Genomic DNA, 120,356 nt, shown 5'->3' on the forward strand with positions numbered 1-120,356 from the left:
GTCGACATCTGGTGAGTGAGCAGACGGGGTTTAAACCGGAATTCGGACTCGGCGTAGGAGCACTGCTCGCTGCCGGTTGTTGGTTGCTCCGGTGGAGAGGTTCCAAGGTTTCGGGATCATTTATCCCTTCCTATCCCCGGCCCGAGGGTTCCCCACGTGGATGATCTCGCGGCCTCTTCCCGCTCTGACACCCCGGGTCTGGCTCCACCCTCTGCCTGCCCGCAGTTCGGCCCAGACACTCTTCAGAGCCTCTCTCGTCGATGACAAGCTTCCGGCTGCGCCCAGGGCCGGGGCCCCACGCCCACCTCCCGGTCCGCCGCCTTCCCGCAGAGCGCGCGCCTCCGGGGACACCTGTCCGCGGTCAGGGGTCTGTCGCCGCTCCTCGGCGCCGCCCGGCGCTCGCGGTGGAGCCCCAGCAGCCCTGGGCGGGAGGACGGCAGGGGGCCTCCCGGGCCTGTGCACCTGCCCTGCTTACCAGGAGGCTGCGGGCGGGCGAGCCGTGGGGGCGCTGCTGAGGGCGCAGCGCGGGGGGCGCGCTGGGCGGGGCGCCTTGAAGGGCGCGGCCGAGGGGCGCGGGCGCAGCCGGAAGCTGGGGCGGGGCGCCCGCGCGGGATGCGGTGAAGGGCAAGCGGCGCGGCGGCGGCGGCGGCGATGAGTGCCTCGGCGGCCACAGGGGTCTTCGTGCTGTCCCTCTCGGCCATCCCGGTCACCTACGTCTTCAACCACCTGGCGGCCCAGCACGAGTGAGTGGGTGCGCGCGGCGGGGGTCGGCGCGTCAGGAGCCCCAGCAACTTTTCAGAGGGGGCCGAGCCGCAAACTGCAGGGCAGCGGTTCGCCAGCCTCCAGGGCTCCCGGCGGGCGGCCGGAGGAGGGGAGGCGCCCGGAGTCGTGCGGGCCGGGGTCCTCGCTTAGGCTGGCATCCCTGACATTCGGCGCAATTCTGGGGGCAAGTGCTGGGCGTCCGTTCTGTGCCCGCCCCGTGCCAGGTATCCGGGGTTACAGAGGTCAATAAGGCAATGCCCCTAACCTTCAAGTGCCCAGGGGCAGGGGTGGGGCGGTACACACACCGACAACTTGGGAGCTTGGTCTTATCTCAGGCTGTGCCTTGTTCGTTTCGCATTTCTCAGGAACGTTTCCATGTATGCACACACGCATACTTGTCATTTCGTATTAATTTTAGAAACTGTTGTGAATGACTAGCAGAAATAGCCCAGAACGAACAGACAAAGACCTGGGTTCTAGGCCTGGCTTTGGCACTAACCGTGGGGCCCGGCCTCAGTTCTCCTGTCTGTCAAATGGCCTATATTTGCATCCTATTGTCGGGATCCAAAAAGCCGTAAGGGCGCAGTGTTGTGTAGGATGGGCAGCGAGGCAGAGAGGCAGGGCAGTTCCATGCTAAGGAAATGGGTGGGGCTGAAGGAGGCCGCATATGGATTTGGTTCAAAGCCCTGCCTCTCCTCTGTGAGGGATCCCTGGTCAAGCAATGGGCACCAGTCAGCAGCCAGCCTGCTCCAGCAGTGGGAAAGGTGCCAGACAGACCCCCGGGCCTGCTGATGTTTCTTGCTCTCTGCGGGGAAGAGGAAGTAAACCTGTTATGTGTCCCACAGCAGTTGGTGCTAAGGAGATTGCATCAGTCTGTATGCTGCAGACCCCCTCCAGACCTGCAGGCTGTAGAGAAGTGTCTGCCCACAGGGCGGTGACTTGCTCCTCTCTCGTTCCTGGGGCCACCACTTGCTGACAGCCTTATCCAGATGGCAGCCATCCATACTGAGTGCTCCCTAGGCATGGGCGGTGACAGCCCTCGGTCTGACCCAGTCTTGGGGCACAACTCCTGGAAGAAGCATCTCTGGGCAGTGAATGTCACATGTCTGTGAATATAGTGCATGGAGGACCCTGCCCTCCTAAAATGGCATTATGGGCAGTTCAGCAAATATTTATTGAGTACATATTCTATGCTTGGCACTGTTTCAGGTGCTGGGGAAATAGCTATGAACAGATCGCAAGAGATTGGGGAGGCATGTGTTGAGATAGACATCAGCACAGAAAGTGGGGCGACATGAGAGTGATGGGGGGGACTGGTGGTCAGGGAAGGCTTCTTGGAGGAGGTGACTTGAGCTGCAGCAGGTGGCCACAGGAAGATCTGGGGACAGAGCTTTCCAGGTAGGGGAACAGGGAGCAGTGCAGGGAGAGGGATGTGGCTGGGTGCTGGGATATTTGGGAGGGGGGGCAGTGCAGCTTGTTGAAGGATCACATGGCATGGAGAGGATCTGAGGATGACTGAGATTTTGGCCTCAGCCACTGGGAGGATGGTGATGGCATTTACTGAACACATGGTGAATTATGTATTGCTGTGTATTGTTGAGCACATTGCTAAGCCCTGCAGAGTTTGGAATAATTGGTTCCAACCATTCTTCCTGTCCTCCTGCAGGTTAAAATCCCAGTAGCTTTTGATTCCTCCCTCTTCTTTCTCCACTCCTTCCCTCCAGCCCTCCCATTGTCTCCTTCTCCCTAATTCCCCGGGCTGGGCTAGCATGTTTCCTCCTTCCTGTTCCCCTGGCACTGGCCCTCTCTGGCCCAGCCCATGGCAAAGCCTCCCACGGGAGGTCCCCTTCCTGCCCCAGTGCCCTGTGCATTTCTGCCTCAGCCCACCAGCGCAGCCCACTGTGCTGGTGCTTCAGCCACACGGGACTGTTCTGTGCCCCTAGGACACTCCTTAACTTTCCCACCTCCTCGCCATTGCTCACACTGCTCCCTCTGACGGGGATGCCTTCCTCCCTATAGCTGACTGTTGAAGCCACACCTGGGCTTTATGGCCCAGAGGAAAATGCCACCTCTTCCTCTTCCAGGTCCCTCTAAGCAGATGTGATCTCTCCCTCCTCTGAGCCCGGCTGGGTTGTGCTCTTCCCACAAGAGTTACTTTCCTGTGGTCAGAACTTACCTTCTCAGGCCATAGCTCCCCTTAGTATTGTCCTGCCCAGCACGGGGCCTCGTGCCTAGTGGGCTATCCTGTTAAGTTTGCATTAGTTGACTTAGTTGAAGCTTCCTTCCCACCAGACCTTTTACAAAAGCCTGAAAAACAGAAAAATCAGATTAAGTCGAGGAGTCAGAAAAGGGTGGGATCTCTCTCTCTGTCACACACAAATACACACACACACACACAAACACACACGCACACACAAACACTCTGCTCATACTCACCCATACATGACCGCGCTCAGTAGCTGTCTGTTCATGGAAGGGCATCAGTAACTCCCCGCCCCCCATCCCAAAACACACACACATTCCAAGACTAACAACATTTCCACCCTTGGGTTAGTGGCAGCCCTTACCCCTCCCCCCACACCCCGAGTCCCTGCTGGATCCATTTCTCCCTGTTCTGAGCAGGCCCTGCACTTGGCTGTCACTGGGAGACACAGGTGATCTGTTGCCCCAGTTTCTCTTCATTTTTTGCTCCTCCCCCAGAGGTGGAGAGCGTGAGAGGACACCGTGAACCAGTTCACACTGCTCTCTCATAGTCCAGAAGAGCACCAGCTATGTGACGGTGCTGGCTGTGAGCCTAGGTCCTTGGTAGGAGCAGGGATGGGAGTTGTCTCCTGGCCACTACCTGTCTCAGGCTGTGATTTAAATGTCTGTCAGCTTACATCACACACTATCCTCTTCCCTCTTCACCGGATGCTTCAGCCCAGCATCATGTTCTGACCCACATTAGCTTCCTCTTCCATCCTCTCCTCCTTTGTCTCATCCCTACAGGAGGAGCCTGGAGCATCCACTGATGTGTACCGCTAGAAACCTCCTATTTCAGTCTCTTACCTGGTCACTGACATGGTCATCCTCATTCTTGTCATAGAACTATGTCATCCATTCACCATCCGTCCATCCACCCATCCATCCACTGTCCGTCGTCCATCCGTCCATCCATCCATTCATCCATTCACCATCCATCATCCATCCCTCCACCCACCACCCATCGTCTGTCATCCATCCAGCTATCCATCCATCTACCATCCATCTGTCCATCCATCTACCATCCATCCACCCATCCATCCATCCCATTTCTCCTTCCTTTCTTCCTCTTCCTTTCCTTCCCTCCCTCATTCATCCATCAATTCCTGAACACCTTAAAAGAGGTCCCGAGGCAGACTTTCTGTGCATACTCATCCCGGTTTCTTGGAAAAGGTTGCACGTTCCCATACCCCACCCCTGAAGTATTCTGATTCTGTAGGTCTAGGGTGGCATTTGGAAATCTGGGCGCTGCTGATGCCCAGAGCCCACTCCTTTACTCTTTAAGTGGGTCCTGGGGCCAGGTGCTGGGGACACAGCTTTCCTGGACCTGGGGCCAGTCTCCTTGGGGTCCATCTACCTGCAAGGAGCTGGATCACTTCCTGACTGACCTCTCTGACATTAGGGGCAGATTTCTGACTGGTGCCTAGCACCCATTCCAGCTGTAGGTGTGTGGAGTGAACTTCAGCATAAGTTCGTCCCTCAGATATTAGTAGGTATTGGTGGGCTGTGAAGGATACTTTCCAGGAGTCCCAGGGCATGTGGCAAACGTTATCCAGAAATCCTCTGTGATGGTGTGGAGGGCTCTGGCTAAGGAGTGGTGCTTGCAGCCTCTCTCAAGGGCTACTGAGGAGTGTAGCAGGCCATGGGAGTGGGCCAGGTGGTGCTTTGTCTAGAACTGGATGCCTTGTTGGTGTGGAGGAGTGAGAGAGAGAACATCTCTTAGGACTGGAGGTAGCCTTCTGGGTGAGAAAGCTCAGAGCCTATTGAGATAGGTTCCCCCCATGTAGACAGGGATCTCTTTTTCATCCACAGTGCCTGGCACATAGGGGTGTGCAAGGCATTTTCCCTCAATATATTTTTTAATGAATTAAAAACCAGATGATGAAATGACATGATGTTCCTAAGGTCACACAGGGAGTGGCAGAGTAGGTACTGGACTCCAGGTCCCTTGACTGCTGACTCCACCAAGCCTCGTGCCCTAGTGCTGTCCTGCTGAGGAGGGCCTTTGGTCCCCAGTCTCCTTGGTGCCATGCCCTTTCCCAGGAGAAAGACCAGGGGCTGTGCCCAACCTAGCCTCACCCTGGCTTCCTGGGCATGGGGTTGCATGCTGGCTTGGCTTCCTGGGTGTTGGGGCGCTGGCATCATTCTGGCCTTAGGCCCGGCCTAGGCTCTTCCCTCCTTGGATTGGCCTCGTCCTCTGGCCCCTTTGATGATACACACAGCCTGTGGCTTGTCCACCGAGAAGGTGTATGTAGTTGTGACTCCTGTGTGTTCCCTGGAGCTCGGTCTGAGGATTTCCAGCTGGCCCTGAGAGAGGAGGCAGATTCAGTGGTTAGACCTGTCAGACACTGGGAACAGGGCTTGGAGGAGCAGGTGGACAGAGGCAGCGGGACAGCAGCAGAGGGCGCTCGGACACATGGTTCACCCAGGTGGGCAGGATGACAGGAGAGTGAGGACCTAGTATCTCTGGTCCCTGAAAGTCACAGGGGCAGCCCAGAGGGGCCCAAGTGCTGCGGATAAACTTCATGAACTCCACAGTGCTTGAGGGATAGGCAGAGGCAGAGCTGCGAGAGAATGCATTCAATAGCCAGGGAATTCCATACACCAGTGTGTTTATTTTGATAAGTGACCACCTCCCTGTTCTGGTCGTTGCAGTTCCTGGACAATTGTAGGGGTGGCTGCCCTCATCCTGTTCCTGGTAGCCCTGTTGGCTCGTGTCCTGGTCAAAAGGAAACCACCCCGGGACCCACTGTTCTATGGTACGTCTCCATGGGAGGGAAACACTTTGTGTCCACTTAAGAGCACAACACTGGGGTCTGAGGTCTCTTTCCCTCTGTGGTTGTGAATACTCTGAGCCCCCTGGTAAAGCGGCGGGAAGGGTGGGAGTATTTTTGTTCTCCTGTAAGCTAAAGTCTCTCCCAGGCTGCGGACCCCACCCTGTCGCAGCTGGGAGCCTGGTGGAGGCAAGGTCGCTGCCAGGGCCAGGCAGGACACCCCTCCGTTCCTCTCCCCTGTGCCCAGCCATGCTCTGACCTCTGGCCTCGGCTCTTTTACCAGCTCCTTCCTGGCTTCCTGCCTTCAGCCTGCTGTTTGCAGCGCCCTCCACCTGGCAGATGTGGCCCTGGCAGCCACGTGTAGGAATGTAGCCGTATGGAGCCTCAGTTTGCACATTTGTGTAATGAGGAAAATAATAGTATCAATACTTACCACGGAGGGTTGGTACCAACATTAGATACTAGTTGTAAAGTACTTAGACCACTGCCTGGCAAGTACGCTTGTATGTTAAAGGAATAAAAACACCACTGGTTGAGCACCTGTGGTGTGCCTCGTGTGACTCTGACCGCATTAGCAGTATCATTTTATTTAATCCTCACAACAAATGTCCTCCCTGCACAGATGAAGAATCTGGCTCAGAGGGTGCTAAGAAACGTGGTCAAGGTCACAGTTAGTGAGACAGCACTGACCCGCACAATTTCTCCCAACTTGCATGTAAAAAATGCTGAAGCTTAGAGAAATGATGTAACTTACCTAAGACCTGACAGCCGGTCAGGAGATGAGCTGGGCCTGTCTGAGTTCAAGGCCCCACTCCACCTGCCTTTGATCTGGCCGCTGCCCCCCTCTGCAGGCTGGTCTCCTGCTGCCGTCTTCCCCCGACTCCCTCCACACTCCGTGGAGCCCACGCTTAGCTGCGCTCATGTCTCTCGCAACTCCTCAGGGTGGAGGACCCTTGCTCCTACCCCCTCAGCCCTCTGTCCTCATGTCTGTCACTGCAGCCACAGGGCCAGACTGGAGGGCAGAGAATGTCCTTGCCATCTCTGACCCAGCGTCTGACACTCCTGTTGGCATCGGCGATTGTTGGTAGAATAGCCGAATGAGCATGTGCTGAAGGCTTCCTCTCCTGGGAGACACGCAGTGGCTGATCACCTGATGGCTCATCGCTGTCAGCGGGATCTGGACCAGAGGCCTGCACAGAGGCCCGGGGAGGCAGGGTCTACAGGGCCGGGCACGCGTGGGCCTTCTGCTCCTTCTGGGGAAGAGGTAAACGCAGACTCAGGGCAAGGGCAGCTTCCCTTCTCTGTGAGTTAACCTTCCCCTCTCTCCTCTCCATTTCTTTTTTCACAGCTGTTTTGATATTCATCATCAGATTTTTCTACCGTCCATGCCCATCACATAGTTTGACACCGATTTGTTACAACTTGAACGTGCAGCTTTATTGACAAACTGCCACACGCTAAATTTGATCACTCACTGTTTAAAAAGTGTTATTCCTAAGCTGTTTGTTGCTGGTAGTTTTCAGCCCGTTGAGGAGATTCTCACAACCTTAGTGAGATTCTCTAAGATGCTACGGCTTTCCTTCTTTAACATTCATCGGTTCCATCTCGTATCCATTTTTTAAAAAAATCGCTGGCCTTTCTTCTTAAAGCCACTGTCACTTACACGTCAGCCACTGTCTGTCTTTCGGATCTCCAGTGTGGGATGAAGCAAGTGCGTTGGACACACCGTGAGGCAGACTGCTTGGTAACCATTGAGATGAATGATCTCTTTTGAGTCCATGTTTTAAACCTGGGGGTCACCTCTGTGCTTCCTTGGCCACTGGTTAATGGTTTTGTTCCCGCTACCCAGGTGGGATGCAGATGTGGCCCTGGCAGCCACGTGTAGGAAGTGGAGGATGGATGGGGCAGGCTGGTAGAATCCTCTGGGACAGTCAGTGGGTGACTTTGTCACTCGCTACTCCCTGGGTCGGGGGGTGTCCTCTCCCAGCTCCACGACACGGGCAGAGATCCAGCTGCGTGCACAGGAGGTACGTTCTTCTAGTCCGTATTGACAACGTCCACAGTATCTTCTGGAAAACAGGAAAAGAAATCATTACTGGCGAACGCCAGGCTCTTAGGCAACGTCCCCTGAGCTACGGCTTTTTGAACTGCTGCTTTCTTTGCTCTAGTGTATGCAGTTTTTGGATTTACCAGCGTGGTGAACCTCATCATAGGACTGGAACAGGACGGGATCATTGACGGCTTCATGACATACTACTTGAGAGAGGTACGGGGTCGGTAGCGAGTACGAGCCTTGAACTAAAGGGTCTGCGACCCCAACAGCATTGCTCGAGATGGAAATCCCTTCGTTTAGTGTAAGCAGGGATGACACACGGTATTTCATTTGCTGCCATAGACACAGGACACTTAGTCACGTGGAAGGTGAAGCGGAAAGTTAGGATTGGATCGTGGGAGGCAGTTCTCCTCGGCGTTCGGTCTTACAGCTCCTTCCTCACACCCAACCCACCACCTTTCCCCTTTACTTGTATTTAATATAAATGAGGTTACTTTAAGTGAATCCAGTATCTGTGTATCTACTGTTATTAATACACTCTTCTCTAAGAAAGCCCAGGTCAGTCTTAAATGTATAAAGCCCCAAACACTGAGGCAGTTAAGAAAGCCATTTGATTGTGAGGATGAACATGCACTCCTCCCCCCATCACAGCATGATAGACCTACCTGGCACCTGACAGAGCTAGTCCTTTTTCCTTATTTTATGGTGTGATGAATCCAGCCCCAGAGAGGTTAAGTAACGTACTTAAGGTCACACAGGAAATAAGGAGCAGAGCTGGAAGTGTAGTCTTCATCTGTGTTTCAAACAATGGGGAGCTTTGTGTGCAAGCTAAGGGAGTTTGGATTTTGTCCCGCATGTGAGGGAAGATGTTAAGTCAGCGAACAGTGCAGTCAGCTCTGAGAAGGATGGGCTTGACGGGAAGGGTCGATGTCATAAGCTGGGACACCAGTCAGGAGGCTTTTGCAGGGCCAGCGAGGGCATGAAGATGGCCCAGACGGAGGCCAAGCATGGACAGTAGAGAAGGACGGACGGACTTCAGAGAACTTGGGTGGCTGGAATGAGTAGGTCTCGGGGATGAGTTGGGGGCAATGGGGAGAGTAAGGGCTGAGGTGCCGTCCTGATTCCTGCTTTTGGAAGAACGCTGGTGTTATTCAACCGGAGAGGGACAAAAGGGGAAATGCAGTTCCACAGATGTTCGGTGAGCAGACTGGGGGGGGGGGTCACAAGACCTGCTTTCTCCCTCCAGGAGCTCATGTGGCAGTGAGATAGCATGGTCCTAGGTGCAGAGACGGAGGCTCACGCCAGGCGCAGCGCGCACTGAGGAAGAACTGACTCTGGGAGCACTCGGGGGAGGCTCAGCGAGTTGGTGACCCTGCCCTCGGCTTTTTTAAAAATGGCAGTGGCCGTGGATGATAAACGTTTTCCAGATAGACTAGGGGGTGGAGGGCATGCCAAGGAGAAGAGACAGTGTGGGCAAAGGCTTAGAGAGAAGGGACTTCCCTGGCGGTCCAGTGGTTAGGACCGCGCTTCCACTGCAGGGGGTGTGGGTTCCAGCCCTGGTCGGGGAGCTAAGATCCCACAAGCTGCACGGCACAGCCAAAAAAGAAAAAAAAAAAGGAGGCTTAGAGAGGAGAAACAGCATATGTCTCCCCACTGCCAGCCTGGGGCACACGTGTGCAGGGATGATGCCGAGTTCATCTGGGGACGTGTGGAGTTTGAGGTGGGTAAGGAACATCCTGGCAGGTGTCCCAGCTGGCAGGGCTTTGCAGCTGTTGAGCTCGGGGAGGAGAACAAGGACCATCAGAGTACAGTTGGTACCTGAAGGTCTGAGAGGAAAGGAGAGGGGAGAGAGGAGAGGGCCGAGGGTGGAACTTTGGAGACCGTGGCCAGAAGATCAGGAGCCTCTGAAGTGGACTGTGAGGGGACAGGCGAAGAGGCAGAAGGAAAGCCTGGAGAGTGCAGGGCCACTGAGTCCAGAGCGGGGAGGTTTCAGGAAGGAGGCAGCCGCCTAGAGGGCCTGGAGGTTGAGCTGGTGAGGGTGGTGAGACAGGGTATGAGATGGGGGGCAGGGGTGTAACTGTGGGAGGGTCTGCAGGGCCAGGCTCAGGGACCCGGCTGCCAGATAAGAGGAGGTGGGTCTTGGTCTTGCAGCCACCAGCAGCTTTGGCAGGTTTTTGAGCAGAAGAGTGACATGTCAAGAGCCAGGGCAGCGGTGAGGTGAATCGGAAGGAGAGGAGAGAGGTAGGAAGACCATGTGGGAAAGGTCCAGTGAGGGGCACTGAGGGCTTGAACTAGGCCATGACGAGAGGGAGGGTTGCCTGGGGTGACATTATAGAGGTAAAATTGATAGGACTTGCTAACAGACTGCATAAGAGAACAAGGAATGAACAACGACCCTGTGGTTTTGACCTGGGTAAGTTGAATGGTGTCGCCATGAAAACAGAGAGGCCAGGTGGGGCTTGGTTGAAGGGGGAAGCCAATGAGTTAAAGGAGGTAAGGTGAGTTTGAAGGGCCCACGGACCAGACAGTTGAAGATACCCATCAAGCCACCAGGAGAGGTCAGCACTGGCCGTGAGAGCCAGGTGTGTACGCATCAATGATTAAAACCATGAACTTGGATAGTATTATCCAATCAAATCATGTCAGAGAGAAAAGATGGGGGCGAGGCATGGGTACTGAAGTATGACTCACGTTGTTTCCTCCACCTCTGTGATTTTCACTTGATGTGATTTTTGAGGCAAGATGACAGAGAGCAGTCTTTGCCCCAGGGGAGTGCAGAGCTTCAGAGAATCCCCTGCTTGGTTGGTTGACTGATGGGCTGGTTGATCTGCTCTGTTCCTTGTTGTAGAAAGGATTTAAGGCATCTTAGGAAAACATCTGAAACAAGGCAGGAGATCACAAATGTGGGAGAAAGAAGAAAGGAAAGTGAGTTGGAGCCAGAATGACACTAAAAACCTAGGCAAGTTTGACAGTGATTGTACAGTAGCCACCTGGAAACATAAGCACCTGGGAAAGGGAAATGTCGTTCATCATATAATCTGTGTTTATAAAATTAAAAATTTCTCGGAAGTATAGCTCTTCTTGGTAGTATAGTTTCTGCTAGGAATTAGCTCTGTGACCTTAGGCAGGTCAGGTAACCTCTTCCAACCTCTGTTTGCTCATCTGTAAAATGGAGTCAATCGTGTCTATCCCATAGTGTTGTTGGGAAGGCTGAACGAGGGGTTGGGTGTGAAGCTCTGAGTATAGTGCCTGCCGGTCTGTGCCTGCACTGGGGACAGAGGCGGGGGAAAGGCGTGCCTTCCTCACACTCATCCCAGCAAGCCTCTGGGTCAGTATGAATTTTGAAGGTCAGCCAGTGGCTCTGGTCAGCAGGATCTTCCCTGGCCACCCCTTCTGCCCAGAGCCAAACACCTTTAGTCACAGATTAGACTTGGCCTCAGTGAGTTCATCATGCGGCCAGGACTGCCTGTAACGCCATCAGTTTTGCATCACTGTGCACACCTGTGTTGACCTAGCATAGGCCAGGCATTCTCTTAATTCCACTCCGTGTGGCAGACCCTAGTTCTGGCGGCTCCAGGGTAAATGTATATTTTCATGTTTCTACCAATTGTGTCATTGTATGGGATTAAGAATAGTTTCATTTTAGCAGACGAAGATGTCCTGCTGCTTTATTTTACTTTCAATACAGGTCTGGTGTTCTGTGTTGAAGTGTCTGAGTCATATTTAAAGTGGACTTCTGTTTAATGCTTTCCTTAGGGTGAACCGTATCTGAACACGGCCTATGGGCACATGATCTGCTACTGGGATGGCTCTGCTCATTATCTGATGTATCTGGTGATGGTGGCAGCCATAGCCTGGGAGTAAGTCAGTTCGCCTGGTGGGTGTGCCTTTGTTACCTTAGCAATCGGTAGGCGGGTAGGTAAGGAAAATGGATGTAGAGAGGCACAGACACAGGCAGGTACACACGGACATGAATCTAGGGTCTGTGGAGACAAGTTAGACATGGCTTTATTTTTCCTTGTGTCACTGCCTTTCGAACATATGCCTCTGGATTTCTCCTCTGCCATGATGGACAGCTCGGGCAGACCCCCTAACTTTCTGATTATGTTCTCTTATAAGAGCAGTCTCATTTTCAGAAATTAAAGCCCAGCACATAGTAATTCAAAACTTCAAACTCCTATCAGTTCAGAGCTCTCTCTCCCTCCAGTTCAGGCTTACCCCTGAAGCTTAGCGGCCTAGCGGCCTGCTTTGAGGCTGGGGTGCGTGGTCTGTCCCTTGATTCCTTCTCAGCTTGCTCTGCGGCTGGCTCCTCTGGGAGCATGTGTGTATGTACATGGGGTTAAAGGAAGCGGGGCAGAGTCTAACACGACAATTGCTGTTTTCTGGGAATTGGTAGCCTCCGTTAGGACATGCTGGCTCTGTCTTGTGGGGCACATGTGTGGGTTCTTGGAGACCCCTACCACAGGAAGGAACCTCTGCATTACACTGATCCCTGAAATGAGCAATGCTCTCCCAGACTGAATTTGTGTCTCTCCTGCCCATGGTGGTACACCCACAGCTTCTTTCTGCTGGGGCCTCTGCAATCCAGGAGGCACGCCCTTTGGGGTGGGGATCCTTAAAAGATGGCTCAAGCCCAGCTACCTTCCCAGGCCTCCCCTTGGCTCCAGGTTAGAGAAAGCCGTGCATTTTGCCCCACACCAGGTTGAAACTCAGCTTGACCAGCTGTCCTGTGCCCCTCCCATGCCCTCAGTCATCCACTCAAGGACAGTTCCAACTAATTTCTGGACTTTTCTAAGCCCCCCCCCGCCCATCTCTTCATGAATGTTCCCAAGCTCCAGGGAACACATCAGGTATTTCTGAGAATGCTCAGGCTCTGCTTGCTGCCAGGAGTGGGCCAGTGTTTCTGTGGTTCGGTTAGCATCCAGTTGGGGAGGAAGATTCTGGTCTGTCCCCCTGCTGACAATCCCAGTCACTGTGAATGGGCCTCTTGGGATCTGATGCATGTGGCCTGGGGGGTAGGGCAGGGCAGGAAGCACACAGTATTCTCCACTTCTCTTTCCCGTCAGAGAATCTCTTTTTGAATTTCTCATGGCCCCTTATGGAGGTGACTGTCAGTTATCAGTTGCAAACACTTTTTGTCAACATCGCCTATTAAGATTAGGGGTATGTGTCTAGCAGCTCCTTCAGAACATGGGGTAGGTATCACTTATTATACTTATCTCTGGGGCTTTAGCTAAAATCCTGTGACACCAGGGAAAGTCCACTTAACATCCTACTAATAATGGTTTAAAATATGGATCCAATTTTCTGTGAACCTTCTTTTTACTTTCATGCTGTGAGTTTCATAAGTAATAGTGAAAGGCAGGACTCCTTTGATAGTGATGACCATGGTATGGTTTAATAGATCAGTGTAGCAAGCATAATTTCCTATTCAAAAGGACACAAAGAGGTTCTATAGCATATCACATATGGAAATGCAGTTTGATCACCAGGGTTCCTTGTATTTGATTTATTACTCTTGATTCAGTACATTTTGGCTCATGTACTTTACTAGTTAGAACAAAGATAATATTGTGGAGCATCTTATACTAATAGTATTCTAAGACAAATGTGTTAAGTCAGGATTTTTTTCATTACAGGGAAAGTTATAGAACCATTGGCCTATATTGGGTCGGATCTATTATTATGAGCATTGTTGTTTTTGTGCCAGGAAACATTGTAGGTAAGAAACTTTATCTTAAAGTTCACTTTCCTTTTCTGAAACAATAGGAATTGTTTTTAAATAGGGAAGCTATTTTGGTTGTAATAGAACCAAGAAATTCCAAGTATACCAAAAAAGCTGTTTTGCAGAATTACTCCTTTTCCCTTCCATCTCACCTTCTAAGAAATGCTTTTGAGCAGTTTTCAGAAGTATACACTGAACAATTAGACTATCTAATATCAGTGTTTCCTGACTTTTAGAAGGATCTAGTGGGGTAAGTATTGTGTTTGTGGCTACATTCAGTGTGAAAATATTTCCTACAACTCTTTGTATTATATATAACTCTTGACACACCATGGGAACTTGATAAATGTACTTGAAAATTAAGATTCTTGAAAGCTAATGTAGAAGAGTTATTTATGCATGCAAGAAATCAGGATATTATATTGTCTATTTTTAAAGTACTGTAGATAGGGCATGCCTGTTAATAAACACCTAATAATTTTAAATTGACCTGTTTTTGGTCTCATTAAAAATACTGTCTGGCCTATATCAAAATTTTAGATGACTTGAGACGGGGAGGTGTTCTACATGTTGTGTTTGGATATACTTTTGACTTTCTCTTTTTTTCTCTTTTTTAAATAGGGAAGTATGGAACACGCATTTGCCCTGCTTTTTTCTTAAGCATACCATATACTTGTCTTCCTGTCTGGGCTGGTTTCAGAATCTATAATCAGCCCTCAGAAAATTATAATTATCCCTCAAAGGTGATTTTATTAAGTTAAATGTAACCTGTTCTCAGACTCGCAGGGCTCACTCATATCCACTGGATACTGGACTGAACCATGCCTCCAGGGATGGAGCCTTTGGAGCATTCAATCAGTGTGATGGTGCTGATTCTGCAGCATTGGTTCACACCTTAGTTATGGTGGCCAGAACGGTCTGTTTCTGCGTGAATATATCTGCTTTGATTGGCCAGGCCATGCTTTTTGGAACTTCCTGTGCCAGAGGTTGCACTGGCTCTTCCCATCAGATTCCGCATTAGTGTGTGGAGCGTGAGGTTTGTCTGGGGCTGTTAACAGCCTGGAGTCTGAGCACCTGGTCACCTCTTTCAGAGATATCTATGCACTACTGCCCCAAAGGGAGGCTGGAGATACACTGCTGTTCCAGGTAGCACACACAGACATAGGGTCTGATTACCAAGAGATCCAGGCACATGGAGACTGGCTACAGGATGTCTTCTGAGACACCTCCCTTCCATTCACAGCCAAGGTGGTCAAGGTGAAACAATACTGGCCGGGCAGGTACTCTGTTAAGGTCTTCATTTCTAAGCTAGTGACATTTTTCTAAGTTTCTCTTCCTTTCATAGGTATTAGATCCTTAAGCAAGATCCTTTAAGCAAAATTGATATATGAAAATATGAGTTACTAGAGATAATCAGAACACGATTCTTCATTTTACAAAAAGACTTACAATAGAATTCATTAAAATACATTTTAATTTACAGACACTTCATTTGTAAACATTTAGACACATGCTATGTAAACTCAGCTTGGCACATTGACAACTGGTACTCCCTTACACCCTCTTGAGGAATGAGGTGGTTGTTAAAAAATAAGCGAACAGTAACCATAGCCTTGGTCCTCACTCGGCTCCATGTCAGTGTATCAACACCGTTCCGTTCATGTTGTAAGACACATAGACTGTTCATTTAAAAAAACTGTTAAAACACAGTGATGGCCGGGGAGAAATAGGCATTGTCATACAGTGCTGGGAGGAACATAAATTCAGAATCGCTCTGCAAAGCCACCTGGCAGTGTTATCAACCTTAACAAATCTAACTTTTTAATCTAGTAATTCTACTTCTAGGGCACTATCCTAAGAAAATCATCAGAGATGCTGTCAAAGATTTATGTACAAAGTTGCTCATCATCACATTAAGTGTAACAGTGAAAATGCCTAAATGTCCAATAATCAGAGATATGGCACTTCCATGTGATGTTGTTTCAGAAGAATTTTTAATAATGTGGTAAAGTACTGATAGGTAGACAGTGAGAGGCAAGAGAACAAATGCAAAATTGTTTATACATTAAGTCCTAATTTTGTGAAAAAATAAATGTAGATTATATATCATACATACATATGTAGTACAGTGTGTGTGTATATATATATATATAACTATATATGTGACTGGAAAATATAACAACTGTTAATAGAAGTATGATGGGTTAATGGTTTATTTTTAAAAAATGAGTATATTTTACATTTATAATCATAAAAATGCTTTTTCAAAAGAAATATGGCCTCATAGAGCCAGAAGGGCCCTTTGAGATCACCTGGCCCAGTCTCATTTCACAGATGAGGAACTGAGACTTGAGGGGAGAAATTATTTTCCTGTTGCATGGCTAGTGGTTTTGAATCCTCAGCGTTCTCTTATCACCCATCATCATTGTATCTGTGTTTCAGTAGATCTCAGATTATTCTTTGGCACCTTGGGCCTGCTCATTAGTTACCAACTCTACTTTAGGTCATTCAAGAAATCCAAGCGAAAGATCTGCTGAGAAGACCATGTGATTTAATGTTGGTTGTGTGTCTCCTTCTGGCAACTGGATTTTGCCTGTTTAGAGGCTTGGTAAGCATAAGAGATCATAATAACATAAAGTATATTTTTAATCAGATTTCCTAGTGCACTAACAAAACATACCTCCCATTAGAGCCTGGAGGCCTGGACCTGCTTCCTGACTCTCCTACCCTCACCCCAGACCTCTCCTCCCAGAGGGGTAGGTCCCTTCTGGGCTGCTCCATACCACCTCCTTCAGGTCCTTGGATCAAGCTCTGTACCTGAAAAATTAGCCATGAGTCTCATTCTCTTGGTTCCTTTGATGTTTCTGATTTGAGTATCTTTGGTAAGGGTGGTAACTTAAGACTAGTCAGACTGTGGCACAGAGCATCCATGTGTTCTCAGGAGTAGGGAGATGGGATTGAGGAAGGGGTATCAGAGTACAGTGTTAGACTCCTGGCCATTTACTAGCTGTGTGGCCTTGGAAAAACCACTTAACCTCTTTGATCCTCAGTTTCTTCCTCTGTAAAATAACAGTACCTACCTTACAGTACTGTTTGAAGATTAAATGAGAGGGCCTTATACCTAATAAGCGCTCAGTAAGTGATTGCTCTTACTATTTTTATTGATCGAGGATCCTTCACAATATCCCAGTTGCATGGTTTATTCTCAGTAGCAATAAATTTGAGCAGCCAGAATTATACGGGTAATTATATTCAGCTTTAATGACAATTACTGTTCTAAGGCTGCTGGCATTGCACAGCAGTTGGGGGGCAGAGTGGCAAGTGTAAACTGATGCAGCTGATTCATTGTTTTGGGGCGGCTAGCTGGGTCAGGGTGAGTAGCCTTAAGAGCTGTCTCCCTCTTTGGATCATCAGAAACTTCCTGGAGCAGAGTTGGCTAATAGGAGTGGCATGGGGAAGGGAAGTAAAGGAGAAAGCAGGGCCATAGGCTGTGCTCGGACCACAGAGCACTGAAACCATTCTTTGTTTAGTTTGCTGTAATTCCTAACGTCAAAAGAACAAAAACAGCAACAATAAAAATGAGCCCCAACTGTTTTCTTGCATAGCCATCTCCACTCCCCTGTGCACATGAGAAAAACATGTGCATGGGCGAGTGTGTACCCTTTGGTAGGTGGGGCTTTTAGGTTGGGGCCCATTTTTACCAACTCTGCCACTGACGTGTTCATGTTATTTAGGCGGGACAACATTTATGGCTAAGGACACAAGGAATGGTACCTGAGGGAGGTGACTCAGAGGGGACCCAGTAATGTGCCAGAGAGACACTTTGTCTGTTCTGTGGCCTGAAGTCTACTCTGCCGTGACTAAATCTGCTCTGCCCTCTTTCAAAGTGGATATAGGAGGTGGCTTCAGAGAGGACCTCACTTTCAAATCATTATCCTTTACTGCCCCCAAGGCCATTTACTCTGTGAGGCACTGGAGATAGGAGGATGCTATTTCTGAATCTTGCAAAGCACAGTTAAGATGAATTTGGTATAGAAATGTACTTTTCTTCCTGCCGGGAATAGTTGGTGAGTTATTCCCAGGAAAAGTGAAACTGATGATCTAAAGCAAGCTGTGCTTTGGTTAGCCAAACCTAGACATTTAAACTGAATACTCGGAAGATCCCAAGAACAGGGCATTAGTTTCCAGTTCCTTCTCCACTATTAACCTCTACTTAATCTCTTCAGAGTAAATCTGTAGAATATTTATTTTCTTTCCTTTTTTACTGATGAGCTTCTAAAATAGCTTTTGTTAAACAGAAAGCAGCTTGTGACTAAACCTGGCACGTTTAGCCTTATCAGCAAACATAAGAACCAGATGTGACTGTATCTTTATAATGCATTCATTTTTGTTCGTAGATTGCTTTGGATTGCCCAGCTGAGCTCTGCCGATTATATACGCAATTTCAAGAGCCCTACCTAAAGGATCCTGCTGCTTATGCTAAAATCCAGGTCAAGTAGTTATGAAGCCTAAGATTTTTCTAAAATTAATTTTCTTTTTTTTTTTTTAAGAATGGGAAAATGTGATACCATGTAGGAAATAGGAGTTAATGTTTTCTAAGGCGAAAATGTTAATTGATGAAAATGTTGTGCTTTTCGTAAGGCCAGATTAACTATTAGTTTACTGATGACGTTATTTCCCTGTTCAATGTAGATGCTGGCGTATCTGTTCTATTCCGTCCCTTACTTTGTGATGGCGCTCTATGGCTTGGTGGTTCCTGGATGCTCCTGGATGCCTGACATAACACTGATACATGCTGGAGGTCTAGCTCAGGTACTAAGAATATGCTGTTAAGAAAGTTTATTGGGGATGTGGCTGTCATTGTTGAGTGTCTAAAAAATATCTCTGCTCTGTGTTTTAGGGTTGGGAACAGTTATTAGATATGTTGTGCCCTTTGCTTTACAGTTCTTTGGAAGACATTTCTGCATTATTTAAATCTCATAATCTGGTAGGTGCGCCATTCAGTTATACAGATGAGGAAACTGAGGCCCAGCAAGGTTAAATGATTTGTTCAAGGTCACATACCCAGCAAGCGGCACTGCTGTTTCCCAGTCTCTGAACACCACAGCTACTGAAAGAGAATTGAGAGCTGTTATCATTAAGATGTCTATCTGAATTTAAGATTTCAGAAGTTCACTATATTATGCTACACAGGACCAGGGAAACCAGTTTTAAAAAAGTTCTGCTCCTGGGAAGCTGGGCCTGTCATCCCATTCCTCCCCTCTGCTACTTAGCCAAGCCTCTGGCCTACAGTAGATGTTCAGTGAATGCTTACTTCATTGAACTGGGAATGAAATTATCTATGGAATTATCATTCAAAGCACATTTTTATAAGATAACAACCTATCAAAACAAATTGATCTTATGAACAAGGAAGAAAATTATTTTGTTCTTTTCTTACTGTAAATTAGAAAACCCAAGTGAACTCATCTTTTAAAATCATTATCTTTGTCCCGCTCTTTTTAAGCAGGCATAAAAATGAGGTTCATCCAGGAACTCTAGGCATATACAGTTAATTATACTTACGGTATAATTATGATGGCAAAAAGACACACTAGAATTTACAGGGTTTAAAACCAGTAACAGCATTTATGGGTTAATACACGGGGCTCAATCTTTGCAGTCTGAGGTACTTCTTCTTAACTATAGAATTAGAATATAAATATCAAAAAAAGTTGATGCAGTATTCAGAAGTAGTGGTTCCTGTCCTTTCCTTGAAGGACATAAGGAAAGAGAATTAGTATGTACCCTCTGCAGACCTCTGAATACCTTATTTCTCAGGCCTTGGTGTGGGTCTTTATTTCCATCTTTCAATACCAACTATAAGGTGATGACTTTTCATTTCCCATCTTTAGCTCAAACTGTTCCCAGACTCTTATATTTAATTCCGAACTCCTTCTTTTCACTTGGGTGTCTTACTGACATCTCAGATTTAATGTCTAAAATAGGACTCCTGATCCGCCCCACAACTTCTCTTTCATCTCCCCATCTCTGAAAATAGCCCTTCCTGGCATCCAGCAGCTCAAGTCAAAAATGTGGAGTAGTTCTTTACGCTTCCCATTCCCTTACCGTCTACATGTAGCCCATCACTAGGTCGGGTTAGTTCTCTCGCCAGAGTAATTTGCAAATCCACCACTTTTTTACAGCTCCATTGCCACTACGATAGTCTGAGCTCTCATTACCTTACTTCATGCAAGGCAAGCCATGCTAAGTGTTTTACTTACCTATTTGTGTAAAGACAGACAGGCTGTGTGCTCTGCTGGAGTAGCAAATACCCAGTGGTTAAAAATAAAGTTTTATTTATTGCTTGTGCAAAGATCATGTGGGATATTTTCAGAAGTCAGGCCTGGCACCGACCCAACTGCAGAGGAGGCTGATACATGTGGTCTTCCTGTCTGCCTCAGAAGAAACTGTGTGAACACATAGCATCATCTCTGCAAGTTTTTCAAAAGCCTCACTTAAAGATAAGCAGGCCGAGACCCAGGGTAGTTACTTGCCTAAGGTCACAAAGTTACTAGAAGAGGGATATAAAATCCCACCTGACTCCAAAGCCCATATTCTTCTCTGTTGTGTTATCCCTCTCCTCATGCAAACAACTAACTATGCTCCAGAATCCTACAGCAGAGTAAGACTTTGTACGTGGCATGTAGGAGTTAGAGGACCTTCTGGGAGTGGGAGGCAATGACACCTGAGCTGTGGGCTTTACTGGCTGAATAGACTTCAAAAGACTGCGGAAGCGTTTAGATGTTGGAGTGTGCCCTGGTTAGAGGGTACAGAGGGCCTCCCACTCGCCCCACTCTTACCAGCCCCTTGATTAGATTGTTCAGGGTTCAACATCTACTCATTACCCGTGTGCTCTGCCTGCACAATCCAGCTTCCTCTGCATGCCATGTACCTTGGTCTGCCCCGCACCAGGCCCTGATGCAGGAACACCGAGTGTCATCAGCTAGGAGGCTGGCAAGAGTGAGGCCAAGTGTTGGACCTGGTCAAGTCTCAGGAGACAACTTGAGAACTAGGCAGAAGACCTAGGCCAGGGCCTAGCCATGTGCACAGGGTCAGCAGAGTCAGGAGGCTTAGGATGGTCAGAGCTTGGGGGCGAATGGGTACTTAAATCTGTAACAGTAAGATGAACCCTACCCTGTACCTGCTGGTGAGGCTAAGCTTGCAGACAGGCACCTGTGACTCCAGCCAGGAGGTTCTGGGAAAGGCAGTGTGGATAGCAGAGCGGCTGGCAGCAGCAGTGGCAGTTTCAGCCATACGCCAGGCCTTGAAGAAATCTCTGGTCTCATCCATCACTGCCCAATTTGCAAAGGTAGCCTGAGGCTGTCAACTAGATTCTATCAATGTCAGAAGGATGTTTCTCCCAACCCAACAGAAGAATGGTGTAATCTGAGAATTATGTGTCTGACATTCCCATAACTCTTAGCTGGGCTTTAATATCTACCTATTCAGAGTGTTCAGCCTAAGGAAAAGTTACAGATCATACTGCAACAAAACAGTGCATATGAAGCGAATACTTGCTCACGAAATGAATGCTCATCTTGAGAGGATATCGGACACATTCATCATAGAAGCTCTCCATTACCTTGATTAGCACCCCAAGCTTTCTAAAACTGCCATTCCTAATTTAGAAGCTTTATGTATTCATGATCCCACTAACTTTATCAATGCTTTTATTGTAAGATCTAGTGAACTCCCAAGAACCTGTGACTTAATAATAAGAAAAAAATCCTTGAAAAACTTCTTGACCAGTACAAGTCAATGGAAAACATGGTTAGTAGTTACTAGGTCCCTCATTTCAGACCATTTAGGAATCTGCCAAACCTGCTGCCTTCAGAAATCAAAAGATAAATCAAAAGGTAAACTAAAATGCAATAAAACCAGGACACATTTTACACCGAAGAGTTCCACTGGGGACTTTAACCCAAGGGTCTTTTCATATAAAATTAAAGTTTCAAGTCTAATTTGAAAAGTATTACAGGCTATTTAGATCTACTTGTTAGCATTTTTTAATCAATTGAAGAATTTTTCTCTGCTAAAATATCACTGAAAATTAAAAGAAAAGATATAGTTAATATGGTTAAGACCATGAGCTCTGGAGGCAGACTGGTTCGAATCTCATTCACTGATCACTTCAGTGACCTTGGTCACTCACCTCTTTGATCCCGTTTCCTCTTCTATAAAGTAAGAATAATAATAGTACCTTTCTCATAGAGCTGCTGTTAAGGATTTTATGAGGTAATATGTGTAAAGGGCGTAGAGCAGTGCCTGGCACATTATAAGCTGTGGGCCTCTTTGTTGCTTTTGTTAATGTTGTTGTTAGAAGCTTCCCAGTAAGAGTTCGGAGGAGAAATGCCTTATGTTGCTCAGAAGATACATTAATCTGTAGCTGTGTGTTGTGTATAATTACCTAAAAATCAGAGAAACTGGAAGAAAGCTCTGGGACAGATTCACAGTGGGTTTGGCAGGGAGCCTGCCATGCCATCCAATTAACAGCTCGCAGCCATGGAAGCAGGAGCAGTTCCACTTCAGTCAGGCAATGCCAGTGCCCCTTCCCACCTGCTGCCTCAGACTCTCCCACCCCCTGGCTATGCAGGTGCCACATACTTTCTCACAAAAGGGTCTGGAGGCTCATCTGTGGATAATTTGGTTGTCAAGAGTTGACTCTACTGGGGGACAAGTTTTATTAAGTTTTTTCCTTTATGGAAGCCTTTAAGAAAACCTGAAAGTAAAGGTTTAGGAAGAACATGGATAATTGGGATACTAAAGCAAATCTCATTTTAATCATTTGCTTCTGATGTGATTCATCACTAAACATCTTTTTTAGTATTAAAACTAGAGCTTGGGTTTAATGTCTTTTTACATGCTTGTTATCCTTTGGTGGAGACAGTCTTGAAATTGTCAAAAGATCAGCAAGGGAATCTAAAAACAAAGGGCCCCGGTTTTCAAGCAAGTAGAGTGCCAGATCATGAGCAAGCATTTCACTTGGGTTTTGTATCTGTCTGTGGAAGAGCTCCATGTGCTTGGCACTGTCCTAAGCACTTGACAAAGATCAACTCATTGAACCTGTGTAACAATCCTATGAGGTGGACTCCTGCTTTTCAGGTGAGGAGCCAGAGGTAGTTACATACCTAACACAAGGTCATATTGCTGGTTTTCGGTGAAGCTGGGATTTGACGCTGTCAATCTGGTTCCAGATTCAGTGTTCTTAACCACAAGACTATGGCGCTCAGAAAACCCTAAGAAACGGTAACACGGTTCTAGATTAGCTATTTATACCATATCAGCCAAATAACCTGGCTACTGTCCCAATGTTCACATTAGTTTTTGCCTATAATATTTATGTGGACACACAAAACTCTTTCAATTCTCCTTTCTGGAACCAAGATTGTGATTTTTAGTCAAATTCTTTCCAGGCTGTCTCTATAGGAAAACACAGCTATTAAAATTTAACCTTTTTCTTTGACTTTATTGCCTCATTTTCCATCCCAACCATCCATTCTTAAAAAAAAAAAAAAAAACCCAAAGTAAATCTCTTAACTAAATTTAAGGTGAAAAATGATTTAGAATGAAGTAGAAGAAAAATTATTAGGGGCTCGACCTCACATCACTGAATTTTGGAGAAATTTCTGGGACCCATAACTTGAACATGTAATCTTGGCCATGTGTCAGTTCAGCAGCACTGAGGTCACCAAGCCACCAGATCCTACTAGCACAGTGCTCATGCTGAGCTCTTCAGCCCTGTCATAAGGAGGTCTCACGTGCTGGTGGGAAAATCACCCAGGAGACACGGTGCAGCCCCTTAGCAGCTATGTGCTTGGGAAGGGAACCCTTCTCAAGTGAGACTGAGGGTTTTCTGAAACTTCAGCACCCTGGAAACTGGACACCATATGTCTTGGGAGGAAGCTATGGTTGGATTGCTCACTCAGCTAGAGGTGAGGCCACTATAAATACACCCATTAGAACCATGAGCAGTACTGGAACTGCAGAAAATTGGCCTCAGGCTCTTTCTCTCAATTACATACCTCTTTTGATTAGAAATGCAATCATCTTTGCCCCTTGTTAAACAATTTTGAAGCAAAAGGCCTACTAAAATAGGTATAAAAATAGAGAAATGCTTTGTAGAAGCTTTTTTGTATTTTGACAGTCACAAGACCATTACTGTTGAACGTTTATTGAGCTCTAACAATGTGATAGGTGCCACACAAAACATCAGACACAGTACCTGCCCGGTGGGCTTACAATCTAATCTAAGGACACGATCATTTTTTAATGTTGCCATGAGTTTGCTGTTTGTGAAAATGAGGTATTAACTGCACCGGTTAGTGCAGCAAAAAAGCCTACGAAATCAGACTCTTTAGCAGGTTCCCTATGCAAGTAGGCATGATTGCTCATATTATTCTCTCAAACTATGGTCCGCATTTCCCCAAATTTGGTGATTTTTGAGATGTGTATAAGTGTCTATAAAGATAGACACCAAATGCACATTTCTTAAAACCATGGTTCAAATCTGGCCTCTAGTCCAGGAGAAAAAATTTAGTTACAATATTCAGAAAAATACTGTTATTCAAAATAGGCCCTAGAAGAAAATAGTGACAGGGGCCAAGTTCCTGTTCAGTGTTCCTAGAATGTCCACAAGAGCAGCTCCTCAGGGCAGCCTCTCAAATGCCCTTTACTCTCAAGGTGTTTTGTCTTCATAGCCCAGAGATGAAATATTTAACGTTTGCTGGGTTCTGTTTGGGCATGTGCCCCGGGGAAGGTGTGTTTGAGGGCAGAGCCCTCTCAGTGCCTCACAGATCACAATGCAGACAGACGATTCCTGCGTTGGCATTGGCGTTGGTCCCTGGGTCCTTGGCAACACACCACACTAATTTAATTTCTATCTCCAGAAAGCAGCAAAACTACCAGAGGCCCCCAGAATGTATCAGTAACTTGCAAAAATGTAACCTGTTAAAATCTGTCACTGATACAATCTGTATACATACTGCTTATGAAAACTTGTCCTTTGCTCATCATAGTAAAGTCAAGTGCTAAGTAACACTTTTATCTGTGTTAACCACTTAGCAGAATAAACTGATTTATTAACCACTTAGCAGAATAAACTGATTTCATATGGAAGGAAATGTAAGATAACTCATATGTATTTAAAGCAAATTATTTAGTTTTCATTCTTGTTACTTCTGTGCCTTCTTTAGATTATAGTATCTTCTGTCTCTTCACTTTGATCCTGATGAACTAAGTCACCACTTACTACATTTAGATTCCCAATCCTTTGTGTATATCTTGAATTTCAGTAAGATATGAAATGCAGACTCCAGGACTGCATTCTGTAATGGTACAAGGATCCTGAGGAAATACTTTCACAGAAGCCTTTTCTAATAGATTCCCCTGTGCTTACGAAAAGTATCAAAAAAGACCAACTGGCACATTCTGAATGTATGTTCTCAACAAGTAATCTAAGTACAAATGGGAAGCTCTTGCCTTTCTGTTTTGTAAACTCAGATTATGCTGACAAGCCATACTTCTAAATAATTTGATTTGAAAAGGTTGCCTGCATGTATATTTGCCATTTTATAAAGAGCAACCAAATCCCTACGCCCACCCTTATCTTACAAAACAACCCTTAGTATTTTTTAAGTTGCATAAAAAAACAAATATGTGAATAAATAAACAAACAAATGCATAATGAAGGCTTTGAGCTCTTGCTCCAAGGAGTAGGTGAAAGAACTGATAAATGAAGCTGAGGCCCTCTCTCAGTGCTTCTCTTTAAATAGTTAGGCTAAAAATATTTTAAGCTGTCTAAACTCTGTACTTGCTTCATTTTAATTGGAACACATTTTGTGAGCCACAACTGAGTTCCTATATAGGATATCTCCAGAAGGTAAATCAGGAAAAAGCAGATTTTATTCAGATTTTTTGTCAAATTGAGCCACTACTGTCTGGTATGGGGGCACTAGATGCGTTAAAAAACAGCTAGCCTGATAAAGACGTGCTAAAGGTTTACTTTATTTGAAAAGTTAAGTCAAGAATAGCCCTAAATTCAATGAAATACTGAAGACGATGGATTGTTTGCAAGTCCTGGTTTTGAGGGCACAGGAGCATGGTCTGAATGAACCATTCAGAACTCTTCGTGCATCCAACTAAACACAAAATTCATGCTTACCACCCCCCCCCTTTTTTTAATGCCACAGGCTCAGTTTTCTCACATCGGTGCTTCTCTTCATGCTAGAACTGCTTATGTCTACAGAGTCCCTGAAGAAGCGAAAATCCTTTTTTTAGCATTAAACATAGCATATGGAGTTCTTCCTCAGCTCTTGGCCTATCGCTGTATCTACAAACCAGAGTTCTTCATAAAAACAAAGGCAGATGAAAAAGTTGAATAAAAGCATTATTTTATGTTCTTTCTCTCTAGATTACTGACTTTTGTTATTTTGGTACCAATATTTGGTCCCATTCCACTCTCTTCCCATACAGGAACATTTAAGAATACATAAATTCTTGCTCCGTACTGTATATGTGAGCTATCATAGGAATTATGTGGATAAATTTTCTTTTTTTGAAGGAAAATTGAAGTTATTCAGAAAGCTTGTTTAAAGAAATATATTTCAAGTTATTTGTGAATAAACTTGACCACCTATCTCAATATTCTGTTTGCACACTTTAAATATAAGTGAAAAATTACAATTTAGCTCCTATAATAGTGAGCATGAAAAGGAAACTGTTCAAAAGTGAAAATGGTCTATGCATATTAAAAATTTCAAAGTAGCAAATACAGATGGAGAAATATTTTTGCATATAAGATCTATATGTTTCATTATCAACCTCAATATAAAAGACAAATTATCAGAATATTTAAAAATGTTGTTTGAAAAATGTTTTCCCAAGGAAAGTATATTATTTACTGCTGTTTCAAAAATTGCTTTTACTGAAATTTTTCTGTGAGTCTAAGTAGCTAAGGAGGGATCTATAACTTTATCATTACCCTTATTTTATTGATGACTGGAAATGTTTCTATTGTATTTCTGTGTATATTTTTAATAAATTATTTTTGGTCTTTTATGAAGACAAATCTTACTAAATTTGAAACATTTTGTATATTTTTTTTCAGAAAAAGTTCTGTAGTCTTTACGCCTTTTGTTTTAAAAATCTGTCAGCTATATTTCCAGTTCAAAATGTCATCTACATTCTCATGTTTTAGTGTGAGCAATGAAGAGGACTTTTCATGAATTAATTAAATTTCATTACTTTTAAATTAAAATATTCAAAATTAAAAAGTACCTTTTAAGGAAAAAGAAGTGGACTGGCATTCCTACTATCTTTTAATGAACTTTTCATATTTGGAAATGTGAGTGAGTATAATAGAGGAAAATCAATATTTGCTAAAAGTCAGAGAAACAAAGCAAAAATCCAGCCGCCGCCTCAAAGCCCGGGAGTGGTAAGTGGCGCTTTCATGCCCTCAGCTGCCATCATCACCACCACCACCACCACTACCATCATCATCATCAATGGCCCTAAGCTTTTAGGGCCACTCATGTTTTTCCTTCATGTTATTTACAAGCTCTTCACCAAAATAAGAAAACCAAAAGAAAATGGGGTCCAAATCACTGCATGGATAATGTCAAGTGTGTGAATTTAGGGTCCACTGAACTGGTAAGTATCTTAGACGTGCAAGCAATCATGTAGCCAGTTCCTCTCCCTCCCCACAGTGTTTAAAAAAAACCCTAAAATCCATAGAGTGTTTAAAAAAAAAAAGAAAACCCTCACCTGCACTTGATTCTATTGTCAACTTGCTGTTAACAATTTTTGCTTTAATATATGAATTACATTAATACCTCACATTACATATATGAAGCCAAATTACACTAACTTAGTTGTTTACAACCTCAAACCTTACTCCCAGTACACATTCCAATAAATTTATTCTGTAAAAACAATACATTTTTTTGTTTTTGATTTTTTTTTTACAGTAAACTTTTCAACTACAAACCTCGAATACGCGAAAGATGTTCCAAGGACAAGCATAACAGGACTGATAAAACCCAAACTGACTAAATGTGTTCTCACAATATAAGCTGGCATAAAAATAAATAAAATTTTCTGTTATCACAATTGCAACAATAATGTACACATAATAATGGTTTGTGGATGAGTATTAACTATTCTAATTCTAGTACCAAAAGAAAACAACCGATCATTTTAAAAGTCTATATTTAAAAGTCAATGCTTTGTCTTACTTCCCATAGGGCTACTGCTGATTCCAGCTTTAAAATGTAAAGAATCCAGCTTGAGTGATTAGCTCAAATTGTATTGAGATTGGGAAAAAATAAATCATTGCCTTTATTTTGGAGTAACACAAAAGACTCACTAACTTCACATATAGAAACTGAGTTTGCGTACGTTAACAACATGAGTTTTGAGAAGTATAAGCTGTCAACTAGCTATTTCTAATACGGAATAGATATTTTACAATATGATTAAACTTTACACATGGCCTCAAAACTGAAGAACAATTTTAAGTTTATCTTCAATATGCCAACATTGTGTATCTAGGAATTGGTTCCTGGGTTCTGTCACAGAGAGGAAATCCCTTAAGCATTATGTTGAGTGGTCATTTTAAAAAATGCTAAGTTATATTTAACTGAGTGTTTGGTGATGGTGGAGTAAAGGCAGGAGACTGATGAACATAACTGCCTTGATAAAGGATCCTAGACTTGTATAAGCTTGTGCAAAAATCTGGATAATCCTTAGTGGTTAAGGGCAACTTCATGCAACCAAATAACATGAAATTAAATCAATAACCTTAAAAAAGGCTAAAATGTCTTTTTTCCCCCAAACACAACAGAGAGGAATGTGAATAATGTACATACAAACTGGGGTTCTGTCAATGACAACAAGGACTATGTGTTGGTTCATATCAAATCCAAGAATATTAGACAACCAAACGTATAACCTTCTTGTGGTTTTCTTAATATGCAGCATTCATTATGGTAGTTAGGTCTGAAAAAAAAAGAAAGAAAACAAGCCTTTAGATGATTTTGGATATTAAGAATAAAAGCTAGCCACACCTTTATAGTATATAACTGGGTTTTCTGAGATTCCAACCTGCACTGCAGCATTAACAATACTTAGCAAGAACAGCCCCTGAGGCTCTGCTTTATACCTATTAGTGCAAAAAGCTAAAGGAATGACTAGGGCATTTTTAGTGTTCCATTAAGAAAAAAAAAAAAGGGGGGGCTTCCCTGGTGGCGCAGTGGTTGAGAGTCCGCCTGCCAATGCAGGGGACACGGGTTCGTGCCCCGGTCCAGGAGGATCCCACATGCCGCGGAATGGCTGGGCCCGTGAGCCATGGCTGCTGAGCCTGCGCGTCCGGAGCCTGTGCTCCGCAATGGGAGAGGCCACAACAGTGAGGGGCCCGCGTACCGCAAAAAAAAAAAAAAAAAAAAGTATTTGAAGAGTATGCAGATTATTCTGTATAATATTTACAACTTACTTGTGACATATGGCTCAAAGGAATACAAAAGTTAATAAAATCAAGATGTACAAAAAGAACGGAAGCCTAGATTTCTGTTAAAATTTAGATTACATCCATGTGACAAAGATAAAATATTTCCATTTCCTAAAAGAATTATGTTTCAATTTTGGTCCCACTTTAAATTGTATCAGGTTACATTTCCCCACAGGGATGCTATTTTTGTTTTCTTCATCATTATCCCAAATACATTAAACCCCTTAGTAATGTTCTCATGAGATGAATGAAAAAGGGAACTCGGGCCCCCAATATTTTTTCTAAAAACAGCCTGCTTCAGCTCTTTACTTCACTGAGTGAATGAACTTGTTTGTAAGCATACATGTGCTCACTCATGGGTATGTTTTCACTTATGCAGCCAAAATCTATCCTGTACCGTACAGAATACAATATACAAATAATTCCAGAACCTTCAAATAGGAAAAGTTACTAAACCTACCATCCACTCAAGATGGCAGAAGTACATTTCTTAGCCTTCTTTGTTCCTACCAAAATGAGAAAGCTAATCTTAAATAAAAATTACATTTAAAATCTGTGAACTTGCAAGATTCAGAGCCTCGTGACTCCTAACAAAGAAAAACACTAGAAGTAAGATTATACTCACAGACTTTAGAGGATTTTCCTCCCTTGTGAAGGAGGAAGACACCCATTAAAACAATGAAAAATTGTTAATCGACCAAAGAAAATTCTTTGTAACAATGTCTTTTTATTAATATTAATGTGAAAGGCAATACATTCTATGTTTACACTGGTAGAAAATTCATAGTAACAACTACTCAATCCATGTTGAAGAGTATATTTGGAACAGATGGTCTGATGGCAGCCTCAGAATATTATTCGTGCTCCAAACAAAGTGCAAGTGGTAGCAAAATGTGACTATAACTTTAAGGACATGCTTTTTGGGGGGCGGGGTCTTTAAACAAGGTGCTATCAAATGAGTACTTATAAAACCAAATTATAAATCTAATTTTTTTAACTTCTCATACCATAATCACACTCTGTGCGCCTGTGTGTGAAAATATATCTTGTTAATTCATAATGGTGAATGTCCTGGACACACTGTTCTGAGTATTTGCTAGACTAGAAGTCTCCTCCACGTAAGCAGCCAGAATTTGTTCCTTAACGCGCTGGTTGCCATGCTCAGCGCCACACCACTTCTATACTGGATAATGGCTGGCTAATCCAATCAGATTCTCTCTTGAGGCATTTGAATATGAGGCACATTGAAAGGCTGCAGGGTGGCAGTGAAGCTGAAGGACACCCAGAACATAGTAAGCAGAAGTTATGAGGCAGGTGAAGTCATAGGATCTTTTTTTTTTTTTCCATAGGATCATTTTATGGAGCACCAGTTTTACTGCAAAAAATGATGACAGATAAACTATGGTTATTCAGACTTGGGCATTTGGCACTTTGTCAAAAATAAATGAAATAAGCCTATTATTTCAAGGAAAATGGCAGTATTTGTCACCAATGATAAAATCTGAGCTTTTAAGTGAAAATTAGAATTCTAGAAACTTAAATCCTCCACAACCAACAGCTTCCCAAAACGTAGATTCTTCTGACAAGACAGGCAGTGATATTTAAAATGTGACTAAAAAGATTTCATAATGAAATATTTGGAAAACTTGAATAACTCAGGGAACAAAGATTTTCCAAATGTGTGAAAGCTATTCAAAGTGCCAGACAGTCCAATGGATTTTAACCAAACAGAATACCAAGGGTTCAGTTCCACACTGCAACTAACCTCTGAGAAATTACCACTTACAGAATTGGTGTAATATCAGAGAATACACACAATGATATGAAAAGACTATTAAAATACGCATAACTCCACTTCTCAACTACATGTTTATGTAAGACCACATTTTCTTCCTATACTTCAACCAGAATAACATCACAACAGACTGAATCCAGAAGCAGATATGAGAATCCTGCCTGATGTCTTCTATTAAAGCAGACATTAAAGAGATTTTTAAAAATGTAAAACCGTGCCATTTTTCTCAAAAAATTTTGGGGAAAATGCACTTTTCACAAAAACGTGTTATTTATACTAAGTAATGGGTTTATTATTATTTTAAAGGAAATTAGTATCTTAAAATTTTGTTTTTATTTCTAATTAAGTAAATATCAATAGCTATATCAAAAACTCTTTGGGGCCCTCAATAACTTTTAAGAGTATTAAAGGGGTCCTGAGCCAGCTTGATGAACCACTGGCTTAGAATAAATGAGAGTGAACGGTGAGAAATGAGGCTGAAAAGATAAATTGGGGTTGGAGTGTGAAGGCCATTATATGCTGAAATAAGGAGTCTGGGCTTGATCTAGAGGGCAATGGCAAGACATAAGGAGGCAGCACTATATGGCAGGAAGAACAATAGTTCCAGAGTCAGAAGAATAAAGGTATGAATATTGGTTAGTGGTTACAGTGAACTCTCTGGCTATCCTCCCAACATTTATTCTATCCTCTGCTCCTCCCCACAATTATGTGATAGCCTTGTGATTTGGGGACTTGACTCCAGCTCCAGGGATGGGGAGAACCTGACTGGTCTGAGCCAGTTCTAATCCCCTTGTTATCAGTGGTTGGTTCAGGGATGGGCAGCTTTCTGACATGGATCTCAATGATGGCTGCCTCCTGGTATTCATACCCTTGGGTAATACCCTCCCTTTGAGTGTGGGCTGGACCTTGTGACTTGCTTCTAATAAACAGAATGAGGCAAAAGTGATGGGATAACAAAAGACTGACTTCTGTGTTGCTAGCGTTCTCTCTCTTGCTAATGAAGCCAGCTGCCATGTTGGAGTTGCCCTATGGAGAGACTCATGTGGCAAGCAACCAAGGGAGGCCTTTGGCCAACAGTCAATGAAGAACTGAAGCCCTCAGCCCAGTAAGCTGTGTGTAACCAAATCCTGCCAACAACTTTCTGAGTGAACTTGGAAGAGGACCACCCCTCCGCACCCCCCAGATGAGCCTCAAAATGATTTGAGCCCCTGCTAATACTTTTAACTGCAGCTTTGGAGAGATCAAGATAGAGGTATCAACAAGTTACATCTATTTGGATTCCTGACTCATAGAAAATGCTATTTTAGGCCACTGAGTTTTGGGATAATTTGTTACATGGCAAGAGACAATAGAACAGGTATATTATCTGCATGGCTTCCTGGCCACAAAGATTAGTCCCCTCCACTTTATAGCCACATGAATCAGGAAGGGGAGCTCTAAGTGTTCTGGAGCCTACCCTTTCTGCCTCATGCTTCCACTAGCAGGGGTGAGGATGAAGGCAGAGAGCCTCTGGAAATAAAGGGGGTCTCAGAAGTCTGTGGGTTCCTTGTAAGAACCTCTTCTTTCCTTTCTTTATCGATATTCATAACTTCAACACCACTATCTGCCTTGAGCCATCAATAATCCTTTTTCCTTACGCCCTTTATTCTTGCTTACTTCGGTTGCCACAAGATGGGCTCCAGAGCATCTATCACTTCCTGGACTCTCATCCTCAGTCACTTTTTACATGTTTGTTTATAACCTCATCTCTTAAATGCTCCCACCGCCCCCAACCCAGATTCCTTAATCTCTTCCACTGGGCCCCTTGGAAATCATAGCCATCAGCAAATTTCCTAAATTCATGATATATTTTACTCATCAACTTGTTCTAACTGAAACCTGGTTTCCCCTGAAGATAGTGCTGCTTCTTTTCCTGCAACCCCCAGATGGTAACTATTTCCTTTGCCACAGCTCTTATACTACAGGCCCCCGGGGTGGGGAAGGTGTCCTTGATCTTAATGACTATTTCTAAGCTCTTCTTCCTCTCCCCTGTGCTTCCATCCCCAGGAAAAATAATCCTTCTAGCTTTTAGTCTCAATATTGTGAACCACCACCCCTCCCTACTGCAGTCACCTCCAGACACCCCAGGTCACTCCCCTTTTCTCCTTGAAGACTTTAGCTCTGGCCCACTGTCATTCAATAGGATAATAACTGCTGGATGTCGACATGCAGAGAGATCGTCTTTCCAACACTCTGGCCTCTTAAGTTCCTAGACTTCCTCTTCTCCAAAGATCTCGTCTTCCACCTTACCTCAGTCACTCATTTCCATGGCTATTTCGTAGACAAGTGTTTCTCAACCACTGAGAGTATTTGCAAATACTGTTTTAAGTCACTGTTCTTTTGGGGGCAATTATGGGAACGTTTTAGGTTATTATAAGAACTTGGAGGTCCTGTGGCATTTAACGGGCAGGGGCCAAGGGTACTAAATATCCTGCGATGTGAACAGTGCTCACACAATGAAAAACTGTCCCACTCAAGATACCAAACTCACCTGCACTGTCATCAGCACCTACTGCCACCCTTCCGCAGTTTGATCTAAACATCTTCCTATTCTATAACCACCTATCTTTCCAGCTCGCTCCCTTTATCCAGTACTCCAACTCCAAGAATTCTTGGATATGCAAAATCTGTTGATCCTGTCTCCTTCCTCACATCCTTATTTCCCTCTGAACATATTTTGGATTCCATGGGTCCATCATTATAATTAATCCCTTCCTTGCATACATCCTCAACTCCCTTGTCTTGAACCTCCTTTATTCTCTGGGCAAGCACCAATTCTAGTTAAATGCAATTCTCTGCCACTCCATGATTGCACAATTGAATATGCCTGGAGAAAAACACACAGCCATCTGACTGTTCTCACTTTAAATTCATGACCACTAACCTCACGTGGGCCCTTACCGCTGTCTGGCAATTCAACTTCATTTCCCAAGTCCAATCACTCTTCTGTTCTTCTAAGTAACTATTTTATCCCTTTTCCTCTCTCTTTAAACTTTCAACACTTCTTCCTGTTCTCACTCTCAAATGTTGACCTTGCTTCCTAAGAAGATAAAAGCAATCAGAAGAGAACTTTTGCATGCTCTCACCCCAAGTACTCATTTACCTGCCCCTGTGCCCAAACGCTCTGCATTTCCTCCTGCTTCAGTGGATGGAGTAAGGTAACCCTTCCGGATGTGCACTAGATTTTATGCCTTCTTGCCTTCTGAAGAGCACTACTGTGGCAATTTTTTCTTACATTATTATTTTGTGATCATTCCATATTTGGATCATTCTCATCAGCATATGTGCTGTATATTCTCCCATCAAGAAAAAAAAGCCCCTCTGACCTTCTATCCTGGACCATGTCTATTAAATATTTGAAAAAAAAATTAGGCTACTTGCCCTATAAGATATCAGGACACATTATAAAGCTACTAAAATTTAAGAAAGTTTAGTACTGACCAAAGGAACAGAATAGAGAACCCAGAGAGAGACCCATGGCTATATGACAGATGACACTGCAGATCAGAGAGGAAAGGAGAGACTATTTAATAAATGGTGCTGGTTAAATGGTTATGCTATGGGGAGAATGCAGTAGGAGCCTATCTCATACTATACACAAAAATCAATTCCAGATGGATTAAACACTGAAATGTTAAGAACAAAACTTTACAATTTTAAAAGGAAATATAGGAGAATACCTTTCTGACTTTGAGATAGGAAAAGACTTCTTAAACAAGACAGAAAAACGATAACCATAACAAGGAAAGTTTGATACATTTGACTACAATAAAATTAAAGTCTGTTCACTAACAGCTTAGAGAAGATATCTGCAATGCATGTGACCACCCATGGCAGTGAGAATCCAGAATATGTAAAGGAGTCCTACAAGTCAGTAAGAAAAGAAGTCCAACAGGAAAATGGGCAAAAAACCAAAATCAAGCACTGCACAGAAGAGGAAACAGAGGTGGTCAATAAACATGTGAAAAGAGGCTCAACTTCATTATTGATCAAAGAATCACAAATTTAGACTATAATTTACATCCACTATATTGGCAAAAATTTTAAAGTCTGACAATGCCCAGTTAGTCACAGGGAACTCATACACTGATGGTGGGAGTATACATGGATCCAACAACTTAGGAAAATACTTTGGCATTACCTTGTAAAGTTAAAAACCTTAAACTCATGACTCAGCATGTCCAGTGTGAGTTTACATACCCTAAAGAAACTCTTTTATGTGCATTAGCTCAAAAATGAGCAAAATTATATTATTATTTAAGTATATACGTATATGTTAGGTATGGGCTAAAATTTTGAAAATGAAAGGAAATAATAAATACAACGCTAGTGGTTATCTCTGGTTAGGAAGAAGATAGGATGGGGAAGAACATGTATATAGATACAAGTTATTGTTATGTTCTAGTTTTGGCTGAGTGGTAGGGTCTCTGGTATTCATTAAATTACCATGCTTACTACTTTATTTTTATATTATATATATATATCCTTTTGTGTATAAAATTATATTATTAGAAACAGGTTAAAAATAAAAAGATCTCAGGCTCTTGCTTCAAATTCAGGCTCTGACTAGCTGTGCGACCCTGGCCCAATCCTTTCAGCTTCAGTTTCCCCAGCTACAAAGTGAAATAACACCTGCACCTACCTCCTGGGATTTGTATGAGGATCAAATGCATGTACAGCATTTAGCACAGTATGTGGCACATGGTAAAAATGTTAGCCACTACTACTCTGACTCTGCTGCTGTTGTTACTTCTAGTAGCAACTATCTTCTGAGGTGCTTTCAAGTTATTAAAGTAGAAATGGTTTTATTAAATTAGAAAAATGAATCTACAATGCAAGAGCTAGAGTGAGAAGTCATCAGTAACACCTAACAGCTGAAACCACATGAGTGCATAAGATGGAAACAGGGGAAGCTTTCAGACTGGAAGTGTACCAAGACAGCCTAGAGAAAAGTGCTCTAGAAGGAGACTGAGGAGACACTGGGAGAGGAAGCAGAAGAGACTGGTGACCTGGAGGCAAAGTCAGGAGGAGAAAGTGGCTAATGGTATTAAATGCTGCAGAGTAAAATAAAGACTAAAGGAGACACTGGATTTGGCAATGAGAGGATCACTAGGAAACTTTACAAGAGCAGTTTCCATGAACCGGTCAAAGAAGAAACAAGAGTGCCATGGGTTAAGGTAGTGGTCCCCAACCTATTTGGCACCAGGGACTGTGTTTCATGGAAGACAATTTTTCCACGGACTGGGGTGCAGGGGCAGGGGTGGGGTGCGGGGGGGAGATGGTTCCGGCGGTAACGCGAGCGATGGGGAGCAGCAGATGAAGCTTCCTTGCTCGCCCGCTGCTCACCTCCTGCTGGGTGGCCCAGTTCCTAACAGGCCTCTGACGGACAGGTAGCGGTCCACGGCCTGGGGGTTGGGGACCCCTGGGTTAAGGCATGAGTAGGTGAGAAGATGGACGCTGGGAGAAAAAAGAACTCTTTTAAGAAATTAGAGATAAAGAGAAAGGTGAAAAGAGTAGGATACATGGTGGAAGGGAGGTATCTTTAAGGTTAAGGGAGACCTGATACTGTTTATAGGCAGAGAGTAAGGAGCCAGCAGAAAAGAAAGTAAAGGTATAGGAGAGAAAGGGGACCACTGATGGGGTGTAGCCTTGGAGAAAGCAGGAGATGATATTCTGGACTCTGGTGATAGGAAGGTGCAGATTAGTGCTTCTCTTTAACTTGGGCGTTTAGTTAAAATGCAGACTATGATTTGATAGCTCTGGGGTTAAGCCTGGATTCTGCATTTCTAACAAGCCCCCAGGTGATGTTGATGCTACCTGTCTGCAGACCACACACTGAGTAGTACGGGTGTAAACTACCTCTTCCTCTGTCATGGGAAGTACAGCTAGAAATTTATTGGAGAGAGGTCAAGAGAAGGAAGACAGGCAGAGGATGGGGTAAACTGAGCTGGGTGAGAGAAACAAGGGAATAAACAGAATCATAACTTGGGAAAAATCATGGGTAACTGGAAGCAGGAGGAGACAGTTGAGAGGTAAACAGTAATGACAAGAGTAAGCAAGAACTCAGCTGAAACCAGAATTTAACTAAAGAGTAATAATAATTTATTTTATCAGTATTGTTTTAAAATGATTTGCTGCTGTCCAATTAGTCTTCATAAAGACTCATGGAAAATGACCAGGGGCAAAATCTGCCTTCACTAAAACTTTTACGAAGGTGGACTTGCCTGTGACTTTGAAGTTAACAGAGGTTAACAAAAGTTAACAAGATTCAAAGTGTACAAGTTTTCCCCTTGGTTCCTTTAAACATTAATATTCACATATAGCTTGAATATTTAAATGTTTAAAATCCTCATGGGTATATTAAATTACATACTGCTTCTAAGAAAGAAGGAGCAGTATAAAATACCCTATTTTGAACATGCCATTCATTTTATAATATAAGAAATACAACTGTCAAATTCTGAGGTGGCATTTCATAATTTCAATACTTCATGCCTGACTTCTAAAAAACTCTCAAGGTGAAGTTAGTTTAAAAAAGAATAAACCTGTCAGAGTTCCAAACTGATAGACAGGTGTAATTCCCACCCAGCTCTCTTTTGTTCTCAGACTCTAAGCATCTGATCACTTATTCAGGAGCTGTGAGTGAATGTATATGTCAAGCTGAGAATGTTTCTCCATTTACTAAGGCAACGTTTACTAATGCTGAGATAATGAAATCTGTTCTGAGGCAAAATGTCTTCTAAGTTAACAGGAAGATAAGAGAAATCACAGGTATATTCTTACCCCTTCACTGGTTTTTTGCAAGTCTGAAGTTGTGTTTCTTGTGTCATTGCCGGCATCTCCACCCTCAGAGCTGCTTTTATTTTCTTCTTCTTTGAAGTCCTTGTCATCTTCATCTCCTGGAGATTTCCGGGACTGTTTAGAGGATTTCTAAATATTTAGACAAGTTAAAAAGTATAGTCAAAAGTAGAAACCCAAATGCACAAATGTAAGTAAGAAATGTAGAAGCAGCTGACCTATATCCAGTCTTTGTGGCTTGATACAGGATATACCAATACAACATGGCAGTGTGCCACGACTGAGCTAGGTGACCTTGGACAAGTGATTTCACCTCACGGGGCCTCAGTTTAACCAGCTGGAAAGGAAGTAGAGGTGGACTAGATAACCTTCTAGTTCTTTCCAGTAGTGTGATATTAAAAGCAGAAAATAGAGATTCACATACCTGGAACACTGTCAATGAATAAATATAGGTGATGGACACCATTCTAGGAAGGCTACAGAGCTAGAAGGCACCCTAAAGGTCTCCTTGTCCTTCCCCATCATTTCACAGTAGAATGTGAGGTCCAGAGAAGCAAGGTAAACTATCTAGGATACTATATGGATATTCATGTTGGAACACTTATGGAAGCTGTTTGGTTAATGGTATACATGGGATGATCTTGACAAAACTTTTCTATCACCATATGATATGAATTAACTTTAATCTTTTAAATTATGGATAGTTATTTAAGAACTCAAGGCCACACTGGAAAACTAGCCCTTTTTTTCTTATCAACTTGCATTTGAAACCAAGATGAACTCTACAGTGAAGATGAAAATACAATTATAGTTCGCAGCCAGAGCTGCTTTGCAGAACAGCATTAAAATGATCAAAAGCTGGCCCCACTGTGTACCTTTAAGAAAATAACATGTAGCATTTCACTTACATTTCCTTTTTGAGAAATTTTATGAATCTTTAAGCACATGGTAAATAACAGCTAAGGCAAAACTCATTAAAGCAAGTCACTTTTGGTCTTACAGAAATGAATTAGCAAATCTGAGCTTCCTGAGACAATCAATATTTTAAAATGCAACTTTCAAAGAGAAAATATCTTCTAGCTATGTGACAGAATATGGAATTACACTGCTTCTATCTTACTTAAATGAAACTACCAACCAAGCCCAAAATGTCAGTTTAAAATGACTTCATTTTTACTTTTTACAAGGAGGGAAAGCAGGGGTTTAATAATCCAAACATGGAGTGCCTGGAGTTAAAGTTTAGATCAAGTATGATGATGTAAAAAGTGAAATACTTTTGTTCTCCTAGTAAATACAGTATAATTATTGAAATGCAATAGTTGCTTTATATAATAATTCTCAAGTAATAGTCCTTGACTTGCAGTTCTTACAGATAATAGGCAGAACTCCCTAAAATTTATAGTGCTTACAAAGGATACTTACGAGTAATCCTACGAGTTTTTTTTTTTTTTTCTACAAGTGAGTTTTTAAGCTTTATAATTTGATATACATAGACTAGAATTAGGGCATTACTATGTTTTGCTAATGAGTCACATTCGGTATTCTACTAAGAAATCTGGCTGCCAAGCTATATTTGGTAACCTTAGAAAGCGCTTACTGTGCTTATGCAGATCGTCGCAATTCCTGTAATTTTGGGGAAGGACCCTTCATCAGTTTCATCAATATGGTTTTGAATTGGTTGTGTGTCCAACTGTTGCTATCTTTGGTTTTTAACTAAGATTACTAACGGTTTACTATCATCATCAGTTTAGTTTGTTGTGAGGCTCTCTGATTAGCCCTACTTTATACAGTAAATAACTTGCATGCAAAATATTTTTTGCTTATAATTTTCTAGTATCTGTTATGGCTCAAATATGAATCACACATACACTTACTGCTAAAATGATATATATATAACCTCCCTCAAATGTGCTTATACTATGGCTCTTATGAACATTTTTTTCCACAGAAAAAACAGAATTAGGTGAGGGAGAGGGAAAGTGAGACTTCTCCCTCAACCTAACTTGGATGCAGTCAAAAAAGTTTGTGAACCAAGAGTTTAGTGGTAAAGGAAGATTATTCAAGAAACAGATGTAAAAAAAATCACCATATTCAACAAAAAGGAAACATCTGGGAAGCCAAAGAGAGCAGTGAGGTTATACGAGGTAAGTGGCTCTAAACGTGGTTCCCAGATCAGCAACATCAGCTCACTGGATATTTAATTCCCCACCCTGGACCCTGCCCTAGACCTACTAAAATAGAAAATGGTGGGGGGTGCTGACACTCAGCAATAAGTGTTTTAATAAGCCCTCCAGGTGATTCTGATGCATGCAAAAGTTTGAGAACTATTGTGCTAGGTTACTCGGTTGATATTGAAAATTAAAAATCATGGTTCTTAAGTGATCATGAAAGTTGTGATCTTGAAGGAAAGCAAAGGAAATGATTCTTTAATTTAAAATCGATACGCCTTAGTAAGTAAAGTATGTCTTTACCTCTTCACTACTTTAAATTATAAATCCACCCCAGGTATGAGCCCTATTACTTCTGGTTTTCACAAGAGTGATGAAATAATGACATTTAAAAGCCACATATCCACACTATTAAATACCTCAGGTACCTTAGAGGGCTTAGATAATTTAGGGTGGTGCAACACATTACACAGAAGCTCAGCAGGCAATCATAAACTAAATTAAATTCAATTGGGTGTTTAAATGAAGTCCAAAATGTTAAAAGAAATTCAGCTTAAAAAATAACCCCTATGGAATATACAGTCTGTTAGGGAAAATTCTAATTATTTTGTTGCCATTTGCAAACTTTACCCCCATTTAAGGCAGATACCATGTTTTTCATTAGGTGTACAGGAAGTTACATGCATTCATACAATTTTACCCGTATGCCAGTTGGGTGGATTTTATAGACTGTAAAATAAAATGTTGATAGTCTAAGAAACCCTTGATACTTGTTTTTAAGGAATTTCCTAAGTATATCCAGCCAATAAATACCAGAGTCTAAATGGAAGTAATCTGTCCAAGTATTCAACTGTGTGACAGACCAATTGCAGCAAAACTTGTACCCATCTTTATCTTCAAAGATCCATCTACCCTGCTTTAAGTTTCTAAAAGGTGAAGAATTTCCACAATATCATAGTTTTTTCAATTGTATTTCTGAATTACTGTATGAAAAACCTAAACTTTCAATTTGTAAGTCAAGGATCATGTCACGCCTCCAATAAATGATTGTTACATCTGGAATAAAATTCAAACTCCTTAACATGGCGTGCCAGTCTCCATTATTTAGCCTTTGCCTGTCTCTCCCTCCCGATCATGATTCTCCAATCATGCCTGCCTTCTTTCAATCCAGGCCATGTCAAACTCTTCCCTCCCTCAGAGCTTTGCTGCTCTGCCACACGCGCTCCTCGTCCCATGCTCTTCTTTCAGGTCTCGGCATAAATTTCATCTTTTCGGAAAGGCCCGGCCACTTTATCTAAATAGATACACTTACTCTGTTGTTCCCTGCTCCCATTCATTTCCTTCATAGCCCTTTCAGAATTTACAGTTATTTATTATTTGTTTTTTAACTCTGTGTTTCCACCCCCTCCAACCCACTGTATTGTAAGTTACATGAGGGTAGGAATGGCGTTGGATTTGCTCACCACTATCTACCTAGTACAAGTGTCTGACATAGAATAGGTGACCTGAGATATGAGAACTGAACAAATAAAGAACCAAAGCACATTCTTTAAAGCAGAGAGACAAGAAAGAGTCTATCTTTATATTTACATCTATAATACTAGACATAGTCCTAAATTGTACTGAGTCTCCTATATTCCTAAATTCTTCAGGGCTCACCTGGGGGTTGTTATAAGAGGAATACCTATTCTTACATCCTTGATTAAAGAACAGTCCTCCTCCAACAGAGAAGGTGCTATTTTCAGGGTCAACAGCCCTTATGAGTCAATACCAGTTAACCTCACATCTAAGATCACCTGTCTTATTCCCCTCAGATATATTACTGTCTCTAAAGGCAGAGGCTCCACAGAGCTAATATATTTCTATGTGCCCAGTGAATGAATTAAAAGTAATCTAAAAACCTTTAATGAATATGCATACAGCATTAACAACAATGGGAAAGGTTTCTTAGTAACCTTTGAAGTGTATGACTTTTTCCGTTTTGAGCCTGCTTTTTCATTCTTTCTTTTGCCTTTTCCATCTTCTTCTACTCTATCACCTTCTTCCTCACTGCTTGCATCTGCAGTATTCCCGCCTTCTCCCTCGGTTTCTGAAGAGCTCTGTTGCTGAATTGCCTAAGAGATAATAAAATATTAGCTAATTACATTTTTGAAAAATAGCAAAGACTACAGACTATGAAAAGAATCATTCTATTCTAATTAGAAGAAGTTCAGCTTACTCAAGATTTTCAAAATAAACGGCTGTCAACTTCAATTTTCCAGTGACCAATTGACATGAACCCTCTTAAGGTAACAGAATTACAGGCATACCTCGGAGATACTGCAGGTTCAGTTGCAGACCACAGCAATAAAGTAAATATCACAATAAAGCAAGTCACATGAATTTTTTGGTTCCCCAGTGCATATAAAAGTTATGTTTATACTAAACTGTAGTCTACTAAGTTTGCAGTAGCATTATATCTATAAAAACAATGTGTATACCTTAATTTAAAAATACTTTATTGCTAAAAAATGCTAACCATCATCTGAGCCTTCAGTGAGTCCTCATCTTTTTGCTGGTGGAGGGTCAGCCATGCTGATGGTTGCTGACTGGTCAGGGTGGTGGCTGCTGAAGGCTGGGAGGCTGTGGCAACTTCTTAAAATAAGACAACAGTGAAGTCTGCAGTATCAATTGACAAATGATTTCTCTGTAGCAGGCAATGCAGCTGGATAGCATTTTACCCACCACAGAATTTCTTTCAAACTTGGAGTCAGTCCTCTCAAACCCTGTCACCACTTTATCAACTAAGTTTATATAATATTCTGAATCCTTTGTGGTCATGTCAACAATCTTCACAGCATCTTCACCAGGAGTAGCTTTCATCTCAAGAAACTACACTCTGCTTATCCATAAGAAGCAATTCCTTATCCATTCAAGTTTTAGCAGGAGTTTGCAACAATTTAGTTACATCTCCAGGCTCTGCTTCTAATTCTAATTCTCTTGCCATTTCCACCACATCTGCAGTTCCTTCCTCCACTGAAGTCTTGAAACCCTCCAAGTCATCCATGAGGTTTGGAATCCACTTTTTCCAAACTCCTGTTAATGTTGATATTCTGACCTCTTCCTATGAATCATGAATGTTCTTAATGGCATCTAGAATGCTGAATACTTTCCAGAAGGTTTTCAACTGACTTTTGCCCAGATCCATCAGAGGAATCATCATCTATGGCAGCTATAGCCTTACTAAATGTATTTCTTAAATAATAAACTTGAAAGTCTAAATTACTCTTTGATCCATGGCTGCAGAATGGATGTTGTGTTAGAAGGCATGAAAACAACACTGATCTCATCGTATATCTCCATTAGAGCTTCTGGGTGACCAGGTGCATTGTCAACGAGCAGTAATATCAAGATTTTCAAAGGAATCTTTTTTCTGAGCAGTAGGTCTCAACGGTGGGCTTAAAATATTTAGTATACCATGTTGTCAATAGACTGTGCTGTCATTCAGGCTTTGGTGTTCCACTTATAAAACACAGGCAGAGTAGATTCAGCATAATTCTTAAGGGCCCTAGGATTTCTAGAATGGTCAATGAGCACTGGCTTCAACTGAAAGTCACCAGTTGCATTAGCTCCTAACAAGAGTCAGCTTGTCCTTTGAGGCTTTCAAGTCAGGCATAGACTTCTCCTCTATGAAAGTCCTAGATGGCAACTTCCAATAGAAGGCCATTTCACCTACATTGAAAATCTGTTGTTCAATGTAGCCACCTTCATTAATTATCTTAGCTAGATCTTCTGGATAACTTGCGGCAGCTTCTACATCAGCACTTGCTGCTTCACCTTGCACTTTTATGTTATAGAAATGGCTTCTTTCCTTAAACCTCTGGCATCAACCTCGGTTAGCTTCAAACTTTTCTTCTGTACTTCCTCACCTCTCTTAGTGTTCAGAGAATCTAAGAGAGTTAGGGCCTTCTCTAGATTAGGCTTTAGCTTAAGGGAATGTTGTGGCCGGTTTGATCTTCTATCCAGACTACTCAAACCTTCTCCACCGTAGCAATAAGGCTGTTTTGCTTTCTTATTATTCATGTGTTCACCAGAGTAGTGCTTTTAAATTCTTTCAAGAACTTTTCCCTTGCATTCACAACTTGGCTAACTGCTTGGCTCCAAGAGGCCTAGCTTTCAGCCTATTCCAGTTCTCGACATGCCTTTCTCACTAAGCTTAATCATTTCTAGCTTTTGATTTAAAGTAAGAGATGTGTGATTTTTCCTTTCACCTGAATACTTAAGATGCCATTGCAGGGTTATTAACTGGCCCAGCTTCAATACTGTTGTGTCTCAGGGGATAGGGAGGCTCAAGGAGGGGGAGAAAGGGGAACAGCTGATCAGTGGCGCAGTCAGAACACACACAACATTATCAATTAAGTTTACTGTCTTATATGGGTGTGGTTTGTGGTGCCCCAAAACAATTGTAATAGTAACATCAAAGAGCACTGATCACAGGTCACTATAACAAATATAAGAATAATGAAAAAGTTTGAAATATTGAGAGAATTACCAAAATGTGATGCCAAGACATGAGGTAAGCAAATGCTGTTGGAAAAATGGGGCCAACAGGCTTGCTCAATGCAGAGTTGCCACAAACCTTTGATTTGTAAAAAATGCAGTATCTGTGAAGTGCAACAGAGCAAGGTATGCCTGTACATTCAATCCAAAGTGCTACTGGAACCAGAAAGAATTCTGACTTCAAATGGGTGGTGGGTAATCATTAGTACAAAGGACATATAAGAAAGATCCAAAAAAGAGTTAAAATAAAAAATGAGATGCAGCAAGTGATAATGAAGTAAACCATCACCTGGTATCCAGTAAACTTTACTCCTGGGTTATTTTCTATTTCCCACAATCCTTCATTAAATCCTTTCCGTTTGTTTGACTTTCCAAACTTGTCTTTGTATTCCTTATAAGGGAAAAGGTCTTTGGGACCTAGGAATGCACTGCAGAGATATATTAGAAAGAGATTTGATATTCTGACCTTCAAATATAAGATATTTTTAATATCAACTCAAGTGTCAGAGCATATTTTAGTAAATACATTAAAAGTATATATAAACCCTCTCAGTTATACACATATCACAAGATGTTTTGCACATATATTTCAAGGTAGAAAAAATAGACAGCTAGGTATGCAAACCAGCAACACTGAACGGTGCTACTTTGATTTTACTTTTAAATTACTAATTTCTTTTTTGTTTTGAAATTGATTTTTAGCTAAACTACTTTAAAAGTAGTTTTAAAGATGTCTACTTTGACCACTTAAATCATCATCTTAAACTAAGACTTACCTAAGCTAATCTTTCACAGGTAAGGGTTTTGTAAGACTCACAGTAAAAACATAAACACTGGATTAAAAAATGATTTTAACTCTTTATGCCACATTAGTGTATTTATTCACTATTATTTCTATAAATTAAAAAAGCATTAGTGTTTAATGAGGCACACAAGAAAAAAATCAGAAGTGGCAAAGTAGATAGAATCTTATCCAATTTAAACCTTATCCTAAATTAGTCATAATTATGAAAAGAAAATGAGTTAGAATAAATCCTGGGGCTGGCTAACAGATCTGAGCATTTAAACTAGAGTCTTCAGCATTACTATCTATGATATTAACCTGGTGAATGAGATGGTGGAGGCCCACATGCTGGCTGAGACTCATTTCAAACTAAGATTCATTTACTCAACAAATTTTATCGAACATCTCTAATGTGTAAAGCACTATTCCAGAGGTGCTGGGGATTCTTCAGGGAACAAAGAGATGAATGTCTCTGCCTTCATGGAGCATACATTCTATTAGCAAGGGTAGGGGACCAGACAATAAAGAAGATAAATAAAATACATAGTACTGTGTGCTGAAAATAAATCAATAAATATACAGATGAAGCAGAGGAGGAGGATGGTTAAGGACTGGGGTGGATTTTACAGTTTTAGAAATACAGATCAAGAAGGAAGGCCTCACTGAAAAGGGAACAGCTAAGAACTGAAGGGGGTGAAGGAAGAACCCATGCAGTTATCTGGGGAAGAGTAGAGCAGACTGAAGGAAGAGCAAGTACAACAGACCCTGAGGTGGGAGAATGCCTAGTGTGTCTGAAAAATTAAGAGGCCAGTGTGGCTAGACTGAAACGAGTGAAGAGAGAGCTGTGTGAGATGAGGTCAGAGAGGTAACAGGGTGGGAGCACAGATTATGTCAGGCCTTGGAGGCCACTACAAAGGCTTTGAGTCATATGGGAAGCCATTAAAGGTTTTGAGAAGTGACAATTTGTGTTTTAACAGCGCCACTTTGGCTGCTGTGTTGAAAACACACTGAAGAGCTGGGTACTAGGGTAGAAGCAGAGAGACTAATTAGGCTATTGAAGTAACAGTGGTGACTTGGACCAGTTGTAAGCAGTGCAGTTGGTGAGAGGTGGCTGGATTCTGAATTCACTCTCAAGAAAGAGCCAAGGTATTTGTTAATGGGCTAGATACAGCACGTGAGAGAGAGGGTGGAACTGAGGCTATCTCCAAGGTTTTAGATTGAGCAATTAGAAGAATGCAGTTGATATTTACTGAAATGGAAAGATTTTTGAGAGAACAAGATTTGAAGGTGAAAAGCTTAGTTTTGGATGTTGAATTTGAAAACTTGGTTAGATATCCTAGTGAAGATGTCAAGTAGGCAACTGGGCAGGTGATTCTGGAATTCAGGGGAAAGGTCTGTGCTGGAGATGAATATTTGGAACTTATCGCAGAGATGATGTTGAAAGCTTTGAGACGATAGGTTAACAGTTTACTGCTGATTTTTATAAATTCCATTTTCTGACTGGATCTTAGTACTGATCCCTTCCTTACACTGCCCAGCTGGTCAAGAATTCAAGTTGATAAAATCACCTGAGGAAGCTTTCTGACCCCAATCACCAAACTTTCCTTGACTATTCACCTTTAACTGTTCAGCATGACTGCATTTCACTGAATCCAGAGATAGTTTATTAGGATACTGGACATTCTAACCAAATGCCTGACAAACTGAGCATGAGAAGGAAATGTGGCTTTGGGTATGGTGATTTCACTTTTAGAGCAATTTGACATGAATTATTAGACTGTGGCTTGTGACCTTTCTCCAGTCCTTGACTCTATGTATAGGAATTGTGGGCTAAGCTGCCTGAGGTTCACGTCAGCTATAGATGCTAACCAGAGCTTGTCTGTACTTTAATTATGCCTCAGGAGTCAAGGTTAATGATTCAACTGGCCATGTTAGCTGCTGCCAGAAAGAGGGACACTGAAGGAGCTATTCTAAAACAAGTTCTTGTTTTTGATAGACAATCTTGGTTTTTCCTGGATTATAGATAATTCCACAAATCAAATCCCCTCTCAACTGGTTAACTTTGCTGTATGTTTTATAAATTTTAAAGGGTAGGCCAGAAAATAGTTCAAAGTTACAAGCTCTAAGGATGTTATTTTTTTTCCTGACAAAGGCTGCCTTGAAAATTGTCCAGACTAAAACTACTGGGGTAAAGTTATATGGAGCAGAAGAAATTGCTGCTCCAATCACCTATCTGTCTGAGCAACAGATTCAAAGCCATGTTCTGAGAAAAATTCTGGTCCTGCCTGAGGGTGCTCCTGCTGACAGTTTTTTTGTTAAGTTCCTCACCTTCCACATACCTTCCCCCCCTTTCATTTATTTCATTTAATCAATTTTAATTCATTCAACAGCTAGTTTTAGACACTCCTGAAGTCATTCTACGAGACCACCGTCACCCTGATACCAAAACCAGACAAAGATACTACAAAAAAAGAAAATTACAGACCAATATCACTGATGAATATAGATGCAAAAATCCTCAACAAAATACTAGCAAACAGAATCCAGCAAAACACTAAAAGGATAATACACCATGATCAAGTGGCGTTTATCCCAGGAATGCAAGGATTCTTCAATATACGCAAATCAATCAATGTGATACACCATATTAACAAATTGAAGAATAAAAAACATATGAACATCTCAATAGATGCAGAAAAAGCTTGTGACAAAATTCAACACCCATTTATGATAAAAACTCTCCAGAAAGTGGGCACAGAGGGAACATACCTCAACATAATAAAGGCCATATATGACAAACCCACAGCAAACATCATTTTCAATGGTGAAAAACTGAAAGCATTTCCTCTAAGATCAGGAACGAGACAAGGATGTCCACTCTTGCCACTATTATTCCACCTAGCTTTGGAAGTCTTAGCCACGGCAATCACAGAAGAAAAAGAAATAAAAGGAATACAAATCGGAAAAGAAGAAGTAAAACTGTCACTGTTTGCAGATGACATGATACATACATAGATACATAGAGAATCCTAAAGATGCCACCAGAAGACTACTAGAGCTAATCAATGAATTGGGTAAAGTTGTAGGATACAAAATTAATGCACAGAAATCTCTTGCATTCCCATACACTAATGATGAAAAATCTGAAAGAGAAATTAAGGAAACACTCCCATTTACCACTGCAACAAAAAGAATAAAATACCTAGGAATAAACCTGCCTAAGGAGACAAAAGACCTGTATGCAGAAAACTGTAAGGCACTGATGAAAGAAATTAACGATGATACCAACAGATGGAGAGATATACCATGTCCTTGGATTGGAGAAATCAATATTGTGAAAATGACTATACTACCCAAAACAATCTACAGATTCAATGCAACCCCTATCAAATTACCAATGGCATTTCTTCTTCTTTTTTTTTTTTTTTGCGGTACGCGGGCCTCTCACTGTTGTGGCCTTTCCCGCTGCGGAGCACAGGCTCCGGATGCGCAGGCTCAGTGGCCATGGCTCACAGGCCCAGCTGCTCCGCGGCATGTGGGATCTTCCCGGACCGGAGCGCGAACCCATGTCTCCTGCATCGGCAGGCGGACTCTCAACCACTGCGCCACCAGGGAAGCCCTACCAATGACATTTTTTACGGAACTAGAACAAATCATCTTAAAATTTGTATGGAGACACAAAAGACCCCAAATAGCCAAAGCAGTCCTGAGGGAAAAAAATACAGAGCTGGAGGAATCAGACTCCCTGACTTCAGCCTAAACTACAAAGCTACAGTAATCAAGACAATATGGTACTGGCACAAAAACAGAAACACAGATCAATGGAACAAGACAGAACGCCCAGAGATAAACTCACGCATCTATGGTTAACTAATCTATGACAAAGGAGGCAAGGATATACAATGGAGAAAAGACAGTCTCTTCAATAAGTGGTGCTGGGAAAACTGGACAGCTACATGTAAAAGAAATTAGAACACTCCCTAACACCATACAAAAAAATACACTCAAAATGGATAAGAGACCTAAATGTAAGACCGGACACTGTAAAACTCTTAGAGGAATACATAGGAAGAACACTCTTTGACATAAATCACAGCAAGATCTTTTTTGATCCACCTCCTAGAGTAATGGAAATAAAGACAAAAATAAACAAAAGGGACCTAATGAAACTTCAAAGCTTTTGCACAGCAAAGGAAATCATAAACAAGATGAAAAGGCAACCCTCAGAATAGGAGAAAATATTTGCAAACAAATCAATGGACAAACGATTAATCTCCAAAATATATAAACAGCTCATGCAGCTCAATACTAAAAAAACAAACAACCCAATCCAAAAATGGGCAGAAGACCTAAATAGACATTTCTCCAAAGAAGACATACAGATGGCCAAGAAGCACATGAAAAGCTGCTCAACATCACTAATTATTAGAGAAATGCAAATCAAAACTGCAATGAGGTATCACCTCACACCAGTTAGAATGGGCATCACCGGAAAGTCTACAGACAACAAATGCTGGAGAGGGTGTGGAGAAAAGGGAACCCTCTTGCACTGTTGGTGGGAATGTAAATTGATACAGCCACTATGGAGAACAGTATGGAGGTTCCTTAAAAAGCCAAAAATAGAATTACCTTATGATCCAGCAATCCCACTACGGGGCATATACCCAGAGAAAACCATAATTCAAAAAGACACATGCACCCCAATTTTCACTGCAGCACTATTTACAATAGCCAGGTCATGGAAGCAACATAAATGCCCATTGACAGACGAATGGATAAAGAAGATATGGTACATATATACAATGGAATATTACTCAGCCATAAAAATGAACGAAATTGGGTCATTTGTTGAGACGTGGATGGATCTAGAGACTGTCATGCAGAATGAAGTAACTCAGAAAGAGAAAAACAAATATCGTATACTAACGCATATATGTGGAACCTAGAAAAATGGTACAGATGAATCGGTTTGCAGGGCAGAAATTGAGACATATGCAGAGAACAAACGTATAGACACCAAGGCGGGGAAAGCGGCGGGGGGTGGGGATGGGATGAATTGGGCAATTGGGATTGACATGTATACACTGATGTGTATAAAATTGATGACTAATAAGAACCTGCTGTATAAAAAAATAAATAAAATAAAATTCAAAAAACAAAGAAACAAAAAAACACCTACCATGGGCCAGGCACTGTGTAAAGCACTGTGTATATAGGGCTTAGCAACATCCACAGAATCTCTGCCTTCATAGGGAGACTGAATATTAGGTACTTGCCAGGGCATATAATCTCAGGTTTAAGGACACCCAATACTTAGTAAATGATCAGCTGAAACAATGTTATAACAGGTTTTCTAATCCAGCAAAAAAACTCACATATGGACTGTATCACACTGTTCCTTGGTAGAATTGCTTTTACTGAATTGAGACTTGGAATTATGCCACTGACTTATATTAAGGATGCTATAAGAAATAACTCCATAAAATCCTTCACACTGTTTACTGGAATGATTCTGTTACTTGTACTAGCAATATACTAGGTGGCAAATTCTTTAAGGGCAACTTTTATTTTCGGTGCCTTAAAGAATATCTAGAAAATGTTTACTAAGTGAATGAAAGTTACCATATAATATTAGTAAATGGTTGATTTTGGTGTATGCAATGGAAACGTGATAATCTTGTTTATCAAATCCTGCCTTGTTCTAGATGTACAATCAGATCACTTGGAATTAGGTTCTAAAGGAAAAGCAAAATAATGGTACAGACATAAAAGGGAAGCAGGAATGAGGGAAATACAAAAATGGGTATCACAAAGCCCTACGCACTTATTACTATAGGTAAAACATTTATTTCTAAGCTTCGAGCAACCTCTTCAAGGAGAAAAACATGTTAAGTTGCATAGTCCACAAGTGTCTATTAGATAAAAATAAAACAAAGAAAATAAAACTAACCTCTTGAAAAAAACATAAATTTCTCACATGAAGACAAGAAAGAAATATGCCTTAAACGGCCCTCTCCCAGCTAGCTCTCTTTCAATACGAGAATGAGGAAGATGTCAGAGTGGTAGAGACAGCAAGCAAAGAAAAAAAGTTCATGCCTAGGGCTTCCCTGGTGGCTTAGTGGTTGAGAGTCTGCCTGACGATGCAGGGGACACGGGTTCGTGCCCCGGTCCGGGAGGATCCCACATGCCCCGGAGCGGCTGGGCCCGTGAGCCATGGCCGCTGAGCCTGCGCGTCCGGAGCCTGTGCTCCGCGACGGGAGAGGTCACAGCGGTGAGAGGCCCGCGTAACGCAGAAAAGAAAAGAAGTTCATGCCTGGCTCTACTAACATTCACACGAACATAGGGGGTGACCCTGAATATAAGATTTCATCTTAGTTTTTAGCTTTCCCTCCCATTTGCAGTTTCTATTCCATTTGTGTCCTTGTTGTAAATAACCATATACGTTCTCAGTGTGTCAGGTTCTGTGTGTCAAGACTGCCTATGGTTCCCTAGCATCCATTATCATTGTCTTTCTTTTAATGGATACTCCTCCCAATTTGCTTCCCCAACAAAGTTGCCTAGCTAGAGACTATGCTTCCAGCTTCCTTACAGCTAGATGTGACCATATGTCCAAGTTCTTGCCACTGGTATAAATGCAACTGTAAGCCACATATTCAACTGCTGTGTCATTTCCTTACCTCTTCTCTCTCCCCCTTCCCTCTACCTGGAAGATGCACAGGTACTGCTGAGCCAGTTTTTGCTTTTTTTTTAAATAAGCAGACAAGGGCAATGCCCTAGGGAATGGTAGGACAATACAACAGAAGAAACCTGGGTCCCTAGAGCAGAGCGGAAGGAACATCCACCTTGATCTATCTACCTTGATAGACAGATCTATCTATCTATCTATCTATCTATCTATCTATCTATCTATCTAGATCCCCCATCCCTGGACTGTTTCCAAAAAAAGAAGTAAATTCCTATATTATTTGAGACACTGCATTTTCAGTTTCCTTTATTCAATAGCTTAATCTGTATTCTGACCAACACAATTACAAAAACTTAGAAAGGTAGTATGTTTCCTTCAGGGTCTGACAAATTGAAGGAGACTGAGAGAACATAACTTTGTTCTGTGAAATATGAATGGAAGACATCTCTCTAGGTCTTAAAAGTGTCCTAAAGGAAACTTCTGGGTCATGCCCAACATTTAAGCAGAAACAGAAATGATATTCAAAAGCCAAATAAATGAAAAATCTTTACATTAAGAAAAAAAATATTATCTTTGCAATTTTATATAATTGATAATGATTTTAACAACATATAAAATAAAGTGATTTTAACAACATATAATGTAGTCTAGCAGAATCAAATTAGAATTGTTGAAAATTTAAGTTGTTTTGTTGACTTACGTTTCATGGGTGCCAAAAAAGAAGATAGGATACTTATTTGCTGGAGGCTTCACAGCTCCCTCTGGGAGTTCATCAATCTATTAAAGATAAAACCATGTAAAATAGCATAAACATGATATAAACATTGTTCCGATAATTTATTGTTAATTTCAAAATAAAATCACTCTAATAAAAATCCCAACAGTTTTCCTTTCCTTGAACCTTATAAAATGATTCTAAAGGTCGTATTTGGCACACCATATGGAGAGTAACACTGTAAATTGATTATAACTATTATGGTAATACATAATCAGGAGCCAAAACTACTCATTTCCTTCAACTCAATAGAATTACTCTTGGGAATGTGTCCTAGTGAAATAATTCAAAAGAATAACAAAAAAGAAACAGAAGATGCACTTTTGGGGGATAGTAACAAATTTTTATATCCCACCCTTACAAGATAGGAGAATTATAGAACATTAACTCAAAATATTATGTAGTCATTGAAAGATATCATCTCTTGCCTGGACTAGTGCAAGTCTCTCCCCATCCACTGAAGCTCACATTACCTTTTTAAATGCATATTTGATTGTGTCAAATCCTTCAACAGCTTGTCATAGCTGTGCATCTGAAACCTCTGGGGCTTTTAAAAACTAAAGATCATCAATCCTTCCCCAGACCCAGCAATTTTTATGTACAGCTGAGGTTGAAAACTTCTCATAGGATAAAGTCTAAGTTCTTTAGAATGCTACGTAGTTATATAAACATCATTCCCTAGAATGTTTCAAGAAATGGTCCTTGACTCCTAAATCTCCATCTGTAGTTCCAACCTTTCCTTTGAACTCCAGGAATGAAATTACAAACATCTACAAACCATTTCCATTTACATGTCCTACAAGCAACTTAAAATGAAGAAAAGGCCTGGAGTTCTTCAGAAGAGGCATACTTGGAGTTTATAGAGCAAGGAAAAGGGTCTGGTATCCTGTGTCCTGAAGATATCTGCAGGCCTTCTGAACTAACATATGGCGACAGCCTGAGGATTACTACAGCATCACAACATTCATCTCTGAACTGAAAGAACCATGTGTCACAGAACAGATGCCCTGGTGTACTGAGAAAAGATGGACTTTCAGTCTAGAAACTTTAGTCCTGCTTCTGACTTCAATTGTGATATCGAAGATATCACTTAATGACTTTCACATCTGTAAAATGAGACGGTTGCACTAGGTAACCTCTAGGTTTCCTTCAAGTCCTGAAATTCCATGCCTTGCCTAAAACTGAACTAATTTTCTCTGAATCTGTTTTTGTTTCCTATCTTAAGTACTGGTACACTCAGTACCAAGAAAGAAACCTTAATCTTTTTATTATTTCCTCAAGCTCCACATTCAGTTTTTCACCAAATTCCCCAATTTGGCTCCTGAAATGTCTCCAAATTGAACACCATTCCCACTACTAAATTTAGTTCCCTAAAAAAGTTCTCAAGATCTTTTGACAAGGCCACAGCAGCCTGTCAAAGTATCTCCTTGCCTCTGGGCTTTCCCGTTACCGACTGTACAACTTCTGGGTAAACCCTGTATGTTTTACATTCAATACACTACCCTACAAAGACAATTTAAAATGAGTAATTTCATTTTGAATAAAATTCAATTATACACACACACACACTCTCTCTCTCATACATATATTATTGTGGTAAAAAATACATAACATAAAATTTTCTATCTTACCCATTTTAAAATTTACAGTTCAGTAGTGTTAAGAATATTCACGCTATGATATAGATCTCCAGAAAATGAATAACTATTTTAAATGGACAAAAAATAGAACTTAATATGGAAATGTATGTTTATGTATGTGGGAGGCACTGAATTGCTAGCCGACAAAACACTATCACATCATGTTTTTTTTTTCACTCTTGTGAGAAAACTGAAAGTGTATCTTTTTAAAAAAACTTTTCTTTCAAATAAAACACAACTTTTGGCTAAACTTTTCCTTCACTGTGTTATATAACTAACATCTACTGTAGAAGTTGCAAACTGACAGCCCTTAGGCCATGTCTGGCCTGAAGAAATGTTTTGTTTGGCTCATACAGTGTTTTTAAAAAACTGAATTAGGTATCAACACTTTAAAACTGGAAGATTCATCTTAAACCCAGAACAATAGCCTCCGTGAAAAAATATGGAAGATAGGAATAAGCAACACTAAGCTTGCATTCCCAGGAGGCAACAATTAGCTGAAGATGATCAACAGCTGCCTTCAGACAAGGTATGTTCTCTCAAGTTTGCTACATTCCCCACCACTCTCTAGGCAACGTTGTTAATGCCTGCTTCCCTTACTTACAATTGCTTGCCTGGCCCCTCTGAATATCTGAGTTCACACCCCTGTAATAAATAATGCCAAAATAGTGGCTTTACCATCACGCTGGTTCCCTCATAAAGGTGTTAAATGTTGACATGCACTCACTATATCTTACTGAGTCTTGTTTTGAAAATTACACTTTGACAGTTTTGGAATTATACGAAGTTGTTCAAGTGGATATATATGCCTTCTTGAACCAATTAAAGAGTGTACCTCCTGGGCACTGGTTTTTGTTTGTTTGTTTTGGCTTCTAGAGTGAATACCAAGTGGCAATAGAACTTTAACTTCAGTGTTTCTGTTTTTCTACTGTTTCTATTTTCCGGACTTTTATTTTCACTTTTATTTCTGGTTCTTGGCTATGTTTGGTTCTGATTCTGGTTTGCACACAGCCAGTGTGTTATTCCCCGTTAATAGGAGGATGGGGACCTATTCTCTTTTGGGTATGACAGGGCAAATAATCTGGTACAACAGTCTTTTGGTTTGTAGAAGAATAAGTCTTGCTTTTACTGGAAAGAAGAAAAGCCCTTTGAGATCTAGATCAGTGAGTACATGTATTTTGTGTTTCCTTTAACCTGTAACTGAAGTAGACCTGAAGCCGTAGGCTCTCTGCGTGCCTATCATACTTGAGAGTCTTTACCCTTCCCTGTGTGAGTTTGAAACATTTTCCTGTTTCTGGGAAGGGTATTAACAAATTAGATATAAATTTCTTAAAATGAAAGAGCTCTGTTTTTACTGATTTACAGACGCTAATAAGATTACAAAAATCTAATATAAAGGAACGTTAAGAATCCTCAAGAAATTAAAAAGTGAATGTAGAATACTTCAAATACGGTGGCCTTTTTGTTATCGTTCATTGTTTATCTGTCTGCTTTGTTCACTGCAGAGACACAGGCAATGTCAGTTAGAACTGAGGCTGGACTTGGGGCCTGGAGGCAGGCAGCCTCACATTTCCTAGAAAACTTGTTCTCAGAGCTCATCCCTGGGCCTTCACCATCAGTGTCACCTGCGGACTCATTAGAAATGCTAGTTCTCAGTCCAGAACCCTAATGAGGGTTAGGCCCAAGAATCAGGGTTTTAAGAAGCCTCCAGCTGTTTTTGATATACATTATAAAGCATTCCATCCTCCTGCTGTGGTTCCTGTGGATGAGTTGCCTTTGTTTCTTCTGATTAACATTAAGTCTGCTTAGGGAAGAGATATGGGGATATATGTATATGGATAGCTGATTCACTTTGTTATAAAGCAGGAACTAACACACCATTGTAAAGCAATTATACTCCAATAAAGATGTTATAAAAACAACAACAAAAACAACAAAACATTAAGTCTGCTTAAATCTGTGGGATTTTTGCCCTGAGACTGCAAAATTGCATCAGTGCATGTTTATTTTCCTAATATTTTAAAAAATGTCCAATTTTCTATTTTTTAATTAAAGGAGTGCTACACTATATTAAATGTGGTGGCTTTTTAAGGAAAAACCCTTCTCACAGGAACTGTTAGCTCGTAAGTATTCTTATATAAGAATCCAAATTAAAGTAATCAAAGTGAATCTTTGAACAAATCAGACTGGTTTACAATTTTGGTTTAAAAATAACTATTTCTCTTTATCTGGATTTAATCATTGTAGAGTGTAATATAAGTAAATTTAAGAAAATAAAATTGGGGTTTCTCATGAAGATACTAATTTACATCTGAATTCCTTAAGTTCTGAAGTTCTTACCTAACCTCCCTTGGTAGACTTCCCTGGTGGTGCAGTTGTTAAGAATCCGCCTGCCAATGCAGGGGACACAGGTTCGATCCCTGGTCCAGGAAGATCCCACATGCTGCAGAGCAATGAAGCTCGTGCACCACAACTACTGAGCCTGCGTTCTAGAGCCCACGAGCCACAACTACTGAGGTCTCATGCCACAAACTACTGAAGCCCACACACCTAGAGCCCGAGCTCCGCAACAAGAGAACCACTGCAATGAGAAGCCTGCGCAGCTCAAGGAAGACTAGCCCGCGCACCTCAAGGAAGAGTAGCCCCTGCTCACCGCAACTAGAGAAAGCCCGCACACAGCAACGAAGACCCAATGCAGCCAAAAATAAATAATAATAAAAAAAAGGCATCATCATATAGATAAAAACAAATAAGAAAATAATTAAAAAAAGAATAAAATGGACATTAAAAAAAGGAAAAAAGGGTCTACTGATAAGCTAATATTACTTCCATATAATGTTTAAGATGAAGGAAAACGTAAACTTAAATTATAATTCTGACAAACTTTTCTATATCAACAGTAATTATGTTCTGTGGTATGTTAAGATTAAACATAATTTCCAACAGTTAACTTTAAGACCTTGGACTAATATTAAATTGAGTTAAAGGATCATCTTTGCATCTCTGAATAATTCCTAAGTAAGACAGAATACTGAAACACTGGTCAGCAAGTGTAGTTTTAACATATATATGATTTTAATTTTTATATGTTATGTAGTGGAAAGGATATGTGTATTAGGTATATCCATGAACTCTGCTGGTTTGTTGAAACACTTGTATATAACAGAAATTTCCCAGTTTCTCTGTGAAACAGAAGTTAGTTACCTTGGTTAAGTTATAATTGATATGCAGATTGAGACTATACTAAGAACAACAGTGACACAGAAATACAACCATGTATGCAAAGGTAATGAATGGCATGTGTTCTTGTTTATTAATGGGAAAAGATTAGTCTTGTACTTGAAGTGAAGTATCTAGGTTGTTCCAAAATGTGAAAGAGGATAATGAAGGACAAACCTGGATATTGAAAGCTGTAGATTTGTGGAAAGGGAAATTTATTTGCCTTGGACTATAATAACTGCAAATAACAGTCTAAAATATGCAATGAAATATTAAAATTTTTCCAAAGCTGGCTCAGTTTTGATGGATTTATTCATAAGGTTAAAAAGGGAAAGCTTCTAAATCCATTAATGTCAAATATTTATTAATATAAAACCAGAATTTGGTTTTCTCTGTTAAAATAAGAAATTGGTCTTGGAGTATTCTGTTCTTAACAAAATATGGTAAAAGGTTATTCTTTACCTCCTGTAATCTGCATAGATAGCCATATCTCACTAGAATAACTTCTTGGACTTTGTGCTGACTCTGTCATATCTTTAAATTTGTTTTAAAACAAACAACAAAAGTTCCTTGCTAAAGAGTTAAAGTTCTTTAAAAAAACTGGGTCACCACTTTCTATGTTAATTTAAAACATTATATTGTTACTTTGACTAAGTCATTATTCATTATCTTCAGATATCTAAGCTCCTATCTTAATCAAGCAATGAAGTCTGATAATTCTTGTGATGCTGCTGAGTTCAGAGAACTCACTGTGTAACAAATGATTTGGTTCAGATTGTGGTGTAAGACCCAAAGTGCAGTATTACGTGCTGCCTCAACATTTTGTACAATTGGGATGGTCTTGAATGGTCTACCTGCAAGTTCTCTTCCTCGCTCTGCTCCTGTGGATAAGGTCCCCTAGTCAAAAAATCCTCTTCATTAAAGGGACCAAGCAGTTTCTTTTTAATCCCTGCTAGCCTTTATCCCCGGTTTTGGTTCCCTGCTAGCCTCGGAATTATTCAGACAAGCCAATCACATCCTCCTGTGGGAACCCCACTCTCTTGATACTACAAAGTCTTCTTCCCATTGCCTGAGTTGTTCACTGTCTCTGAGTGCAACCTCCAGGTCGCCCTGTAAGGCAGGCAGTGTCCTCCTCCTCTGGGATGTGAGTTTATGTAACTAATACATTGTTGCCTATCTTATCTGCCCAGTGTTGTGTGTTGAGCCATTCCCAAAAATATATGGTGGGAATCCTCTCTCTCACCAATAGGGTGAATAGGAAGTGATTAAAATACAGATAGGCACCAACACCAGGGGAATCTTATCAGAATGCTGGGGTAAGAGGTTCCACACAGTGGCTCAAATTTATTATGTGTGGTAGCTTAGAGGTACTGAGTCCAGATGGTAGTTGGGGGTGGGGTTGAGTGGAGGAAGGGAAGTCCTGAGGGCCAGAGGGCTAGGCAGAGATACCAAGGTCCCTCCCTTGGCAGTGTCTCTTCTCTCAGAAATGCTCATGGCCCATTCATTCCCGTACTTTGTTCAAATCTCTGCTCAAATAGCACTGCATCAGAGGGCTTTTCCCCTACAACCCAACTTAAAATAATATCTCTTACCCTGTCATTCTCTATTCTTTTATTCTGCTTTATTTTTATTGTAAGAATTTCCCTGCCCTTGAGTATTTGTTTGTTTCTTCACATTAGAATATAATCTTTGTGAGAGGGAAACTTGCTTTGTTCTCCACAATAGCTCTACTGCCTAAAGCAGCACCTGATACATGACTGGTGCATAATAAATATTCCTCGAGGACCAAAGTTTCCTTACTGACTCAGGACCTGAAGAAGCCTATACTTACATGATGAGAATCAGTGACCCTGGCTGTGAAGAAGAGAAAGGTACACCACAGACCACTTTCAATCACAGATTACTAAGAAAAACTATTATGGGGTTATAGTATAAAGGAGTCTCTATGCTTAAGAAAAGGAAATAAGAAGAACAAACTTGTCTCTTTGAATATGCCAATAAGAAGAATTTTGGGGGTTAGCTGACTAAGAATGCGGAGGAAAAAAAGACCATTTTACCTATTAAAGTTTATGAGGTGAGGTTAAATTACAGAGGGGAAAAACGCTTGTGATATTATAAAATGGCTTTAGATAAAGAGAAGTCTATAAATGAGTCAACAAATTTACTGTAGGGGAAGAAAGGGAAAGCACACTATGGAAAAAGGAAATGTATACAAGAGGAAGGGGAAAGAATTTTTAAAATCTGAGTATATCTGGATTAACAAACAGGTAACTGATCAACTTAATATCTGAAAATAACACTTTGTTAGGACCCCAAACATAAGGAGATAACTTCCAAAATAAGAGTTCAAAAAATCTGTTGAAAACCAGTCCGTAATTATCTTCAAGAATATAAAAATCATCACTTGTTAGTTGACAGAGCAATTTCACATTGAAAGACATTTTGTTTTTCACTCAATTAAACTTTCAAAAACCTCGCCATTTTCATTTTTAGAAAATTATAAATAATTTTGAGAGGTCACAATACACTTACACTTAGAACACAGTGCTTTTAACTTATTGTAGGCTTTATGTAGGGGATAGGCGAGATGACTGATTGAGGTCCCTCATTCATATGTTACATTGCTGATTCTGGAGGAGGAGCATATATGGGGCATTAACACATCCTCACAGTATACCTGGGGAGAGCCAATCTGACAAATGGAAAAACTCAGGCTGAATAGTAAAAAGTGAGGGATTTGGTGTGATCTTCATATAAGATCTTCATTTATATTGCCAGATCCCTCTTTTTTTTTTTTAAATTATAGCAGGCACATTTTAAATTGAAATGTATAAAAAATCTGGCCTATTCCCCCAACTTTCCCAGTCTTAAGCAATTGTCCACACAAGTTCAATCTTGAACAGGTATAAATAAACTCATTTTTAGGGTTTAGCTGCATTTTTAAAAAATTTTACTTATTTAATTTATTTATTTTTGGCTGCGTTGGGTCTTCGTTGCTGCGCGAGCTTTCTCTAGTCGCGGCAAGTGGGCGCTACTCTTCATCGCGGTGTGCGGGTTTCTCATTGCAGTGGCTTCTCTTGTTGTGGAGCACGGGTTCTAGGCATGCGGGCTTCAGTAGCTGCAGCACGTGGGCTCAGTAGTTGTAGCTCGCAGGCTCTAGAGCACAGACTCAGTAGTTGACCGCACAGGCTTAGTTGCTCCACGGCATGTGGGATCTTCCCAGACCAGGGCTCGAACCCATGTCTCCTGCACTGGCAGGCGGATTCTTAACCACTGTGCCACCAGGGAAGCACTCTATCTGCATTTTTTTGAAGTAAAATTTATAATGAAATATACTGATCTTAAATGTATTGAATATATTTAACGAGAATTTGATACATGCATATACCCATTTAACCAACCCCTAATCAAGTACAGAACTTTAAGTTATCTCAGAACATTTCCTCCTACTCCCTACCGGTTCTCATCCACTACAGGCAACCACCTTCCTGATTTCCATCATCACAGATCGGTTTTGCCTGTTCCTGAACTTAAAAAAAAAAAAAAAGCAACAAGTTTTTGGTCATTGGCTTCTTTTGCTCCATGTCTTTTTGAGATGAATTCATATTATATTAGTAATATAATTCTAATATCATTCTTTTATATTGCCAAGTAGTATTCTACTGCATCCATTCTCTTTATGTGATGATGGACATTTGTTACTGTTTCCAGTTTTGACTATTGTGAATGAATCTGCTAAAATTATTCTTGTACCTTTCTTGGGGGGAATATATGCTTTCATCTTACTTGGATAAATACCCAGGAAAAGGATTAGTGAGTAATAGTGTAGGGATATGTTTAACTTTGTAAGAAACTTCCACACTGTGTTCTGAAGTGGTTATGCCATTTTAAAAAAAATTTATTTTACTTATTTATTTTTGGCTGTGTTGGGTCTTCGTTGCTGCATGCGTGCTTTCTCTAGTTGCGACTAGCGGGGGCTACTCTTTGTTGTGGTGCGCGGGCTTCTCATTGCGGTGGCTTGTCTTGTTGCAGAGCACGGGCTCTAGGCACGCAGGCTCCAGTAGTTGTGGCACGCGGGCTCAGTAGTTGTGGCACGCGGACTCAAGAGCGCAGGCTCAGTAGTTTTGGCACACGGGCTTAGCTGCTCCGCAGCATGTGGAATCTTCCCGGACCAGGGCTTGAACCCGTATCCCCTGCATTGGTAGGTGGATTCTTAACCGCTGTACCACTAGGTAAGCCCGGTTATACCATTTTAAACCCCCTTGAACAATACATGAGTTCCAGTTGCTCTACATCCTAACCAACACTTGGTGCGGCCAGTCTTTTTAACTTTAGCCATTCTAACAGGTGTGAAGTGGTATCTACTGTGGGTATCTTTTAACATACCAAACTGTCATAGTGCTCTACACATTTACCCAAGAGAAATGAAAGCTTATGTCCATACAAAGATCTGTACAAGGATGTATATGGCAGCTTTACTCATAATAGTGAAAATCTGGGAACAGTCTAGATGTCCATCAACATGAGAATGGTTAAACAAACTGTGGTGTATTCACACAAGGGAATACTATTCTGTAATAAAAAGAACAAAGTACTAATCATACAATAACATGGATGAATCTCAAAAGCATTATGGTAAATGAAAGAAGTCTGCATAAAAGAGTAATACTGGAATATTGCATAAATGGAATATTGCATGATTCCATTTATATGAAGTTCCAGAAAAGAAAAAGCTAATTTGTGATGGAAAAAAACTCTAAACAGTGATTACCTCTGGGGGAAGGTGGGAGTGGTAACTGACTGTGGGAAGAGGCATAAGAGAATTTTCTGGGGTGATGGTATATTTCATATCTTGATAGGGGTTTGCATTATATGGGTGTATAAATCTGTCATAACTCATCAAATGGAATATTCACTGTATGTAACTTTCACCTCAAAAATGTAAATAAATATTAAATTCTAGTTAATTACATGCATGCTACAGTGTTTAGGAATGAAATACAATAATGTATGTAAATTAACTTAAAATACATAAAAATAAATTGATGGATGGATAGAAATTGTTAGATGGATACAAATGTCATAAAACAAACCTAGCAAAATGCTAATTGTAGACTCTAGGTGTGGTGGGTTATGGTGTTCACTTTTTATATCAACTTCTGATACGTTTCAAAAATTTCATAATAATATTTTGGTAAAAATAGGAGAAGAGGGGAGAGAGGATGAGGATAGTATAACAAGTTGGTTATAACCTTGCTCTTAAAATGGAGTCAACTGATATTGTTTAGTCAATAAATCAGTATGAGACAGGAGGGGCTTCCCTGGTGGTGCAGTGGTTAAGAATCCGCCTGCCAATGCAGGGGACATGGGTTCGAGCCCTGGTCCAGAAGATCCCACATGCTGCGGAGCAACTAAGCCTGTGTGCCACAACTACTGAGCCTGTGTGTCACAACTACTGAAGCCCTCCTGCCTAGACCCCAGGCTCCACAATAAGAGAAGCCACCACAACGAGAAGGCCACGCACCGCAACAAACAGCAGCCCTCACTCGCTGCAACTAGAGAAAGCCCATGTGCAGCAACGAAGACCCAGTGCAGCCAAAAAAAAAAAAAAAGAGAGACAGGAAACTGTTGTGCTTTCTTATAAGCCAAGTTGGTTTTTAAAACTGTGTACATACAATACTTAAGCTAAAAACAACTGAATTCAAAAAAGAATTTTTAATGAAGCAATGCCATTTGCAGCAACATGGATGGACCTGGAGATTATCATACTAAGTGAAGTCAGACAAAGACAAATATCTCATGATATCACTATATATGGAATCTTAAAAAAAAAAGATACAAAATGAGCTTGTTTACAAAACAGAAACAGACTCACAGACATTGAAAACAAATTTATGGTTACCAAAGGGGAAAGGCAGGGGAGGGATAAATTAGGAGTTTAGGATTAACAGATACACATTACTATATATAAAACGGATAAACAAGGAGGACCTCCTGTATAGCACAGGGAACTATATGCAATATCTTATAATACCCTATAATGGAAAAGAATCTGAAAAAGAATATATATATAAAACTGAATCACTTTGCTGTACACCTGAAACTAACGCAACATTGTAAATCAACTATACTTCAATTTTAAATTTTTTTTTAAGTTTTTAAAACCACCAAATTGTCAATTAGTGATTGCACTTCCACCAATCATGTGAGTCCCTAAATCCCTACATCTTCACTAATAATGAATAATTTATTATCTTTTTATCTTATCTAAATTTGCTATGTGAAAAATGCTGTTTTGTTTTAATTTGTACTTTCTTAATTATAGATGATGTTGAACATCTTTTCATATGTTAAAAAGTTATTTGTATTATGTTTTCTATAAACTGCTTTTTCATATCCCGTGCCCATTTTTCTACTGGGTTGTTGTCTAGTTTTGTTACTGATCAGTAGAAGCTCATTTTGTTTGTATGCCTGTCTGTCTGTCTACCTATCTAGGTCAGCCCTTTTCCTACCATTTGTTACGTTTTTTACCCATTTACCGTTTGTCTTGACTTCATCTGCAAAATTTTTTTTGCTAGCAGAAATTTCTTAATTTTTATATAGTAACAGCTATTAATCATTTCCTTTGTGCCTTATGGGTTTGTACCTTGCTTAAAAGGCCTTTCCTACTTTAAGATTACCCAAAAATTATCCCATATTTTCTCTTGTATTACTTTTGTGATTTCACAAGTCACAAAATAATTCTATGAATTATTTTCTTAAGCTATAAATGTGCCTAATAGTAAGTGTAGGGAAATGAGCACCCACATAAATAATTACAAGGACTATAAACTGCTACAAACATTTAAGAAATTGATATGATTGCATATATTATAAAATTAAAACATACATACCACATGGCCTAACAATTCCACTTCTAGGAACCAATCTATCCTACAGAAATAAGAACATGAGTGAGTATGTAAACATAAACAAACCAATATGTTCACTGAGGCTCTCCTGCCAAAGAAGAAACAACTAACGGGCCTTCATGGTAGGAATGGTTAACTAAATTATGGTGCAGTCATAGTATGGCACATTCATAGCCAAGATCTATGTGCACTGACTTGGAAAGTTAGCAATATATCAAGGACAAGTGAAAAGAGCAAGCTGCAGGATAAAAAATGTTAACTACATAAAACCATACGTGCATGTGAATGCTTATGTAAGTGGAGGAAAACATTAGGAAGGGTACACGCCAAACTATCAATGCTAGTTATCTCAATGGGGTAGGAACGGTAGCACTATAAAACATTTCTTCTGAAATTAAAAATAAACAAAAATATTGTCAGAGTAACCCAATAAAAATATTGATGCTTAGGGCTTTCCCTGGCAAGTCTGATTAAAAAAATAATAGCAGAATGGAATTTTTATTAGGTAAAGAGCAAATGGACAATTAAGCTTCCAGACTCTACTGTCTACGTGTGCTGGATGACTTTTCCTTTAAACCGTCAGCCCCTCTATGGTTCAGCCCCTCTGAACCAAGGAGAACCTCATCTGATCAGATATAGAGGCACCTTTTCCCACTACAAGGGGGGTTTGGAATGAGTCTCCAGTTATATACTTGGTTTGAATTTCTAAGGACACTATATTTGCAGAATTTAGCCTTCCCTTTTCTATTTCCCTAGTAAGGAGTCTTAGCTGGTCTTCCTCCAGCAAAATTTCCTTAATTATATGCAAGATTTTATATAGCACATTTTAATGGGGAGAGAATTCACTGCTTTACTCATATCCTCCAAACCCTGCCTCCCCCATCAAAAAAATGTAAAGAAAAACAATCATGTTAAACTAAATTCAGACACTTGTGAATCTAATTCACAGTATTTGTACCAATTTGGGAACATCTTTTATTTTTGGTGTCAACTCATCAAGCTTTATGTTGTCAACAAGAAATGATATACAATATCTGTTTTTTTCCCCTTAAATTCTACTTTATATGATATAAATTACTGCCATTACTTGTTTTATTCAAATCTGATAAATAGATCTTTCCAACTGGGGCAAATTTTTGTCTTCTACTATTCTGTGTTATTAGATCAGTCTCTTTTAAACACTGCATTGCTGGGTTTTATTTATCAATCCAAATGGAGAACCATTTATGTTTGTAACAATGTCTGGCTTTTTATGCCTCTGTTTTTTCTCTTCATGTTTATTTTTATTACATGAATTGCAACTCAAATACCTCATTTTTAATTCACTAAGTACTTCCTATATTTCAAGAACACTATTAAAATAATATTTACAAATAATATTAAGATAATATTTACCTATTTATTCTAATCTGAAACAAAATATTTAGTGCTTTCCCCTCACTTCTTCCCTTCCCCAATCTTTATTAATCTTCCCTCCATCTTTTCTCTATTATGTTTTACTGTTTGGTTTAATAAATTAGTTACTAATCACTTTTCTTGTTATAGTGACTGTAGCCAACTATCCAAGGGAGACGCATTCAAAGAAGGAGCAGGAAGAAGGCAAAAGCATATAAAACAAGATGTTGATATGGAACTACCTGAGTGTCAGTTTCAGCTGAAGAACTAAGACAACAGATAATACATTCCAAAATGAGGTGAGTAACCACCATGCCAAACTTGCAAAGAATGTGGGCAAAAAACCTTGTAAACTTTAGCTCTAGCACAATAAGAAAACAAAACAAAACAAAGAAAGGTTGGAGAAGGCAAGAAAAGAGATAGAGATTAGGAGAGGATTTTTGGAAAAAGCTTCTTTTCCCCAAGTACCTTGACCTAGGGAAATAAGTTTCAAGAAGACTACTTGGAGAGCTTAAGATATATCTTCTAGAGCTTGGGAGTCACAGGAGACTGGTGTTTGACTCAAGTCTGAGAAATCCTGAGAAAGAGTACAGGACTTCCTGGTTAGTTCCTCTGATGGCAGAGTGAAATGGGTGATGAATGCACTGAGGTTGGCTTGCACTTCAAGAGTTTCTTGTGGTAAGAATGCAAGTCTTCCATGGACCATTAGCTAGAGATACAGTAAGTCCTCTACATACAAACCTTCAAGTTGTGAACTTTTAAAGATGCAAACATGCATCCGCACGTCCAACCACGTAAGGTAGTTCACGTGTCTGGTATACACTGTCACATGCATGCATCCTCTACAAGTGGTTGTGCTTTTGTGTACTCTACTGTACAGCACTGTAGAGAGTACGGTAGTACAGTATCTTTATTTCAAGTCAGGATGTCTGGAAGCAAGCATAAAAGCAGCAGTGATGTAGCTGGTACCGCTAAGAAACGCCAAGCGGTAATGATGTAAACAGAAGTGAAAATAATTGAGAGTGGAACGAGGAGAAAAGATGGTAGGCGTTGCTCGTTCTTACGACTCGTTCAACCATCAGCATGATTCTAAAGAACAAGGACGATCATGAAAAATGTGAAGTCTGCCGTGCTGATGATGTTGACAATAATATTGAAGAAGCGTGGAAAAGTGATGGAGGACATGGAGAAACTTCTCAGTGTGTGGATGCAGGATCAGCATCAGCGCTGAGTCCTGCTCAGCTTAATGCTGATTCAAGAGAAATCTAAAAGCCTTCATGAAGACTTGAAGAAGAAACACGGCGAAGAATCAGAGGGCACATCTTTTAATGCCAGCCATGGCTGGCTTCATTGGTTCAAGGTTACAGCCAACCTTCACAATGTAAAAGTTAAGTGTTGAGGCAGTGAGTGCAGATATGGTAGCTGCCCAGGAATTTCCTGAAATGCTTCAAGAAATTATTGATGAAGGTGCATATTTACCCAAGCAGGTTTTTAATGTGGATCAGACAGGACTGTACTGCAAGATGCCAGACCGAAGTTACATCAGTAAGGAGGAAAAGTTGATGCCAGGCTATAAAGCAGCAAAGGACAGGCTAACACTTGTTGTTTGGTGGCATTGCTTCCAGTGATATGAAGCTGAAGCCTCTCTTAGTTTATCATTCAGAGAACCCAAGAGCCCTTAAAAATATAGCCAAGGGCTCTTCCTGTTGTGTGGAAGAGTAACCCCAAAGCCTGGGTTACACAGGCCATTTTCCAGGACTGGTTTTTCCACTACTTTATCCCAGAGGTAGAGAAATATTGCATGGAGAAGGACGTCCCATTCAACATTCTATTGCTGCTTGACAGTGCTCCAGGCCATCCCCCATTCATGGATCCCTTTCATCCCAACGTCAAAGTAGTGCACCTGCCACCAAATACTACGTCACTTATCCAACCTATGGACAAGGGAGTTACAGCGACTTTCAAAATATTATTTGCATCACACTTTTCATCAGGCAGTAAAGACGAGTGACAGATCAGGAACAACCTTGAGACAATTTTGGAAGGACTGTAACATCTACAAGGCCAGAAAAAACACTGACTTTGTTTGGCGTGAGGTTACAGCCGTCACCATGAATGGGGTTTGGAAGAACCTTTGTTCACGCAGTTTGTTCACGATTTTTATGGATTTTAGAAGGTGGATGAGGAGTCCAAAGAAGTCTTCAGCAACTTAGTGACCCTCAGCGAGAAGCTGGAGCTTGATCTCCAAGAGGATGACTTCACTGAACTCCTTGCTGTGCAACATGAGGAGCTTACTAATGAGGACCTGATGGAACTGGAGGCCCAGAGAAAGGACGAAGAGAGACAAGAGGAAGAATTAACTGAAGAACCAAAGAGATTCACGACGCAGGAAATGGCAAGGGGATTTTCTTTTTTTTGAGGAGGCACTGTTAGTTTTTGAGGCACAGGACCCGAACGTAGAATGCTACACAAAGCTTGCAGCAGCCATTCAGAATGCAATCCAGTGCTACCGTGTCATCTATGATGAGAAAAAGAGCTAGTACCCAGACATCACTGGGTTCTTTTCAAGAGGGTAGATAGAACTGAATCCAGCAAGGAACCAGAACCTGTGCCATCGACGTCAGGTGTGAGTGAAATTGCAGCTCGCCCTCTGTCTCCTATTGCTGATGATCCTTCAGCTCTAGCATCTCCCACCTCCTCTCCTTCCTCCAGTCAGTAATTCTTCTTGCCTGTTCACTTGATGCCAGCCCCTGGATGCCAGCTCTTGTACTGTACTACTGTACTTTTCAAGGTACTGAGGGGCTTCCCTGGTGGACCAGTGATTAAGACTCCACACTCCCAAAGCATGGGGCCCGGGTTCTATCCCTGGTCAGAGAACTAGATTCCACATGCTGCAACTAAGACCTAGTACAGCCAAATAAATAAATATTTAAAAAAAATAATAAAATCAATCAAGGTACTGTACTGTAAGAGTCAAAATGTTTTCTTTCTTGTGTTTGTTTTTTATGTATTATTTGTGTGAAAAGTATTATAAACCTGTTCCAGTACAGTACTATATAGCCGATTGTGTTAGTTAGGGACCTAGGCTAACTTTGTTGGACTTAATGAACAAACTAGACTTACGAATGCGCTCTTGGAACAGAACTTGTTATACGTATGTAGGGTACTTACTGTAGTATGAAAGTTGTCTTAAATCCTATCCAAGAGGGCCATGTGGAGGTGAGGGGACCACGGCAGAAAGAAGGCAGAAATGTACCGTGACATGTCTAGGGAGGAGGGACTGGACTAAGTGACTATTCACAGGAGATACATTTGCCTGTATCAAGAGAAGTGAAGATGAGATAATCCCAGGATTACTGGTGGTGGGATGGTAGGGTGCTTCTAAAATGGTTCCCAATAATCCTCATTTCCTGGTATTCATGGCCTTGTGTAATCCCCTCTTCTTGAGTGTGGGCTAGATCTAGTTATCTACTTCTAATGAATGGAATATGGTAAAAGTGATGGGATGTCACTTCCAGCTTGCAGACTCTTGCCCTCTTGATTGCTTGCTCTGAGGAAACTGGCTGCCATATCATGAGTTGCTCTGTGGAGAAGCCCATGTGGCAAGGAACACAGGGATGGCTCTGGCCAACAGCTCATGAAGAAATAAGGCCTTTAAAGTCAATAACTCATGAGGAAGTGAATCCTGCCAACAACTCCTGGAGTGAGCTTGGAAGCAAATCCATTCCCTAGTCAAGCCGTAAGATGACTGTGACAGACAGAGGCAGAAGGTCCAGGTAAGCCATGCCTAGATTCCTGATCCACAGAAATTGTGAAATAATATGTTTATTGTTTTAAGCCAGTAAATTTTGGAGTAATCTGTTATGTAGCAAAAGGTAAAACAGGGTAGCTCTAAACAAAGTACAAAAGAATTCATGGGGCTTCCCTGGTGGTGCAGTGGTTGAGAGTCCGCCTGCCAATGCAGGGGACATGGGTTCGTGCCCTGGTCCGGGAGGATCCCACATGCCGCGGACCGGCTGGGCCCGTGGGCCACGGCTGCTGGGCCTGTGCGTCCGGAGCCTGTGCTCCGCGGCGGGAGAGGCCACAGCAGTGAGAGGCCTGCGTACTGCAAAAAAAAAAAAAAAAAAGAATTCATGAGCAAAAGAATCAGCCCTAAACAGCTGCCCAGTCCAGACAGCATCAACACCAGCTCACAACAGCTATTAGTCTAATAAGAACTTTCCTGCTACCTTCTACCCGTTTCAACCCTAGAGGGCTGAAGAATGTTGGATGAGCAGTCAATACATTAAGTAAGGTCAAAAAAATTAGTTGACCCCCCCTCTTAATACAGTAGGCCAACCTTTGGTAGGGAGAAATTTTGGCTTTAAATAAAGTTTGAAGTTTTAAATAAACAGAATTGACCATATTAATTATTGAACTTAGTCTGCTTTTGTACTAGAACTGCTTTGAGGACTTCTCATTAGCAGAGAGTGATCAGAAAAGTTATAGGACTTCATCCAAAGGGACTGGAGCAATGTTAGCATCACAAAATGGGTATGAACAGAGTAGAGGCAAAACAAAGCTTCAAAAAAGCAAAATGAGGAAAGAAAGAAGTCAGAGCAGCTAAATCATAGAGAGAAACAGCAAAGGTGGGGGTAGGTCAAGATGAATACTGAGTAATGCATGAAGACAAGGCAAGAGAAAATCAGCTAGGTTAGAATCCAACATTTTGTAAATGGTAGTTTCCAAACCCACAGGTCTTCACAGTGCTCTGAGAAGTTTGCATTATTGACAGTCATGGTATCTGTTTCAATTTCAATTTAAAAATCAATAAATACAATAATTTAAATACTTTCTTTCTAGAAAGTATGAGAGCCTCTTCGTATCTACTGAGCAAATATGTGTAGCAATAGTAGGTAAGTGTGTTCACGATTGAAATATTCACTTAGGTTTATCACTCAACTGAACACAGCTAGCTGCTTCTGGATTTGACCATTAATCTGTTCTAATTTTTATTCTTTGTCTCAATATTATTTAGCTTATATCCAAAACAAACCGTTTGTTAAGACTGCAAAAGAAATATGGATGTTGAAACAGAAGTTAGTAAAGAGCACAAAATGATAATCTTGTAAATTTTTTTTCAAAATTATCTTTATTCTATCTGAAAATTGAATTTATCTGATCAATATCAAGATTCTCCATCTGAACCAGTATTGAAAGGAGAAAAAAATGATGACAAGTATATCCCAATTTAGCATTTTATTTAAAAAAATGAATTATACTTTAGATTATCATTTTGGTGACTATCTTTTCATGTCTTTTATATACATGCACATATATTTTACATAAATGGGATATGTCACAGAAGCTGTTTTATCATGGAGATCCTTTTTCTTTTAAATAGAGATGTGTGTGTGTGTGTGTGTGTGTGTGTGTGTGTGTGTACACATATTGAGTGGTAGGTGAGTGGAGGTTTACCTCTACAACCTCTCTCAGACCTACTTATCCCAAGGTAATGATTACAGTTGGAACCTTTGTAGTCATGGTTCCTCATCTGCTGATTCGACCAACCGTGGAATGAAAATTATTTGAGAAAAAAAATTCCAGAAAATTCCAAAAAAGCAGAACTTGAATTTGCCAAGTGCTGGTAACTATACAGCATTTACATTGTATTAGGTATTATAAGTAAGCTAGAGATGATGTAAAGTATATGGGAGGATGTGTGTAGGTTACATATAAAGGACTTGGGTGTCTGCAGATTTTGGTATATGCAGAGGTACTGGAACCAATCCCCCTGAGAATATCGAGACATAGCTATTCATAGCAAAGTATGCTTTTCTCCATGTTCATATACAATTTTTTTTTTTTTTTTTTTTTTTGCGGTATGCGGGCCTCTCACTGCTGCGGCCTCTCCCATTGCGGAGCACAGGCTCTGGACACGCAGGCTCAGCGGCCATGGCTCACGGGCCCAGCCACTCCATGGCATGTGGGATCCTCCCGGACCAGGGCACGAACCCGTGTCCCCTGCATCGGCAGGCAGACTCTCAACCGCTGTGCCACCAGGGAAGCCCAATATACAAATATTTTATACACAGGCAGAAGTGTTTTTTTTTTGGGGGGGTGACTATGGTGTTTCTCTCTCACACACACATGCACACAAAATGAATCACATTTTATCAAATTCTCTGCATTATTAAAAGTCCTTGAAGTCAACTGGCATAGATTTAACTCATTTATTTTTAATGACTGCATAATAATCCAGTAATTAGATAACCTATAATTTACCCAACTTTTTCCTGAGGAATGTTAAATAAGGAATTTACCTTATTTTTAGTGTTTTTGCCCTTAAAAAAGACTACAGCAAACATACTTAGATTTTTATGCACTGATGCTTCCATTTCCATGAGATACGATTTCCAGGAGTGAGACTGTTGGATCATATATTAGAGGTATTTTTCATTTTAATAGATATTGCCAGACTGCTTTCAAAAAAGGTTATAATAATTCACTTTTCCACCAAGATATGAAAATGACCTCCCTTCCAATCTTTGACAGCATTAGGCATTTCTGCTCTTTTAAATTTGCATTTCCCTGATTAATGGTGAGGTTAAGCATCTTTTCATAGGTGTATCGGCTATTAGGATTTACCCTTCAGTGAATTGCCTATTCATATCACTTTTGCATTTCTCTATAGGCTTCTGTCTTTTTACTATTCATTTGTAATATATTAACCTGATATCTATACTCTCCATTGTAAATATATTTCTCTATTATATAATATGCCCATTGAAACATTTTCTTCTCTTGAGTTCCAGGATACTACACTCTCCTGATATATTTTTTTTCCTTTCTCACCATCCACTTCTTTTGTCTTCTTTTCACAGCTCCTCTTCTCTACACAGACTTACTCCCCTGGTGATTTCATCCAGTTTCATGGTTCTGAATGCCATCTATACACTGATGAGTCTCATATTTCTACCCCCAAAATCCAGACCTCCCTTTTGAGCGTCAGACTCACCTACTTCAGTGTCTCATAGGCATTTCAACTCTTAATCTTATGGCCTAATCCGTTTATCTTTCAGTATTCTCTAATGTGAGTAAATGACATCACTGTCCAACCAGCTGCTCCTATTCGAAAACTGGAAGTCATTATTGATTTACTTCTCTCCCATACAGATATGTCTCAATAACACTAATTTCTTTCAATTATACCCCCTCAAATATATCAACAAACTAACCATTTCTTTCTACATCCAATTCTGTCTGCTCTGGTCTACTCTACCATCATCTAATGCCTAAACTTCTACAAAAGGCTCCTAACTGGGCCCTTCGCATCCACCTCCCTAGCCCCTACCTCTGCCCCCAACAATCAATTCTTCAGATCCTAAACATAAGTCAGATCATGTCATTCTGCTCGAAACACTTCCATGACCTTCCATATTTTAAAAAATTCTAAACTCATTGCTAAAGCTGTAAGACCCATGATAGGAATTTTGTCTACCTCCTTGAACTCATCTCCCGCCCTTCTGCCCCTAGCCCTAGCTCATTCTGTATTAGCCTCATTTGCCTTCTTGCTCTTCCTTGAATATGCCAAGCTCATTCCAACTTTTACCCCAGAGCTGTACGACTCCTTCCTCTCGAACATTTGACTCTGCTCAAATGTCACATTTTCAGAAAACCCTTCCCTGATTGTGCAGAAACACCCACCCACACAGCATCACATCATATGCTATCCTCTTTGCTTGCTTCATCTTTTTCCATATCTCTTATGGTTACATTAAATTACAGATTGCTTTGCTTGCTTGCTTAGTCATCTGTCCCACTCTAAACTAAAACATAAGCTTTATGAGGACAGAAAACACGTCCATTCTCATTCACTACTAAATCCCTAGCACCCAAAACAGTGCCTGGCACATAGCAGGAATTCAGTGTAATTTTTTTTTCAAGAATGACTAAGTGTTGCTTTATTATTTTTTGACACTGATCATTGCAAAGCTAGCCTAATTACATTGAAAGGAACCAATATATAGCTGTAGTTCATTCGTTTTTAATGTTTAGTATTTTTACATCAATATACCACCATTTAATTTTCCATTCTCTGTCAAGGACATTTGGGTTACTTCCAAGTTTTTTTGCTATTATGAATCATGTTGGTGTGAATATTCTTGTACACATCTTCTAGTACACACGTGTGAGCTTCTCTAGGATTACAGATGTTGAGTCAGAAAGTATGCAAAATTCAACTTCACAACATAAAGCTAATTTGTTTTCCAAAGTGGTTGACCAATTTATACTCCTTCAGTGGTGTATAAGAATTCCTATTGCTGGACTTCCCTGGTGGTGCAGTGGTTAAGAATCCGCCTACCAATGCAGGGGACACGGGTTCGAGCCCTGGTCCGGGAAGATCCCACATGCTGCAGAGCAACTAAGCCCGCGAGCCACAGCTACTGAAGCCTGTGTGCCTAGAGCCCGTGCTCCACAACAAGAGAAACCACCACAACTAGAGAAAGCCTGCGGGCAGCAACGAAGACCCGACGCAGCCAAAAATAAATAAAAAAATTTAAAAACAATTAATAAAAGAATTCCTATTAGGATAAACAACAAGGTCCTACTGTATAGCACAGGGAACTATATCCAATCTCCTGGGATAAACAATAATGGAAAAGAATTTTAAAGAAGAATGTCTGTATGTGTATAACTGAGTCACTCTGCTGCACAGCAGAGATTGGCACAGCATTGTAAACTATACTTCAATAAAAAAAAAGAAAAAAAATACTCAAAATAAAAAATCACGGAGTCTGATAAAACACAGATAATGGCCAAAAAACAATTCCTATTGATCCACATCCTCTCCAACATATGATACTGGAAAATCTCTTAATTTTTGGCAATCTCATTATGATCTTAATTTGCATTTCCCTACTAATAAGGTTGAGCATCTTTAACTATATTTATAGGCCTTATGTAATTCTTCTATGAAATGGCTGTTCATGTCTTTTTGCCTATTTTACTATCCAGCTATTTGTCTGCTTCTTATTGATTCATTCTGTATACTAAAGCTTTGCTGGTTCTGTATGTAGCAACTTCCTTCAGGTTGTGGCTTATATTTTCAAGTTCATTAAAGGATTTTTTAACTGAACAGAAGCACTTGATTTTAACATACTAAAATTTATCAATTTTTCCTTCCATGGCTAGTTTTTTTCTGTGTTGTCATGGAAAATTCTTCCCTACTCCAGGGATACAATATATTCTCCCCATATGCTTTAAAAGCTTTTTACGCTTTCATCTATGTAGAAATGATCTTTGTATATAGTATGAAATAGGGATCCATATGGATACTATATGGATAACTAATCATGCTAGCATTGTTTAAAAATACTCTCTCCATATCCCCCCTCCCCTACCTGCAATGCCACCCTTGTCCATATATCTGTGGACCAGTTTCTGGGTAATCATTCTGTTCTACTGGTCAGTACAACTCTCCCTGAGCCAAACACTGTCTTAATTTACTATTAACTACTACTTGAACAATTCTACATTTTGATATCTGATAGGACAAGTCCCACCATCTTGTTCTTACTGTTCAGAAATGTCTTGTCTTCGTTATCTACCCTTCCATATATATTTTAAAGGACAACAAAACAAAAACATAATTTAAAAACAAATACTCACTTACAACAGCAACAAAAAGTATAAGATACCTAAGAATGTACAGAGATTTATAAAACAGTTAAGAAAGCCCACATAAATGAAGAATAGACCACATTCATGTATTAGAAACCTTAATGTCAAATTTTTCCATATTAATCCATAAATATAATTCAAATTCAATCAAAATCCCAACATAGTTTATTGTGAATCTTGACAAGCTAATATACTGTTTAACCCTCACTGCTTGATTGGAAGCATACAGAATTATAAATTTAGTATAAGATATAAAACTTTAACCAAAATATGTATTAGAATCTAAAATGTGATCAGCCTTATCTATTTCTGATGATAGGTCTTCCTTAAAGTCTAGAAATTTTCCTTTATTATACTTCAGATAATTAATTTTGAAATATCTGTACTGTCTTCTAGAGTTCATGTTGTTAGCAAGCTGACTCTCTCTGAAATATACTTGTTGTTTATCATCTCTTCCCTTATATTTGTCTCCAAACACTTCTTTTGCTTTCTAGATATGTTCTTCAAAGTCTGTCTTCTATTTGACTAATTTATTGATTCTGCTTGCTACCTGAGGTGTTTACATACTCTACTCTGGCTATTCTTATTTAATAGTCATTGTTCACATCCTAATGTTCTTTACCGAAAAAAAAAAAATTTAAAGAACACAGACTTGTTACAGTACCATAAAGAAAGGCTTTGGACAATCATAAGGCATAGCATAAAAGGACTTTAAAAAAGCCAGCGAGAAAGGGAAGAAACAGCATAAAGCTTGGAAAAAGCAAATACTCTTTGCATACTTTCAAATTTAGTATAGAAGCAATTATCCTGAATGGCTCTGAAAACAGGGACCTATGCCCTAGACTGCTGATATCAAACAAAAGGCAAAATCACAGAAGCAAAGTACAGGTATGATAATCCATGAAGTGCCTCAGAAATTTAACCTATAGCAGCATTAATAATATTCTAAGGATTTAGAACCATCTGCTAAATGTATCCAATTGTAATTTATCTCTTTTTAAGGATAAAGATGTGAAATTAGTTTTGTCTTTCTGCCAAAAGCACCAATCGACCAAAAAAAAAAAAAGAAAAAAACAAACCCCCCAAAAATGTAATGACTGTGTTCCTGACAGGGTTGCTAAACAAATATTTGATAATAGGAAGTAGACAGTAGGAAGAAACACCAAAAATTCCACAGGATGATTTTCTCAGAGATTCTTTCCTTCAGTTTATGTCTCAGGGATGAAATTCATCACTTGTAAATTTGAATAATTCTACACATAAAACAAAATTAAAGCATATGATAGTCTTAAACTGTGCCTGTTTTTGACAAATAAAGGTGGTAGCTTAGCCAAACCATCTTGACTGCCTCATCTATGCAAAAGCTCATTTAAACATTTAAATAATCACTCACAGGCATTTTCTGAACACTGTATCTCATTTTCCTTGTTCTCAATTATACCCAACTGCCTCATATAAGGCTAGGCCTGGGCAAACTTGTGCTTTGTCTTCATTCTTACCTTTTCATCTTTCTGATAAGATCACAATGACCCCAGGACCTCATATTTCACTGCTCTTGCTTTCCCCACATATGCTGCATATGGATGTCCATAAAAACTCACTGTCCCAGGAATATTTGTTCAGAGTCCTGTTCTTTGCTTATTTTAAAATAAATTACAGGGACTTCCCTGGCGGTCCATTTATTAAGACTTTGCCTTCCAATGCAGGGGATGTGGGTTCAATCCCTGGTCTGGGAGCTAAGATCCCACATGCCTCATGGCTAAAAAACCAAAACATAAAACAGAAGCAATACTGCAACAAATTCAATAAAGACTTAAAAATAAATAAACAAATAACAACAAGCACAATGATCAACAGAGTGAAAAGGGAGTCCACATAGTGGGAAAAATATTTGCAAATCATATATCTGATAAGGAGTTAATAATATTTAGAATATATAAAGAACTCTTACAACTCAATAACAAAACCCCCCAAATAACCCAATTAAAAAACGGGCAGGGGCTTCCCTGGTGGCGCAGTGGTTGAGAGTCTGCCTGCTGATGCAGGGGACACGGGTTTGTGCCCCGGTTTGGGAAGATCCCACATGCCACGGAGCAGATGGACCCCGTGAGCCATGGCCGCTGAGCCTGCGTGTCTGGAGCCTGTGCTCCGCAACGGGAGAGGCCACAACAGTGAGAGGCCCGCGTACCGCAAAAAAAAAAAAAAAAAAAAAAAAGGGCAAAGGACTTGAAGATATACTTCTCCAAAGATATACAAATGGCCAATAAAGCACGTGAAAACATTCTCAACATGGATAATCATTAAGGAAACACAAATCAAAACCATGAGATATCACTTCATACCCATTAAAATGGCTACTTTCAAATAAACAAAAACCCAAAAAACAAAAACCCCAGAAAATATAAAGTGTTGGCAAAGATACGGAGAAACTGGAACCCTTGTGCACTGTTGGTGGGAATGTAAAATGGTGCAGTCCCTATGGAAAACATTACGGTATTCCCTAAAAAAAATTAAAAATAGGATTATCATATGACCCAGCAATTCTACTTCTGAGTATATACCCAAAAGAATTAAAGGCAGGGTATAGAAGAGATATGTGTACCCACATGTTTATAGCAGCATTATTCACAACAGCTAAAAGGTGGAAGCATTCCGGGTTTTCATCAACGAATGAATGAAGGAAGAAAATGTGGGATATACATGCAGTAAAATATTATTCAGCCTCAAGACGGAAGAAATTCTAATACATGCTACCACGTGGATGACCTTTGAGGACATTATGCTAAGTGAAATATTCCAGTCACAAAAAAGACATGTACTGTATGATTCCACTTATATGAGGTACACAGAGAAGTCAAATTCATAGAGACAGAAAGTAAAATGGTGGCTGACAAGGTTTGGGAGTAGAGGAGAATGGGGAGTTATTGTTTAATGGGTACAGAGTTTCAGTTTTGCAATACGAAAAATTTCTGAAGATGGATGATGGTGATGGTTACACAACAATGTGAATGTACTTAATACCAATGAATTGTCCACTTAAAAATAGTAAATTTTATGTTATGTATATTTTAACACAATTAAAAAGAAAAAATTACAATTAGCACATAAATAGCTCATCCTAAGACTGGTTTTAAACCCTTTTCTTAGCTGAGCCTTAAATTTTCTAAATTAAATAAGGGTTTCTGTCTAACTGTCAAAATGGTTAGAGTGAATTCCGTATTTTCTTTCACTTCTCCCTCTCATCCTACGCAGGTGAGTAAAGAGGGCAATGGATTGTACTGCAGTTCTTCCTACTAACTTGCTCTGTAACTCTGAGAAAGTCACTTGGTCAAGAAGTTTAATGCATTTTAGTTTTCTCATCCCTCCCCTCAAAGTAACAACACTGGAAGTTATCTTAAATCTTATGTCTCAGAAGGTACTATCACTAAACTTTCCATTAACGACTTCAAAACTGACTGCAGGGAGGCAGGAAGCAATAGCACAAAATGTAAAGGAAAGTCCATTCAAGATGCAGTGTTCTCTCTCTATAACAGTTAAATTGTGTTAAGTCCTATTACAAATAATAGGACAATAAATAGTTCTAAAAACTACATTTCAATGTCCTATAACCAAAAAAGGGCTGAAACCCAGCCTTTTTGTAAGGAAATGCCAATAAAAAATGTCTTTATTCTCGTTTTCATGTTCCTTCTGGGTTGGTCAGTTTTATTACTTGTTCATTTAGTCTAGCTGCCTTGTTGATAGGAAAATCTTCTCATCACTTTCTGCACACATCTCACTTTTATTCTTTTCCTTTATGCATCTATGGTTCTCTTTCTTAACCTATCTCAAGCTTTTTCAAGGTAAGGTCATGTCTCATCCATTTTTGTAATGTTAAGTCTATCAAGTCTATCATGGAGACTAACCCAGAGTATATACTCAATGAACACTTAATGGGAATATGATGATGGAACACTAGTGTTACCCAATTCACACAGCCCCGCCTTCACAAGGAAATAACTGGAAATTAAAAAGATGAAAGTTTCAATGACAGAAATTAAGAATGTTACACAACAAACTGTTTAAAACCAGGAAGCATTTCTGCTAACCAAAAAAAGTAGATAAAATCTTGAGGAAGTCTGTTAACAAAGAGTGGAATAGGGGAAAATCTCTCAGGGGTGGTCAAAAAACATTAAGCTACATATATACTGTTTATACAATTTACATCTTAAAACACGAAAGAAAAGTTATGAGTAAAAGGCTGGATAAAGACACAACAGCCAAATCTATACAAAAATAAAAGCATGTTACAAGTTACAAGTACCATAACTTACAAGCTAAAAAAGTATGAAGTGGTAGAGTGGATCATTATACATATATTTTTTGTAATTTCCCCAGTTTATTTGAAAACCATCTTTTCTGACATATATTCATACAAATTTTAGATCAGTCATCTCCAAGTGTACAGAAATTACCTATATTTGACTATAAACTAACCACTGATAAAAGAATACTTAACATATCAATATTTAAGCATTCCAATGTAAAAGGACTTTTTCCAACTTATTATTTTTTTCCCACCTAAGCTGATCTATATTTGACATTCAGGTTAATTATCTGCATGTAAAAGCAGGTGCGGTCCTCAAACTAACCTAAGGTAAACCAGCACACAAGTGTCCTTCTTCCCAGACATAATTACATTTCCAGAGGCAAAGTGGTTCAAATGGGAACAAATAAGCTAACTTCCTTATGAAATAAACTAGACAGACACAAACTAAGGAGTGAAGGTGCTAAAGATAAATCCCACAAATCTTCCTCATTCCTGTCTTGTCAATGCACAAGTGTGCACTGTGAGCGTGTATGAACACTTCTCACCAATATCACTGGACACCAGGCCCTGGCATCAAGAGGTAGTGCAGGGCAGGGGGCCCCGTCCACACAGAGGGAAGATGTAGTGCAGATTCTTGGAAGTGTCGATGGGCTCAGATGCTAATGGGCCTTACAGTGATGTTTTACTTCATTATGTTCTATTTTGTTGCTCTACTATTTTGTTTGTTCCACTATTTTTGTAACTGGGGTGAAGTGGGAGGTTCATCTAGTCTAAGAACATTTACCCCATAAACTGCCTGAATCAAAATTTTTATTTATTCTTCCACCAAACACAACAACTGATTTCCATCTACAATTATTTTTTAAGGTAGGAAACAGTGAGTCAACTGAAGAAAGGGCTGCGGCCTTGGCGAGGGAATGGTGACACTTGTCGCTCCACTGAGAATGCGGGCCTATGGGGACAAGCCTGGGCCACAGCAGGACTGGACCTGGGTCAGTGAACCCTCTCCAGCAAGGCTCTGCAGCACCGCACACACTGGTGGTAGACGGTCTCAAAGTCAGTGTCCTTACCATAATAAGGATCTTCAATAATGAGTTGTTCCTGTGGCTCCTAGCTCCCAAGTGTTCAATTCTCGCTCTGCAGTTTTTAACTTGATTACTTTTCCTATTCACATCTCTCAGGTTGCTTTCATCCATACATAGTATATAATCAAAAGTGGCAAAGACTTCTTTGGTAACCTGCCAGGCAACGTGACTCATGGGGATAACCATGCTTCTTCATGCAAGCCTGCCCCCGATAATCAGGAGGGTTTCCTAGTTCATACGTGGACACTGCTGCACTGTTTATCCTCCAAGTATCTGAAATGTTTTGATCAGTTACAAGTTTCCTGAAAACTGTTTCTGCAATGGGTGATCGACAGATGTTACCCAGACACACGAACAGCACTGATTTGGTCACCTGTATGGCCATCTTCCCGTGCACAGAGAGGCGCCCACTTGGATCATTATATTCTGACAAAAGGTACACTACCCTGGAGTTATAAGTCCTAAACATTTATGTGGCAAGTGAAGCCCTGAAATTTCCTGAATGGTCAAAAATATTGTGAGAGATATGTAGAAATATAATAGATATGGTAGCTATACTTCTGCATCTCTAAATATTGACTGCTACAGAAGCCTTCTTTATAGGAATACAAAGAGCACTTTTAAAAAGTTGATCACGGGGACTTCCCTCGTGGTCCAGCGGTTAAGACTCTGCATTCCCAATGCAGGGGGCCTGGGTTCAATCCCTGGTCAGGGAGCTGAATCCTGCATGCTGCAACTAAGACCCAGTGCAGCCAAATAAGTAAACAAATAAATATTTTTAAAAAGTTGATCACATATTAAAAGAAAACTCAAATTAAAAAATAGTTTAAAAGACTACATACTCTGATAACAAGGTAATCATGCTAAAAAAACAAATTTAAACATTGTATAAAAATTTTTTTTTTTTTTTTTTGCGGTACGCAGGCCTCTCACTGTTGTGGTCTCTCCCGTTGCGGAGCACAGGCTCTGGATACGCAGGCTCAGCGGCCATGGCTCACGGGTCCATCTGCTCCGTGGCATGTGGAATCTTCCCAGACCGGGGCACGAACTCGTGTCCCCTGCATCGGCAGGCAGACTCTCAACCACTGCGCCACCAGGGAAGCCCTGTATAAAAACTTTTAACCAATGATAATTTCTAAAATTATCTCCTAAACATCTCTTAGGCCAAAAAAGAAAAGAAAATCACAATTAAAATCTATGTTGAAAATGATTAGAAAACACCAATTACCCAAATCTACATGTTGAAGCCAAATCTGACTTTAGGAAAACTAGCTTTAAAAATTTTCATTTTCAAAAAAAATTTCAAAGAAATTTCATGACTTTTGAAATAGAAGCAAAGAAAAGCAGTGAAGATGAAATCAGAAATTCATGATGTAGGGGAAAAAAAATAGGAGAACTGATTAACCAAAAAAAAAAAAAAAAAAAAAGGGAGAAATAAAAACCAAGAGCTAGAGTTTTGGTGAAAAAATGACAATAAAGCTGACACACCTTTGGCAAATCTAAATACAAAATTATTTTTAAAATATATAAAATTAGTAATGAGATGTAACTATAGTGACTGAGACTAAAAATTATAGTAGAATGATATATATATATATATATATATAAAATCTACACTAGAAGGTTTACTGTATCTATGAAATAGACACTTTTCTAGGAAAATAAAAATGGTAGAATTGACTCAAGAAGAGTGTAATATGTGAATAAACCAATAACCATGAAATTGATTTAAAAGATGCCCGAAAAAACCCTCAAAAAGTTTCCAGGCCTGAAGTGGCTTTAAGGTCTTTCAAGTCTTGGAAATAGACTTGCTTGCTTAACAGAAATTATTTTAGGGACTTCCCTGGTGGCGCAGTGGTTAAGAATCCGCCTGCCAACACAGGGGACACGGGTTTGAACCCTGGTCCGGAAAGATCCCACATGCTGCAGAGCAGCTAAGCCCATGTGCCACAATTACTGAGCGCGCATGCTGCAACTACTGAAGCCCGTGTGCCTAGAGCCCGTGCTCTGCAACAAGAGAACCCACCGCAATAAGAAGCCCGCACACTGCGACAAAGAGTAGCCCCCGCTCGCCACAACTAGAGAAAGCGCACATGCAGCAGTGAGGACCCAATGCAGCCAAAAATAAATAAACAAAAATAATTTTTTTTAAAATAGAAATTATTTTAGGGCATCTAAAACTTGGAAAGCTTACCACACATTTTACCAAATCAGCAAAGCTGCGAAAGAAATCAGACAAAAGACTTACTACAACAGACAGAACTGAAAGGAGAATAGGCAATTCAACAATAATAGATGGAGACTTCAATACCTCACTCTAAATAACGGATAGAACAACTAAACTAGACAGAAGATCAAAAAGGAAACAGAACACACTATAAACTAACTAGACCTAACAGACATCTATAGAACACTTCACTGAATAGCAGCAGAATACGCATTCTTCTCAAGTGTACATGGAGTGTTCTCCAGAATAGAACATACATTAGGTCATAAAACATGCTTCAATGAATTTAAAAGGACTGAAGTCATACAAAGTATGTCCTCTGACCACAAGGTAATGAAATTAGACATTACTAATAAAAGGAAATTTGGGAAATTCACAAATATATAGAAATTAGCACACTACTAAATACACAATTGGCAAAGGAGAAATCACAAGGAAAATTAAAATTACTTGTAGATGAATGAAAACATAATATACCAACACTTATGGGATGCAGTGAAAGCAATGTTTAGAGAGAAATTTATAGCTATGTACACCTATATTAAAAAGGAAGATCATGGGGCTTCCCTGGTGGCGCAGTGGTTGAGAATCTGTCTGCCAATGCAGGGGACATGGGTTCGAGCCATGGTCTGGGAAGATCCCACATGCCGCGGAGCAACTGGGCCCGTGAACCACAACTACTGAGCCTGTGCGTCCGGAGCCTGTGCGTCCGGAGCCTGTACTCCGCAACAAGAGAGGCCGCGATAGTGAGAGGCTGCGCACCGCGATGAGGAGTGGCCCCCGCTCGCCGCAACTAGAGAAAGCCCTCACACAGAAACGAAGACCCAACACAGCCAAAAATAAATAAATTAATAAATAAAATTTAAACTGTTGATTCATTCATATAATTTAAAGAAAAAAAAAAGGAAGATCACAAATCAATAACCTAACCTTCTACCTTCAGAAACTGGAAAAAGAATAGCACCAACTTAAAGCAAATAAAAGGAAGAAAAAAATACAGATTAGAGTGGAAATAAGTAAAATAGACAATAGAAAAATACAGGAAATCAATGACACCAAAAGTTAGTTCTTTGACAAGATCAATAAAATTGACAAATCTTAGGCTAGAATGACTAAGAAAAAAGAGAGAAGATTCAAATTACTAAAATCAGGAATGAAAAGAGAACATTACTACTGACCTTACAGAAATAAAAAAGACTATCAGGGAATAGTATGGGTAACTGTATGCCAACAAATTAGATAACCTAGATAAAATGAACAAATTCCTAGGAAGGCACAAACTATTGAAACCCACTGAAGAAGAAATAGAAAATGTGAGTAGAGCTATAATAGGAGATTGAATTATAAAAAAATACCATAAATAATTTTAAAAAAACTACCACAAAGAATCTAAAAAAGCGCAACTCATAGAAACAAGAGTAGAATGATGGTTGCTAGGGACTGGAGGGTAGGGGAAATTGGGAGATGTTGGTCAAAGGATACAAACTTCCAGTTATATAAGATGAATAAGTTTTGGGGATCTAACATACAGCATGGTGATTATAATTAACAATACTGTATAGACTTGAAAGTTGCTGAGAGTAAATCTTAAAAGTTCTCACTACAAAAGAAATGGTAATTATGTGAGGTGACTGAAGTGCTAACTAACCCTACTAGCGTAATCACTTTATTATGTGTAAGTGTATCAAATCAACACATTGTACACCTTAAATTTACACAATATTTCATGTCAGTTAAATCTCAATAAAGCTGTTTAAAATAAAAAAAAAACACCCACAAAGAAAAGCTCAGGTCCAGATAGCTTCACTGGTGAATCATACCAAACATTTAAAGAATTAATACCAATCCTTCACAAACTCTTTCAAAAAACAGAAGAGGAGGGAACACTCCCCAACTCATTTTTTGAGGACTGTATTACTCTGATACCAGGATCCCAGAAACAGACATCACAAGAAAACAGAACTATAGATCAGTATCACTTATGACTACAGATGCAAAAATCTACAACAAAAATATAGATCTTCCTCAACTTATGATGGAGTTACATCCCAATAAACCCATCATAAACTGAAATTATCATTAAGACAGAAATGCATTTAATACACCTAACATACAGAGTATCATAGCTTAGCCTAGCCTACTTTAAATGTGCTCAGAACACTTAACATACAGTTGGGCAAAACGATCTAACACAAAGCCTATTTTATAATAAATGTTGAGCATCTCATGTAATTTATGGAATACCATTCTGAAAGTGAAATACAGAATGGTTGTATGGATACAGAATGGTTCTAAGTGTACTGGCTGTTTACCCTAGTGACAGTGTGGCTGACTGGGAGCTACGGCTCACTGCCACTGCCCAGCATCAGGAGAAAGTATCTTACTGCATATCGCTAGCCTGAGAAAAGATCAAAATTCAAAACTTGAAGTGTGGTTTCTACTGAATGTGTATCACTTTTGTACCATCATGAAGTCGAAAAATTATAAGTTCAACCATCATGTGTCAGGGATTCTATTTCTTATTAGCAAACAGAATCCAGCAATGTATAAAAAGAATTATGCACCATGACCAAGAAGTTTTATTCCAAGAATGTGAGATTGAGAAAACCCCAGAACCTCAATATTATCAGCCAGGGAACACTAGATAGTCAGTGTTTATCACTAACTAGTTAGCAAATGTATGAAGCTTATTACCCTCAACAAGCCATATGTATGAAACTATAATTAGCTTCATAGAGAAAGCTAAGAAAGTAGTAGGTATATTTGCAGTTCAAAGAATAGAAGGAAAATGAGAGTAGAAATATTTGATCTGTATACCTTTGGAGATCAAGTAAAACAATGGCCAGGGTGGTTAAGTGTTCTAACATAACTTTCATTTCTTATGTTCATGTGACCTCCATGTAGGACTATGGCTACAGCAGAATAAAAAGCTCAGGACTATTAACTCATCTCAAAAATCCAACTACTGTTCTATATAAACATATATAACTCACATAGATTAATTTCCCTTTGGCCTAACAGACCAGACCAGTACTTTTCAAACTACAGGTAGTGAAATTGATTTTGTGGGTTACAACCTGATTTTATACAAAATGAAATATAAAAACATCAGGATGCATCACATATAGTATGATGTGGTGAAAATCTTTTTCTAGTGTGTGTGTATGAAATTAATATTTATTTCCTATTGTCAGTTACAGCCAAAAAAAGTCTGAAAGCCACTAGACTAGACTGCAACAGAATCAATCAGCAACCATGACTCATTTCCAAGGTCTAAATACTTTTTCAAAATTATTGACTTAATCCTCATGTAGCAGTCCAGTGAAGGAGATAAGAACAGTTATGCCTTGTTTGAAAATAGCTGGTCTCATTTTGAAAGTCAAACAGAAGTCTTGAGGGGAATTAATTTTCAATCCATTTAACATATGCTAACTCCAAAAAAAAATGAACTGAGAATTCATAACACTGCTCCCTCTAAATATGCATTTCCTCCAAAATTAAAGATGCCATTAGTACAAAAGTCTACTTCAGTGACAAAAAGGAAGAAAAGCTCTAAAGGCATGGGTTTATTTTTTGACATTTTTCCCTACATAAAAGTTTTTCAATCTCTGTGAAACTCATTTTTATATTTGCTAACCAGTACTGAACCTAAATGAACCCATCACTTACAACAACTCTCGTCTTAAACATATTTTGATAGAAACTAAGAAGTTACTAATATGTTAGTAAGAACTACCCAGTCCACTTTTGGAGAGCCTTCGAGACTCTATAATCAGGCTTAGGGAATCCACTCAGAGCTTGAGTTTCAGTGATCAAGTGGGAGGAGTAGTTGATTCATAGGCACCATTTAACTGCCAACGAAGTCCAGCTTAGTTTGCCCCCAAATCCTGAAGCTATGTGGACCCTCTAGAGATGGCTCATCACACTCATAAATCTGGAGGGGTAATATTAATGGGAAGTCCCTACAACTCCCAGAGCCTAAAGCCAACTCACTATTATAAAGTCACAAGGAAACTGCTGAAAGACACACTTGCCAAACCACAAAAACATTTACTGAGACTTTACTAGGTCCGGTGTTTCTAGGAGGTTAATTATTAGGTACTTAATTAGCAAACACTTTCTTCATGTATATTTTCACATTTGATTACTAGGAAAAAGGGTGAGACTAAGAATTATCACTCTCCCTGTTTTACAAAGAGATTGTAATAAAAAAAAGATGCCCAAACCTAACAAACCAAGAGAGTGGTAGAATGAGGTGCTTATCTTTTAACTCCTGGTCTAGTTGTCTTTCCGGACATGGCAGGAAGTCTTGCTCAGAAATCTGGAGGATGTCACTCTAAATGTCTGAGCTCACCAATCATTGGATTATTTCACTCTTTTTAACCTCTAGGTGGCTCTCTGTGACCCTACAGATGGTACTTACCTGACTGACTACAGCAAATTCTTATCAAGTAAGAAGATATAGTAGAAAAATTCAATTACTACCTCCATTTTAATCAGCTGAAAGGAGATTACATATACAAATGGCAGTGATATACTGTACATAGAAAAATGCTGTTACAGAGATTGGGAATGCAGTAAACTGGCAAGAAGTTACACAGGCTAGTAGTAGTAGTTCTTATGATTTAGCTTCTAGGCTCTACTGAACCAGTAACTCTCATAACTACCCTACTTGATGTTCAAAGTAGATGTGTTCTCTCACACATAAAGGTTTTAGAACTTACACTAAGTCAACATCATGCTACTCATTCAGAATTGATTTTAACGGGTCTCTGCTTTCTTTAAATGCACAGCTAATACTCATTTTTATATTGCCCTGTGTCAAAGGACTTTCAAAGAGATATAGACTAAAGATAATATAATAAATGTTACAATAGTAAATGTTCTCTGACTGAAGATTTCCAGCTTCACAGAAACTTGTAGCCCTACAAACACACATACATGTATGTTCTTTTTACATACTGCCAAATGCTTCTTTAGTCCTTTACCTAATCTGATATCACATTTCTTATGTTCTTGTGGCATTCTTAATAGTCGGGGATTAAGACAATTAAGTTGTCTTTAGGTGAATTTCTTAAGCTAAGTCTTGGTTCTCTTATGGGGATATCTACCTCATAGTAGTGTTATTATATATACTCATTCTAACTTGATAATCAAGACACATATACATTATTGATAGAATGTCATATATGATACATATATTCTGCCTAACTTGTAACCAAAGAAATTAATTCTATTAAATATTTGTGCTTATTAAATTGAGAAAGATTTTTAAAAGTTTGAATCATCCACTTTTAATGAATATGTGAGAAAACAAGTATTCTCTTATTCTGGTAGTGGGTAAGATAAGATAGTTAAATCTTTGTAATACAAAGCTTTAAAACATGCACATGCCCCTTGACTCAGAAATATAATTTCCAGAGACTTGTCCTAAGGAAATAACAATTAAGCCAAAAGAATGTTTCTCAGAGTATTCTTTTATAGTATAAAACTGGAAATAAAATAAATGTCTTATAATAGCAAGTGGTTATAATTTATAAAAATAAGTCCACGCCATAAATTACCAGATGGCTATTACAAATAATGTTATAAAAACATATTCATTGCCATTGAAAGTCTTCTAAAGATACAGTGTTTAGTGGGGAAAAAAGGTTGCAAAATGTATATATACTACAAAAATTATGTACCTAAACATATAGGTGGATATTCATGATGCTTGTAATTATGTCTAGGATGTTAATCTTTCTACAGTGACATTATTACTTGTGTAATAACTGTAACTCTGTTACACAGCTGAAATTAATATATAACATGAAGGTCAGTCCATTCTCTCTTTTAAATAAGCATAGTTTAAACAGTTTACAGTATGAGCAAATTGTTTTCGGTGCAAGGAACACTATTGACTGTTAAGGATCCTATATAGTCAGTACTTCTATTCTGTGGTGAAGGAGCAATTAAAAAAAATCTAATTAGTTACAGACATTTTAATAAAATAGATTAAAGATGAATTATTAGAAAATTAAAATTAAAAGGCATACAAACCTCAATTTTAAATCAGATTCACAAACAAAAAGTTACTCTATCAAATTGCTAAAAAAATTTCTAAACTCTTGTTCTCAATTTCTATATCTATCTTGTCACTGACAGGTAACAGTCCACAGACCATGCTTTCAGTACTGCTTGAAATGATTAAGAAATCTTTTTGCAGTGGACTAACAACCGTATTAAGTGGACTATATTTTGATCAGACATCTGGAGGCTCTTCTGCAATAGAAGATATTTCTCTAATAAACAGGAATATTTGGGCTCTTGCTCTACTATACTTATTAGTCTATAATGTTTTTCTAATGCTAATAGACATTTTCAACAGTCATATATCATTTTAAACCATCATTTTCCAAAAGAATCAAACACAACCTCATATAGTGGAATTAAGAGAATTAATATTCTTCAAATCATGGGGCAACAAGTAGTCATTAGGGCATTTCAAAGGGGATATGCCACATACACAGATGCCCCTGGCTGACGGAAAATGTAAATGTTGGTATTGAGTTTAAGTTGCCTGTTTGCTCCCAGGGTTAAGCTGAAGAAAATGAGACAGTTTGCCAGTCTCAAACTGGCAATGTGAATATAGTCTCTTGGAGAAAGGTTGAGTGAGCCTGTGCCACTCTACCTGAGGAATGAACCAATGATGCATTTCTGTGGACTCGGGACAAAGTAATAAAGATTATAAACATCTTACTTTATGTCGAGATTAAAAAGAATTTAAGTGTCAACTGATTCTCTGAAAATATGTAGCCTGGTCTGCAGAAATAAAGGTTCACAGTCTAGCAGTTTACTGTCAAAGGCAAAAAAAAAAAAAGGAAAGTGCTATGGGTCAGAAACTGAGGATTCCCAACCAGTATTTACATTAATAGAGGATAGGGAAACACTTTATTCAATTACAATGTTTTTAAATTGCTGCAAATTTAATCTGTTGGTAGAAAAACGAAAAAATACACCTAGTACAGTGCCTTACATACGGTAGGTACTCAATAAAAGTTCAATAAGAGTTCAGATCTTTGAACTGTCATAGAGGGGTAAGTCAAATGCTTTATTCTTAAGTTTTAACAAGTGAGAGGTGGAGAGCTAGATCAAAAATATGATGAGCAATGAATGATTTAGCATGAAAGGAATAGAAAGACTCTAGTAGAGTTAAGCAAAAGACAGAGGCAGAATCCAGAACTACAAAGAAGCCTCAAGAGAAAGCTGTGAAGTAGTAAATGAAGCTTCTAAAATAGTCAAAGGAAGATGCAACTTTGTAGGACTGAAGCCTTAAAGGAAAAAATTTCTCACTGAAAGCTAAGAATGGTGAAATTGAATCCATGAAGAAACTTGGAGTATTAGATTCTTCTTTTTCCCCACCTCATACAAAGTGTGTGTTTTTAAAATTGAGGCATTATATACGCAAATTGAGGCATTATATACATAATAGTGCATAAATCCCAAAGTGCAAGCCTGATAAATTTTTACATACGTACAAACCCACATCAAGATACAGAACATTTCCAGTGCCTCCTACCAGTCAGTAACCCCACCACCACCTCCACCTACCACAAACTGGTCACCATTGATCAGCTTTGCCTGTTTTTGAACATCATGGGATCATACAGAATGTACTGTCTTGTGTCTGGCTTTTTTTTCACTCAACCTTGTATTTTTGAGATTTATCCATATTTTTGTGGGCATCAGTAGTCTGCCCCTTTTTATTGCTGGGTAGTACTCCACTATACAAACATACTACAAATTTGCTTATCCATTCTAGCATTGATGGACATCTGGGTTGTTTCAGTCTTCTGCTATTATGGATAAAGCCGCCATATATGAGCATTACTGTACAAGTCTTTTGGTGGACATAAACACCCATTCTCTTGGGTATATGCCTAGAACAGACTGCCAAGTCACAAGGCAGGCGTGTATTTAACTACAGTAGATCAGGCCAGTTTTCTAAAGTGGTTATATCGATTTACTCTCCTATTAACGATGCTTGAGAGTTCTCATATAAAGTTGTATTTTAAAAAGCTCTTTAACTGAAACACAAGGGCTTTAAGACTTTGGTTTTTGTATTGTTTTTTGTTTTTCCATTTTTTAGAGTAGGGGTAACATAAGCAGAGTGTTCACACCTCGGGGGATACACAAGATGATTTTAGGGGGTCTGTGAAGAAAATAGTACAACTTCTATCTTAGTTTCTTATTCTTTCGCCTAAAAAGTAAATTTTACTAATATCCAATACATCAATTAACACTAGTGTGCTTATTTACATAATTATATTTATTCACTTTAGGCATACTGTGACTTATTGCCATTTGTGTGTGCCTGGTTGAGTAGAATTATGGAACATCTACTTCTAACAGAATTCTCGCTAAATGAACAAGTGGCTAAAGGAGTCCTACAAAGATGACACTAATAATGTAAGCACAAGCAAACAAGGAAATGGCCAAGCTGACAGTTCTATTCTATAATATCTCTTTAAAAGATAAAAACTGTGACAATCTAGTCAGATCTCACAAGGAGGCAAAAAAATTCCAAAAATTAGTACTTTTTAAAATATAAACTTAATCTAGTACTATTAATGACATTTTGCCAATAAGAATTTTAAAACATAAAATATCATCTATATCATCTGTCATCTCTATTAGTTTTTTTGTATTTATCTTATAATATATATAATAGTACAAAGTACATGTAGATGTAATTTTAAAGTAAATTTACACATATTAGAGATGCATGCTCTATTTTTCTTTTTTCTTTACCAACAAGGTACACAATCAAAAGCCTTCAGAGGGACTTCCCTGGTGGTTCAGTGGTAAAGAATCCACCTTCCAATGTAGGGGACTCGGGTTCGATCCCTGGTCAGGGAACTAAGATCCCACATGCCATGGGGCAACTAGGCCTGCGCACACGCCACAACTGGAGAGAAGAACTAGAGAGAAGCCCGCATGCCACAGTGAAAGATCCTGCATGCCGCAACTAAGACCCTATGCGGCCAAAAATAAAAAATAAATAAAATATTTTTTTAAAATTAAAAAAAAAAAGCTTCGGAGACTCTTGTTTTAGCATAAGTATTTTTTAGTATTAAGCTAGTTAATCCTTAGGCATAAATGAACTTCTAATTTTTAAAGTCATATACAGCAAGTATACTCCATTAGAAACAGCCAGTTGCTATTTAATGTTAAAATAATATATCTGAAAAGGGAGAAGGACAAGAATCAACTGGGAAGAGGCATAAGGGAACTTTCTTGGGTACTGGTACTGTTCTGTCCCAGTAGGGGCTAGCATTACACCAGTGTATACATTTGTCAACTCACTGAATGGTACATTTAAGGTAAGTGCGTTTCAGTCTATGTAAATTTTACCTCAAAAGGAAAAAAAAGAATCTATTAAAAATATTGATCTCTAGTTAATGAAATACATTCTGGAGTGTCTAGGAGTAAATTATCTGCAACTTACTTTGAAATGCATTAAAAAAAGATGGATTGCTGTATGGATAGAGGGATGGATATGTGAACAAATAGGTGATATAGACAGTATAACAAAATGTTAAGTGCAGAATCTAGGTGGTAGATATATGGCTGTTCACTATACAATTTTTAAAATTCTCTATATGTTTGAAATTTTTCATGATAAAATGCTGGACAAATAACAAATCTATGTAATAGCTGAAAATTTTAAATAGTGTAGTGATACAGGGGAAAAATTAGAAATTCAAAAAGCAAAAAAGATAGGAGCATTCAAGTACTGCTGCTTAGTGCTTTTACATACACTAAATCTGTGAGGTGAGAATTATCCCTATTTTACAGACTAGTAAACTGAAACTTAGATTACAGAACACACCCTGGGCACAGAGTGTGAAGCTCAGCCAAAAGCTGAAACCAACCTGATCAAATTTACTAGATGTCTGAATCCTCTAGGCTCACATTCCTCACAAGGGGATTCCTAGGACCAAAACAAATGTCTTCTTTACAGCAGAGAAGTCACTTCTCCATGCCACGTGGACCAGCTCTGACCATCAGAAAGCTCCTCCCCATAGCCTGAAGAAATGTTTCCTCCATGTTCTCCCTCCTATGTTTCATTCCTTATGGCCATATATTGATAGAATCCCAACATGGCTGGCCTTCATATCAAGGGATAATATTTGAAATTTAAATAAGTAGGATTCCCCCCCATACTTGATAATATCATCATCTACAAAGCTATAGCTAGGTGTAAAGTGGGGATACTATCTCACAGAATTGGGATGAAAATAAAACGAGAACACTGACACATTCAACTGTAACAAAGAGTAGGGACTCAAATATCTTTCTTCTTTTTCTAACCTTTACCTTTCTTTGGAAATTACAACATGCCACTCACTATAAAATATTTTTTAAAAATTAGAGAGACTTAGGGCCTTCCCTTGAGGAGCTTGCGTTAAATGTGAACAGACACACATTTTCCCCCCTGTATTTACTGTATCTTATCTAACAATGTAATTGATTTTATTTCCTCATTCTATTTTCCATTTTGCCTTGGTTTGGAATTATAACTCCTAGGAATTTTATGTACAATCAAATACACAACTATGACTACTTCTGCAGCACTTTTTTGTTTCAAAATTACTACAGGTGGCCAACATATGCAAGCAACATGTTAATGAAATTTTAAGTCTATTTTCTTTTTGACCCTCAGGAGATATTTTTCAGAGGTAAGATTAAAGAAAACCATTGTGTTACAAGAAAATGACCAACTGGTGATGCTAACTTTCAATTCACTTTTAACTATGTATAAACATATGTGCCCTATAGCTGTTTATTTCTTACTTGATGAATATACTCAAGGGGTTCCCTAAAGGACTCCTAAAGTAACAAATCTTGCCCCAAAACATTATGGCACTGTAGTAGGAAAAATAACCCATTATTCCACCATGAAAACTTTGCCTTACTTAAGGAAAACCTACAGTTCAGATGTGGAGAAAAGTTATTTGCACAGCCTCACGAAATCTGAATAAGACTGTTTTTTCCCCTTGAAATCTGAGGTTGTTAGTGTTGGAAGGAATCCTAGAGATGATCATTTTACAGTTGCAGAAATGGATATTCAGACAGTTGAGATGATTAGCCCATAACAGAGCCCAGACCAGATGCCAGGGTCCCCCAATTCCTGACCCAGTGTTCTTTCCATTTTACAATCATGACAAACTAAAAACAAAAAAAGTGATTATGTCCATCCATTACTTCAACTTCACTAAATTTCAGTCTGGCCACCCATGATGTCACTTCCTTTTGTGAATGGGTGTATTTGGGGGAGGGGAGAATCTCAGTACCTTCACTTGCATATAATACAACATATTTAGAGCCTGCACTCATATTTATGCCACTATTTCCCATGTCTACTTCTATTCCTCAAGTTTACTAACATAATCTTCAACATGCTTTGACCCTCCTTTTCACTGTTTATTTCAAGCAATTAACTGCCAACTGTTATAAAAGTAAAAGGGATTTATTTTAATACACAAAGCACACATGTTAGCAAAGGACCTAATAAAATTTAATGTTATGTATTACACGCAGATGCTTTCTAGAGAAAGAGCCCAGCGAAAACCCTGCTACACAGAAAGAGAGCGCTATTGTGGACTGTTGTGGGAGGCCGAGGATAAGGTCTGGGATCTGACCTAAAACAAACATGGAGGTGAAAAGGCACGAGGAGCTTACAGGACACACCAGCCAGTGCCAAGCTGCAAGCTCCCGGCTATTTGGTGTCGGTTTAAAAGAACCATGGGCACCAAGGATGCACGTACCCCAGGACAAGGATAGGGCTGGCGGGGCACCTGGAATCGCGCTCCGGGAAAACTCAACAAGTCTGGAAGGCGAAGGATGCAACGAGAGACGGATGAATGACTGCCAAAAGGCTCCTGCTGGCTCTGAATGACCACTACCCCTTTCCAGGATTTGCGCCGCGGGCACCCGCCGGCTCTCCGACAGCCATTTGCACTACGCTCCCCTACGTACCCCGACGTTCGCCCGGGACCGCGGTGTCTACCAACGACCCTGCCCGGAGCGATGGCTCCACTCCAGGCCCGCTCCCCGGCGGCGCGGGCTCCCGGTCACCACCGGCTTTCCGGGAGGAAGGCAGCGGCGGGCCTGCCGGGGCCGGAGCCGCCTTCGAAAGTGGGCGGAAGGATGGCGGCCCTCGCGGGGTGCGGGCGCGGCCCGGAACCCTCGCCTCCGGCGCGGCCCCGTCCTCCCTGCGCAGCGCCGCCCGCGCCCTCAGCCCCGACCGCAGTCGGTCACTCGCGGCGGGCTCCGCGCTCCGGGCTGAGGCGATGGGGAAAGGGGGCGGGCGCGCCATCATGAAGGGGAAAATGGTGGGCGGGCGGGCCCGCGCGCGGCCGCCGTACTCACCCGGGCCGGCCAGTGCGGGTAGCCCTTCATCTTGGCGAAGACCAGGTCGCCCGCCTTGTACTCGCGGGGCCGCGGACGCGCCATCCCGGCCGCTCCCCTTCCTGGTCGTCCTTGGGCGCCGCGAAGATGCCGGGAGGCCGCCCCCCCGCGGGCCAACAGACTGCGCCGCGCTCCCCGCGGGCCTCGAGCCGGGCGGGCGGGCGGACGAGCGGCCGCTCCGACGAAGGGAAGCGGCGAGGCGGCAGCTGGGGCGAGGGGTGGGCGGGGGGCGCAGCAGGCCCGGCAAATCACCGCCCGGCAGCGGGGGAGGGGAGCCCCCGGCCGCTCGGCTCTCCCCGCGCTGAGGTTCCCCGCCGCCGCCGCCGCGCGCTGCTCACAGGCGCCGCGTCGCCTGCCTCATGCCGCCGCCGCCGCCGGCGGCCTCCTTCCTGGGCTCCCGGGCGCAACGCGAGCACCGGGCCTCGCGCCTCCTCCGAATTCCTCCTCGGGCAGCGACCGCAAACACGATCTTATTATTGTTCTCGCGCGCGCTCAACATTCCCCCCCCCCCCCACCACCACCACTTCCCGCTCCCCACCCCTCCCCTCCAGGGCCGGCCGGTTAATTCCTAGGTACACGGCCGGCTTTCGCGCAGAAACCGAGCGCGCCAGCCCGGCTGCTCGGCGGGCGGGCGATGGGTGCGTCTTCCCCCAGCACCGAAGCCCGCGCCGGGCGGGCGGGAGCGCCTACTCCAGAGGCCGCCCGCCGCCCGCTCTCTTTTGTTCTTGGCCCGGAGCTGCCAGCCGCAGCCCAGCCAATCACCACCTGGCCGCCCCCCTCCCCACCAGTCCGCGCCACATCGGGGGAGCTCCCACCGGCGTCCCCAGTCCCACGGCCACCTCCTGCTGACTGGTCTCCCTCCCGGCTCCCCGCCGCGGGCCGCTTCTGCGAGTGCTCTCGGGTGAGTGGGGCACAAAGGCGCTCCAGGCCGGGGGCCGGCCGCGCGAGGGGACCCGCTGCCCAGAGCATCAGGCTGCTGGAAAGAGCACCGCTCTGGAGGCAGCGACCTTGTTGGGGTCTCACCCTAGGCCTGCCCTTCACAATGCGGTGTGACCCACCCAGGGCAAGCTGACCAGAGTCACCGGAGGTTATCTCATTTGCCAAGGGGGACAGTCGGGATTCGAACACGGATCTCCATAACTCCAAAGTCCGGAAGCGGTTATGCTTTTCCATGCGTGGGCCTTATAGGCCTGTAGTTTTGTGAAAGGGACTTATTCTGGCAGGTCACTCATTTCCAGTCCTGGCAACATTTTGGACAAAGTTTTTTTGAATCTCCCCAATGAATGCTGCCTCTCTCATCATTCTGAAGCTCATCTTCAAGAGATCAGCTGACGCAGCTCCTGAGCGTAACGGACTTTCTGTGGTCCTCATCTTGTCTCCTTGTTTGTGTCTGTCCCCTTTTCTAGGCTTTCTTGCCCTCTCCCCCTTTTATAGAAGCTACAGTTCCTCCCAGCATTTGCCTTCCTCACTTGCTGTGTAGAATTGTGTGTTGTGTTTTAACCCCTGCTCGTGTTCCTCTAATGGCGCTTTAAATTCTCTAGGCTTCCTGTGGATTGTTTCCTTTAATAGTGCTTAACATTATCTACTAATGCATCTCCTTACTACTTGCATCTGGTGATTTTCCTTTTTAGATATTTACCCTTCCTCACCAGTCCTACAGGTTCACCTTTTCCTGTTTTCTCACTGTAGACTAGTCTAGGTACTTTTTCCTCTGTTGCAAGAGCCTGTGTAAGTCTTAGTGCCTTTGGGCTGCTATAACAAAATACTGTAAATACTGTAGACTGGGTGACTTATAAACAACAGAAATTTATTTCTCACAGTTCTGGAGACTGGGAGGTCCAAGATCAAGGCATAGACAATTCATTTGTCTGGTGAGGGTGTGCTTCCTGGTTCACAGAAAATAGTCTTTTCTCTGTGTCCTTACATGGGGTAAGGGGTAAAGGGGAGGAGAGTGAGGGAGCTCTCTGGGATCTCTTTTATAAGAGCACTAATCCCATTGATGAGGGCTCCATCCTTATGATCTAATCACCTCCCAAAGGTCCCACTTCCGAATACATTGGTCATTAGGATTTAACATGAATTTTGGGAGTATACAAACATTCAGTCTATAGCAGCCTGCTAATGTGTCTCCCACCTCTAGGACTGCCATGTATACCTGTCATCATGTCATCATGCCCTGCTCATGAACCTGTGAATGGTTCCTATATCCTCTTATGCCAAAACCAGATCCCTCTGACCAGCTGCCAAAGCCCTAGCTGTTGGCTGCTCTCCCCACATGGTCCCGCCTCCCTCTGGGCACAAATTAGAGATAGGGGAGAGGAGAGAAATGAGAGGGGAAAGGTGGTCAGTTGGAAGCCTTTGGAGGACTTTAAATAGGGGAGGGGCACGATCATAGTTTGGGTTTAGACAGATTACTCTGGGGGCCTGGGTGGAGGTAGATTTGAGGGTGAGAGTCTGGAGGCAGGAGCTCAGCTGGCGGGTGGGGGGCTGTCTCCAGAAGAGAGAAGACAAGGGCTGAGACAGGCCTTGCTGACTCACTGAGCTACGTATGTAGCAAGGAAGAAGGCGGAGTCAAAAACTCTTCCCTGGTCTCTGGCTTAAGCAATGGGATGATTAGTTTTTTGTTGTTTGTTTGTTTGTTTTTTGCGGTACGTGGGCCTTTCACTGCTGTGACCTCTCCCGTTGCGGAGCACAGGCTCCGGACGCGCAGGCTCAGCGGCCATGGCTCACAGGCCCAGCCGCTCCGCGGCATGTGGGATCTTCCTGGACCGAGGCACGAACCCGGGTCCCCTGCATCGGCAGGCGGACTCTCAACCACTGCGCCACCAGGGAAGCCCGGGATGATTAGTTTTGACTTTCACTGAGATGAGGAAATCCATGAACAATGGGCAATTTGGAGATGAGATCATGAGTGGTTTTGTGTGTTGAGATTTCCCGGGGTATCCAGAGAGAGATGCTTTAGTGGAGAGCTGAATACACAGCGTAGGGAGAGTGGTCAAGGTAGAACATAGAGACTTGAGTGACTTCAGTAGATAAGTGGTGGCTGAAACCATGAGGGAGGTTCCTAGGAGACCGTGTAGAATGTAAAAAGCGGTGGTGAGGATGGAGCCAGGTAACAGCAACATTTAAGGGTCAGGCAGAAGAAGACGAGGAGTGTGGTCCTGTAGGAACCAAAGAATTAAAGAATTTCCAGAAGGAGGGAGATGTCCAGATACATGCCACAGGGAGGTCAAGTTAAGATAAGGGAGGCGATGGCTCCATTTAATCTGGTGATTGAGAAGTATTTGGTGTCCTTGTTGGGAACTGTGTCACTGAAATGGTGATGAGAAGAAACCAGAGAGCAGTGGCTTGAGATGGGAATGAAAGGTGAACATGTGGAAGCAGGAAGTGTAGACAGCTCATTCCCAGCCGTGGAGAAGGAATAGCCCAAAAGCATGCCGGGAGAGTTGTTCTGTTGTGATTATTTGGCTGGATTTTAAAGATTGGAGAAATTTGAGTTTGTTATTAGGAGAAGGAGCCAGTAGAATGGTTGAAGACAGAGTCCAAAGAAGGCACACTTGATGGGGGTTTGGTTATATCGATACTGTGGAGATTTCTCCCAGTCTAGGCTTTGGTTTCAGGTGTTTAATTGAGCCTCGGCCTGACTGCTCAGCACACATTTTCTGCCTGCCTCTCCTGCCATACCAAGTCACACTTAATGACACACGCACATGGGATCCCCTTACAGGCTCCCTCTGACTGGTCATTGGGAATCTCCTAATGTGCTTGGCTAAGAGCCCATCTGTTTTGCAGCCAGGTTGGATGCAGACCACCTTGTCAACACAGTTTTGCCAGGGATGAAGCATTGCTTGTGGCTTTCACTGCAGACAGAGCTTTCAGACTGGGTCCTCCGCTTTTATGCAAAGGATTGTTCCTATGGCTATTCCAGAACAATGCTCTAGTCAAATATTTAACAGATAATAAGTAACCCTTTAGAAATATCACTAAGACCATTAAAAGAATCTGATGTATTTTATTTTAATCAATGTGGCCCCAAGAGCTGGTCTATTTGCTATGTCAAAATAGAATACATTAATTTTACCTGAAAATTGAAAGGCTCTCCATTCACAAATGGTGATAATATCAACTTCCTTTGATCACCTGATTTCAGCATCCTCAAATCCCGATGGGCTACTACATCTCCCTGCCCTTGGCTACCTGATCTATTTTTTGCCACTCCTTACTCACACATCCACACATGCTGTCAACCCTGTCCTGTTTTCACCTTCCCCTTTCATATCTTGGCTCAGCTTACTGAAAAAACTCTTTTAACAGTTCCTTCAAATCTTGCCTCCCAATTCAACCATTCCACGATGCTTCAATTACCTACAATCTATTCCTCCACCCCAAATTATATATGAGATTATATATCTAAAGCACTCGGAACAGTGCCTGGCACATACTAAGTACTCCTTAAATGTTAGTTTATATTGTTGTCTTTGTTGTTAACGTGGTGTGGTGAAAAGAATTATGGAAAGGGAGTTGGGAAAATTTGGTGTTACACACACACTCGGTATGTCAGAAGGGCACTCCCTGGACTTCGCATCAGAGTTCATTTCTATTACTTTTGCCACTAGGGTTATCTCTCAAATGTCCTTTGACCCAGTCCCAGAAGAACGGGTCTCATATTCTTTGAAAGAGAAAGGATCATAAGGTATTGACACCTTTGTGACAGTCAAATAGAAGGACTGTAATATACTACTTGTGGTGAGAGAGGGAACTCCCACCTCAGTGTGAGCGCCAGGAAGTTCTAGGTTGGCAAAAGGCATCATAAACTCAGCATGGGCCACGATGGGGCAGGGTAGGGGTCAAAGGTTGGGGTCAGCATTGCTGGAGGGAGGGTGGGTAACAGCAGCAACTGTACTCAGGCCACAATGTATAGAAACAGAGAGCCCCCCAATAATAACCCTAGATGCATGTTAATGTTCTCTGAAGACATACTTGAGTCACCTGGATCTTATTTGGGGAAGGAAAGGGATATTGTTTAGGTCCTGGGAATCTTCCTCCCTGATACTGAGAGTCCAAGGCTGTTTCTATTAAGACTGTTCTCATTCTTCTGCCTTCACTGTCCTGTCTCAGGCTGAGAAACAAACTGGAGAATTTTAGTGAGTTATCAGCTATTTGGGAGAAGAGGTGATTCAATATGTAGAAAGTACTAAAGACGAAGAATTTGCAAATTTAGCGACCACTTTGGCTAGTATTGTTCCAATATTTGTGTAAATGCTGCTGAAGAGAGCCTTGGATCAACAGTTAGCATTCATTTCTTCATTGATTTATTGAACAAATATTTGTCGAGTACTGCTATGTGTCAGTCATTGTTCTAGGACTAGAAGTCATGGACAACAAGGAGGATGGTGAGGGAATCAAAAACATGTCAGATGAAGTAGTGTTGCAGGAGTTACGAGAGGCCAGTGTATCTAATGGTATCCATCTGAAGGGCTGCTGTGTGGAGTGAAGGATGTGGGAGAAATGATGTGTTGCTAGCTCTAGCCCTAGCCATTGTGAGGCGTAGTAACTTCCACTTTCACCCTCTTGGAATCCTGGCCCACCGTGTAAATACAGTAAGTCCCCTACATACAAATGAGTTCTGTTCCTGGAGCGCGTTCAGAAGTCCAATCTGTCCGTAAGTCCAAAAAAGTTAGCCTAGGTACCCAGCTAACACAATCGGCTCTATAGTACTGTACTGGAATAGGTTTATCATACTTTACACAAAAAATACATAAAAAACAAACAAGCACAAAAAATAAAGAAAACATTTTGACTCTTACAGTGCAGTACCTTGAAAAGTACAGTAGTACAGTACAAGAGCTGGCGTCCAGGGGCTGGCATCGAGTGAGCAGGCAACAAGAGTTACTGACTGGAGGAGGGCGAGGAGGTGGGAGATGGTAGAGCTGAAGGATCGTCAGCAACAGGAGACGGAGGGTGAGCTGCGATGTCACTCACTCCTGACGTTGCTGGCACAGGTTCTGGTTCCTTGCTGGAACCAGGTGCACGTTCACGTCTTTGAAATTTCACAACTTGAAGGGGAGTTACTGTAATTACAAATACCCTGCTGGTATGGAAGGGGAAGGGGCACGTGGAGAGAGACAGGCCCTGGAGAATGAAAGACTACAGAGAGAGAGAGAGAGACACCTAGACGGCCCCCAACTCTTCTGATCTCCCTACTTAATTGAGGTGCCAGACATGTGAGTGTAGCCATCTTGGGTCCTCCAACCCCTGTAAGCTACAGGCAGTCGTTACTGAGCCTGGCTCAAATTGCAGAATCATGTGCAAGTAAATGGTGATGATTGTTTTAAGCCACACAATTTGGGGATGGTTGTTATGTAGCAACAGATAACTGAAACAGGGTTTAATTAGCAGATTAGATACAGCTAAAGAGAGCTTGTGATCTGGAAGATAGGTCAAAAGGAAAGATATTCAGACATAAGCCCAGAGAGATTAAAGGAAGGAAAAAACAGAAAAGAATGTAGTATAGCCACACCAGCTTTCTATTGGTTAGTATTTCTAAGGTATTTTCTATCTATGAGATATGGTGAGAAAGTCTAATATGAAGTCTCAAATGTTGAGGAGAGAGAGAGAAAATGGGATAGAAGCAGTATTTGAAGCCATGATGGCCAAGAATTTTCTAAAACTGATTAAAGCTATCAGGGCATGGATTAAAACGTATTTTGAATGATGAATTACTTGGGTTATATATATGGAGAAATAAAAATTCACAAAAAGTGAGATGAGGTGCATGGAATAAAAAGGGCCTAGATCCTAAGATAGTACAGAAAGTGGGGAAAACATATTACATTTTAATAATTTAAAGATTCATGTTATGATCTATAGGATAACAACTAAGAATAATAAAAGAATTCTCAACTAATGGGTGCAATAACAAAATAGTAAAATAATACAGAACCCAAAAAGGTAAGAAAGAAGAGAAAAAGGACATAGAATAGCGGATTAAATATGAGATAAATATTCATAATTATTTTAACCCAAATATATCAGTGATCACATTAAAGGTAAAAGGAACAAATACTCCAATTACAATTAAAAGATTGTAAGACTGGATTAAAAAGACATCAGCGTTATGCTTTCAAGAGAGGTACTGTAAGAGTACTGAAAGTAAAATGATTAACAACAACAAAAAAACCCTTGCAAATATCAATAGAAATGGCTTTACTAACATCAGACAAAATAGACTTTACAACCCAAAGCATTACTATAGATGAGTGACTCTCAAGTAGGAGCGATTTTGCCCTCCAGTGGACATTTGGGAATGTCTAGACTTTTTTTTTTTTAACATTTATTTATTTGCCTGTGCCGTTTTTTTTTTTTTTTTTTTTTCCCCCCCCGGCTGCGCTGGGTCTTTGTTGCTGCCCGCGGGCTTTCTCTAGTTGTGGTGAGTGGGGACTACTTTTCATTTTGGTGAATGGGCTTCTCATTGGGGTGGCTTCTCTTGTTGTGGAACACAAGCTCTAGGTGCGCGGGCTCAGTAGTTGCGGCACACGGGCCCTAGAGCATGCAGGCTTCAGTGGTTGTGGCGTGTGGGCTCAGTAGTTGTGGCACACGGGCTTAGTTGCTCCGTGGCATGTGGGATCTTTCCGGACCAGGGATTGAACCTGTTTCCCCTGCATTGGCAGGTGGATTCTTAACCACTGAACCACCAGGGAAGTCCCAGTGCCGGGTCTTAGTTGTCACATGATGGATCTTCATTGCCGTGAGCAGGATCTTCCTTGCAGCATGTGGGATCTAGTTCCCTGACCAGGGATTAACCCCTGGGCCCCCTGCATTGGGAGCTTGGAGTCTTAACCACTGGACCACCAGGGAAGTCCCTATTCATATAGTTTTGATTCTCATGGGTAGGGTCAGGATGCTACTGGTATCTAGTGGGTAGACAACAAGGATACTGCTAAACATCCTACCGTGCACAGGACAGCACCACCATACCCACTCAACAAAGAATTCTCCTGCCCAATATGTCAATAGCACCACAGTTGAGAAATGCTGCTATAAAGGGACATGACATAAAAATAAAAGGGTAAATTCACCAGAAAAAAATCAAAAGCTTAACGCATACACTAATAACATTGCCCTAAAATATATAAAGCAAAAAGTTTACAGAACTACAAGAAGAGACAAATCCACATTTATGGTGGGATATTTCAACAAAGTTCTCTTAGGAACTGATAGAAGTGGACAAAAAAAAGAATAAGAATGTATGTGATTTATCAAAAATCTACAAACAACAAATGCTGGAGAGGGTGTGGAGAAAAGAACCCTCTTGCACTGTTGGTGGGAATGTAAATTGATACAGCCACTATGGAGAACAGTTTGGAGGTTCCTTAAAAAGCTAAAAATAGAACTACACTATGACCCAGCAATCCCACTACTGGGCATACACCCTGAGAAAACCATAATTCAAAAAGAGTCATATACCACAATGTTCATTGCAGCTCTATTTACAATAGCCAGGACATGGAAGCAACCTAAGTGTCCATCGACAGATGAATGGATAAAGATGTGACACATATATACAATGGAATATTACTCAGCCATAAAAAGAAACAAAATTGAGTTATTTGTAGTGAGGTGGATGGACCTAGAGTCTGTCATACAAAGTGAAGTAAGTCAGAAAGAGAAAAACAAATACCGTACGCTAACACATATATATGGAATCTAAAAAAAAAAAAAGTTCTGAAGAACCTAGGGGCGGGACAGGAATAAAGATGCAGACGTAGAGAATGGACTTGAGGACATGGGGAGGGGGAAGGGTAAGCTGGGATGAAGTGAGAGAGTGACATGGACTTATATATACTACAAAATGTAAAATAGATGGCTAGTGGGAAGCAGTCGCATAGCACAGAGAGATCAGCTCGGTGCTTTGAGACCACCTAGAGTGGTGGGATAGGGAGGGTGGGAGGGAGATGCAAGAGGGAGGAGATATGGGGATATATGTATATGTATAGCTGATTCACTATGTTATAAAGCAGAAACTAAAACACCATTGTAAAGCAATTATACTCCAATAAAGATGTTTTTTAAAAAAAAGAATGTATGTGATTTAAGTAACGTAAGTAATAAACACAATCTTATTGATATATTTAGAACACAGTACCAAATATCTATAGAATACACATTTTCAAATATATATGGAACATTTACCAAAATGTACCGTATGCTGGTTCTTAGAGTTAATCCCGACAACTTCCAAAGGATAAAATTAGGCATGGTGTGTTCTCTGCCCACAGTGGAATTAAGCTGTGAAGTCAGTAACAAAAAGAAAACTTGGAAATTCCAAAATATTTGGAAATTAAACAATATTTTTAGTGTCTAATTTTAATAACCCATGAGTCAAGAAATTACAATGGAGATCAAAATATATTTTGAAGTGAATAATATTGGAAACACAATGTATCTAAACTTGTGAGATGAAGTTAAAGCTGTGTAGAGAGTCTTAAATGCATATACCAGGGGGAAAAGGATGAAAAGCAATGATCTCAAGCATTCATCTCAACAACTTAGGAAGAGAACATAAAGGTAAACCCAAAAAAGGAGAAGGAAGGAAATAACAAAAAGCAGAAATTAATAAACCATAAAAATATATCACAGGATAAACAAAGCTTGTTTTCTAAAGGGCTAATAAAATGGATAAGCCTCTGTCAAGACTGATCAAAAGAAATAGTGAAAGAACAAATAACAAATGAGAAATGAAAAGGGGGACATCATTTCAAGTTCTACAGATATTTAAAATAATAAAAAAGTCATTGCAGACAACTTTGTGCTGTTACATTTGGAAATTTAGATGAAACTGACAACATACTAGGAAAACACTTCTTACCAGAATTCAAACAAGAAGAAAGAGAACTGTGACTAGTCCTAAATCTACTACCGAAAGAAATTCCATCTGTAAGTGAAATCTGCCCCCAAAGAAAATTCCAGGCCCAGATGGCTTCACTAATATATTACACCAAACATTTTAGGAAGAAATAGTGCCAATTCACAGAAACTCTTTCAGAGAATAGAAAAAGAGAGAAGACTGGAAAGTTGTTTTATGAGGCCAGCACAATCTTAATATCAAAATCTGACAAGTATATAATACAAGAAAGGAAAACTACACACCAATCACTCTCACAACACAGATAAAAAAATCTCAACCAAAATGTCAGCAAACCAAATGCTGGTATACATAAAAAGAATAATATATCATGACAAATTTGAATCTAATCCAGAGTGCAGATTGTTTAACATTGAAAATTAATGTCATTCACAACATTAATATAGTAAAGGAGAAAAATCACATGATCCTTTTAAGAAATTCAGGAAAAGTGATAAAATTCAGCATATATTTTTAAAGCAACAGCAAACTAGGAATAGATAGGCACTTTCTTAATAGAATAAAGGGTATATACAAAAATCTATAACAAACATCATACTTAATGGTGAAACATTGAAAATTTTCTCTATGACTGTGAACAAGGCAAGGATATCTGCTATAACACCTTCTGTTCACGATTGTACTAGATTCTTTAGCTTATGAATTAAGGTAAAGAGAAAAAACAGGGACTTCCCTGGTGACACAGTGGCTAAGAATCCGCCTGCCAATGTAGGGGACAAGGGTTCCAGCCCTGGTCCGGGAAGATCCCACATGCTGTGGAGCAACTAAACCCATGTGCCACAACTACTGATCCTGTGCTCAAGAGCCCGCAAGCCACAACTTCTGAAGCCCATGCGCCTAGAGCCCATGCTCTGCAACAGGAGAAGCCACTGCAATAAGAAGCCCGCACGCCACAACGAAGAGTAGCACCTGCTCACCGCAGGTATAGAAAGCCAGCGCACAGCAATGAAGACCCAACGCAGCCAAAAATAAATAAATAAAATAAATAAATTTATAAAAAAAGAAAAAAAACGAAGTATGAGGATTGCAAAAGAATAAATGTACTGTTATTTGCAGATGACATAATTATGTATGTACTAAGTCTGAAAGAACCTATAAACTATTAGAATTAATAAGTGAATTCAACAATGTCACCAACAAAAGGTCAATAGAGAAAAACGATCAATTGCATTTCTATACACCAGCAATAAACAATTAGAAAATGAAATTTTAGAAATGCTATCATTTTCAATAGCATCAAAAACACCAACTGCTTAGGAATAAATTTCATGAAAGATTTGTTAGAACTTTGCACAGAAACTATATTATTTAGAGAAATTAAAGAAGAACTAAATAAATGAAGAGATATACCATTTTCATAAATTGGAAGCCTCAATATCATAAATGTGTTATTCCTTCCCAAGGTGATGTATGGAATCTAATTAAACCAAATTAAAATCCCAACAATTTTTGTGGGGGGGGTGAAAATTGACAAGCTGCTTCTAAAGCTTGTATAAAATGCAAGGAGGTAACAATAGCCAAGACAACACTATAGAAGTGAGTAAAAAGACAAACCACACAGAGTGTGAGAAAATATTTGCAAGACATGTAATCAACGAGGGGCTTGTTGATCAACAGATCAATAAGAAAAAGCAACAATCCAAAAGAAAGATGGTTAAAAATCTTGAACAAGCACTTCACAAAAGATGTTAGGCCTGTGGAAGAAAAAAAAGGAAAAGCTTCTCAAATCATTAGGTATCAGAGAAATGCAAATTAGAATAATAATGAAATAGCACTATCTTCCTAAGAGAATGGCTAAAATTAAAAGCACAAACGGTTCCATGTGTCGGCAAGAATGTGGAGTAATTGAAACTCTCAAACACTGCTGGCAGAAGTATAAGTTGGTATAACCAATTTGGAAAATAATTTATCATTATTTTACTGAAGTTGAATATATTTACTAAAGTTTAATATAAAGCAATTCACTCCGTAGGCCTATAAATGTGAACATAAGTACAACAAAAGTCATGTACAAGGGTTTTCTTAGAAGTGTTATTCATAATAGTTAAAACATGGAATAAGTCCAGATGTTCATCAACACTAGAATGGATAAATAATGGAACAGTCATATAATAGAATAATTTATGGGATGCAATACCCATAAATACTACCACATGTAATAATATGGATTAATCTTAGAAACATAATGTTGAACAAAAGTAGCCAGGCACATGAAAGAATAAGTACTATGAGATTCCATTCACAAAAAGTTCAAAAGTTATCCATGGTATTAGAAGTCAGGATAGTGGTTATCTTTAGGAAGGAAGATGGAGATAATAATTGGGAATGGGCACAGGGGACTTTTGGGTGCTGGTAATGTTCTGTTTTTCCACCTGGGGGGTGTTTACACAGGTGTGTTCACTTTATGATAATCACGCTGTGCACATGGTAGGCATGTTTTTTCACATCTTTATAATTGTTATACTTGAATAAAGTTTATTTCAAATTAAAAATTGGTGGACTATGGCTTAAAAATTCTGAAATCAACTCCATGTACATGCTTTTATGTCTAATGTTTGCTTTCCTTGACAAATCCCTAAAGGATAAAGGGGATTTCTGACTTTCAAAGTGACTTCAGGAAAGAGAGATAATTCTTAGAAAGTATACAGAATCCTTTCCAGATCATCAAGGACCACTTACCAATAAAGTTTGAACTTCTCAAGAAGAGAGACTATTTCATTTACTTCTGTATGCCCAGCATCTATCACAAGGTCTGACCTAGCTTTAGGCCAGGGATGGCAAATAGATTTCACTAACTGTGCCAACTCCAAATTATTAATAATGGCTACCTGGAACACCATGTAGGAGAATGTATATTGAAACTGCATCCAGGATCAGTGGGAAAGATTCTGTGTTCAGTTAGCAGTGTCTGCCATAGGTACCAGATAAAAAATGATGGCACACACAACACGTACCTGTCATTTGTGGTTTAAAGAGGCCACAACCATGGGATCTTGGTTGATGATGCAGAGCACTCAATTAAGAGAATTGTTTGCCCAGGAACTCACCATAGGACCAAAGGCTTTTAAGCTAATAATGGATGATATTAGAGAAAAGTCAGTGAATCAATCTGTAGAAATAATTACTGTGGAGGAAGTTAAGTTTTGATCGGAAGAAAAATAATAGTAAAGGATGTTGGCAGTAAGTCAAAGTGAAATGGAAAGGGAATCAGAAATAGTACTTATGACCTCCAGTGTCTACACATCAACTTTTCCCAAACAAATACTGCTTTTTTAGGATATTCACAAGCAGGTTTCCTAACATTTGTGAGACCCAGGCCAATAGTGTAAATTGAAGCCAGGTATCATACAAAAATATTTAGAAGTTATAAGTCAAGCTAACATACTGTTAGATAAAATATGTTCTGCCTACTTAACTTTGGCAAGCGTACTTTCAAAATGATAAAACTGAAAAATGTGTAAGCAGCTATAATCTTTATGTGATTGAAACATGGCAAAAATCAAAGATGATGGATATAATTATTATCGTGCAGGTCTTCCTGTTCTGTTGATGGTCCAGTGATGTTTGGGTGAGTAATAAATTAAAGGTATACATGGTTAATCAATTGTTTATATATTTACTCCATAACATTTATTTTCCTGCCTTCATTTCAGCAAAATCAAGATTTCCATAACATGCATTTTATTGATAATGATATCAATTTGACATTACTAATGTCTGTAATATAACACTGTAGTTCTTGGATGATTTAAAAATTTTTTTTAATTATTTCAATTTGGAGAAATGTTGCTCTGCTGGGGCAGTAACAACTATAATTGCCAATATTCTCAAAGCAATACCTACATTTGGAAAGAAACCAAGAATTTTACATATTTTATATATCATGTATATCATGCAACAATGGGGTTGCATATATAAAATGATTATTATAGAATATATTATAAAAATATTTTAATTTCATCATATACTGTTAATATTTATTATGATTTTTATCATCTTCTAAAGGAATATCTGTATACATACAGTATTTATTCAGTTATTTTCAAATATTTTTCAATGTTGAAATATTCTATAGAAAACCAGAATAGCAGTATCTTGCTTCATTGGTGCAAATTTCTCTTTAAAAGAAGACTACTTCTTGATTTAATTTGACCAGAAAGGGGTCTCCACAGACTTAGTTTTAGGATCATTTGTGAGTAAATCCTCTCCTTCAGAATCAAGCAGATTGTCTGTTTCCATGTTCTGATATCCTACTATTTTATTGGACTATCACTTTTTTTGCATATTTCATATGTAGCTTCTTTTGATGTAGAAAAATGTGTTCTCAAAAAATTAAAAGCATTAATCCTTTTAAAAGTGAAATAGTTTTAAAAAATAAACTTCTGCTAATACTTTTAGTAGCAAGCAACAGTTTATACCAAATAACTGGATAATGCAAATTCAAAATTATTTTAATTTTCCAACAAATACCATGATTTGTTTTTCATCTGAGGATTTTCTGTGATTTCACTGAACTCTTTTTGGGCATTTCATATCTTGTCTAAATTAAGTCTAATAGACTTAACAACATTCAGCTGGATATAATTAGTGTCCTAGAATGGTTGTAAGGTCACAGTTTATATATATTTTCATCAATATTGTTCTATCTTTGGGCAGACCTAGAAAAATTGTAAGGGAGGAAAAAAACTATTCCTCTGTCTTTTTCAGTTCTGTGACTGGGGCCTGAGAGTTAAACTGACAAAGACAGATTAACGAAAGGAAAGGCACACAAATTTTATTTGATGTTAGTATTTTAATCTTTACATGCATGGAGGCCTTCATAGAAAAGCATTTAGGACCCCGAACAAGCAGTTAGACCCAGGAGCTTGTATACCATGTTAACAAAGAACAATCAATACAGAGAAGTGACAAGTCAAAGGAAAAGGGGTTTGGGCTTCTACAGGTGGTAAATTATGGGAAGGGAGGAAACTAATGGAAGATAATGATGATTTTAGTAAGATTTGTTTGTCAGCACCCATCTTGGTGCTGACTTTCTGTCTCCAGTAATAAGAATCGTTTTCCTCCTGGTATAGGAGAGGGGAAGGGGAACACCTTCACAAAGGGAAACTTATGACCTGCTTTTAGGGAAAAAGCTTTTTTTTTTTTCATTTGCACCTTCTTAATTGCCTTCAGCTCAAAATAATCCTTATGCCAAAGAGGCATATTTTGAGGTGGCATCTTCTGATCTCCTACAATATTATACATAACCTTTGAACTGTTTCCAAGTATGTCTCTTACCAGAACAGATGAGGCCCCATCTTTTAATATTAAATTCGAACAATATGCCATATATGGCACAAAAAATACGTCTATATCCAGGGCCAAAATTCTGGCTTATCCACCCTTTTCTTAACTGTTAGTACCCTTGACAGTTTTTTGCCAGCTTTATTGAGATATAACATTGTGTACGTTTAGGTTCATAATGTGATGATTTAATATACATGTGTATAGTGAAATGATTACCACAATAATGTTGGTTAACACAACCGTCACCTCATGTAGTTACCATTTCTATTAACGCATATATGTGGAATCTAGAAAAACAGTGTAGATGAACTTATTTGCAAAGCAGAAATAGAGACACATATAGAGAACAAACGGATGGTTACCAAGGGGGGAGGGATGGATTGGGAGATTGGGACTGACATATATACACTACTATGTATAAAATAGATAACTAATGAGAACCGACTATATAGCACAGGGAACTCTACTCAATGCTCTGTAGTGACCTAAATGGGAAGGAAATCCAAAAAAGAGGGAATATATGTATATGTATAACTGATTGACTTTGCTGTACAGCAGAAACTAACACAACATTGTAAAGCAACTATACTCCAATGTAACAACAAAAAAAGATTTGCCTTGGCAACTTTCAAGTATATAATTCAGTACTGTTAATTATAGTCGCCATGCTGTGCATTAGATTCCCCAGAACTTACCCATCTTATAACTGGAAGTTTGTACCTGTTGACCACCATCATCCATTCCTGGTACCCTGGCGACCACCAATCTACTCTCTGTTCCATAAGTTTAGTGTTTCTAGTTTCCATATATGAGATCAGACAGCACAACTGACGCTTGAACAGTGTAGGAGTTAGGGGTGCTGACTCTCCTCACAGTTGAAAACCTGCATATAACTCATAGCTGGCCCTCTGCATATGTGGTTCCTCCATATTCACAGTTCCAAATCTGCAGATTCAACCAACCTCCGATTGTGTAGTACCATAGTATTTACTATTGGAAAAAATCTGATTATAAATGGACCCATGCCGTTCAAACCCACGTTGTTCAAGGGTCAACTGTATTTTTTTTCTCTGTCTGACATTTCACTTAGCATAATACCCTCAAGTTTTATCCATGTTGTTACAAATGGCAGAATTTCCTTCTTTTTTATGGCTGAATTATATTCCATTTATATATATATATAAAACAAAAGAAGAACAGGGAATTCCCTGGCGGTCCAATGGTTAGGACTCTGTGCTTCCACTGCAGGGGCCACGGGTTTGATCCCTGGTTGGGGAACTAAGATCCCAAAAAAGAAGAGCTGAGTGTTTTGCCCACCATCCAGTTTTACAAAGATTAACCCACTGTAGTCGCTGACTGACAGTGCACCCTGTGCTTCAGACAGAGAAATTAAGGAGATGACAGGATGAAGCAATCTGTGCTTCAGACAGAGGAAATTAAAGGCGATAAGAGGATGCTCTGTGCTTTGGACAAGCAGACCCCTTAGATAGTTAGATGTATCTCAGGAAGAATTTTAATGAACCCAGCTTCTTGCATCTTCCCATACATAGAAAAGCACTAAAATCATTACCTTGTGATATCTTCTCTTTGTGACTAGTGGCAAGCTTTTACAAAGATGTATGCTTGGCTGAGTGTATTCCCCAGCAAAAAAAAAAAAAGAGTCATATATAAACTAGGCTTCTACCACCTCTGCAGAGCAGTTTCTCAGAACCCTCTTCAGATCTCCCAGGCTGTAGTTAGTCCTCAGCAAGTTTAACTCACAACTCTTGCATTGTGCACTTTTCTTTCAGTCGACAACATACCACACGCACACGCACACCCCCCCCACACACATTTTCTTTATCCATTCATCCATTGATGGATGGGAACTTAGGTTGTTCCATATCTTGGCTACAGTGAATAATGCTGCAATGAACACATGAGTTCACATATGAGAGAGTGACTTTATTTCCTTTAGATATAATACCCAGAAATGGGACTGCTGATCATATGGTAACTCTATTTTGAATTTTTTGAGGAACCTCCATACTGTTCTCCATAGTGGCTGCACCACTTTACATTCCCACCAACAGTGCACAGGCTTCCCTTTTCCCCACATCCTTGCCAACACTTGTTGTCTCTTGTCTTTTTGAGAATAGCCATTCTCACAGGTGTGAGGTGATATCTCACTGTGGTTTTGATTTACATTTCCCTGATAATTAGTGATACTGAGCACCTTTTCTTCTACCTGTTGGCCATTTGTATATCTTCTTTGGAAAAACAGCCCTCAACAATTTTTTTTTTTTTAATTTTTAAAAATTTTTTTATTATTATTATTTTTTTTTTGCGGTATGCGGTCCTCTCACTGTTGTGGTCTCTCCCGTTGCGGAGCACAGGCTCCGGAATCGCAGGCTCAGCGACCACGGCTCACAGGCCCAGCCACTCCGCGGCATGTGGGATCTTCCTGGACCAGGACACAAACCTGCGTCCCCTGCATCGGCAGGCGGACTCTCAACCACTGCGCCACCAGGGAAGCCCCCTCAACAATTTTTGACATTACTTACATAATTTATATAAAACCAAAATGTTATTTTATTTTATTTATTTATTTTTGGTTGCGTTGGGTCTTTGTTGCTGCACACAGGATTTCTCTAGCTGTGGCGAGTGGGGGGCGACTCTTCATTGTGGTGCGCGGGCTTCTCATTGCGGTGGCTTCTCTTGTTGTGGAGCATGGGCTCTAGGCACACTGGGCCTTCAGTAGTTGTGGCACGTGGGCTCAGTAGTTGTGGCTCAAGGGCTTAGCTGCTCCACAGCATGTGGGATCTTTCCAGACCAGGGATCCAACCCATGTCCCGTGCATTGGCAGGTGGATTCTTAACCCCTGTACCACCAGGGAAGCCCCCAAACCAAAATGTTTTAATTTTAACTTCAATTAAACTTCATAAAATATTTTCATGGAAATAAAAGCATTTGCCATCCAAGCATAAAATGTCCATTTCATGCCAAGGTAAAGAATCAGTATTGTATAGTATATGATATATATGATATACCTATATGAATATATATATGTATACACATTTAAAATTAGTTAGTTTTTTTTTTTTTTTTTGGCTGTGTGGCATGTGGGATCTTTGTTCCCTAACCAGGGACTGAACCTGCACCACCCGCAGTGGAAGCTCGGAGTGTTAAGCACTGGACCACCAGGGAAGTCCCCTAAAATTAGTTTTAATTGTTTAGTATTGCAACATATTCTTCTCCACCCTGTGCAATTGTTGGCTGAAACCTTACTAATTCACACCAGAACGATGAATTGGAATACAAAGAAAGGAAAACAAGTAAACTCAGTCCTACTGGAGAAGATATTTTGTTATGCAAAAATGTATTCAAGCTATCAGAGAAGGATTTGACATGTTAATTTTTCCTTTCTCTTACCTAAGCACTTCTCCCACTCAGAACTTCTCCATACTCCAGCCGGTGTTGATCATTCTCACTGGCAGCAGAGCCACCCACAAACCTTCATTGTGTTTTGACATAGTCACCTTTGGTTTTGAGGATGCAGGGAAAGTGATGCAGAGAAGCTTTTCTCTGGGTCCTGAACAACGTTTGTGATATGCAGGGCCCAGGGCAAGGATTCCTCTCGTCTGGATCTGTGACTGGTACCGTAATAAGTGTAGGGCAAAAAGAATTACATAGTCACCTAAGTTTGGCAAATGCTAAGTTAAAGCACAGTTAAGCCATCTTTACTGTGGGGATTCTTAGAGCCTCTAATATGTTAGAGAATCTAATAAATGGGGGACAAATCTAACAAAATTTTTAATCTTCACAATGGGACAAAGTATGTAGCTCATGTCAAAAGAATTCACCCTCAGGATCCTTTATTCTTGGAACATCTTATAGGATGGGTGCTCCAGGGAGCAGAGGTTGGGAGATGCTGTTGTATCTCAGTGCACAAGATTTCCTCTCCACAAAGTGGTGGGAAGGGGAGGAAGACACCCTGCAGGGCAGTGCAGTGTTTGAGAAGAGACTCTTTACTCCACTTACCTCTTCAAAGCCAAGTCAGGGATTCCCCAAGGGAATCACTCATAGAATTTGGGAAAGTCTGTGAGATGGGGAGGCTGAGGTTTCCATTTGTGATTGTGCTCTTGCTTAGTCACTTGACTTGCTGACCTTTCCCTGGGATACCACAGCAAGGGAAAAGAGCACTGCAGAAGACAGACGAGGGGCCAGGACCACGTCCTGTACTTCGCAGAAGCCAAACATATGGAAGAGAGATCCCACAGAACTCCAAGGGCCTGTCAACTGAAAAAAAGCACAACCTAAAAGTTGAGAATTATGTTTTATTTGGGGCATTGCTGAGGATTTAAGACCAGGATGCAGCCTCTCAGCTCTGAGGGACTATTCCAAAGAGGTAAGGGAGGAGCCAGGATCTATAGGAATTTTTGCAAAAACGAAACAAAACAAAACAAATCAGGTAATCGAGCATCAAAAGATGATTGCTAATTAAAGGAAAACCAGATACCTCAAGTTAATGAATTTAACACTTTTCTATGTACAGGAAGATGCAAGAGACTGGGCTTAATGAAATCATTCCTTTGATATGCACCTTAACTATCTAGGGCCAGGATCCTGTTTTTCTCCATCTTGAATCCCCTCAGGGTGCACCGTTGTGGGTGGCTGCAGTGGCTGCTGGCTTGATGGCCACAACATTCTTTTTTTCTGATATGGCAGATGATATTCTTTGTTTATAGTCACACAGGTTGCCATGGAGAGCAGATGATATAGGGATCCTTAGTCTTTCAGGGGCCACCACAAGGGGGAATGACATTGTACAGGTATCCTAGGAATGCAACACCATACCACCAGCTGGGGAATCATGGCGAAGATGTGGCCAAGTCTCCTAATGGCACCAGTGCTAACCCCTCACCATTGTTCACACCACACCAACAGACAATGAGCTAAGAGAGGCTTGTAACGTGGAGAACCCCAGGTTTCTATCCTTCTCCTGCCCTGGAGAGAGAAGAAGTCACCAGGAAGAGGTGGGGGTTGAACAGATCTATCCTGCTACCAACACTTTACAACATGACTCTATACTTTAGTCAGGATGGTGAAGTGGAGAGGGAGCTTTAAACCACATTTGCAATTGATACATTAAAGTCAACTGGACTGAATCTTAAAAATAAAAATGAAAAGGTAACTGAATTTAGGGAATTAGTATGAGAGGTTAAGAGAGCCCTCTCTGCAGTAGGAAAAAGATTTCTCCAGAGAAGAAAATAATAAATAAAACTATTTCATAGTGGTGGTTAAAAACAAGTTTTGGAGCCAGACTACTACTTGCACTGACTTGTTGGTTCCTCTTCTTATTAGCTGAGTGACCTTTGACATGTTACTTAATTTCTCTGGGACTCAGTTACCTCATCTGTAAAATGGGGATGATGAGAGTATCTATTTCACAAGGTTATTCTGAGGATTAAACAACTTGCTATTTGTAGAGCACTTAGGAACATACATGGCACAGAGTAAACTTTTTATAAATGGTTGTTAAGAATAAATAAGTTGGATTTCCATCATACTCAATGGTGAAAGGCTGAAAGCATTTCCTCTAAGATTAGGAACAAGACAAGGATGCCCACTCTTGCCACTTTTATTCAACATAGTTTCGGAAGTCCTAGCCACAGCGATAAGAGAAGAAAAAGAAATAAAAGGAATCCAAATTGGAAAAGAAGTAAAACTGTCACTGTTTGCAGATGACACGATGCTATACATAGAAAAAGCCTAAAGACACTACCAGACAACTACTAGAGCTCATCGGTAAAGTTGCTGGATACAAAATTAATGTACAGGAATCTGTTGCATTTGTACACTAACAATGAAATATCAGAAAGAGAAATTAAGGAAACAATTTACCATCACACCAAAAAGAATTGAATACCTAGGAAGAAACCCACCTAAGGAGGCAAAAGACCTGTACTCTGAAAACTATAAGATGCTGATGAAAGAAATTGAAGAAGACATGGATGGAAAGATGTACCATGTTCTTGGATTGGAAGAATCAATATTGTTAAAAATGACCATACTACCCAAGGCAATCCACAGATTCAATGCAATCCCTAGATTCAATGCAATCCCTATCAAGTTACCAATAGCATTTTTCACAGAACAAGAACAAAAAATTTTTAAATTTGTATGGAAACACGAAAGACCCTGAATTGCCACAACAATCTTGAGAAAGAAGAATGGAGCTGGAGGAATCATGCTCTCTGACTTCAGACTATACTACAAAGTGACAGTAATCACAACAGTATAGTACTGGCACAAAAACTGACATATAGATCAATGGAACAGAATAGAAAGCCCAGAAATAAACCCTCACATTTATGATCAATTAATCTACAACAAAGGAGGCAAGAATATACAATGGAGAAGAGACAGTCTCTTCAATAAGTGATGTTGGGAAAACTGGACAGCCACGTGTAAAAGAATGAAATTAGAACATTCTCTAACACCATACACAAAAATAAACTCAAAATGGATTAAAGATCTAAAGGTAAGACTGGCTACTATAAAACTCCTAGAGGAAAACATAGGCAGAACACTCTTTGACATAAATCACAGCAATATTTTTTTGGATCCGTCTCTTAGAGTAATGGAAATAACACAAAAATAAACAAATGGGGCCTAATTAAACTTAAAAGCTTTTGCATAGCAAAGGAAACCATAAACAAAATGAAAAGACGACCTACAGACTGGGAGAAAATATTTGCAAATGACGCTACTGACTAGGGATTAATTTCTAAAATATACAAATAGCTCATACAGCTTAATATCAAAAAAAACACAACCCAATCAAAAAATGGGCAGAAGACCTAAATAAACATGTCTCCAAAGAAGACATACAGCAGCCAACAGGCACATGAAAAGATGCCCAATATCACTAATTATTAAAGAAATGCAAATCAAAACTACAGTGAGATATCACCTCATACCAGTCAGAATGGCCATTAAAACTTCTACATATAATAAATGCTGGAGAGGGTGTGGAGAAAAAGGAACCCTCCTACACTGTTGGTGGGAATGTAAATTGGTGCAGCCACTATGGAGAACAGTATGGAAGTTCCTTAAAAAACTAAAAATAGAGTTACCATATTGATCCTGCAATCCCACTCCTGGGCATATATCTGGAGAAAACTCTTAATACAAAAAGATACATGTACCCCAACCTTCATAGCAGTATTATTTACAATAGCCAAGATACAGAAGCAACCTAAATGTCCATCAACAGATGAATGGTTAAAGAAGACGTGGTATACACACACACACACACACACACACACACACAATGGAATACTAGTCAGCTATAAAAAAGAATGAAACAATGCCATTTGCAGCAGCACAGATGGACCTAGAGATAATCATATTAAGTGAAGTAAGTCAGAGAAAGACAAATATATCACTTCTATGTGGAATCTAAAAAAAAAAAGATACAAATAAATAAAACAGAAAAAGACTCACAGACAAATTCAGAAAACAAATTTATGACTACCAAAGGGGATAGTGGGGCAGGGGAGATAAATCTCGGAGTTTGGGATTAACATATACACTCTACTATACATAAAATAGGTAAACAACAAGGACCTACTGTATAGCAGAGAGAACTATACTCAATATCTTGTAATAAACTATAATGGAAAAGAATCTGAAAAAGAATATATATATATAACTGAATCAATTTGCTGTACACTTGAAACTAACACAACATTGTAAATTAACTATACTTCAATTAAAAAAAATAAGAGTTGGATTTCTCAATAGACTGGCTATACTCAAATGACTACTGGGCTAGGCAAGAAATGTAAGTGGTTGAAACAAACTATGTACAAGATAAGCAGTAGTGAGGACTGTGGCAAACTGGGGAGCCCCTTATAAAAGGGACAGTCATGCTAAGCTTCAACTGATTGTTACCATCTTGGAACGAGCCCCAACCTTAATTAGAAATATTCCTGAAAGACATTATTGGAGAAAAATTCCCTCACCTCCCACAACTTCAAGTGGTCCATTTCACTGATAATTCATTCAACATGAAATAACTAGAGGTGAGAATCTATATTTATCTCTTGGCAGAGGTTTATGAGTTGGCCAGTTGGCCAGGGTCTTGGAAAGAACAATATTGGAGTGAAAAGGAGATCTAGGGAAGAGATATGAAGATGGACCTCCTTGAACGGGCACAGAGTGTAAGGATATTTATGTCCCATGTGGGTGCTCACCAAAGGGCATCTACCATAAAATAATTAAGTAGATAAGAAGACATGATCTGAGGAGGTCAGCAAGCCTCTTTTCCCAGCCACCTTACTGCTTGCTGAATGCTCCATATTCAAAGTGGCCGTGATGGCAGCAATGGGCCCAACAGGGCCCTCCTCCTCACCAGGAGGATGTAGCTGAATGTCTAACCTGCCAACAGCACAGGCCAATGATGATATCATAATATGAAGTAGGCAGTAATTGGTTCTCATTGGAATAATCATTTATGGATATGGATTTGCCTTTTCTATCTGCAATGCTTCTGATAGTACCACCCTCCCTGGACTTATGGAATGCTTTATTCACCAGGAAAGTATTTCATACATCACTTCTGACCAAACAACTCATTTCACAGCGAAAGGAGAATCACAACAAGCTCATGCTCATGTAATTCACTGGCTTTACCATGGACCCCCACACTCAGAAACAGCTGGCCTGAGAGAACAGTAGAATGGCCTACTGAAGACAGCTACAGTGTAAGTTGGAAGACAATAACTCTGAAAGGTTGGGGTATATCCTACGAAATGTGTTTCTTTTCTTCTTGTACCAGTGATCAATATATGTGCTATTTTTTCCATAGCCAGGATATTCAGGTTTAGAAATCAAGGGGTAGAAATGGGAGTGTTTCTAATAACCCACTCACAAAATTTTTGCTTCCAAATATGATAGGTTTTTGCTAGCTTAGAGGTCTTAGTTTCTAATAGAAGAATATTTCCACTAGGGATCATAATTGATTAACATCCTTGAGTTATAAGTTGAGACTACCATTGGCCAATTTGGACTTTAACGTGCCATTCAATTAACAGGCAAAGAAGGGAGTCATTTTATTGGCTGGGGTGATCCCAATCACATTAGGGAATTGAGTTGCTAAGACACAATGGAACTCAGTGGATTCTCTTAAGGCATCTCTTAGTGCTTCCACGTCCAGTAGAAAGAAAGTTAATAGTAAACTAAATGAAGACCACTGGGGGTCAGATGGTTCAGGAATGAAGGTTTGGGTTACCCCAAAGAATCTGGATCTGCCAAGAGACTGGCTGAGGATAAAGGGGACTAAAATGTATAGTGAGACAAGAAGCTGGATACAACAACTACAGCTTGAGTACCAGTTACAGAAATGGGGTTCATTTTCCCCTGGTCAATTTCATATAAGGCTTAATATTAGTCTTTGTGTTCCAAATGGTTCACATGGGATTCTGACTGAATTAGAAGAGAAACTAGCCTCACCCAGAGATGGAAATAGCAACTGTTAGGTTTTTGTATATTGCTTATTTGGGAAGAGAGTGATGG

General features: G+C 40.4%; 2 protein-coding genes and 1 pseudogene across 9 annotated transcripts; 1 reads left to right on the forward strand and 2 right to left on the reverse strand.

Annotated features, from left to right (window-relative positions):
* The first annotated feature begins 517 nt into the window (after positions 1-517).
* TM6SF1 (transmembrane 6 superfamily member 1) lies at positions 518-40,970 on the forward strand. Of its 8 annotated transcripts, XR_010932651.1 has the most exons (11): positions 518-743; positions 5,659-5,762; positions 7,946-8,043; positions 11,587-11,690; positions 13,470-13,552; positions 14,177-14,298; positions 16,059-16,163; positions 17,953-18,045; positions 18,248-18,367; positions 39,680-39,875; positions 40,681-40,967. XR_010932651.1 is itself a non-coding variant. In XM_067698258.1 (10 exons), the coding sequence occupies exons 1-10, from the start codon at positions 652-654 to the stop codon at positions 39,692-39,694; spliced, it is 936 nt and encodes a 311-aa protein (XP_067554359.1). In that variant the 5' UTR covers positions 518-651; the 3' UTR covers positions 39,695-40,970. The 8 variants fall into 8 exon arrangements, 7 of the variants coding, with proteins under 7 accessions (XP_067554359.1, XP_067554350.1, XP_067554384.1 ...); XM_067698258.1 differs by having other exon boundaries at positions 39,680-40,970; XM_067698249.1 differs by lacking the exons at positions 39,680-39,875; positions 40,681-40,967 and adding an exon at positions 25,786-26,673.
* On the reverse strand, positions 28,395-96,053 carry HDGFL3 (HDGF like 3). The gene is made up of 6 exons (XM_067698313.1): positions 95,546-96,053; positions 52,608-52,684; positions 44,728-44,866; positions 41,855-42,013; positions 37,717-37,863; positions 28,395-28,591 (listed from the first exon to the last, which is right to left on the reverse strand). The coding sequence occupies exons 1-6, from the start codon at positions 95,627-95,629 to the stop codon at positions 28,586-28,588; spliced, it is 612 nt and encodes a 203-aa protein (XP_067554414.1). The 5' UTR covers positions 95,630-96,053; the 3' UTR covers positions 28,395-28,585.
* Positions 78,621-81,454, reverse strand: LOC137202568 (low molecular weight phosphotyrosine protein phosphatase pseudogene; annotated as a pseudogene).
* Positions 96,054-120,356: the final 24,303 nt, after the last annotated feature.

Source organism: Pseudorca crassidens, chromosome 1 (assembly GCF_039906515.1).
Source record: "Pseudorca crassidens isolate mPseCra1 chromosome 1, mPseCra1.hap1, whole genome shotgun sequence".
Lineage (NCBI taxonomy): Eukaryota > Metazoa > Chordata > Mammalia > Artiodactyla > Delphinidae > Pseudorca > Pseudorca crassidens.

Bases quoted from the DNA above. Each gene is read 5' to 3' on its own strand.
- TM6SF1 (XM_067698249.1), top strand. From the start codon at position 652: ATGAGTGCCTCGGCGGCCACAGGGGTCTTCGTGCTGTCCCTCTCGGCC. The intron at 8,044-11,586 runs GTACGGGGTCGG...TGCTTTCCTTAG, and splicing joins TGACATACTACTTGAGAGAG to GGTGAACCGTATCTGAACAC. The intron at 13,553-14,176 runs GTAAGAAACTTT...TTTTTTAAATAG, and splicing joins TGTGCCAGGAAACATTGTAG to GGAAGTATGGAACACGCATT.
- HDGFL3 (XM_067698313.1), bottom strand. From the start codon at position 95,629: ATGGCGCGTCCGCGGCCCCGCGAGTACAAGGCGGGCGACCTGGTCTTC. The intron at 52,685-95,545 runs GTGAGTACGGCG...TATCTTTAATAG, and splicing joins ACCCGCACTGGCCGGCCCGG to ATTGATGAACTCCCAGAGGG. The intron at 37,864-41,854 runs GTTACTAAGAAA...CTAAATATTTAG, and splicing joins AAAAGTCATACACTTCAAAG to AAATCCTCTAAACAGTCCCG.